This window comes from Cervus canadensis, chromosome 12 (assembly GCF_019320065.1).
Source record: "Cervus canadensis isolate Bull #8, Minnesota chromosome 12, ASM1932006v1, whole genome shotgun sequence".
NCBI lineage: Eukaryota > Metazoa > Chordata > Mammalia > Artiodactyla > Cervidae > Cervus > Cervus canadensis.
Genome location: NC_057397.1, coordinates 29,267,296 through 29,411,474, shown reverse-complemented (window position 1 = coordinate 29,411,474; position 144,179 = coordinate 29,267,296). Strand labels below are relative to the sequence as shown.

Here is a 144,179-nt window from a genome sequence, read left to right as displayed (position 1 = left end):
TAAGAGATGCAGGTTTGATCCCTGGGTCAGGAAGATCCCCTGGAGGAGGGCATGGCAACCCACTCCAGTATTCTTGCCTGGGAAATCTCATGGACAGAGGTGCCTGGTAGACTACTGTCCATAGTGTCACAAAGGGTCGGACACGCCTGAAGTCACTTAGCACATACACACACACAAAGTACTTTCTAAAGATTCTCTAATACCAGGTTCTCCATAGCATGAGTCAGGCGGCTTTTTTCTTTTTCTTTTTGACATCGGAGATTGAAAGAGTAGCTCCAGGATCTTGAACCTATGAGAACAATTGATCTAGGGTAGGAATGGTAACTTCAGTCTCCAAAACAGTCAGGCAGAAAATATGCATGAGCGAAGCCCACAGCTGCCAGACATTGTGACAAACTGCTTGAAGAGATCTTTGGGTTTCTGGCATCCCTGGTCCAGACATTTCAGATATATTCCTTAGTTACCACAGGTTAATCCAGGCCTAAAAGCAATTAACCAAGAAACCTGTTGAATTGGTTTGCACAATCTCCAGGAACTTGCATTTCCTCAAAAGGTACCTGGCTAATCCTTTCAAGTATCTGCTATGTTTGTTTCTGTGAGTAACCAATTACTTCGTAAGGACTTTTCGGGATTATAGTATATAGCCTATATTAGACTGTACTGTATAGTCTATATTAGACTATAGTATATAGTCATGTAATGTTCTTAAACTTCATCAGCAAGTGAAAAATAATAAAGGAAAAAATTGAGATTACAAAGAACTTAAAAACTATCATAGGAATACAGGGTTCTAAATGTTGACACCAGAGAATCAGATATGGCTGAGAAACAGCAGCGTCTGTCATGAAGGCTTCTGTCATGAAGCCTCATGCTTATTGGAACCAAAGTTGTTATAACTGGTAGCAAGAGAGACCCATCACAAAGGCCTAGGCTGAAGGTTGCTATGGAGATGATGCAGAAAATGATTCAGAATATTGCCCAGACATTTATTTGTTTGAGGATTGATAAATCCCATGCAACATGTGTTAGCCTATCATACCATGCATTGTATATCAGGGGTTCCTAGTGACTCTCGCTAGGCTGTGCCCATCATGTGCAACCCACTTATGAAAGTGGAAATTTCCAAATGACACTCCATGCCACAGAGTTGCACACACAGAGTGGGTGGTTTTCAGATTTGAGTATGCATGTGAATCATTAAGTGTGCTGATTACAAAAGTCAGTTTTATTTTGATTCAGGGGATATTGTTGTTGTTCAGTAGCTAAGTCATGTCCAACTCTTTGGGACCCAATGAACTGCAGCACGCCAGGCTTCCCTGTCCTTTACTGTCTGCAGACCACATTTTGAGATACAATGCTTTAAAATGAAGGAATGGAAAGAATTACAGAGGTTTTGACTTGTTTTCTTGATAAGTGGTCTTGTTCACACTCTTTGGAAGCCATTTCTGCAGTTACAAAATGTAAGAATTCCTTAAAGAAAGAAAAACATGTTTCATCATTGTCCAGAGCTCTTTTTTCGTATATTCATGATGACTCCGCAGCTTATACTCCCAACCCAGAACTTTTTCAAACTTCAGATGTATACACACAGCTGTCTGGCGGACACCTCCACTTGAATGTCTAGTGCTCATCTCATATAGCCCCTAAAATCTTCCTTCCCAGCCTGGTCCACACACCCCTTTCCATATTTCAGTTAATGGCAACACCATTCTTCCAGCCACCCAGACTAAAAACTTGGAGTCATCCCAGAAGTCATTTTCTGTTTTCCATATCCCATATCCAATTGGCTCACCCCTACCCCCCACCAAATGTATATAGAATCCAGTCATTTTCCCCATCCCTTACTATATCCTGGTCCATGGTTTTAACTATTTCTCCCTAATTACCGCAGTTCTCCTTTCTGGTCTCCGTGTTTTCATTCTTGGTCCCCTATAATCTGTTCTCAGCAGTCAGAGTGTTCTCCTGAAATAAAAACCATATCTTGTCCTTTTCCTGTCCTGCCCCATGTCACTCAAAATAGCAGCCAGAAGACTGAGATTGACCTGCAGGATTCGAGAACTCTCTGACTTCTTCTCACTCCCCTCTCCTACCTGCTCACACTCTTCTGGGCTCATTCGCCACACTCATGCTGTTTTTTGAAGCCACTTGACCTTCACACTAGTTGTTCCCTTATTGTACTAGTTGCCTGAACTGCTCTTCCCTGGTATATCTGAATGGCTTTCTTCCTCACCACCTTTAAGTCTTTGCTCAAATGGTACCTTCTCAAAGGGCCAACTCTTACCCTTTCTTTATATAAAACTTTTGCCCCATTTCCCTACAGCCAATCTTGTCACCATGGGACCCCAACCTCCTTTACTTTGCTCTGGTTTCCCACAGCACCTCTTCCCTAATAACATACTGGATTAATTTTCTTTTCTTTTCTTTTTTTAATGTTGGCTGTTTGAGTGACCTAATGTTAGTTGTTCACTTTTTTTTTCCTCCCACACTAGAATGTAAATGCCCTAGGGAAGTGATTTTTTTTTTTTTTTCCAGGGAAGTGATTTTTATCCGTTTTATTTACTGAGATGTCCTGGGTGCTTAGAAAGGTGCTTGGCACATACGAGGTGCTCAATATTTGCTGAGTGAACTCAGTGGAATAGTTATGGAGTAGTTACTAAAAGTCAAGCACTGTTCTAAGTTCTAGGAACATAGATGTGAATCGATAGGACAGCTCTGACCTCTTGGAGCTGACATTCTCAGAGGAAACCAGCTGTAAGATAGCAGAACATTTTGTGTGGAGGACAGCAGGAAGGGGCTGATAAAACAGCTACAGCAGTCAGAGGCAGAGGAGAACACTTAGTAGTGACTCTGAGCAACAGACTGAAGGGATCTGAAAGGTGTAGTGTGCAGGCCAGCTAAAGCTTCCAGAAAACAGCATGAAGAACGAATATGTAGGGGATGCGGAGAGGAATAGACAGAAAATGCTTATTTTAACAGCATGTAACAGAGTCTCCGGATAACCATGGCTGACCACACAGTGGTTTCTTCCACCACATAAAAGAGTAGGAGGGAGCCAGATTGTATGGGAGCTTCAGGATCCTGTCAATGACCCCACATCCTGTCTCCATCCTCAGCACATGCCTTCTATCCTCAAAGTCACTTCCAGGAAGGAGGCAAAGGGAAGGGCAAAAGTGTGTGTCTTCTGCCTGAGGAATCTTCTAGAGAATAACATAGTACTTCTCACGGGCTAGAATTTAGTTACCTGGCCATATCTAGCTGGCTATAAAGGAGTCTAAAGAAACTGATACTTGAACTTGGGGCATCACCATCACAAACAGGTATGCCATAGGAATGCATCGATAAAGTACAATTTATTAGAAAGGGATCCAAAATTAGAACATAAAAGAGCCGGACCAAGACCTTGACTTAATTGTGTCTGGAAGTTAAAGTGGTAGTTAAAGTTATACTATCTGCATAGTTTGATGTTATTAGTTATTTATATTTGTATGTTGAAGGGTGATTAGCAGGGAGGGAGGTTCCATATTAGAAATATTATGTTCTTATAAGAGAGAGTTAGAGTTTCATATTGGGAAGGTGCTTTGGTAGCTATTGAATGCTTTTGACTTGGAACATTGGCTATTTTAAAGTCAGTTGGTAAAGAATCCGCCTGCAATGCAGGAGACACCAGTTCGATTTCTGGATTGGGAAGATTGGCTGGAGAAGGGATAGGCCACCTACTCCAGTATTCTTGGGCTTCCCTTATGGCTCAGCTGGTAAAGAATCCACCCGCAATGCTAAGAACTGGGTTTGATCCCTGGGTTGGGAAGACCCCCTGGAGAAGGGAAAGGATACCCACTCCAGTATTCTGGCCTAGAGAATTCCATGAACTGGGGTCACAAACAGTCAGAGATGACTGAGCAACTTTCACTTTTACTTTGAATAAAAGGAGGATAAGAAATGGGTGTCTTTTTCAGACCACATTTAGGGAATCTTTGTAAAGATGATCAGAAGTCATTTGTTCTGAAATTTGTTTTGATATTAGCTATTTTTTTTAAAAGGAATAAATGTACATGATAAAAAAGGGAATAAATGTGTAGTGAAAAGTAAGTCATTTCCTACCCCAGGCCATTAGGTCCCTAATCCTTTGGACTTCCAACTCATCTCCCCGGGAACAGCTGCTCTCACCAGTTTTTTTTATATAAGAAGGAGTCACAGGAAAGTGGTGAACCATATGAAAACAAATGCTTCTTACTGTTATCAGTGAAAACTTTGATTTGTAGGCATTAAAAGGAAGAGTGAGTTCACATGATGCTCCTTCTAGGAACCCTCTTCTTAATTAAGCCAGGCAGATGCTGTCACTGCCTTCCAAACTCCTTTATGTCTTTTTATAACTATCACTATTTTTTTATTGTGGTGAAATGTAGTATTTGCCATTTTAAATAGTTTCAAGTGTATAGCTCAGTGGCATTAAGTACATTCACGTTGTATAATTACCATCACTATTGCCCACTTCCAGAACTTTCTCTTCATCCCCAACAGAAACTCTGTACCTCCATTCCTCCTCTCTCCAGTCCCTGGTAGCTATCACTCTACTTTCTGCCTCTATGAATTTGCCTATTCTAGGTGCCTCATGTCAGTGGAATCATACAATATATGTCCTTTTGTATCTTCACTGTAATAACTTCACTGTAATGTCTTCAAGGTTCATCCATACTGCATCATGTATCAGAATTAACTTCCTTATTAAGGCTGAATAATATTCCACTGTATGAATATACCACATTTTATTTATCCCATTCATCTGTTGATGAACATTTGGGTTGTTTCTGCCTTTCACCATTGTGAATGATGTTGCTGTGAACCTTGGTTTACAACTGTCTGTTTGAGTTCATGCTCTTACTTCTTTTGTGTCTTTCATGTTTGTTTTTTTTTCGTATAACATTCTGTGATTTATTGTAGTTGATGCATAGATGCAAAGATGCATGAAAGTCTACATTAGATTCTAATCCCTTGAGAGATGGACTTATGATTTTTTTTTTTCCCCTCACAAACTTCCTCTCTTTGTCATTCAACAATTACATATTGGACATCTGCTGAGTACTGGGCACTCTGCTAGACTTTGAGGACGCAGAGCACAATGGCATGAGCTCTATCCTCTGGCAGCATAGGTCTAGTGAGAGACATTTTTTTCTCTCATTGCATCTGGAACAATGCCTTGCGTGTTGTCAGTGTTCAGCAAATATTTGTTGACTTGGTTGACTTAGTGACTCTGTGTGTCTTTAGTGGTTCCTGAAAGTGTCCTGTAGGTGATTGGATGACAGTAAACATATTTGGAGCAAATGTAAGCTCTGTGAGATTAGGAACAAGCCTTTCTTGTTCACTATTATATTTTTAGCAAATGGTACGCAGTATGAACTTGATAGTTTCATGAATGCTGATGACATAATTTGTTGTCATGAACTCTGCCAATTTCTAATGAACTCTGCCCAACTAGGGGGCATGGAAAAACAGAGACATTTCAGAAAAGCCAGAAAAGTAATGACCAAGTCAGAAATAGAACCTGGGTCTCATGCATTATGCTCTCAATCACACTAGTTTTTAAAATTAGAACCAATGTCCCACCTTTCTGCGAAAGATGTGAACTTTAATTAAGTGTAATCACACACAATATGGAGAAGTTTTAAGGCCTTTAAATTTCCTAAAAATGATAATGAATCAGATTCTAAAATAAGCTTCTTAAATGCTATTCTTAAATAGAAAAGATAGTACCATAAGATGATGAATTGCTGTTTCTGCTGTGTGGGGTGAGGTGTTACCAGGCTGCCTGCTTGGGAAGGCCTCACCAAGCTATCTCTAACTTTGTATTATTTCTCCACTCATTCAGCTCAACCCCACTTGGGGTTTAGAAATGATGTCCAATTCTTGGCTGCCAATGAATTATTTAGGCCTTTGGGATCTTTTTGAGCAACCTGGTTTGAAAACATTTAATCCTATGTTATATGAGTTAAATTTCAAATCACTTTTTTCATTAGGAATTCTGGCTAAATTTTTCATGAAGGGGAAGGTTGAAGCCTTTAATTATTAAAAATCTTTTGGATTATTTGTGGATCTTAAAGCCAAGCTATTCTAAAAATGTTATATATTTCTGTTTCAAAAAGGTCTCTAATATTTAAATGTGTAAATTCATTTTAAAACCTAAGAAGAACATAGATTGGAAACCCAAGGAGAGCATAGATGATATTCACCTCCAGCTTCTGCTGATCACACCCTGAAACTATCACTGGCCCACTGATGGCACAGGAAGTAAGTAGATGGCCTTAAACCACAAGACCAACTATTGTGTGTGTAAATGTATAGAGGGTTTGACATTTTAAGAAGAGTGAATTGAACAGCTTGAAGAGAACAGAAGCTACATTGCTGGCCCCAAGTTAAGGATATGAGGGACTTTCCTGACAGTCCAGTGGTTAATACTTTACCTTTCAATGCAGGGGGTGTGGGTTTGATCCCTGGCCAGCGAAGGTAATGGCAACCCACTCCAGTATACTTGCCTGGAGAATCCCATGGACAGAGGAGCCTGGCAGGTTACAGTCTGTGGGGTTGCAGAGAGTCAGACATGACTGAGCACACACATGCACACAAGCATGCAGGGAGCTGAGAATCCCACATGCTTCAGGGCCAAAAAAACTAAAACATAAAACAGAAGCAATATTGTAACAAATTCAATAAAGCCTTTAAAAATGGTCCATAGGAAAAAGAATCTTAAAAAAAGGATGTGTATACAACCCCCTATGAAGTAGGCATTTTCCTTTATCTTTACAGATAAGAAAACCGAGATCCCCCAGAGAAAGTAACTTTTCTAAGATTATGCAGCAAGAAAGGGCAGAAACCAGAATTCAAACTGAGGTGTGGTCTGACTTTAAAACCACTCTGGCATTCTGCATCTCCAAAATGAGGTATACCCTTTCCCCAAGCCTGGACAGCTCTGTGAAAGTCCACATGTGGTCTGAAGACCAGATCTCTAGGATCAATTAACAGGCCAGCTGGAGCCCAAGCCACTCCTGTGCCTTCAAAGAAGTTGGGCAGAAATAATGACTAGGTATGGATCCTCATTATCTGAATTTCCTTCACATCACAGAAATTGCTCTAGAGAATATTTCGGCTCCCACTGTCCCACAAAAATCATGCCACTGTTAGAAGAGAGAAGTGTGTCAAACTTCTATTTTCTGGGCTCCACATAGTCTTATGCAGTTGTTATCAAGTTGTTACTTTAATACCACAGTCACTCATATACAATGTTACAGCAAAACACACGTGACATTTTCATTAAAACAAATACCACATTTGCATAATCACTGTCGATAGACAGATACACACATGGAACCAGGTGGAAAACTAATGAGGTTTGTTCAGGCAGCAGCCACGCTCCTCATGCACATATGGTCCAGGAACTTCCCCGGGACTCCCCAGCCTCCTCTTGCCTTCCTACTCTCTTGCCTTCCTACCCTCACTTCTTTTCAAAGAGACTAGACTAGCAACATTAACTGAAAATTATAGAGAAGGATAGAGGGTGCAATCTGATGAAAACTGAAGATGACAGTGGGAGAAAGTAACATTATGGGGAAAAAGGAGTATTTCAGAGGAGGGTGTTATATTATTGAGGACAAAGGAGGACCTTTGGGCAGGGTCACCCCCTGATATGATGACATGATGGTTTCATGTCTTTGAGGAAGGGGACCATCCACAGTGGACTAGGCTTGAAGGTCCAGGGCCTGCAATGTGACTGATGCTAGGTGATCTCCTTTGATCTGAGTTTACACAGTTTCACAAGGTGAAACTCCAGTTACTAAGTGACCTCCAGTTACTAAGGTCCATGTTGAGCCCTCCCTCCAAGCAAATACTTCCCCTCTTGGCTCCTCTATCACTACACTCTGGCTTCTCCTCAAATATGTTTCTCCTTTCCAGTCTCTTTCACAGCTCCTGCTTCTGCACTCTGAGGTTAAATTATTGGGTTTTCTGAGATCTTGGCTAGGCCTTCTTCTTTCCTAACTGTCCTTGCTCTGTACCATGGCTTCAATTGCTTTCTATATACCAGTGACTTTCAAATTTATATCTCCAGCTCAGATCCTTTCTCTAACCTCCAGACCTCGCTACTGTCTTGACATCCCCATTTGGATATTTTAAAACACCTCTAATTCGATTCATCCAAACTGAACTCATAAACATTGAACAGTTTCTCTTAGACTGGGGCTCTTCCAGTGTTTTCTATTCCAGCCCATGGCATCACCAACCACACAACCAGTTGGCTGCATGTTGATTTTGTTGATTCTACAGTATCAATTTCTAAAGAATCACTCTTTACAAGTGCTTCTCTCTACCCTCTATCACAAAATCCTGTTAATTTTGCCTCCTGAGTAGCTCTCAAATCCACCCCCTTACTTCCATCTTTATTGCCATCACTCTAGTCTGAACACTTATCTATCACCTAGGCTACTAGAGCTGTTTAATGCCTGGTTTCCATGCCTCTGCTCTTATCTCCAACCTAAATTCCATAGCACTCTTTCTGAAATATGTGTCAGATCACATTACCCCCTTGCTTAAATATTTTAATGAATTATATCCTCTACTGCTCTTAAAGTAAATATCAAAATCTTTGAGGAGACCTACAAGGCATGACCTGGCCATTGCCTACCTGACCAAACCTCAGCCTGCTTTATATGTTACTTCTCCTTCTGTGTTTCAGCTACACCGACTGAAGCCACATGCTCTCCTATGTAGTTCAATCCTCATACATACAGATGATGCAACAGACTAAGGGATATTAAATGGTTTGCTTGAGGTCAAAGCAGACTCTTGTCTTCTAGGTCAGTGCTCCTTCCACCATGCAGCCCGCCCTGCTTTAATTCATGAATGTCATCCTATTGTAATGTGACCAAGAGAGGCCAGCAGAGAAGGAAACAGTATGTGACTGCTTATTCAACTCAAGTGAAACCATTAATTTTACTTAATTAAGTTCTTTCAAAAAATCCAGAGTCTGGTAAAGCCAATAATAGTGTTTTTCTCTGGTTAAAAAGTCTTTAGAATATCTTCAGTCCATGAAACTGCATTTGAAAAATGCTCGTGTATTATCCTTGGCTAATGATAGGAAGATAATTTGGAATAAAGATGAGAGATCACTTGTCAAATGTGTCTATTAGCCAAAAAATCTTTCAGATACTGTTTCCTGAAACCTTTTGAGCCTCTACACGGTTGATGAACAAAGTGGGTGAGAGCCGTGAATCATCAGAGCCTCCTGTGTGACAGTATTTCCTTGCGTAGCAGCTTGGATATGTTCAAGTCCCGAGTTATCTGATGTTCCTTTGTTAAACTGCTTCCGAGTGTACTTTGTCACCCTATTATTGATGGAAGGCCAAAGTGACAGTGCTCAATTGTGAGCTTTGGGGACTATTAGGGAGAGTGCTTATTTCATGGATTAATTCCCTTCACTGCCACAGAGACCTGAGTTAATGCTTTCACTGAGTTGGGGAGATATGGGCAGTCTATAACAATGATCTTGAGGTGGGCAGTGATGGAGTAATCATTGTCAGAGATGTAATGGATGTCATAGTGTCAATAGCTGTGCTCCGTTCGGTGAATCCATGGCGAGGCATTGAAGAGAAAAGCATTTTCAGCCCCTTTATCCCCAAAGACTTTTGAAAGTTCTAGAATTTTAAAAACAAGCATTAGAAATGACCCCACCAAAGTACTTTTCAGGTTTACCAAAGATTACCATGGCAACTGAATTACTGCATGACTAAAGGAAGTGTGTCTAGTGACGTTTTTCAGCCTATGTATGAGTTCTCTGTTTACTAAAGAGGAAATGCCAGGGGTTGAGATGATCATGGTCTTTGTTAAGGAAGAGAATGAACATTTGGAGGAGGAGGTGTGTGCTCTTAGTGATATGAAGGGAGTGTGTCAAAAGCCTGCACATTCGTCTTCACATAAATGCCTGATGACTTTTAAAGGATGAAATTGTACAATGGGACACCATTGCTCCTTGCAGGAGAGTCAGAAAGGCAGAGTTTTAACTATAGGAATGACTTTGGGATGATCTGGTGGTAGCCTCTTTTCTGCCTGCATTTTTGTGTTCACCTATGTTCTATCCACTGAATTTCATACGCTCCTGAGTGATATTTTTTTTTTCCCCATGATCTGGAAGTACAAGCAGGAACCAAGGTCAAGCCTTATTACACATTTTCAGAGGATGCTATGCAATTGCCATTCTAGGATTTCACTTCAAGTTTTATAGACTAAGTTTTTTTTTTTTATCATTAATGAGTGTCTTCTTAGAAAACTCCTTGTTTCTTTGTAATGCACTACAAGCACTTATCACTAAAACACACTAACCTCTGGTGAAGAAAATAGCAACAAAACTTTTTGAAATGGAAGTTTTTGTTTTATTATTAAAGTTGTGTTTATTGCAAGTACAGTTGTGTATTATTTCAACCTGGATTCATTTATTTATATATCCAGTTGATTTTTCTTTCTTGTTTCTGGGCTTGAAATTACCACATTGTTTAGTGCTTGGAAGTATAGATTCTTCTGGTTTGAAGGTACTTTAAAAGTAATCTAATAGTAAAGGATAAATGTGGAAATAGTGGCTGACTTTATTTTTCTGGGCTCTAAAATCACTGCAGTTGGTGATTGCAGCCATGAAATTAAAAGACGCTTACTCCTTGGAAGGAAAGTTATGACCAACCTAGACAGCATATTAAAAAGCAGAGACATTACTTTGCCAACAAAGGTCCGTCTAGTCAAGGCTATGGTTTTTCCAGTGGTCATGTATGGATTTGAGAGTTGGACTTTAAAGAAAGCTGAGTGATGAAGAATTGATGCTTTTGAACTGTGGTGTTGGAGAAGACTCTTGAGAGTCCCTTGGACTGTAAGGAGATCCAACCAGTCCATCCTAAAGGTGATCAGTCCTGGGTGTTCATTGGAAGGACTGATGTTGAAGCTGAAACTCCAGTACTTTGGCAACCTGATGAGAAGAGCTGATTCATTTGAAAAGACCCTGATGCTGGGAAAGATTGAGGGCAGGAGGAGAAGGGGACTACAGAGGATGAGATGATTGGATGGCATCACCGGCTCAATGGACATGGGTTTGGGTGGACTCTGGGAGCTGGTGATGGACAGGGAGGCCTGGCGTGCTGCAGATCATGGGGTCGCAAAAAGTCGGACACGACTGAGCGACTGAACTGAACTGAACTGAAGTGTTTTTGAGACTCTCTTATTAATTTACTGCACCTTAAACATGACTCGGGGCTTCGCTGGTGGCTCAGTGGTGAAGAATCTGCCTGCAGTGCAGGAGATACAGGAGACGTGGGTTCGATCTCTGGATTGGGAAGATCCCCTTAGGAGGACATGACAATCTACTCCAGTATTCTTGCCTGGGAAATCTCATGGACAGAGGAGCCTGGCAGGCTATACAGTCCATGGGGTCCCAAAGAGTTGGGCACGACTGAGCGACAGCGTGCTCGCGCGTGCACACACACACACAACCAAACATGAATCAGGGCCCAGTGGACAATTCCATTATAGCATTTGGGAGGCCTTGTTGGTGTTCCACCTAGGAGGTTGTGATACTAGGAAAAGTTTCTGGGAACCTCTGGTTCTACTGTCCTTTTAGGTTTTGTTTCTAAATTGTCCCATTGACATTTTGCAAGAAAGAAGAGACAGGGAGCAAGAGAGAGAGAGATTCACTGTTCTTTCCTTTGTGGGCTAGCATTTCCCCCATAGAAAAGTTAAAAGTTACTAAAGTCTGGACACTGAGTGTGCAACCAACCACTTAGAGTTGATAGAAACCTTAAAATTGATCAGTGTGCCTACATGTAGTTCACACTTTAAGCAGGGAGTGGTGTAAGATGAACGGAAGGAGAGAAGCCTATGGGTTGGTGAATTGATTGCAGAATTAAACATAAGACATAGATATAATCAAAGTAGAAAAAACTGTATTCCAGGGCCTGATACTGATGTAGATATTAGTCACGACCTCAGTTTTTTCTCCTCCCAGAATTTGGGCCAAAGCATGTCATGGCAACCCACTCCAGTGTTCTTGCCTGGAGAATTCATGGGCAGAGGAGCCTGGTGGGCTACAGTCCATGGGGTTGCAGAGAGTCAGACACGACTAAGTGACTCAGCACAGCGCAGCACCTGGTATGGTATTGTTTATGCTGAGCAGTTCTAACACATGTTCGATATAAGCAGGGCAGAGGCAACCACTAAGATGAGGCTACAGAATGACTTGCAGGTTTCCTTCTGTCATTCTACCTGGGAAAACAGTAAAGCGTTAAGAGTAAGGGCTGTGGAGTCAGATTATTTGGCACAAGTGAGCTAGAATCTTTGGAGGGTGTGCCAGGGTAGTTAGAGAGATGGACCCTGTGGGCAGGAGAGGGAGGAAGGCAGGGGTGGAGGGAGTAGGAGAACTCACTGCAGGTCCAGCAAGGCCCTGTCCCACCCCATGGGGTGAGCTGGGTCCAACTACCCTCCACTCATACGACCTGCCTCAGCTGCCCCTCAGAGAGCCCCAAAGGTCAGACCTTTCTACCTCGGCAGTGACCAGCCACTGGGTTTGGGCTGCCCCGGGGAGTGTGCGCTCTTGGCAAGGTCCTCTGTCCAGCTGAGGGGTCTCTGAAGGAGCTAACAGCTGGAGGCTGTCACAGGCTGGAGGCTGGACAGCGCTCCCACAAGGTGAGACAAGTCCTTCCTTGAAGGTGGACCCGGGTGGCGCAGCTCTGTCTACCCCACCGGGCTCCCCTTGAGAAGCTCTGTAACCTTGGATGGGCTTCCCAGGTGGCGCTAGTGGTGAAAGAATCCACCTGCCAATGAAGGAGACACAGGAGATGCTGATTAGATCCCTGGGTCCGAAAGATCCCCGGAGGAAGAAATGGCAACCCACTCCAGTATTCTCGCCTGGAAAATCCCATGGACAGAGGAGCCTGGCGTGTTACAGTCCATAGGGTTGCAAAGAATTGGACATGACTGAAGCAACTTGGCACACACACTCAGGCACACCCTTGGACATGTTACTTAGCCTCAAGTGGGGACTCGGTGTCCTTATTGGTACATTGTGCATGCATGCTCAGCTGCTCCAGTCGTGTCCAACTCTTTGGGACCCCAAGTACTCTAGCCTACCAGGCTTCTCTGTCCATGGGATTCTCCAGGCAAGAAAACTAGACTGCTTTGCCATTCCCTCCTCCAGGGAATCTTCCCGACCCAGGGATTGAACCCACAACTCCTGTGTCTCCTGCAGTGGCAGGAGGATTCTTTACCACTGAGCCGCTGAGGAAGCCCCCCTTATTCGTAAACAGGGATAACAGTACCTACCTCATAACGTTTTTTTTGTGTGTGTGTATGTGTGTGTGTGTATGTGAGATTTACAACTGTGCCTGGCATGTAGAAAGCAGTAAGAAATGTCAACTAGTTTTCTCTTTAGGTAATCTGTCTTCCCCTCCCCCCATAGTAGCCCACTTCATGGAGGAAAGTTTAGCATTCTCAGACTTTGCCAGGTAGAGTTCACACTCTGGGGAGGTCATGACAGACCCCCCCGCCCTTTTTTAAAGGAAATCATAATTAGGGTACTTCGTGTTCTCCCCTTGTCACTTGCTACTATGTGATCTATACTGCTAGCAGAGTGTGCTAATGATCTCTGAGTAATGGAATATTAACAACTCCTAATAAGCTGAACATCATAGGCATAGAGCTATTTAGAAGTGATTTATAAGTTACAGTCTGTTCTTAATGCGTGCGCATTCCCATCATAAAATAATATTTTAAGGATCGATAATTAAGGAACTAGGTCTTTAACCCTCTAATGATTCATAAATGCTCATCTCTACTGTTTTGTAAGAGTTTCAATGGAAGTTTAAGCCCAGTTGGAGTTTTTCGGTTTCTATAGCTTTGAATTTTTAAAGTTTTCTTTGAAAACCATTGAATATATCAAATAAAGCCCTTTAAATCACATTCATGACTGGATTTGAAAGGGTTGTGCTCTCATCTGAGAAGAGGCAAATTACCAATGATGATGATGTTATTGAATCATCAGCTAAGGAGAACTATTGAAGAAAATGGCTGGGGGATGAGGAGCTGGGGAAAGGAGACTCTGCTAGAAATTACTTACTAAATCAGTTACTTCTTTCCATCTATTTGTTCACTGAAAAAATATTAATGTAGCACCCACTGGTCCCTAGGCAGGACACTCCATACTAGGATGAATAAAACATGAATCCTTCTTTTGAGGAGTTTATGGACTATCAGGGGTTGTGTTTGCAGTGGGGAGTGTGTTGGGGCAATATACACAACATTATAGCTGCTGTCCTGAAGATACAAGGTGACACTGAGGTGGAGCCTGCATTTAGGGACTGGCCTTGGGAATGGAAAAGAAGGAGGCAATGTCAGAGAGACCACAGATGAAGAACCATGAAGTACTTGCCCATCAGCCTGCTGAGGGAGTAAGACAGAGGGCACACCAACTAAAGTTAGGGTTTCAAGCCTGGGCAGTGGGGGAGAATGGGACTCTCCTTACGAAAAATAAGATATTTTGGGGAAGATGATACATTTATTTTCAGATGTTTGTTTTAAGTACACTGAAACACCCATGTGGAAGCACCTCTCAGGCCGTTATGCAGGCTTGTAAGGGAATTCATCAGTTAGAAAAGAAAATAGGGCTATGTGGTTGCATTGGTAAAGACAAAAACAAAGTGTATATTCATTCAAACAGTTTGAGATCAAATGTGCACTGTGTATCCCCAAGTAAAATTTTCATAACTGTATCATTTTTTACTTTGAATTTTGTTCAGTTGGGATGGCTAAAGTCAGCCACATAATTACATGCTTGAAGTTTCAGTTGCCAGTGCGTCTGTAACTGATTTGCTTAATTTCTCTCTATGAGTGGCTAAGCTCAAAAGTATGAGCTCTTTTAAAAATGATAAAATATCTCTTGCTTGTCAACAGTCAACTAATAGAGAAGCACATACAGTAAAGAGTGAATGACTGCTCCCACCAAGCCCCAGCCTGTCCAATTTCCTAGAGCAGATGACAGCTAGTGTTTAACGTAGATTGTTCAGATCTTTTAAATGCAAATATAAATATGTATCTGCATATTTCATATAAATGAATTCATATCAAATATACTGCCTTGCATCCTACTTCTGTGCAGAGAATAATATTCTGTGGACCTTTAACTTTGTTGAAACACTTTATCCTTGTTACTCACTGAATGATACATACCTTTGCATAGGTGAATTATAATTCACTTAACCATTCCTCTATGGATGCACACTTACTTCACCATTGTTCAAATTACTAAGTTTGCCTGCAAATATCCTTCAGTATATCTATGTGTGCATGAGTGCTAAGTCACTTCAGTCATGTCCAACTCTTTGAGACGCTATGGACTGTAGCCTGCCAGGCTCCTTTGTCCATGGGATTCTCCAGGCAAGAATACTTGAGTGGGTTGCCATGCCCTCCTTCAGGGCATCTTCCTGACCTAGTGATTGAGCCCGCGTCTCTTGTGTCTTCTGCACCGGCAGGCAGATTCTTCACCACTAGTGCCACCTGAGGAGCACCTCCTCTATACACTTGTTCTAATAAGTGTCCTAGAATTGGAATCACTAGGTCACAGGGAGCCTGCATTTGAAATTTTTAAACATTTGACAAATTGTATCCAAAGAGGCTGTACCAATTCATACTCCCTTAAAGACTTTCCCCCCAATAACTACAGCTGTCTTATAGAGTTCTTCCTGTGTGCAAAGAAATTTGTGTACATTATTTACTTTAATCCTTAAAAAAGTCCTTCAAGGCAGGTGCTATTCTGATCTTCATTTTGAGGGATAGGGAACTGAGACTCAGAGAGATTAAATACAATACTCAAAGTCACATAGGTAGTAAGCTATAGAGCCAGTATTTGAAACCAGTTTGATATTGGAACTCATACCCTTAAGTTCTGTCCACAAAAGACCACACAGTTGTGGACTGCAGGGGCCTTGAGTGTTGTGCTTGATCCTCAGATTTGGTTCTGAACTTGGATGCTTGAAAGCAAGAGAAATAGCCACATAGAACTACACTTAAAGGCTGCTGTTGAGTCAGACTGCCATCTCCCTGTGCCTGTAGCTCTCCAGTCATCTTGTCTCACATCCTGCCTCAGAGGAACCATGCCAAAACCACTTTATGGAAGCACATCCCTAAAAACCTAAGCTCTTGAGAGGCAGCTGCTCAGACTACATTGGCCACAGTGCCTTCAGCAGTTGTCTTCTGCATCTGCTGATGGTGGCACAGTTTGGGCTCATTATTCTGATGTGACAGGTCTGGGCAAGAGGGACAGAGGAGAGAAACGTGGCTGAGACCCTATGGCTCTCCTTGTACATATTTAAAAGCCATTTCAATAGATTTCTTTTTATCTCCTAATTTCCTATTGATGACAGCTCTGAAAGTACTTGTCTCATTTTTCAAATCAAAGCTTCCTAAAGCAAAATGGCCTAGAGACTGAACAGCTCTTGAAGTTCTATTAATCATAAGGGGAGGGTGGGGTGGGGAGGGGAGCCCAATAAATTGTTCAGGGAGTGGAAAAATACTTAAGACTCAAGTCCATCTCTCCTTTCAGACAACCTCTTCACACTGCTTCTTTTGAGGCTGGTTTCTTATGAAGAGTCTTTTTGTTTCTTTCTTCAGAAGTGATTTCATAAGTACTTTTCTTCAACACACACCTATTGCTTTCTCTCCAAGACCTTGCTGGTCAGGCACCTGGACCCTGGGCCATCTGATATGCCTGCCCTCAGAAGATGTGACTCTGAAAAGGCATCTTGAAGTCTGGAGCCATGGTCCACATTGGGGTCATCATCTCCCTTAGCTTTAGGAACTGGGGTGATGTGGGTTGGAATCCCGCCTCAGCTTTTGTTACCTGTATGATGTTGCTCATCTGTAAAGCTTCGGTGTCCCTGCTGGGATAATAATGCCTGTTTCCCAGGACTGTCTTCAGGATAAGTGATAGTTCTCTCTGTTTGTCATTGGCCAATCACTCAGCAACTCTGTCCTTCCTCTACTGCGGTGGCTGTGGAATTTCACGGAGCAGTGACTGGGGTGATCATATGGCTGTGTTGTATAGACTTGGTAGGAGCTGGGGCTCTGAGGCTGCTTTCCAGGGCTGTATACAGGAGACAGAGAAAATATAAGTTACTCATTCCAAAGCTGGGGGTGGGGTGCTGATAGAGATTAAATGGGTGGGTTCTCTATCCTCTTCGCAGCCTGCCTTGGTGCATCCATTGTTCATCTACTTAAGCTCCGTAAAACTTGGGCAAGATACTTAACCTCTCTCTCAAATTATTTTACTTGTAAATAGAAGGTAATAACAGCCTCTCCTGCATATATTTGCTGCAAGGATGATTGAGAACTTCATATCACCATTTTTCCATTTAGGTATCTTTCACAATCTCACTGACTTTAGCTTCCTTGTTTGGTCATAAGTGTTCTCAAGTGTTCGCCTTCTCCAGTCTAAGCTCCAGAAAGCCAGAGATTTTGTCTGTTTTGTCGCTGCTCTGTTGCTTAGCACATAGCAGATGTGAAGTATGTATTTTGTTGAGTGAGTGAAAATGGAATGCGTAGAACAGTGCCCACAATATAGAAAGTGCCCCATAAGCATGAGGCACTGACAAATTATTAGCTACTCCCTGTGAATTGAGGAAAATAAAACATCTACCTCATACAATAGGATAAAAGACCATGTGAAGGGTGTGCCTGGCATAGGACACGGTAGGCCCTCGATAAATGATGACTGGATTATGCATGAGTGACTGTCAGTCATTGTAGCGAAAGTATTTTGTGAAAAGAGCACTTATAATAGTTATGTTCACTCCAACTCTGAGTTTATCACTTTGTAAAAAAGTATTGTTTCATAATTTATCTCTAGGAGGCTAGATAAGAAATGGCTAACATTTGTTTCCTCTAGGGAGGGGAGCTGGGTATCTGGGGAACAGGGGTATAAGCTTTCACTATATACTGTCTGGACTTTTGAATTTTAAAATGTATTAATATAATACCTATTTTAAACAATAATAGTGGTTCAATGGTAAAGAATCCGCCTGCCAATGCAGGAGACACAGGAGACACGGGTTCAATCCCTGGGTCAGGAAGATCCCCTGGAGAAGGAAATGGCAACCCACTCTAATATTCTTGCCTGGGAAATCCCATGGATAGAGGAGCCTGGTGGGCTACAGTCCACGGGGTCACAGAGAGTTGGACATGATTGAATGACAGGACATACACACACACACACACACACACAATAAAAATTTAAAAACTATGTATAGTGACTTGAGAAATGGTGGTGGGCGCTTTGACTAGACTCTCAGTGTGTGTAGAGGAGCTTTCTCAGAGGAATGGTGGCTTCTGCAGGTGGGAGATGGTGGCTGGGACCTGAGCAGCTGACTTGGGGGGATGTATATGCTCTGAGTAGACAAGGACATGAGACCAGGTGAATAGACGGAGCAAATGCCTTGAGTAACACTATGATGTTGACTGTGCTAGTCTCCTCCTTCCCCCTGAAAAATTGCCCAGAACTTGGATATGTTTGTGAGCCCAAGATATTTATCTAAAAAGTTTATTCATTTATTCATTTTCTTTTTAAATACAAAGATAGCATAAGTTCACTGTAAAAAATTTATAAAATGCAGAAATGAAAAAAGTATTTGTAATCAAGTTAGAAAAATGTTCTTTTTTTTTTTTTTTTTTTTTAATGTTGCTGCTGAAAGATATGAAGATTAGGGTAAAGAATTGTGGTCATTGAACAGACTCATTCATTCATTTGTTCATCCATTCATTCACGCAGGTGTAATCTAGTGTTCCTCCATCCTAACTAGTTGGGGTCCATTGTTGGAGGTCTTATTTACTTAGGGCCATTGAGCCCCACCCCCCACCCCCAACACCTATATTGTCACCAGACTTTGTGATCCTGAGGCCCATTCAGATTGATTTCTTCTTTGTCCTGTATCTTCAATCATTTTCTCTCCACTGGATTATTTCCATCAGCATTCAAACATGTTCAAGCCTCTCTTATCTACTCATCACCCTTCTAAACCTGCTGTCCCAACATTTTTCACTTCCAACTAAATGGAAATGTAGTTGCTCATGTCAGAGAGCTAGAAGTCACTCTTACTTCCTCTTTCTGTCTCCTTCTACATTCAATACAGCAACAAGTCCCATGGACTTTATCTCCAAAACTTAGCCCTCGTAACAAAACACTATCATTATTTGCCCTAGGTATGGGAATAGCTTCTGAAATTGGTCTTCCTACAATCTATTCTCCACACAGCAGGCAGTGAGACCTCTGCCAAATCCAAATCCAGCATCTCTTTCCTTTGCATAAAGCCCAGTGTCTTCTTCACGTTTAGATTACTCCATTCCTTATCGTGACCCAAAAGACCTCTTATAGGCTAACCCTGTCCACATCCCTGACCTTGCCCCATCTATGTTCCCTCGTTAGCCACTCTGGCTCTTTCCTGCTCCCTGAACACTTGTATTTCTTTTGCTGCAAAGGAAGCTTCACCAGGGCAGCGACTATGACTATCTTCGTTATATTAACTCCTAAGTGTCCATTCCACCCCCATGAGCACAGCAGGAACTCCATACGTATTTTTGAACAAGTAGATGAATTTACAAACTAGTGAGGATGATGAAAGCAAGAGCAGCAACTTCTAAAAAGGTAAAGTCAAATGTGGTAAAGGTTTCATAAAAGAGACTTGAATTAAGTGGTCTGGAAGGTTGTACAGGGGTTACTTATTCTGATGGAGGCAAATGAGGACTTATGGATGAAGAAATATTTGAGCTGGACATCAAGGATACATAGACTCTTTGGGATAGGGAAAAGGTGTAGGGTCTGAAGAAGTTGAGAAGTAGTAACCCTGTTGAATCGGGACATAAGGTGTATGTAATGGACTTGTACAAGGTAGGGCTGGAAAGGTAATTCTGGTTGTGATCATGGGGGATCCATAGTGCCAGGTTAAAGTGTTTAGAGAGTTCATCTGACTAAGAAAATGTCCTCTTACCCTCTAGGGAGCAAAATGATCCTAGCCACAGGAAGATAAACTGTTCCATGGTCTTAGGTGGTCCACAGGGAGATAAACGAAAAAAGAAAGAACAGAGACTTCCCTGGCAGTCCAGTGGTTAAGACTTTTCCTTCCAATACAGAGGGTGCAGGTTCAATTTCTGGTTGGGGAGCTAGGATGCCACATGGCTTGTGGCCAAAGGACCAAAACATAAAACAGAAGCAATAACAAAATCAATAAAGACTTTTCTTTTTAAAGTAGAAATAGATGTCAGAACTATCCTAAAAAACTCATCAATAGGAATTGCTAACTGTCAGGAAGGAGCTGAGTATAAGAGGAAACAATGCAGATTTGAGCTTATATGACTCAGAGAATGGTGGTACCATTAATAGAAATAGAAAATCATGAAAAGGAGATGTTTTTTGAGGAAGAAGATGATGAATTTGGTTTGTAAACTGTTGAGTTTAAGGTACCAATCTAATATGCTTTGTGTTGGAATTTGGGGCTGGAGTCAGGATTTGAGATGTAGTTTTCATTCATTCATTAATTTGCCCCAGGAATATTTATTGAGCATCTAGTATGTGCTGGGTGCTGCATCAGTCACTGGGAATACAAAGATGAAAAGTATAAGCCCCGTTCCTGTGAGGGTCCTTTAGCTGTACCCAGATTTTGGACCCAGTAACAATAGGAAGACATTCCTCTCTTGATGCATAATTTTAAATGATCAGGATCAACAATGTAACTGTTATAATGTGCATGAATGTTTATATATTTTTAGCTCTGCTATGATTATAGGCTTGTATTAGAAGGAGTTTCATTACACAAACATAACTGCTTATAATTTATAACCCAAGGTTCAAGGAAATCTGCCGTGATTATCAGAAGAAACAATTTGAGGATCTGTATGTATGTTTGACTTTCACCCTTGATTAGCTCATTTCATCTACATATCTAATGCAGTGAAATGGCACTGAAAGAGGAGCCAAAAATACCAACTCCAATGTCCTGGAATTTGGAAGGCTTCTATTTCTCAGTGGGACTCATCAAAGGGTGTAAATTCTGTGGAGAGTCTTAATAAGGGTTTCAGTCTGGAGCCATCTTCAGAAGGGAAACAATTCCACCTACACTTAGGCCTGGAAGAAGCAGGGATGACTATTTTATCAGACTTGTATTATTTTTTCTGATGGGAGAGGATGGGGTTATGAAGGCAAGGTGAGGAAAAATGTGAAGAGAACTCATGAGGTAGAAATTCAGGGCAAATGGGGAGAAGAGTCTTGAGAAGAGGGGACATGAGTTTATCTGAAATCCTGAACTTTCATTTCTTCATTATCCTCTTTGTTTTGCACAATATCATGCAAGTTTGAATGATAGTTGTCTTTCCCACTTTAGAGAAGGGAAAAAAAAAACTCAGAAAAGTTAAATGATGTAAGTAACAGAACTAAAAGCTAGAAAAACTGGGGCATTCCCCATGGTTTTGTCTAGGAGTCTTTGCACTGTACTGAACTGTCCGGAGATGCTGTATGCTCTGATGCTCTGTCCTACCACTATGCCTTTGCTCAGGCTTGCAGCTGAGCTTAAATGTCCTTCCTTCTCTTTCCAAGGTTTAAACCCTACTTATTTTCACATGCTACCTTCTTTATGAAACTTTCTAAGATCCTCACAGTTAGTATTCAATAGCTTTTCCTTTACCTTTCTTATGATGGCTCTCTTTCTCTGAGGATTGCATCATACTGTCTCCTGGCATTATAATATTTATTTACGTGAATGTTTTATCTCTACTGGTAGACAGTAAACTCCTTCAGGATAAGCCCTGGATCTGAACCATTTTTATTTTCTTACAATACTTAGCACAATGCTTTGTAGGCATTTAATAAATATATACTTCATGAGTGAGTGAGTGATTTAGTGAGTCTTCAGGTCCCCTGATCCCTACCAGTTAGATAACCCCCTTGCTTCTTCAATTCAGGGCAGGACTGAAGGCACCTGAGTGTTGTGGAGGGGGATAACCAGATACAAAAAAAGAAGACAAAGTTTGCTTTACTTTTTGCAGATAAATGATAGGAAGATGTAGAAGTAGTGAATGGATAGGCTTAGAACTGAAATGCAATCTGTATGATTGTCTGAAGTTCTTAGGAAAAAACTTCCAATTGCTTAGCTCATGTGAATGGAAGTAATTAGTACTCTATGTATTTATGTTATTTGGCACAAAGAGAACAAGAATATATTGTCAAGTGTGTTACAGGGAGTTCAAGAAAGACCAAGAATAAACTGAGATTGTGGACTTTCTTAGACATTTTCACTTTGGACAGACACCACAATGGCCTAATGTCTGAATTATCTATTTTGGAGTCATATGATTCTGTCCACTGCTAGACTTCACAGTGGGCTTGGAACAACACCAGTTAATTCAGTGGCTCCATGACTCACTTCTCAAAAACTACATTGAAAAAGTTTGGCATAGCTGTGAGCAAGAACTGGAGATTAGGATGAGGAAGCAAGTGGAACTGTTGTCATATCCCTGGATGAAATCATCCCTGTGCCAAAGAGGTACTAATTACTCTCTCAGAGGGAGGAGACCAGGAAAGCAACTCCACCTTAATCTCTTCCTTGACTGCCTCAAAGAGGAATAAAAGACTATTCAACTAGTTTAAAGGATGAGAATTGTGGTGACCATGCTTTAAAGAATCCATATGTATGTTGAGCAATACTTATTCTGGCATTCTCTTTCACTGACAGTTTCCTAAACAACTAATAATTTCCTGAAGAGCTGGCTAGTTTCCTTCTTTCAATGAAAGCAAAAAGTAGAAATCAGGAAATTCAGATGAAAGTGCTTTGACACTGTTTTGGTTTGCGAACCAAGCAAAGAAAAACATCTACAGGGAGAAAATATCAGACTGACCTCAGACTTGTTCACAGCAATATTAAATGCCAGAGGAAAAGTACAGAGGTTTCTACAAAGAGTTCCAAGTTAAGAATTTTATACCCAGCCAAATTATTTTCCCAAATAAGAATAACAGAAAGATTTTTCCATTATGCACAGTCTCAGGGTATTAATGAGCTCTTCTTGGAAAAAAAAATTTGATGATGAAATATGGACAACTGGATGAAACATCACAGTTATAAAGAATTAGGAACAGGAAAGCCATGATATGTATTGACTAGTGGTGAGCATTTAATGTATTTAAATAACCTACTAAGGCTTTAAAAAATAGTCCTTTTGAAGTGAAATGAAAGTAGTAATTGTAATTTGACTTTCAGAAGGGAATTAGGTAGTGCTTATAACTATTTAATCAAGGCATAGATAAGATCAATCACTTAGTGAATTAAGACAGCCTGAGGGACTCAGTGTACCTGTATGATAACAGATTCATAGCAGTTGTTAAATACATGGATAAGTAAGAAAAGGATGGTCACATATTGCATCTTGTTGTTTCAATTACTGACTTCCTGTTAAAATAATCCTAGTTCTATTTTAACTTTTTGTACTAGACTGTGAGGAGCTCCAACCAGTCCATCCTAGGGGAGATCAGTCCTGGGTGTTCATTGGAAGGACTGATGCTGAAGCTGAAACTCCAATACTTCGGCCACCTCATGCGAAGAGTTGACTCATTGGAAAAGACCCTGATGCTGGGAGGGATTGGGGGCAGGAGGAGAAGGGGACGACAGAGGATGAGATGGTTGGATGGCATCACCAACTCAATGGACATGAGTTTGAGTAAACTCCGGGAGTTGGTGATGGACAGGGAGGCCTGGCGTGCTGTGATTCATGGGGTCACAAAGAGTCGGACATGACTGAGAGACTTAACTGAACTAGTTTTTTAAATTTTGAGTAGTTTGAAAGAAAAAATACTGAGAGCCAAAAGAATGAGAAACAGAGGGTAATAAAAGTTTCTACTTGGCCAAATTTCCTAGAATGATTTTGAACTTATCTTTAGGGTTGAGGCTGATTCTTAGAAGTTATCACTGTGACCAGGTATGTTTTCACACAGCTACTTTTCTCAATCCCTTTTTCCCCCCTGTTGTGACACATGCCCCAATGAGGTTTACATGCAGGGCACACACCCATGTGCATGTTGTCCAAGGTTATGTACAATTTCTAGCTGGGAGCTATAAATCTAGAGTTGTAACTCTTTCTCCACTTCTCAAAAGGCCTCTTGAAAAGAAGTGCATCAGGGTGCTTTCAGCTGCAAGTAACACTCAACATTGCTTGCATAATAGGGGGATTTATTCTTTCACAAAACTAAATCCAGAGTTAGAGTGGATCCAGAATTGATTAGTTCAACAAGTCAAAAACATCAAGACCAGGCTTCCCATCTTTCCACTTCACCATCTTCAGTGTGTTTACTTTCATTTTCAGGTTTATCTCCTCATGGCCACAAGATGACTGTAGCAGCTCCAAGCTCTATATTTCCACATAGCTATGCCTACAGCATAAGAAAAGACAGGGCATCCCTTTCTTGTGTCTCTTTTTGAGAGTGAAGGAGAATCTGCTGGAAACTTCCTGACAAGACTTATTCTTATGTCTCCTTGTCCTAAATTCTGTCATGGGTCAATTTCTAAACAAAATGTTTGTTGCAAGGGAAATGACAGAGAGGCTCTGAAGCTAGAGTCCTGTTAGCAGGCAGGAAGGGACAGGCAACCAACAATGTCTATTAGAGTAAAAGTGACATTATAGGAGTAATTTTCAATTAGCTATAACTTTTTTTTTTTTTTGCTGTAACATTTATATAAACACTTGAGAAAAGTGTTCTTTGCACCACAATAGTAGTTGTTACAGGCAAGATCCACTGATGAATGCTGAAATTAGTGGGTGAAACTTTAAGGAAAAACAGGGTATTTGCATAGCTTGCAAGTATTTTCCCAAAGATATTTAATTGCATGTATTAATTGCATTAATGTTTTTGACATATATTCACAAATTCTGCCAGGAGGTGGAGCTTAATTCTTCTCCTTCTGATTGTGAGTTTGATTTAGCACCTTGCTTTTAAGAAACAGGGTATAGAAAGGAAAAGCAGTGATGTTACAGTGAAGAAACCTGACATATACTACCTTTCCCAAATAGTCAGGCTTAGGCAAGATGGAATCTTGGACTGGATCTTGGAGGAAAAAAAACAGAGAACATTAGTGGAAAAATCCATGAAACCAAATACAGTCTATAGTTTAGTTAATAGAATCGTACCAATGTTAATTTCTTCATTTTGTAAATATAACTTGATTATGCAGGATATTAATATTAGGGGAAACTGAGTGAGTGAGGGTATGCAGGAACTCTATGTACTATCTTTGTAACTTTTCTATAAATCTAAAAGTATGTCAAGATAAAAAGTATTAAAACAATTTGGTTTTTAGAAGAAGTGAGTCACTCAGTCGTGTCTGACTCTCTGAGATCCCATGGACTAATACAGTCTCCGGGCCAGAATACTGGAGTGGGTAGTCTTTCCCTTCTCCAGGGGATCTTCCTAACCCAAGGATCAAAGCTAGGTCTCCTGCATTGCAGGCAGATTCTTTACCAGCTAAGCCACAAGGGAAGTCCAAGAATACTGGAGTGGGTAGCCTATCCCTTTTCCAGCAGATCTTCCCAACCCAGGAATCAAACCGGGGTCTCCTGCATTGCAGGTGGATTCTTTACCAGCTGAGCTATCAGGGAAGCTGCTATCAGAAGAAAGATTTCTTTATTATCAGGACTAATTGCTTTGGACATATCTTGTAATAAATGATGGCGCCCCAACATTTCATGATACTTCATTTGGTTAAGAGCAGCTGTTCCTTTCATTCATTCAACACATATATTAATAGGCACCTACTATGTGCTAGGCATGATGCCAAACAGGAGTACCAATGCTGAACTGAAAAGATACTGCCCTGTCCTCCTACAGTTCATATGCCTTTGACCCAAACTGGAAAGCAATGTTTTTTGTTTTGTTTTTTTAAATTTCCTCTCCAACAAAATAGAGATTTGCAGAAAATCTCCAACTTTTAGAAAGAGTTTTTTTTGAAGTATAGTTGATTTACAATATTATATTAGTTTGAAGTGTCCAACATAGTGATTCAAGATTTTTATAGATTATACTCCGTTTAAAGTTGTTATAAAATATTGGCTATATTCCCTGTGCTGTACAATATATCCTTGTAGCTCATTTATTTTATACACAATAGTTTGTATTTCTTAATCCCCAGCCCGATTTTGTCCCTCCCCCGACCAGTAACCGATAGTTTGTTTTTTATATCTGTTTTTTTTCTGTTTTGTTATATTCAGAGAATCTTTAACTTTGAGAATTTTTAATAAGTCATATTCTTTATGCAAACTTTTTCTGTTAAAAACTTGCCACTAGTTTTATGAAATGTGGGAAATGTATGTTATTCATTTTTTAAAATTAGTTTTGGCTGTGCTGGGTCTGCCTTGCTGTGCAGGCTTTTCTCTAGTCGCGGAGAGGAGGGGCTGCTCCCTGGTTACGGCGCAGGAGCTTCTTGTGGCGGCTTCTCTTGTGGCTTGCGGGCTCAGTAGCTGCAGCTCCTGGCTCTAGAGCACATGCTCAGCAGTTGTGGCGCACAGGTTTAGTAGCTCTGCAACATGTGGGATCTTCCTGGATCAGGGATCGAACCTGTGTCTCCTGCATTGGCAGGTGGATTCTTTACCACTGAGTCACCAGGAAGCCTTATGTTACTCATTTTTTAATACTAGTAAGTAAAAGAAGACCATTTTTTAAAAGGAGATATGGGATAGGAGTTTTTTGCATGCTGGAAAATAATGTTTTACTCCTTTGTCCAAGACTAAACATGAATCATTTCAGCTAAAATATTTGTTAGATTTACCAGTGACTGAACACAGGATTGGGAGAGATTTTGATGAAAAGCCTTATATTGTTTGTCTTAGTGCATTGGCAAATCTGAATGTAACATATGTGAGATGAGTTCTTGAAAGGTGAATGCAGGATTTAATAAAGAGGGAATAGAAAAAGACAAAATATCAGAATGCAAAAATAATTACAAAACAGGCCAATTTAAAAGGAACTGTGGAATTCAAAGCCTTACTATAGTACTTTGCCTAATGCTTGCTGAATTTTTCTTGCAATTACCTGAATAAAGGATGATCTTAAGATAAAACATAGAGGGCATTGTAGCTTTCTCAAGGCAATGTTGCAGTTATATCAGGATACTTGTAGGAGGTTTTAACAAGGCTGCCTGATGAATTTTAATTCAAAATTTATTTTAAAGTATTATGTTAATTCTTCATAAACAACAACCAGAATAACATAAAGCAATTTTCAGGTTTCATTTCTGGTTCTGGATATTTAAGAAAAATTTGAGTTACATGCACAAAAGAGAAAAATCACTGAAGACTTGTTTGTTTCCAAAAAAAGTTAATTGTGGTCAAGATTCATCTTATAGGCTTCAGAAAATGTTTTATGAAGCCAAATGAAATAGGAGAGTTTAATTTCTATTAATCTCCTAAGGAACATTGCTCTCATCAGTGAGATCTGTGATTTTTTTGTGTCTACTTTGATTCTTCTCATCATTGCACTCCCGGCACCCCCCCCCCCCCCCCCCCCCCCCCCCCCCCCCCCCCCGCAAGGTGAATGTTTACACCTTTTACTTGTTCATGTCTCTTCTTCCTTCTCTTGGTAATATCATTCCAATGTTTTTTATGGAGATGATTTCTGTTTTTTTTTTTTTTTTTACAGAAAGTGAAATGTACAGATCTTAAGTACATAATTCATTGTTTTGACAAATACTTATACTGTATAATTGTCATCTCAATCAGAATAAAAAATATTTCTGTCACCCCAGAAAGTTCCTTCATGCTCCCAGCACATCAGCTCTCAACCAACTAAGGGGTCTGGTTGCTTCCCTCACAGTGGAAAGATCAAATACTGAGGCAATAGCCTTCTGCAGGAAGAAAAGACTTTATTTCTGGGGGGCCAAGCAAAGAGACAGGAGGCAATGCTCAGATCTGTCTCCCTCATTGATTGGCTACCAAGCAGGGTATTAATCTTGGAAGAGGGAGCAAGGTGGGGAGGGGGATTTGAGAACAATTGGTGGAAAGTAAGCGTGAATTTCCATGTAAGTTTGAAAAGTGCTCTGCATAGGCAGACATGACTGCTCTTCATGCCTCTTCATAGGTCACATGTGCAAATTTGGGGTTGGGGGAAGGGATTCCTTCTGTAACACATGGTGGGTTTTCAGTTTATGAAGTCTCAAGTTCACTAGCAGACATCCTAGTCTCATTTGTGTTATGCTTAGTCAGGGTGCTGTTAGCAAGTTGCTTCTACAGCTGTGGGTTTCCCTGGTGTTCTGCAAAACAGGCCTGGTATTCTTGGTGTACCCTTTTCTTTCTACCTTATGGACCTTGTACAGTACAGGGTACAGTTTTACATGTACAGTGTTGTGTTTTCCATCACCATTGATTGCTTTGCCTGTGTTTGAACATCATACACATGGAATCATGCAGTACTTAGTTCACTGTATCCGGCTTCTTTTGTTCAACCTGTTTTTGGGACTCATTCAGTTGCTGTGTGTATCAGTTGTTTTATGCAACTAAACTAGAGTCTGTTCCCCGCCTTGCAGCAAAGCCAATCTGCTGACACCAGGTTGCAGTGATGGCTTTCAGGGAAGGGGTTTTAAAGGCAACATTTAAGGGGGAGGGCTGCAAGAGGTATGATTTTCTTCTGATTGGTTGGTGGAGAGGTAACAGGGTGATGTTTGGGAATCTTAATCGTCAACCTTCTGGTTCCAGCCAGTCTGGGGTCTGTGTGCTTGTGGTCAGCATGTGATCACCATCCTCTACCTGGGCAGGGGTCTTAGTTTCTGCATAAGACTCAAAAATGTGCATCAGAATGTCATGTATATTCCTTAAGGAGGAACTAGGATTCTCTCTTACGGCTGAACTATTGTTTCTTGACTGGTTTTCCTTTGCTTCTGCACTTCCTCACTTCCCTAATTAGTAACTGCTTGAGTCTGTTCTTTGGAACTCAGGGAAGGCCTGGGAGACCAAAGCCTTTTTCTACAAACAAGAAACAGGGGACACAGAGGGGCTTTTGTACCCAGGAGGTCCCTACAGTGTCCCTTAGTTTCAATCCCCTCTTTTCTCTGATACTTCTCAATCCTTAGGGAAATAGAGGAGGCACAAGTGTCTACTTTTCTGTTGATGGGCATTTGTATTGTTTTCAGTGTATTACCTGTTATGAATAACATTGCTGTAAACATTCTTGTACTAGTCTTTTTTGTAGATTTTTTGCATGAATACCTAGGAGTGAAATTACTAAGTTTACAACAGGTGTATGTTTAACTCTATAAGAAGCTGACAATTTTCTAAAATGTTTGTATCATTTTACAATTGTACAAGAAATATATGCTTTTCCAATGTTCACGTTCTTGTTAATATTTTCCATTGTCATTGAAATTTTAGCCATTCTAGTGGATATGAAATGGTAACCTATTTTGTTTTAATTTGTATTTCCCTAATAACTAAAGAGGTTGAGAATATTTTCATTGCTTATTGGCCATTTGTATATATTTCTTTGTGAAATGTTCATTTAAGTCCTTTCTTTTTTGTAACTGTTTTGTCATTAAAAGATTTTTAATATATTTATATATTAGTTCTTTGTTGGATAAATATATTTATATAATACTAATATTAATCAATATTGATATTAATATTTATTAATGTAAATATGTTTATGTATTTTGTATGAGGAGAAGGGGACAGCAGAGGATGAGGTGGTTGGATGACATCACCGATTCAACGGACATGAGTTTGCACAAACTCCAGGAGACAGTGAAGGACGGGGAAGCCTGGTGTGCTGCAGTCCATGGGGTCGCCAAAGAGTCGGACATGACTGAGCGAGTTGCTTAGTCATGTCTGACTCTTTGGCGACCCCATGGACTGTAAGCTACCAGACTCCTCTGTCCATGGCATTTCCCAGGCAAGAATACTGGAGTGGGTTGCCATTTCCTTCTCCATGGGATAGTCCTGATCCAGGGATTGAATCCGCGTCTCCTGCATGGCAGGTGGATTCTTTACCACTGAGTCACCAGGGAAGCCCTATATTTTATATATATAGTTAACTATTTCTCCCAGTATTTTTATTATTCTCTGAGAATTTCTGGATTCTAGGTATGTGTTTATTTTATTTGGCTAAGTGATTCCAGATTGCTCTCTAGAATAGCAATAGTCTGCACTCCTATTAGAAGTGCGTATTCCTACAAACAATTTGCATTATTCAGTTTTCGACTTGTTACCCTTGTTAATCTACAAGGGTAAGAATCCATTGTTGTATTTTTCATTTCTCTTATTTTCAGTGAATTGGAAATCTCTTCCATGCATGTTAGCCTTTTCAGTTTTTTTCTTTTATAAACTGCTTTTTCATATTTCTGGCCATTTGGCCTATTGAGCTGATTTCCTTTATCTTATTGATTTGCAGGAGTTATTATATATTCTGAATATTAAACCCTTGTCAGCTTAAGAAACTGAAAATATCTTATTTTTAATTTATCAACTTTATCCATGTTGTCCTCTGTTGAAAAATAATAATTAATTTTGAGGTAATAAAATATATCATTTATTTTGCTAGATCAGAAAGATATTTTCTTCTATTAACTTTATATTTTATCCTTCATATTTAGGTCTGTAATCCATCTGGAGTCTATCTTTGAATTAGGGCACTAGGTAGAAAATCTCCTAATTTCTCCACATAATCAGCTATTTTCTTAAATGAGGAACTAAGTAATATGTCCTTTCTCAATGATTTGTGATACTATTTTTATTGTATGTCAGATTCCTGACTCTGAGTTTCCTATTCCATTCCATTGATTTTATATGTTTTTCTTGTACCAGAACTAGCACATATTCATTACTGTCGCTTCGTAGTATGTCTTTCTGTTTGGTAACCTCCCCTATGTATCCCTCTGATTTTAGGCTGACTTAGCAATTTTGGACTTTTGAATATACATATAAACTTGGAATAAGTTTAAGTTCTTAAAAAAAATTCCAACTGGAATTTCCATTGAGATTTCATTGTTGCTGCTGCTGCTCAGTCACTAAGTCACGTCCAGCTCTCTGCGACCCCATGGACTACAGCACACCAGGCTTCCTTGTCCTACACTATCTCTCAGAGATTGCTCAGACTCAAATCCATTGAGTCAGTGATGCCATCCAGCCATCTCGTCCTCTGTTGCCCCCTTCTCCTCCTGCCTTCAGTCTTTCCTAGCATTAGGGTCTTTTCCAATGAGTTGGCTCTTCACATCAGGTGGCCAAAGTATTGGAGCTTCAGCATCAGTATCAGTCCTGTTTGTATATTCACTTTGCTATTAATGATATCTTTATAATATTAAGTTGTCATTTTCAAGTGTAGTGAAGTGACTTTCCATTTATGTGGTGAATCTTCTATTTTCTTTATTGGAGTTTTAAGGTATTCTCCACAGTGTTTTTTAATATCCCTATTAAATGAAATGCCAGATATTTTATAATTTTGTTGCTCTGCTTATTTTTTTAATTACATTTTCTACTTAACAATTGCTGGTGTGAGAAATACTGCTGATTTTTGTTGATAAGTTTGTATTTGTTAACTTTGCTCTATTCTCCAGTTCTCAAATACCCACTCTCTGTTTTTAAAATACTTGTATTTTCTAGTTTGATGATCATATCATCTGTAAATAATACTTTTATTTCTTCTCAGCCTATCCTTACACCTGCTATTTCTTTTTCTTTAGTTTTAGAGTTAACTATAACCTCTAAAACTATGCTAAACCATATTGGAACTCTGCTTTTATTCCTTACCTAAAGAGGAATATGCGTACTTTTGTCTCATTAAGTATATACTTGCCCTAGAGTTTTGGTATAACCTCTACCAAGTTAAGAAAACTCTATTTGATTTCTTAGTGTTACTAAGAATTTAAAATAATCAAAAGTGATAAACTTTTTCATCTTAGCTTTTAAAAAAATTGTGATAAAATACACATAATGTAAAATTTTGACCCTCCCAACAGAACTGGCCTCCCAAAGATGTGTCACTTTGGCATATGGATTATTTTGAACTAAAGGCAATGGAGATCCTGAGGGCTTGAGAAAAATTACTCCTTTAATATAATTAGCACAGAGTAAGAAAATGTGAAATTATCTTTTAGAGGTAGATACCCATGGATTTGGGGCTTCCTAGGAGAGGGCAATGGCACCCCACTCCAGTACTCTTGCTTGGAAAATCCCATGGACAGAGGAGCCTGGTAGGCTGCAGTCCATGAGGTCGTGAAGAGTCGGACACGACTGAGCAACTTCACTTTCACTTTTCACTTTCATGCACTGGAGAGGGAAATGGCAACCCACTCCAGTGTTCTTGCCTGGAGAATCCCAGGGACAGGGGAGCCTGGTGGGCTGACGTCTGTGGGGTCGCACAGAGTCAGACACGACTGAAGCGACTTAGCAGCAGCAGCAGCAGCAGGTGGCACTAGTGGTAAAGAACCTGCCTGCCAATGCAGGAGACATAAGAGACTCCAGTTCAAAATAGAACTGCCATATGACCCAGCAATCCCACTTCTGGGCATACACACTGAGGAAACCAGATCTGAAAGAGACACGTGCACCCCAATGTTCATTGCAGCACTGTTTATAATAGCCAGGACATAGAAGCAACCTAGATGCCCATCAGCAGATGAATGGATAAGGAAGCTGTGGTACATATACACCATGGAATATTACTCAGCCGTTAAAAAGAATTCATTTGAACCAGTTCTAATGAGATGGATGAAACTGGAGCCCATTATACAGAGTGAAGTAAGCCAGAAAGATAAAGAACATTACAGCATACTAACACATATATATGGAACTTAGAAAGATGGTAACGACAACCCTATATGCAAAACAGAAAAAGAGACACAGAAGTACAGAACAGACTTTTGGACTCTGTGGGAGAAGGTGAGGGTGGGATGTTGTGAAAGAACAGCATGTATATTATCTATGGTGAAACAGGTCACCAGCCCAGGTGGGATGCATGAGACAAGTGCTCGAGCCTGGTGCACTGGGAAGACCCAGAGGAATCGGGTGGAGAGGGAGGTGCGAGGGGGGATCGGGATGGGGAATACGTGTAAATCTATGGCTGATTCATATCAATGTATGACAAAACCCACTGAAAAAATAAATAAATTAAAAAAAAAAAAAAAGAGACTCCAGTTCAATCCCTGGGTCAGGAAGATCCCCTGGAGGAGGGCATGGCAACCTACTCAAGTATTCTTGCCTGGAGAATCCCATGGACAGAGGAGCCTGGCGGGCTACAGACCATGGCATTACAAAGAGTTGGACATGACTAAGCAACTTTAGTTGCTTAACTTTATGCATGCATAGCTTTACTGGTAAGATGATCTTGTGTAAAATGAAACTCTGTACACGGAATGAAATAAACAGAAGGATGAGTTTATTGCAAGATTTTTGACCTGAAAGCCAGGCAACTAAAGGCTGTGAGAGCAATGAGGTCTTGGCTGCTCATAGGCTGAGGGGTTTTTGTGTGAATAAATATGAAAGTTGGTGGACCCTTTCCACTGATTGGTTGCCTAGTGGTCTTTTTTTTCTTATTTGCTCAGGGTAGGTGAGTCAGGGGACAAGGAAGTCCAGAGACAGCATGAACAGAATTGGCATTTGGGGACTGGCTGACGTTCTCTGCTGTTTTCTGAGAAGAGATGTAAATTCCTGTAAGTTTTCTGAAAAGAGTTGTAAGTTCCTGTAAGATTAAGTTTTCTGCATTGATCATCTCCATTTTGCTCCTGGCATAAGTGACTTCATTTTAGTTTGGAAATTCAGTATGATATTTACGGTGGTTTAGTTGCTAAGTCATGTCCGACTCCTGAGACCCAGTGGACTGTAGTATGCAAACTCCTATGTCCATGGGATTTTTCAGGCAAGAATACTGAAATGGGTTACCATTTCCTTCTCCAATAGTGATACCTATAATTTATGTTTAATAATTCTGGTTAATTAGTAATTGTCATCCCTGCTAGATTATAAGCTTCACAAAGGAGGAGAATGTCTGTTTTATTTTCTACTGTATCCCTGACCCATAATAGATGCTCAGTAAATATTTTTTGACTGATTGAGTGAGTAAATGAATATGTAGGAATCACACAGAGAAAAGAGCAGCTAGAAGAGCAGTCAAATCACTCAGGGACAATAACCAGCAGTCCCCTACATGAGTGCTGGTGGGGGTAAAGGGTTGTAGATGCTGAAACAAACCCTGCCCATTTCAGAACTTTTGAATAGAACGAATCCCATGAAATGCTTAGAATTTCAATAGATATTTTAATGCATGTACAAAACTAATTCTGTAAAACATATTCCTGATTTTCTATGGATTTCAGTAAAGAAGTTCTAGTATAGATGTTTTAACAAAAGGTGATTAGATCTTTTCTCTTCTTCTTCATTAGAAGTGCAGATACATTTTCCAATTCATTTTTGCTGCAACTTTCTGAAAGAGACTCCAGGCTTGCCAAACTCAAATATTGTTAGAGCTCGGACAATTCCAAAATTCAAAGAAAGGCAAGTTTTTAATCACCTCTGGGATGTTCACCTTCAATAAAGATTTTCAAGGCTAAGAAAGAAGCAGCCCAAATATAGCTCTAAGATGTTGAGCTTTCTGCTTTTATAACTCCACTGGTTATAAAATTGTTGCTGCTTTTGTCAAGCCCTGCTGCAATTTGACCCTTCTCAGTGGGAACTTGGTGATTAATAATACCCTTAATTGCTTTTCCTCCTGACCTCACAGCTGGTAGGAGAAGTGATGGATATCACAAAGAAACGGTGAACCCAGTTTAAGAACAGAAAGGAAGCGGGGGATATAATATTTTGGGGCTATGCTTCCTTCCTGCACCCTGGGAGGTCTGGGAGCCTCCACCTTGTTAAGGACAGCGACTATGCCCAGGCGCACTGAGCCATTTCCGGTAACTCTGTGATTGCTGTTCTAGCTCAAGAAGGACAGGGAAGCTTCCTAGGGCTCCAGGCTTTGGTCTCACTCCACCACATGGGTCTGTGGGTGTGCTCAGTTGCTCAGTTGTGTCTGACTCTTTGGGACCCCACAAGGGTCTAGGGTGTCAAATTAATGAGCCAAGGAACAGGGTTTCCTTCCTCATATTCTTTGCTGCTAATTAGTTGATGCAAAAGCTCAGGGACTCAAAATGCCTCCTTTAAATCACAGAGAACCATGGCTTTTCTTGAGCAGTGAATCATTGGCAAGTGTTCAATGGGAGCTAGATGGTAACGATGGTGTCCTGACTCATCCCGTGATGAATCTAATCAAATGAGGAAGTCCCAGGAGGGAGAGGTGATAATAGGTGGTGGGTATGACTCTGATTTACAAACTGATTTGTATATCATTTGAGATAATTCAGTAACTTTCCAAAGGGACCCATAGTCTTCCTCATCTGGGTAGAAGCTTTAGCAGCAAGTTTCGCCATGTGACATTTTAAATTAAGGTCTTTTTAGTTTGTGTAGGGGAATTGCTTTGGCTGGGATGGTGGAATGGGGAGTGGAGAAGAAGGGAGACAACTTGGCATGAAGAACTTAATTTTATAGCCTCAACCTAAACACCCTAAAAGCAGATGAGCAGGAGGAAATACCAGGACAAGAAGGGAAACCTAAGCAGGACCAAACAAAACATTCACTGGAGCAGCAAGGACAGCTTCAGGCAGGGAAGAGAAGGCTCAGGTTTCCACATTCCCTTGATAATTTCTTTCATTTACACCCAAAATGACTCTTCTCTGGTCTCAGAGGGGGCCTTCTTCAGAGGAGAAGAAATTAGTGTTTAAATAGCCTCCTGAGAGGTACCTAGTGAAAGTGCACAAGTAGAATGTAACGGTTCAGAGGTGAGTGTGTGTGTGCTCATCTGACTCTTTGGGACTGCATGGACTGTAGTCCTCCAGGCTCCTCCGTCCATGGGATTCTCCAGGCAAGAATACTGGAGTGGGTTGCCACGCACTCCTCTAGGGGATCTTCCTGACCCAGGAATCGAACCCATATCTCCTGCAAGTCTCCTGCACTGCAGGTGAATTCTTTACCACTGAACCACCTGCGCAGCCCCTCAGAGGTGAGGTCAGTCAGCAACTTAACTGGGGTCACTGGGCAGCCATTGAAAAGCAGAATAACCCAGCAAGGAGAAGTGCTAGAGAAAACTTGAGGGGCAGAAGGATATATGGATGTTATCAGTCTTAGGTCTATGCCTGGATTAACATCTTTTCATGGTGTACCAGACTACTTCCTTCTTCGCACAATGCCCTGATTGTATAGGGCCAGGCAGAATAACTATTCTGAAAAGTACTTCTCATGTTCCTCCTAAAATAGTATTAAAAGCTATATTCAGTTTAGTTCAGTCGCTCAAGTCGTGTCCGACTCTTTGCGACCCTGTGGACTGCAGCACACCAGGCTTCCCTGTCTATCACCAACTCCCAGAGCCTACTTAAACTCATGTCATCCAACCAATTTCCAAAAAGGTGTTTTGAAAAATTTCAAAAACACCTCACAACACCCAACTGAAGTGTTTAAGTAAGATCAGTTAAGCCTGTTCCATATTGTGCTATGAAAAATTTACCAAGAAACCTTTGACCCTTTAAGAAGATTGGCTCCTTTAAATCATTAACAGCCAGTCAATACTTGCCTTTTTTTTGGCAAGGAAACCAGTACTTAACATGTGGGATTTATTATGGCTTCTGTTTCATATAGTGGCTTAATTTAAAGACAGTATGTTTTAGTGATGAAGAGCATGGACCTCAGAGAAGACTGGATGTAAATTCTGGCTCCACTATTTCCCAGCTGTGTGATCCTGGGAAAATTAGTTAACCTCTCTGTTCCTTGCTTTACTCATCTGTAAGATGGAGGTAGTTATAGTACTGTGGTACAAGAGATCAAACAAAGATTAGGTGGGGATTACGACAGTACCCAGCACATGGCTAGTCCCTAGTAAGGGTTAAATACTATTACTTGAGTTGTTTAGAATAATTTTACTGCTCTTGGGAACAGACATGATCCAACTTGAATTTGGCTGAACTTGGATTATTAAAAATTGTTGTCTCCCAGCTTGGTTGACATGGGTTGTATCTATTTTCCATATTAGAAGTTACAATAATTATACACTGTTGTGTTGTTCAGTCACTAAGTTTCGTCTGACTCTTTGCGACCCCATAGACTGCAGCATGCCAGGCTCCTCTGTCCTCCGCAATCTCCCAGAGTTTGCCCAAATTCAAATTCGTGTCCTTTGAGTCAGTGATACTATCTAACCATCTCATCCTCTGCCGTCTACTTCTCCTTTTGCCTTCACTGTCTCCTAGCATCAGGGACTTTTCCAGTGAGTCTGCTCTTTGCGTCAGGTTGCCAAAATACTGGAGCATCAGCTTCAGCATCAGTCCTGCCAGTGAATATTCAAAGTTGATTTCCTTTAGGATTGACTAGTTTGATCTCCTTGCAGTCCAAGGGACTCTCAATTATACATTAATTCATTGAAAAAAAAAAACTGTTACATTTTAATATAATTAGCAATTTTTTAATGACTATAGTTTACAAATCAACTATAGTTTACAAGTCAAAAATTATTTGTGAGAAGGTTGTCTTGTTTTACACTTTTGCTGATTGCTTTTATGTTTGGCTTAATAGAAGACAGCTGAATTTTTCATATCTGCTTCTGCCTTCAATCTGTTGTAATATCACACTTTGGAATGGCTGCCCTGGGGTAATTTCAAATCATGTATGCAAAAATGGTTTAGAAATGGTAAAGCACCATAAAAATGCTAGGTGTTTGCTCTCCCTGTCTATACAGAAATGCTAAAACAGGAAGTAACAGGAAATTCCTCCTTTGAGGCTCATCACACCTCTTTGACTTAAACATCCCAGAGCTCAGCCTGCCCAGAAATGAGGTACTTTGTTACAGAGTTTCAGAGAGAGCATTCTCACAGAAACTTACATGAAACGGTTCATTTTTTACCACATACCAAAGAAATCTCACTCTATGCAAGCCAAGCTATGGTTTTGAGATTTCTGTAAGATACAGTTTTGAAAACTGCATATGACTCTGTCACGCTTAGTCACTCAGTTGTGTCCTACTCTTTGTGACCCCATGGACTGTAGCCTGCCCAGCTCCTCTGTCCATGGGATTCTCCAGGCAAGAATACAGGACTGGGTTTCGATTTCCTTCTCCAGGGAATCTTCCCGACCCAGGGATCAAACCTGGGTCTCCTACACTGCAAGCAGGTTCTTTACCATCTGAGCCACCAAGGAAGTTCGCATATGACTCTATACTACATTTAAAAAGTTTTAACCTACATTTATTTAAATTTAATCTGTGTGCTTTTTAGGAATTCTGAGGCTCAGCAAAGATGAATGAAAAAAGTTGCTTGCCAAATATCACACAGTTCTGACAAGACTGGTAATCTAGACCAGGTTTTCTGATTCTAAATTCAATAGGTTTTTTCCTTACATTACAGTGTTTCTGGATGGTTTATCTCATGCCCATGGGGCTCTAAAGAAGAGGGAAGTAGGAAAGGTGTGTCTGATTTGGGAGTGGACATGTCTTTCCTACTTCCCTCTGTCTGCTTAAAAAAAATGCATAATGTGAGAGTTTCCAGTTAAGTTTTATTTGGGTCAAAATGAGGACTACAGCCCAGGAGACAGCACCTCAGAAAGCTCTGAGGAACTGCTCCAAAGAGGTAGGGGAGAAGGACATTATATATGTGATTTTGGTGAGGAGAGAGTACATGTAATCAAGCATATATTTTTTCAGAAGGTTTCTGCTGGTCTCTTGAAGCTTTCTGCTGGTCACAAAAAACAGTTGTCGCCATGAAGGATTTTAATGCTTCTCTAGATTTGAGGAGATAAAGGAGTTGGGCTCATAAAATTGGCTCCCGAAAGTATCTAACTATCTGAAGACTTGTCCTGCCAGTTTTTCCCTGAGCACAGAGTGCCTGTTTTCTGCTCCCCACCTTGAACTCCCTTCAGAGGTTGTTGAAAGTCAGCAGCTACAGCAGCACACAGTCTGATCCTCTTAGAGATAGATGGCAAGTGCCCATGACGAGTGCCAATTTGTAGTTGATACCTCTTAATATAGTATGGAGTCATATGCAGTTTTCCCACCTGAATCCTATAGTAACCCCTAAAGGAGTAAAGACATTATAAATATTTTCAAATAAAATAAAAAATATGGAGAGGAGTGAAAGCATGAAGACATCCAAAGCCATGTGATCATCAGTGACAGTTGATATGGAATGACATCTCCCCCAATTATGACTTGCAATCATACTCCAAAGCAAACCAACTCCAGCAGTTCATTCACTGATTGGCAATCCACACTAGCCACTGCCTAGTTTCCAAGGGACCCAGACTTCCTAGTGGAAAGCAGCTTGTGTTCTAAGGGAGGACGATGTCTGGGAAGAGGTGCATGAGCACTGATGACTCAGGGTCCAAAAAGCTGCATTGCTGCGATTTGCAATGCCATTTGACGTGAATAGGTGGCAGCAGATGCAGAGAACAGGATAGGTTTGAAGGGGCTGCCATGGGGCGGCCCTCTGCAGATGCGAGCTTTGTGTCTGACAGACTTTGGGATTGCTTCTGACAGTGAGAGGAAAAACTGCCCTTTGCCTAAACTCATGTCACGCTAAGTCTGAAAGCAAATGGTGACACATTTGTGATAGCTCAGTTCATTTACCTTGGAAAACACAAATGTCCATAATTAGCTCTAATTACTCAACATGTGGCTTCTCTTCTGTCCTCCTTCCTGCTGTGACTTTTGACAGCTTCTGTATCAAGTAGTTCCTGTATAAAGTGTGAACTATATCCATCTTGTGTGTGTGGGTGTGTATGCTAAATTGTTTCAGTTGTATCCAACTCTGTGCAACCCTATTTCCATCTTACTACTCACTAATAGCCCTGGAGAAAGGTTTGTAGGCCAGAGAACTACAACCATTGGCCTGAACAAAGGGATTGGACTAGCCTTGTGCTATTGGACTCCAAAAGACATTTTGGAGTCCTAACCCTCAGCACTTCAGAATGTGATCCTATGTGGAAATAGGATCTTTATAGAGGTAATCAAATTACATTGAGGTTATTAGTGTGGGCTATTATTCAATATGACTTGGTCCTTTAAAAAAGGGCACAGAAATAGACATACATAGAGGGAATACCGTGCAAGGATACCATATATAAGTCAGGTAGAAAGGCCTGGAACAGTTCCTTCCTCAGAGTCCTCAAAAGGAACCAAGCCTGCCAAAGCCTTGATCTTGAACCTTTAGCTTCCAGAACTTAGACAATGCATTTCTGTTGTGCCAGTTACTTGGTTTGTGGTACTTTATTATGACTGCCCTAGGAAACTAATAAGGCTTACGTGTTGGCTTAGCGGTAAAGAATCCATCTGCCAATGCAGGAGATGCAGGTTCAACCTCTGGGTCGGGAAGATCCCTTGCAGAAGGAAATGGCAACCCACTCTGGTATTCTTGCCTAGAAAATCCCATGGACAAGGGATCTGGGGGGCTACAGTTCATGGGGTCACAAAAGATTCAGACATGACTTAGCAACTGAACAACCAGAAACTCTTATTTCATATTGATCTATTTAGATGAATCCAAATCTGAGGAAATGGAACAGACTGCCCTGGGTCAGGTAATCTTTTCAGTGTTTCGTATAGCAACCCTTTGGCCTTTGCCAGTGTTGGATAATATACAAGAATACACAGATTGACGGGCTTCCCTGGTGGCTCAGCAGTAAAGAATTTGCCTGCCATGCAGGAGACAGTGCAAGAGATGAAGGTTCCATCCCTGGTCAGGAAGATGCCCTGGAGGAGAGTATGGCTACCCACTCCAGTGTTCTTACCTGGAGAATCCCATGGACAGAGGAGCCTGGAGGGCTACAGTCAATAGGGTCGCAAAGAGTCAGACATGACTGAAGCAACTTAGCACACACACATGCACACAGATCGACAGTTCTGTCTCCTCAACTAGACCACACCCCTCAGGGACAAAAGCTGTATTTTACTCACTTCGAATTCACAGACCATAAGAGTGTCTGGCTCAGGAGATGCAATAAAGACATAGGAAATAAAATAGTTAAATAAATCTTAGCCCTACTGCCTAAATAGACAACATATTTTAAGAATTCAGTCTGCTTTCATCTCTTCCTGGTAGCTGTCCCCATCTTTTCTATCCCTTGGGATTTCTTCTTTCCTTCAACAAATATTTATTAAGAACCTACTTTGCCTATGTCCCATAGTAAATACAGTAGTAAATTTTAAAATGTAAACAAAGCCCCCAACAATCTCTGCCTTCACAGTTATATTCTAGTGTGAGAGGTAATGAAAGAGCACGATAAGTAAATATAATTCCAGACAACAAGTGCTATGAAGGAAATAAGGTGTTGGGTTATCAAATAGGAGTTTCTAGTTCTTTCCAAATTTAAACAAGGATTCCTCTTATATGACTACTCTGAAAAGGGGTTCTAAAGACCTTAAGGCTCTTGAGTGAAAGAAATGATGACCAGTACATCCAGTGTTCATTAGAAGAAGGTGGGTAAATTTCTTCCTCCCTGTGGTATTTTCACAGATACTTTTGAGTAGCAATCATGTGGAGAAGGCAATGGCACCCCACTCCAGTACTCTTGCCTGGAAAATCCCATGGACGGAGGAGCCTGGTAGGCTGCAGTCCATGGGATCATGAAGAGTTGGACACGACTGAGCAACTTCACTTTCACTTTTCACTTTTATGTATTGGAGAACGAAATGGCAACCCACTCCAGTGTTCTTGCCTGGAGAATCTCAGGGATGGGGGAGCCTGGTGGGCTGCCGTCTATGGGGTCGCACAGAGTCAGACACGACTGAAGTGACTTAGCAGCAGCAGCAGCAATCATGTGTCCTAGGCTGAGATATGAAAAATAAGACAAGACAAGGTCCTTGCTCAGAGTATAGTGTGGAAGGAGATATGAAAATAGATATAAAATAGATAAAGAATGACACTTTTTCAGATGTCCAGCCTGGGGGAAAGTAATCCTATGTTGGGTCTGCTGTGTAGGCAAGGTGTTTGCCTGCTATGACATAGAGTGCTGATTTTCTAGTTACAATTAAAATCACCTGGGGCAACTTTTATATAAGGCCAATGCCCGGTCTCAGTCCCAAATATTCTGATTCTGTATGGGTGGGAAGAGGGCTGAACACCAATATTGTTTTCAAACTTTTTACTGGAATTAACATTTACCTGCATGTTCAACCTCTATTTTGGTCATATTTGGTTCCTGTCATTTTTCTGTTGTTGTGTTTTTGTTTATTTGCTATGTCTTTTTTTTTTTGCAAATTAATGCTCTGAGAGCATCTTTATTTTTTACCCTGTTTGTCTAACTTTTAATCGGCTATCATGACTCAAAGCTACCATCATTTTCTTCAAGAAGTTTTCCGTGTTCTTTCCTGGCAGAATTGTGAATCCTTCCCTGTATTTCCATAGCACCTTTTATAATTCTCAGTAATTAGTGTCCAGCTGACTTAGTTTGGGTCTTGGGAAGAATACCAAGACTGAGCTATTCCACCCAGACTGAATCCGATGAGGGAGGAGAAATTGGGTGCTGATATCAGAGGGGGACGGGACACTGAGCTTCAAAACAGCAAATATTCTTGTCAGTATCGTACAAATGTTATTGTTCCTGAAAGCGTTTAAAGTGGCTGTCTTTCTATTATACCTGAGTTCCTTAAGAGCAAATACTACCTGATATTAATCTTTTAATACTTAGCTCCAAGTTAAATTCCTGTCTCAGTGTTTAAGAGAACGGTTCCTCAGTTTTACAGATATGGACTTATTCTAAAGTCTGTTCTGAATGCATTTGTCCTTTCCTTTTTGGGGGGGAGGGGAAACAATCAGAGAACATTTATTACACTGAAGGGTGTACATCTACTATTGCATTCGGCCTTTCTAAAGTGCCTTTACTTTATTTTCTCAGCCCCTCCCCCCTCAAGCTTTTGCACAGTGGCTTTCCAAGCTATCATCCTCCAGAAAATATCTTTGAGAATCTCTGAATTAGCTGCTTTCCATTTGGCCTCCTGAGAAAGGGATGCTGGAATGTAAGGGTCAATGAGGGAGGGAGACAAGCCATGTGGCTGGGATCCAAACCCACCAGCCCCAATGGATGGGTGCCCTCTATCCCTGCCAGAATGCAGATGGGTAACAAGAAGGAAAGTAGAAACTCCCAGACCTCAGGTGAGAGGAGCCCAACTCTCATTTGAATTGATTGGGTTGACAGACTCCCATGCAGATAGAAACTGCTGCTTTACTTCTGACCTATCTGCTGAACTTTCTCTCAGGATCTCTTTTATCTTATATTTAAAAATTGAAGGGAGAAAAAGAGCTGACAGTCAAGTAAGTTTACATTTAAGTGCTAGTTTATAAGCAGTTTCCCTGAGTCTTAGGTCACTTCAAAGTTGCTATTTAATGGGTCTTACAGTGACTCCCCAGAGACAGGAAGCATTCCATCAGGCTCACGCCTCCTTTAGGGCCATACCTGGGTTTGGTTTTGTGAACAGTAATGATTTTTTCATAAGGTGCACTTTGCTTCCACACAGGATGGTATGATTCATAAAATAAAGTGCTTATGCCTTAATTCTTTCCAGGAATAAACCCTATTTCCTGCAACTATGAGTCCTACCAGAAACAAGCTGGTCCTCCTACAATTGGTTGTGATCTTGTGTAGCCACATTACGTGCCACAGAATGCTTTAGAATGGGAGAATAAAGAAAAGAAGGAGAAGGAGAGCAGAGATGGCAGGGTAGCGCCTGTTGGGGTTTTCCAAAGAGAATGTCTCCAGCACCCAGATATCCACTAGGGCTCTGGGGAGGCAGACAGAGCTGCTAGCCAAACGTTTTATTGGATTATTCATCCCTATAGCAGTTTGCTCTGAGTGATCAAATCCTTCTTCTCAGCACTGAAGGATGAAGGGCCTACCTCAGAGCAACTCTTTTGTCCCCCACCCACCTCCCTCATCAGTTGTAATTTATTTGGATAACTGGACAACTTAATTAACTCACTAGAAATAATGCTTCCCTGATGGTTCAGATGGTAAAGAATCTGCCTATAATGCGGGAGACCTGGGTTCGATCCCTGGGTTGGGAAAATCCCCTGGAGGAGGGCATGGCTATCCCCAAGGACAGAGAAGCCTGGCAGGCTACTGTCCATGGGGTTGCAAAGAGTTGGACACAACTGAGCAACTAAGCACATGGTAGAAATAATGAGCGCTGCGGTGGCCTTCCTGACACCCAGCCTTTCCCTTCTCTCTTCTGTAGTAGCAGCATCTTTATTTCCTTTGGAGTAAGGGGTACCGGCAACAAGAACCTGCTTATCTACACCTCTCCCATCTGAAACCTCACAGCTGGCTTACAGGAAAGAGTCCAAACTCTTTGGCATGGGATACATCTAGGCAGTATAATCAGAGTGATATTTTGGGACTAATAATTTGGCAGCAGAAAGTAAAGGCAAGGAGTAAATTAGTTGCCAATTAGAACAGTTTGGCAGGATATGGGCCACACCCAGGAAGACATTGTGCCAGAACTATTATTTAGAGAGAATTTGGCCAAAGAATATAGTACACCGAGAGCCTTTTAGGAGCCAAGCCTTGTGCTAAGTGCTTTACATATGTTATCTCATTTGTGACAAAAGTAATTCCCGAAGAGCACCCATGCTTTTCTGCTGTGGCACTTTTCACAGCCAGTAACTATATAGTTGGGGTTCTGTGGCAGCTCAGACAATAAAGAATCTGCCTGCAATAGTTAGTTGTTTTGACATTTGAATCCACTCTCTAAGTTTCCAACCATGTGCCTGGCAGGTAGTAGATGCTTGAAAAGTTTGTTGAATGAACACATGACTGTGTCTTAGTTACAACTTGTGGAATGAATGTAGATTCGTGAGAAGAAACCTCACGGAAATTGTAGGAAACCCTGAATAACTAGTGTTCAGGAAGGGGCTATCCAGGGCAGTTCTGGGGTCAGCTCATCCTTCCCTTGAGAACTGGCTATTAATATTACAGCTGCTAATGCTTCTGCAGTATGGGTCTCAGTTTAAATTCTTGAGGGATAGATTCTGATTAGCCCAGTTTGGGTCAGGTGTCCATCAATGACCCAATCAGCTATGACCAAAAGGGCAGAGTTACATATGGGAACTGTCTTCAGGGTGTGCCTTACAGAGATTTATGTTGGATGTGTCCTTTAGGCTTGAGTTATAGTACTGTTGGCTATGAGTTCAATATCAATGAGTCAAAGTCTATATTAAATAAGGTGTCTTTGAACAGAAATACACATAAAATGAGGTTATGCACTGACTGATTGACAAAAACGCTGTGACTAGAGACTAGCAGGGAACAGTTATGTCCTCTAGGAACAATGGTTCAATATTTGCTAACTCAATGTTTGTGGCAAGTGTATAGAATATAACTACTGCAATAAATGAGAGTCAACTGTAGTTGGAAATGTATATTTCTACCAGCAATGTGTAAGAGTTTCCAATGAGCCACATTCTTGAAAATATTTATTAAATTTTAAATATTTTTTAAACAGATGAAAAAATTTTGCCCATCTGGTCGTGTGTAGTAATATATATTTGGTGATAATATTTTCCAGTCCATGATTTGCCTCTTCATTTAAAAAAAAAATTAAAGTATAGTTGATATACAATATTGTGTTAGTTTTAGGTATATGGCAAAATGACTCAGTTTTACTTAGTTTTATTCAGTTTTATATATATATATATATATTCTTTTTTGGATTCTTTTCCCTCATAAGCTATTACAAAATATTGAATATAGTTTCCTGTGCTATGCAGTAGTGGATACATTAATCCTCAATTCCCAATACCTGTTCATTTTTATCACCTACGCATGTGGTTTTCTTTCTCCTCCTCCCCTCCCCCTCCTTCTTCTTTTTCAAGAAGGTCTTGGTTCTCCTACATCCTTTGCGTTTTCATATATGTTTTAGAACACATTTGTCAATTTCCACTAAAAATTCTTATGGAATCATAATTGCCATTGTGTTGAATCTATAGTTCAATTTGGAGAAAATTGTCATCTTAACAATTTTGATACCTCATTTTTAAACAACAAAAGAACCCTGTGGAGTTTGGTGTGAGTGACAACAATAAAAAATAAACATTTCAGTCACCGTGATGTTTTTCCACTGAAAACTAACTCACATCTATTCTCTTCCTCAGGTAGGAAATGTTCCCATGGTAAATGTCCAAACAATATAGAGCCTCTCTTTACCCTCCTATTTGTTCAGAAAAGAACTTCCTTTTTCTTCACTGAGTACATTGTTTACCCAATCAGAAAAACAAAAGAGAAAAGACAAACAGGAAAATAATTAAAAGAACAATTACTGCATGTTTTAGTATGAATATTATGGGTTAAGATTGAGAAAGTAATTTTTCTCATATATAGGTATTTTAGATTTGTCTTACTCATTTAGTAATATCAATTTCCTGTAATATTCCCTGGCATTCTGAAGGAATTTTAAAATAAACATTATTCTCTTTCATAAACAAATGTCTTCTCTTATGGGGCTGCTGTAAAACAGAATATGGAGGGTATAACAGTTAGAGGCTATGCATGAATCACTTTCCATAGGTTTCTATACTTCAAAATAAAGATGCTTATAAGTCACAAGTTCATTTTAAAGATAGTAAGTTCAAAAATAAAAATAAAGATAGTAGTTCAGATTAGCTGTTAGAATTATGCTGATCTATGGTCTTAGAAGTTTTTTGCTTTGTTTTGTTTTAAATCTGAACTGGCTAGGAGCCAGTCACAGATCTCTGTTAAGTTGCTAATGAGCATCTTCCATTTTGAGGTTCATCTCTCTCCATGTGTTTGAACATTTTATAAAGAGATGATGCTTTGGACTCATTAGTGACACTTGTGCTTTAAGTTGTTTTTATAACTAATTAACCAGGGAGTAATGAAATCCTGCTATGCCAGGTGACATGGGGCAGGAAAAGGATGTACAGGATATGGTTTCTGCTGTTATAATCCTACAGCATACTTGGGCAGACAGAACCCAGATGCCCATAACATTCCATGGAGTATCACAGTGCATATGTATTACAGACCCTTAGGGGAGAATTTGCATTTTAAAGCATGACAATCTCAATACATTCCCACTAAGAGCACAATACACTAGAAAAGGGAGTCTCTCACTCTTTCTTTGGAGATTGCATTAGCCATTTTATTTTCAGCTCTTATCTGAAAGTATGTGTTTATATATTTATTTGTTCTCTTACTTACATTTTTGTCTGTCTACTCTCATGTAAGTTTCATGAGGAGCTCAGGTTCAATATCAGGAGAAAAGCTTGTAAATGATAGTTACAAATTATGGGATGCATGATTTATAAAAGGGATGTTCTCTGTGTTACTGGAGTCAGAGGGATCTTCCCAGAAGAGGTGACATTCACCCTGTGTGAGAATTCCCAAGAGTGCACTTGCAAAAGCGGGTTGATGCGTCAAAAGGAGTGCATATTTAGCATTTTGTTAGATATAGCTAAATTGCCACCTTTAGTTTTGATGAGTGAGCAGGCGTTTATCTGGCATATAAAGGTGTAACAAAGGGGTGATATTCCCGGCACAGGGAGCAGCGGGAACAAAGATACAGCATGTGCAAGTGATCATGCAGTTGGGTGGGGTATGTGGTAGGGAGTGGGCAGACTGTAAAGTAATTTAAGGCCAGGTTAAGAATTGGGAGAGCTGAGGCATCAGGGTAAATCTCTCAGAAGTAATCTGAGAGAAGTAATAGGATAAAATAGGACAAATCGCTCAGAAGTAATAGGATAGAAGGCAAAGATGAGTAGGGGCATGAATCTGTTTCTGTGGATGGTATCTTGCCTCCTGCCTCCCTCTCTGCCTCCCTGCTTTCTTGGTTCCCCCGAGTGCCTGCCTTGCCCTCTTGCCTTCACACATTTATTGAACACCAGTTGCATGCCAGGCACTGCTCCAGGCACTGAAGAGAACAAGACACAGTCCTGCTCTCATGGTACCTGCCTTCTAGTGGGGGAGACATACAATCAACAAGAGAATGAAGGAAGGAAGGGAGGGAGGGAGGAGGAGAGGAAGGAAGGGAGGGAGGAAGGAAGGGAGGAAGAAAGGAAGGGAGGGAGGAAGGAAGGGAGGGAGGAAGGAAGGGAGGGAGGAAGGAGGAGAGGAAGGGAGGGAGGAAGGAAGGGAGGGAGGAAGGAAGGAAAGGAATCTGGGAGGCATGAGTGCTGTGAGGGAAATCATGAAGAGAAGGATAGTGTGGGGTGACAAAGAGGTGGCCATGACGACCTGGAAGGTGGATGCTGCTCACTCACTTCCTGTCCAAGTCCCATCCCCACCCTGTCTGTCGCAGATGTCACTGCTCACCCAGGGCACTGGGATTTCCCTCCTCTCTCTGAACTTGACTTCTGATTTCATGGCATCTATTTCTTGTGCTTCTTGTTTTCATTTCCCATCTCCCCTCTTTGACTGTAAGCTCCTTGAGGGCAGTGCTGAGTTTTTTTTTTGTTTTTTTTTTTTACATGTTTGGATCCTATACTAGAGCCCAGTGCCTTAAAGCACAGAAACCTGATTTAAAAAACAAAAACCCAAAATCTCCATTGTTGAAAAACTTAGCAAGTTTACATTTTCTGTTTTTTTCTTTTTCTCTTGTTTCTTAGGTTGTTTGCATGATACATGGTCACCACTCCTGAAGAATACTTTCGCTCCTGCTGAGTCGTCCCGCGTGCGCCTTCCATCCTAGCGGTAACAGCCACGTTGTCCGGCTCGCGATAAATGAAGGGCCTCTCTGGTTGGGCTCCTTAGCTCATAATGAGGATTCCCAGCAGGCCTGGATGGATCCGAAGTAATGTGAGCCTGCTGTCCCACAGATGTCTTTAATAATACATGACAAAGAAGGCAGAGGGTGTGACATATTCATTTCTTTATTATGAAATTTCCCTGTAAATTTTCAGTGCCCACATTTAAAGTGAAAAAGAAAGCAAGTTAAGCTTTGGGGCCTCTGGTTGCATATCACGAAACAGTTTCCACTTGGAGGGAGAAAATGACTTTTGGGGGTCAGAAGTTTTTCTAGAGATTATGGAGGCACCTCATTTGGGGGTTTAATTGCAGACTTTCAATAAGGGTGATGTTAGATTATTCATGAACAGTTGATTTAAATGGGAATGGATTATGATGAGAAATATGAGTTATAACCCCCCTGAAGACCTTTGGCTTAAAACTCAACATTCAGAAAACTAAGATCATGGCATCTGGTACCATCACTTCATGGCAAATAGATGGGGAAACAGTGGAAACAGTGACAGACTTTATCTTTTTGGGCTCCAAAATCACTGCAGATGGTGATTGCAGCCATGAAATTAAAAGACGCTTGCTCCTTCGAAGAAAAGTTATAACCAACCTAGACAGCATATTAAGAAGCAGAGGCATTACTTTGCCAACAAAGGTCTGACTAGTCAAAGCTATGGTTTTTCCAGTAGTCATGTATGGATGGAGAGTTGGACTATAAAGAAAGCTGAGCACTGGAAGAATTGATGCTTTTGAACTGTGGTGTTGGAGAAGACTCTTGAGAGTCCCTTGGACTGCAAGGCGATCCAACCAGTCCATCCTAAAGGAAATCAGTCCTGAATATTCATTGGAAGGGCTGATGCTGAAGCTGAAACTCCAATACTTTGGCCACCTGGTGTGAAGAACTGACTCATTAGAACAGACCCTGATGCTGGAAAAGATTGAAAGAAGGAGGAAAAGGAGATGACAGAGGATGAGATGGTTGGATGGCATCACCGACTCAATGGACATGAGTTTGAGTAAGCTCTGGGAGTTGGTGATGGACAGGGAAGCCTGGTGTGCTGCAGTCAATGGGGTCTCAAAGAGTCGGATATGACTGAGCGAACTGAACTGAACTGAACTGACTGAAGACCTTCAGAAAATTGTGACTCTCCATCTTCGTAGGAGAAGTTAGCTTTTTTCAGCTTGTCAGTACAGGCTTTGTGGTAACGGATTCTAGAAACGTGGTGTCAGAACTGGAAAGAGCACCAGTGATCCAGCCTCTTCCTCTTGTAGATGTGAAAGTGAGATCAGAGCCATAAAAGGACTTACTGAAGATCCCTTGGCCAGGCCGTGGTTAATGCTTATGGATTAGGTCTTTTGACTTGTTCTCATTTTCCTCTGTTATGGAGATGTGATGACAAAGAGCTTGGTGGACTGTCAAGTCTTATGTGAACTACTAGCTCCCTATCACCTCCACATGCTGTCTCTAATCTTAACTTGACCTCCCTAGGCCTTAGCTTACTCAGTGGCATTAGTTGATGTCCAGCTTCTCTTCTGTTTCTAAAATTTCATTCCTTCATGGCTCTGTGCTGTGCTAATCACTCAGTCGGGTCCGACTCTGCGACCCCATGGACTGTAGCCCATCAGGTTCCTCTGTCCATGGGATTCTCCAGGCAAGAATACTGGAATGGGTAGCCATTCCCTCCTCCAGGGGATTGTCCCAACCCAGGGAGAGATAGAGGTTGAAAGAACCTTGCAATTCATCAAGAACCTCTTAAGTTTTGCCTCCACTGACTCCTCCTTCAGTTTCATCTCTCACCACCTTGTGCCCATCCCATTCCCTGACCTCCCAGTGCAGCTCCCCAAGTGCCCAGCATCCCACCTCTCAGAGCATCTGTGCGATATGCCCTTGGCTATCCTCGCGCTGTTAGATCCTACTTCTTTAAGGCTCTGTTTGAGCATTACCTTCTCAGGAAGACTTTCTTCTTCTTCTTTTTTTCCCAATAATTTTATTTATTTGTTTATTGGCTGTACTGGTCATTTATTGCTGTGTGGGCTTTTCTCCAGTTGTGGTGAGCGGGGGCTGCTTTCTACTTGTGGTGCCAGGCTTCTCTTTGAGGTGGCCTCTTCTGTTGCTGAGCGCTCTAGGGCAAGCTGGCTTCAGTAGTTGTGGTGCAAGGACTCAGTAGTTGTGGTTCCTGAGTTCTGGAGCCTGAGCTCAGTAGTTGTGGTACACAGGCTTAGTTGCTCTATGCCATGTGGGATCAAACCCTTGTCTCCTGCACTGGCAGGTGGATTCTTTACCCCTGAGCCCCCGGGAAGCCCCAGGAAGGCTTTCCTGATGTCCTCTTCTAGGCTTCCCCAGCACCCAGTGCCTCTTGTTGTCACAGTGCTTATCACAACACTGTATGGAAACGGTCTACTTAGATTTCTCTCTCTTTATACACTGTGAACTCCTCAGCTCTCAATACCAGTACCTGCACTGTGTCTGGAAATGTAGGAGAGGCTCAGTAACTGTTTGTTTAATAATATGTATCGATAGATTGCTGATGGGCTTTCTCTAAAATAACAACAGTTCCACACTTATGTCCACGCCTTGTCTTTGAAGACTTTGACTTCTGGGCATTGGCTGGTGGGGGTAGCCAATTGGTGGCTTGGGTGGAATGATGAGGGTGTTAAGATTCATCCCTTGGTGCCACTTTGCTGATGGAAGGAGCTCAAGGCGAATGACTTCTGAGCCTTCATCACAGGACAGTATGGAGCTTAGTCACTTAGCATCTGGCCAAACCGTGTTTCAAGGAGGGCGCTCCAGAAAGATACGTTGCAGATCCAGTGGAAAGCATAGCTTCTCCCGGGTTTACAAGGTCTAGTGTACACTGGCAGCCTCTTTAGAGTTCTGGGGAGATGGGTGTGAGGCTTCTCGCTGCAGCTGGAGGATGGAAAGAGGTCAGCCATTCTTTGAAATTCTCAGAAGTTTTTCTTTCTGAGTTTGCTGAGTGGTTTCTAATGTGTGTGAACGCAGGCTGTTGCTAATTGCTGCTGATTGCTGGGAAACTGCTGGCAATAGCAAATGACTGTCCTGGCAGCAGCCAAGGCCTATCCCAAGATAGCTGGTGTGGGGATAGAATTGTGTAGGCGGCGCTGGGGTGCCTGCACCCAGGAGCCCAGGACACCCAGGCAGCCCAACAATCCACTGAGCAAAGGGGAGCCAGAGGGAAAAGCTCTTTGGGAGCCCACGGCCACAAAAATGTGGGAACAGGGGGCATGATTCCAGCAGGAATTGGAACTCTGCTGTGTTAAATTTTACATTAAATGATGAGTGGAAGTTGGTCACTAAGCTTGAGGAAACTTGCTTCTCAATACCTCAGCATGTCAGGATTCTCAAAGGAGTCCAGGATAAAATAAGAGAAGTAATGCCAAAAGGAAACATGGAAATTTAAGATTTTGCTAGCATAATCAAGATTAATGGAGAGTGTGCCCATGACATGGAACAGAAAGGTAGTCCAGACTATTGAGATGGTCTAATCACTGATGGCCCTCTCCCCTCTCTCCAGCACAGTTATGAGGGGGCTTTTCCCGGTCACTCACTTTCCCTTCTCCTCCAGGGCTGGGGTGGGGATGGGGAGAGAGGCACATTCATTTCTGGAGCTCACCAAATGCGTTGTAGGAGGCTTTAGGGACATAACATGAAACTAGATGGAGTTTAAAGTATTTTAAACTTTAAATCCTAAACTTTAGTCCTTCCTGCTTTTTCTTTATTCCTCTGAAAATTTAATCTAGCTAGTGATCCTGCCTAGTTTGAGCAAACTCTGGGAGACAGCAAAGGATAGGGAAGCCTGGTATACTGCAGTGCATGGTGTTGCAAAGAGTTGTTCATGACTGAGAGACTGAACAACAAAAGTGACCCTGCCTGGATGCCATTTCCTTCTCTTTGGTTGGGATGGGATGTGTGTGTGTGTGTATTCCTGAGGCAGGTGCATGATGTTCCACTTGGAAGGTCAGGGTCCTTTCTGGGTAATTGACATGAAGGGACAGAAGGCTTGGCTCGGGGGGCCTTTAGATCAAGAGGGCCTGTGGGGCCTGGTTGAGCTGGTTACTCTTTGCTGGAGTGAAGTCCCACCCAAGACAAGCATACTTGATCAGTGATTGCATCAGTTGGGATTGTAGTAGGAAATAGGTGAAATGGTCAGTTGGAGAGTGTTTAATGAGTGGATTTTTTCCAGAGACATGGACAGGCCCAAGGAAATCAGTGAAGGATGAAGCACCAGAGAACAGCAACTGTGGAGAGTGCCTTCTGATGAAAATTGGCAATCGCACAGAGCTGCCACTTGAGGACAATGTACCAGCTGAAGACTGAACATCCGACCACCGTGGTACATCCGTCTCTTCTCACTGGAACATCTACAGGAATTATTAAACCCATTTTACAGATGAGTCATGTTAAGGCCGTTACCCATACCACACCTCCAGTAAGTGGGGAGACAGACTTGAATGCAGATCTGTCTGAATCTAAATGTCATGTCCTTACAACCATTATCTCTCTCATTCAAGGCTGGAGGAGGTGAAGGCAGGGGTGGCATCATCCTTACCTATCTCTTTTATGATGAAAGCAAAACCTACTCTGTCACCCCCAGCAGACTTCTGCTTGTCTCTCACCGGCCAGAACTGTGTTTCATGATCCACTGCACGGCCCCTGTACGGGCCTGCCACCCACCCCTCCAGCTGCAAAGCAGCTTCTGGCTTTTCCATCCTGTGTACTGGGAAGTGAAAAGGGAGTAGGAGTGAGAATGGTTCTTAGATCCACCAACGAGTCACTGAGTTCTTTTTCCACAAGTGTTTTTTTTTGTGACACAGTCTTTCTTTAGATAATCTGACACATTCCACCTGGTTTGGGTCCATCATTGCAAGACTCTTCACTTTCTGGGCATGTAAGGAGACGGCATCTTTCTGATCTATCGTGTATTGCTTTGTCCTCTCTCTGCAGAACTCTGTGAGGCAGGGTGGGGAAGAATGAGAACTAGAGCGCAGCCGCAGGAGTTGTGTGTGCCAGGAGGGAGGTGAGAAAGCTGGTCCTGGGTGATGAGTGCCACAGAGCAGGAGGTGAACAAAACCCAGATGTCCCAGAGTGGGCCACTGGTTTCCCTGGGGAATGTGAAGGGAGCTGCTAATAACCCCCAGCATCCCAGGAGCCAAGTCTCCCTAGTATCCACGGTTCCTCCCAGCTTGCATCTGCCCACGAGGATCTCATGTACCACTGTCAGGGATCTGGCTGAGGTCTCAACAGCCTATGTTTACCACTGTCCTGTGGGGAACAGGGTACTGTTCCTAATCAGTCCCTGTCTTGCTTCTTTCAAACTCAGAATCACTGTGACATGAGCCTTTGGGTGGGGACTTTGAAATCTCGTTTTCTTTAAAGAAGTAGTTTTCAAAAAAATTTGGCCTTGATCCACAGTAAGAAATACATTTCACATTAAAATGCAGTATATATGTGTTAATATGCACACATATATGGAACTGAGATAGGTTTCCATGAAATTTACCCTTACCACATTTGATGAGCTCTAGTGTGGTCCATTCCATTCCACTTAAAATATGTTAATCACAACACAGTAAACTGTTGTATATCCCGTTAATGGGTCCTTGCCCCATAGTAGGAAAAAGCAGTCTTGAGGGATTCAGGCTAGAGTTTTGTTCTTTTGCTGTCAGGGCCTTGTGCCACCTTGGGAGCAAACCTGCCCTACCTGAGCCGATGAAACCCATTTCCTGACAACAACTGAATGCTTTAATTTCCTCCTCACAGATGGACCAGAAATGAACTGGCATTTACTGGGGAATCCAGAGACTTATGACATAAATAACTTGCATGCATTTCTTCATGTAATTCTCATCCTATCCATTTGATATCTGAATTCTCCTTTCACAGATGAAATTAAATAAATTGAGTGATTCATCAGTGGTCACGAAGGTAATAACTGGGAAAACTGGCACTTGAACCTGAGACTGTTTGCAGCCTCAAGACCAAGTACCTTTCTTCTGTATCAATCAGATTCCTATCCCCAAGGCTCTCCTATATAGCAACTCTGGAGCTCGAATACCTTTTGCATTTTCCCTCCTGAATCCCAAACCCTCTCTTTGCTATATATATATATCACTGGAATAACTTGAAAGTAAAGATTTTATGTAGCAAACAATGTCCTCTGTGTGTGTGTTTGGCAATCATCCTTAGCCTCATGAGTATATATAACCTTGTCCTATCCTCATGAGTATTTCTCAGTAACATTTTGATGGATGCAAGAGCTGACATGGCAGAAGCAGTTGTCTGTTATGTTGTCTCCAATGACACATGACAGTCTTCCTTCTTAATTAGGAACAGGATATATGCATGATTTGTATCTGCAAGCTATGCCTCTCCAACAGGTGAAGTCTCAGTTGTTAGTATTTGAAATATCCTCTATAAAGCCTAAACTTAGTACAACAGAATGTGAATGGCATAATGGCAGCTTGCAATCATTTTGCTTATGAAGGCTCATTTTTTTTTAATACCCAGAGTTAACTGTTAAAATTTTAGATATATTTCATTTTAGTCTTTTTAATACCTCTCAAATAAACACAGGGGTTCATATGCTTATACAATTAGGATCAAGTTCATCATACTGAAATATAGTTCCATATCTCTGCTTTTCTTTAAAAAAAAGTATATTAATGAAGAACTTTCCCCAGTGCTGCGATATATTCTCTGGAAATATATATTTTAAAATCTATGTCCTTTCTTGGACATTCTGGGGTTTTTTAGGATATTAAAACTATATAGTCAAATATTGCTTTGTTTTTACCTGCAAAATTGTGAAATTTCTACATATAGGAAAAGCAGTGCAAGAAGTTGGAAAACATTGAGAATATAAACAGTTCTTATAAAAACAGTGTTAACATTACCATTGCCTGCTTGCAATCATTTGCTTATGAAGGCTCATTTTTTTTTTTTTTTTTTGTTTCTTGAGAGCACAGGTATTTGTTTATTCTGCATATATTTGGCTTTATACCACACGTTTCTTCCAAACTGCTCCTTTCTGTCCCTGATTGCAGTGCTACCCATGTCCCTTTGATGATTGATGTTAGCTTTTGGTGCTGATCAATTAAATAACTAGTGTCAACTTCAGAAAGAACGCCTTTTATTAATGACATTCTTTGACTAATAGATTTTTCTTTAAATGTCATGTTTCCATGTTAAGACATTTCATTAAGACCTAAAGTGTTTCGGTAAGTTACAATTGAAAAAAAAAAAGTTTATTTCAAAAAGAAAGGAATTTGAAAGGAAAAAGCCCCAAGTTTTTTCCTATATGGCCATTCGCCTTATGGCTCAACAAAGCAAACGTGACCAGAAGTTGGCCTGAGTTTGGTGTTGGGTGGGCAGTGATACACCTGGTCTGAACTCTAGGACTGCCTGTGGTGGCTGCCCTTTAATTGTTCACCATGACTGGAGCTTTTTTGATCATTCTGTTTATACTCAATATTCCCCAGAGAGCTCTAATTTCCTCTCTGTGTTATGTTGCTACTAAACTAATTGTTAAAGTGATTTTCCACAAGGCACAAAAGCAGATATCTCCCAAGTTACCTGGGAGGTTGTTACAAATGCTGGTTATGGGCCTTAATTCTGGAGATTCTGACTCAGCAAGTCTGGGATGGGGTCCACAACTGGAGAACCACCCTCCTGGGAGTGGGCTGGGGAGATTTATCAACTCTTCCCTCTATTCTACTAGAATAGAAGTTAAAACAACAAGAGTCTGAAAACAGCTTTTCAAAAAAAATGCTGTGCTTATTCCATGCTAATATAAGCTCCAGAAAAGCAATGACTTTCAGAAGCTTACAAGAGGTGACTGTGTAACACCCGGGTAGTTAACAGCTGCTTCACTTCTGGAAAAACTGTGAGATGTATTGTCCACTATTTCTCCCTTCCTTCTGTCCTTACTTTGTCTGCAATGTTTCAGCAATTGAATCAGCATTCTCTTATGATGGGCTGGGTGATGCCAGTGGATGTTTTCATGAAAAATGAGAAAGGGGGCATAAATACTTACTTAGTTTTTACAAGAGCATAAAAATAGTAATGTGCTTCACAATTTTTGGTGTGGAGAGATCATCCTACACTGACATATAAATATGCTATTCCTTCTAAGTGGGTTGTTAGGAATAAGGAGGGTAAGTTATTTAAAACAATGTGTGCATTATGTTTTTATGTTTCAGATAATTCAGTCTAGACATATAAGTGTATGTGTATGAGTTGTTTGGAATTCATTCCAATTTGGGCAGTTAACCTAGGCTGCATGCTTGTTTCTAGAATGGTTTGTTGATATTTAATGAAACAACACATTTTACAAACAGCCCCTCAACCCTTCCAGCCGTCTTGGATCAAAATGGGACTAGACATTTTGTTAATGTTACAAATGAGTTCTCCTTGGTGAAATTAACAGTTTGCTATTTTGTACAATGGTTTTAGAATTTTTTTGCAAAAATTTCTGGTCTTTAAGATACATGGATTGATCAAAATATTTTAGAGAAACTCTCCAATTCTGCATGAAAGGGTACAAGAAACTAGAAAGCCTACCTTCCTCACATGTGGAGTTGGTGCCTGAGACTTGAATACAATATGTTCTTGTGTTCCCACAGTTTAGAAAATTCTGGTCATTTGAGGTTGAATGAGAGAGGTTAACTGAATTTTGCCTCTAGTTTTTTTTTTTTTTGGTTTGGTTTAGTGTTAGTTGCTCAGTCATGTCTAAACCTTTGCGACCCCAGGGACTGTAGCTGACCAGGCTCCTCTGCCAATGGAATTCTCTAGGCAATAATACCAGACTGGGTTGCCATTGCCTTCTCCAGGGTATCTTCCCAACACAGGGATCAAACCTGGGTCTCCCCCACTGCAGACAGATTTATGTTTTTTTTGAAATTTTTTTTAATGCAAGGTGTGGTCAGAGCATTTAAGACAGAGTCTGGACTTCATCTAGCTAAGACAACAGATTGCTTTTGTGCCAACTGCCAATAAATGCCTGTATTACTTGTAAAATTCAATCTGGGAACTGCTTTATCTATAAGCTGACACAAAATTCAAGCATTTATTACTCAGTTCAGTTCAGTTCAGTAGCTCAGTCGTGTCCGACTCTTTGTGACCCCATGAATCACAGCACGCCAGGCCTCCCTGTCTATCACCAACTCCTGGAGTTTACTCAAACTTATGCCCATTGAGTCGGTGATGACATCCAGCCATCTCATCCTCTGTTGTCCCCTTCTCCTCCTGCCCCCAATCCCTCCCAGCATCAGATCTTTTCCAATGAGTCAACTCTTCGCATGAGGTGGCAAAAGTATTGGAGTTTCAGCTTCAGCATCAGTCCTTCCAATGAACACCCAGACCCGGGACTGATCTCCTTTAGGATGAACTGGTTGGATCTCCTTGCAATCCAAGTGACTCTCAAGAGTCTTCTCCAACACCATAGTTCAAAAGCATCAATTTATCGGTCCTCAGCTTTCCTCACAGTCCAACTCTCACATCCATACGTGACCACTGGAAAAACCATAGCCTTGACTAGACGGACCTTTGTTGGCAAAGTAATGTCTCTACTTTTTAATATGCTATCTAGGTTGGTCATAACTTTCCTTCCAAGGAGTAAGCGTCTTCTAATTTCATGGCTGCAATCACCATCTGCAGTGATTTTGGAGCCCCCAGAAATAAAGTCTGACACTGTTTCCACTGTCTCCCCATCTATTTGCCATGAAGTGATGGGACCAGATGCCATGATCTTAGTTTTCTGAATGTTGAGCTTTAAGCCAACTTTTCCACTCTCCTCTTTCACTTTCATCAAGAGGCTTTTTAGTTCCTCTTCACTCTCTGCCATAAGGGTGGTGTCATCTGCATATCTGAGGTTATTGATATTTCTCCCAGCAATCTTGATTCCAGCTTGTGCTTCATCCAGCCCAGTGTTTCTCATGATATACTCTGCATGTAAGTTAAACAAGCAGGGTGACAATATACAGCCTTGATGTACTCCTTTTCCTATTTGGAACCAGTCTGTTGTTCCATGCCCAGTTCTAACTGTTGCTTCCTGACCTGCATATAGGTTTCTCAAGAGGCAGGTCAGGTGGTCTGGTATTCCCAACTCTTTCAGAATTTTCCACAGTTTATTGTGATCCACACAGTTGAAGGCTTTGGCATAGTCAATAAAGCAGAAATAGAAATTTATTACTAATCTGATACAAATATACTTTCACATAACACTTATAATATCAAGATTGCAATGGAAAATCTTTTGAATTGTTAAAAGAACCATTTCACATTACAAAAAATTTTTTTTCTTTGCCTTAAATTGAAGCTCAATTTTCTGATGAGAGGACTTAGAATAAATACATGTTCAACTTAAATTTTATGATAGCTATTATATATTAAGAGAATTCCAAAAAGATGTCTACTTCTGCTTCATTGACTATGCTAAAGCCTTTGACTGTGTGGATCAAAACAAACTGGAAAATTCTTCAAGTGATGGGAATACCAGACCACCTTACCTGCCTCCTGAAAAATCTGTATGCAGGTCAAGAAGCAACAGTTAGAACCGGATATGGAACAACGGAGTAGATCTAAATTGGGAAAGGAGTACTGTCACCCTGCTTATTAACTTGTATGCAGAGTACATCATGTGAAATGCTGGGCTGGATGAAGCACAAGCTGAAATTAAGATTGCAGGGAGAAATATCAATAACCTCAGATATGCAGATGACACCACCCTTATGGCAGAAAGTGAAGAGGAACTAAAAAGCCTCTTGATGAAAGTGAAAGAGGAGAGTGAAGAAGCTGGCTTAAAACTCAACATTCAAAAAGCTAAGATCATGGCATCTGGTCCCTTCATTTCACGGCAAATAGATGGGGAACCAATGGAAACAGTGACAGATTTTATTTTCTTGGGCTCCAAAATCACTGCAGATGGTGACTGCAGACATGAAATTAAAAGATATTTGTTCCTTGGAAGAAAAGCTATGACCAACCTGTACAGCATATTGAAAAGCAGAGACATTACTTTGCCAACAAAGGTCAATCTAGTCAAAGCTCTGGTTTTTCTAGTAGTCATGTATGGATGTGAGAGTTGGACCATAAGGACAGCTGAGCACCAAAGAATTGATGCTTGTGAACTGTGGTGTTGGAGAAGACTCTTGAGAGTTGTTTGGACTGCAAGGAGAGCCAACCAGTCCATCCTAAAGGAAGTCAGTCCTGAATATTCATTGGAAGGACCGATGGTGAAGCTGAAACTCCAATACTTTGGCTACCTGATGCGAAGAACTGACTCATTAGAACAGACCCTGATGCTGGGAAAGATTGAAGGCAGAAGGAGAAGGGAACGACAGAGGATGAGATGGTTGGATAGCATCACTGACTCAATGGATATGAGTTTGAGCAAGCTCCGGGAGTTGGTATGGACAAAGAAGCCTAGGGTCATGGGGTCCATGGGGTCCATGGGGTCACAAAGAGTCGGACACAACTGAGCAACTGAACTGAAATGACTGATTATATATTTATCTGATAATAAATATATTCATCTGAGAATATAATGGCTAGCTGATGCTTTGTCTTCTCAAAATGCTTGTGCTGATAGTTCTCCTATTATTTTAAATTCTTCACTAAATAGCTAAGGAAAAAACACTTTCACTTCTGAGAAGAAAGAGTAAACATACTTTCCCCATTTCATCTGCTTAGTACAATCCCACATCCTGGACAACATATATAAAGCAAACACAAGGTTTTGAAAGATGAAAAAAAGAAGGCAGACCAGCTAGGAACCTCAGAGCCCAGTGAGCAACATAATGGTCCATTTTCTGGGTTTTCTTTTTGTCTCATAAATCCCAGACTTGGAGCTTAATGAACTGGTAACCCAGAACCACCACCAAGTTCAGACAAAAAAAAAGCCACAGGATAAGTCTGCTCTCTCTAGCCAAATGATCAGGAAAGGAGAAACTTAGGAAGACAGAAAACATGTAGACAATAACCGCTTCACCCCAGCTAAACACTGCAGAAAACCCACGAGTCACCTTCACCTACCCTAGAAAAAATTCCTACCCGCTCCTCACTACAACAAGGAAGTCCCTTGACCGGAGTGGGTCGGAGGCAACAGAGTGGAGAGTTAGGACTTCAGTCACTGCCCAGTGGTTATGAGACCACCTCCCTGCCCCTCCATAGTGTCAGTAGAAATACAGGTTTTCTATATATAATACGATACCCAGAGACGTCACCAAAAAAGCTGTACATAGAGCTACATTCAAAAATAACATAGATTTATTATAACCCATAGGAAGATAGGGAAAAGAAAACAGAAATGAAAAACTGAGAGAACAATCAGAAAACAAAATATAAAATGGCAGGCTTAAGTCATAACATTAATAATTATATTAAATGTAAAGGGTTTAAAAATATCAGTTATCAGATTGACATTGGCAGAGTTCATTTAGAAAAAACATGACTCAACCATATGCTATCTATAAGAAACTCACTTCAAATATAACACTACAGAAAGGTTGAAAGTAAAAAGATATATTATGTAAACATTACTCAAAATAAGTTAGGAGTGGCTATATTAATATCATATAAAGTAGGCTTTAGAGCAAATAAAATGTCATAAAAGGATATTATATAATGATGAGAGGTCAGTACACCAAGAAGAGATAGTAATCCTAAAGATGCATGCATCAAACGATAGAGCTGCAAAATATATGAAGCAAAAACTGATAGAACTAAAAGGAGAAATGGACAAGTCCACCATGATGGTTGGAAAGCTTCAATATTCCTCTATTAACACTGATAGAACAACTAAACAGAAAATTAACAAGGATATGGAAGAACTCAACAACACTATCAGCCAACAAAATTTAATTGACATTTATAGAAAGCTTCACCCAACCACATCAGTGTATATAGTCTTTTCAAGTGTTCATGGAACCTATACCAAAATAAAACACATCTTAGGCCATAAAACTTTAAGAGAATAGATGTCATATAGTATGTACTTTCTGGACACAGTGGAATTAATCTAGAAATCACTAACAGAGGATCACAGCAAAATCTCCATGTACCTGGAAACTAGACAATACATTTCTAGGTAATCCATGGGTATTGATTGTATGGAAGTAAAAAGAAACTGAACTGAATGAAAATGAATGTTCACTATATCAAAATTTGTGGGACTCAGCTAAAGCACTACTGAAAAAATTTATAGCATTAAAATGCTTTCATTAGAAAAGAGGAAAAGTCTCAAATCAATAATCTAAGTTCTTACTTTAAGAACCTAGAAAAAGAACAAAATAAGTGGGAAACAAGCATAAGGGAGGAAATAAAGACCAGATATCAATGAAATTAAAAAAAAAGTAGAGAAAATCAGTGGAACAAAAATTGGTTCTTTTTTTAAATTAAAAATAATTTATTTTATATTGGATTATCATTGATTAATAATATTCTGTTAGTTTCAGGTTATAGCAGAGTGATTCAGTTACACATATACAAGTATCTATTCTTTTTCAAATTCCCACAACCTAAATATTCCCGTTTAGGTTATTACAGAATATCAGTTCTTTCAAAAGACCAATAAAATTGACAAATATCCAGCAAGATAAACAAGAAAAAAAAGAAACAGAGAAGATGCAAAATAGCAGGAATGAAACGGGGAATATCACTAAGCACCTTGTGGCTATCAATAAGGGAACATCATGACATAGATATGACAATTTAAATGAAATGGACCAATTCCTTGAAAAACACAAGCTACCACAACTTGCCCAATATGAAATAGACAACTTGAATGTTCTTATAACTATTAAGGAATTTAAATTCGTAATTCAAACCCTCCCAAAATTAATCTCCAAGCCCAGAAGTTTTCACTGGAGAATACTAAAAAATGTTTAAAGAAGAACTAACACCAATCCTATACAATCTCTTCAAAACAGAAAAAAGGAAGCATTTCCAGTCCATTTTATGAAGCCAATATTATCTCAATTCTAAAAACCAGATAAAGACAGTACAAAAAAGAAAAAGAAAGTTGTAGACCAATATCCACAAAAATAGAGACACAAAAGTTTTTGCAAAATATTGGCAAATAGAATTTGACGTTCTCAGTGGTAAAGAATCTGTCTGTCAATGAAGGAGAGATGGGTTCAATTCCTAGGTCAGTAAGATCCCTTGGAGAAGGAAATGGCAACCCACTCCTGTATTCTTGCCTGGGAAATCCCATGGACAGAGGAACCTGGCAGACTACAGTCCATGGGGTTGCAAAGAGTCGACATGATTAGTGACTAAACAACAACAACAAAAATCATGTTCATGGTTTGGAAGACTGAGCATAGTGAAGATGTCAGTTCTCTCTGAATGAAATGTTTAATGCCATTCTTATTAAAATACTAGCAAAAATTTTATGGATAACAAAGATTACCCTAAAATTTGTAAGGAAAAGCAAGATGAACATCATTATAATTTTGAAATTTTGACAATTTAAAAAATTGCTGTTCAGTTCAGTCGCTCAGTTGTGTCCGACTTTTTGCAACCCCACGGACTGGAGCACACCAGGCTTCCCTGTCCATCACCAACTCCTGGAGCTTGCTCAAGCGCATGTCCATTGAGTTGATGATGCCATCCAACCATCTCATCCTCTGTCATCCCCTTCTCCTGCCTTCAATCTTTCCTAGCATCAATTGTTACTATTTTTTTTTTCCAGGACATTGATTCTGAACCCATTTGGGACCCCTACTGAAGTTTCCCATGGCTTTCCCTGAGTAATGTGGGAAAAAGGCAAAGTTGATTCTTACTTTCCCATCTGGGCATCCTGTGCTCTGGCTACGAAACCAGAGGGAGTGAACTGTCGAACACGAAAGCACCTGTAATGTGAAGTATTTCTGGAAACTCCATTGAGTTCTCAGCCCCAGATCCAGTGAAGAGAACTGGAGTGAACCTCATTGCTCCATGTGATTTAGACAAGTGGAGTGTGGTCCAAAGAGAACTACTGTTCCTTTGGGGTGTGTTAGAGAGTTTGGGACCAGAAGGTCTGTTAGGTTCTGCCTGGTTGCCTGACCTTCAAATCCAACAGTGATTCCAGGGCTTTCTTTGTCTATTGTAGTGACTACGGAGTGATTTCTCCTTCATGGAACCCACAGTGTCACCTTCATGGGGCAAATGTCCTTGGGATTTAACCAGATGTTGGTCCAAACCAAGCCCATAGCATCCAAAGTTCGACATGACACTGTCCTGCCCACTAACGGTACATTTCTAGCAGGAGTAGGGTAGTGACTTTGAGGCAAGGGAAAGTATTTAGTGTGTGCTTTCCACGTGATTGCTTTCCAACCCTGGGGGTTTGGGCTCTTGCTAATTTGTCTGAATGTCCTCGCATCTTAAGCTACAGGAGTAAGAAGTACTATGTGCTGGGCTGGAAAGGTCAGCCTTGCCAGAAAGAGATTCTATCCTTGTTAACATCTTGGTTTCATTAATCTCTGCTGTTTCTTTTTTTTTTCTGCAGTTTTTGTTCACTGGGTCTTTGGTTTAGTAATTCTTTTATTTACTGGCATTTGGGAGGTAGAGACAAAAGAGGAAAAGATTTTAAACTTTGAATTCCCACTGTTTTGAGGTCCATCACATGATTTCCCCCCTCCTTGGGTTGGAACTATTTGGATAAGACTAAATTTTAACTTTTTATTTGTAGATGATCCTTGATATTTTGTTTTATCATTATTCAAATCCACTGTAAGTTTGTATGTATCAGATTGTTTTGTATTACAGGATTCTTCAGGCACAAGTGGAGCTTATACAGCCAATTGTATTCAGTGTTCACAATGTACACATAGATAGTCTGTCATTTTTGATGATTAAACTCCTTAGGATATGGGGTGGCATAGCTGTTCAGAACAAAAAGTTCTAGTTAGTGGAAAATTAAACTTCATTTTTGAGGCAATAAAACATCAATGAGAAAAACCACTAGCAACAATTATTTATAAACTACAGTCCCTTGTAGGATTTCATACTTAAACAACAGTGAAAAGAAAAACAGAAATGAGAACCTGCCCCTCCTGAGAATTTACTTTTTTCTCTCTACATTCCCTGGCCGGAAGCCTCAATTTTTCAATCGTAAGTTTTCAGAAGAGCATCGTTTTGCATTTCCTGGACCATCTATCACACAGTGACTCACAGAGCTGGGGTGTGCGGGGCAGGCACATCAGCCTGCTCTAACTGAGAACAGGATGACATGGTGTCATAGAGTCAGCTCCATGGAATGCGTCATCCACACAGTATCACCAGGAAGCTCTTGCCTTGATTCTGAATTTCAGAAGATGCTGCAAAACGCTGGAGGGAAAAATCTGTCTTATTGTCTACCGCAGGCATAAAATAAAAATCAATTTGATCCTTTGGAGCTACCTCTACTCCCAAAGGATCCCAATGTTCTCAGCTCCTGCCCCTGGAGTATTAGTCACACGTCTCTGAAACATCGTCTCCTCTGTACTAGAAAAGGCAGGCCCCTTAGAGGCAGCCCTCTCTATAACACGTTTTATTTTGATTGGGATATTACATAGTGCTTCTAATTAAAATGACAGGGAAAATTGGGGAGAGGGAAAATGTAATTTCCCACATTGGAATTTAAAAATTTTTTATTTATTTTTGGCTGCACTGGGTCTTCGTTGCTGCTCAAAGGCTTTCTCTAGTTGTACAAGCAGGGGCTATTCTTTGTTGCAGCATGCAGGCTTCTCATTGTGGTGGCGTCCCTTGTTGTAGAGCACTGGCTCTAGAAGCACCGGCTCAGTAGTTGTGGTGCATGGGCTTAGTTACCCTGTAGCATGTGGGATCTTCCCTGACCAGGGATCAAACCTGTGTCCCCTGCATTGGCAGAATTCTTAAGCAGTGGACCACCAAGGAAGTCCTCATGTTGAATTTGACCAAGATATAGTGGTTAATAATCCTCCTTTTTTAAAGGACTATATGATCTAAGGGGAAGAGAACCCTCTTCATTGCATAAGACACAGTGTGCGTTCACAGGGACTTGGATTGAATGAAAGGATTCAAGGAAACAAAACAGTTGGAGGAAGGGTGGAAGGTACTTAATAACTAGAAGATAAAAATCAACCAGTATGTTTACATGGATGAGAAAGCTATCAGGTCATCATCTGTATGAAAATATGTGTCTGATGTTTTAGAAATGTTTGTTAGAATTGAATTGGCCATCAAATGATAAGGTACAATTTCCTCCTGAAACTCATGAGTTTCATGAGTGGCCAACCTCTTGAAGATGGAGAATGCTTAAAAGACTATCCACTCTGTCTTCTGCATTCAGGTTGAATTGTTTTAAAGCATCTTAAAAAGAGAAAGAAAGAAAGAGGAGAAAGAAAAAGAAAGAAAGAAAGAGGAGAAGCTACCCTACTGTATGGCTAAACTCAAGAATCCTATTTCCGTAAAGGTTTTTTTCTGTCTCCCCCACCCCCACCCCCCAATTCTGATTCTCTGACAGTTAGAGGGTCTGATACTAAATGAGAGAGCATGCGAAACCTGCCAGAACTTCACCTATTTAAAGCATTTGTAGTATCTTTATTTCATATTCATTCTGCAGAATCAACAGAGCCCTTCTTTGAGGAGATGGCAGAAAGCTGAAGAGCTGACAGCATAGAAAACGGTCACTTAAATCTTTGAGCTGTGTAGCCCGCAAACTATTGCTAGAAACCAATGATGTTGTAAACCAACTTTGAATTGGGCTTCCAGGTGGCACCTGTTAGAAGGGCCTAAGAGCAAGGCATCATGGGAGACTGGGCGCCATGATGGTCTCGCTGTCGGCTGGGAGGTTGCAAAGCGGCTGCCGCTGTTTTCCTTCCAGTCCCGGAACCAGATGTCTGGCCCACAGGTAGGCTTCTTGGGAGTGGTTAGGGTCTGTTGTCATCATTCCATTTTGGGTTTACAGGGGTGGTGTTCCACAGGTTGTTGCTTCCTTTGCAGTCTGTCTGTCGTCCACGGAAGTTGCCCTAGTTGGATGGTGGTGTCAGCTTCATTCTCTTTTGTGTGCAAACCATTGTGTTAAAGATGACAGAACACGTTAATTTGACCAATTCTTAAATAATTCAAATAGTGAATTGTTTTGTCTAAATAACTTATAGTCATAGAAAGTTAAAAACCAAATACCACAATATAATTAATTTTTGGTAACCTTGAACTGACTTCAATTTCTGCCTAGGCTAACCCCGTTTCTAAGAAAAGATAGTATTTTAAAAGCATTCTTTGAACAAATATGTTTCCTACCCTTTGGTAGGAAGTCCTGTGCTAGGCATTGAATTTGCAATAATAAATAAAATTAAGTTGCTTCCTTGCCACAGAGGTGGTAGTGTGCAGGAATGCAGTCTTCTAATGGATTAAACACCTCTCCTGGAATTGTAGTTCTTTTAGGATATTAAAGGTTCCCAAGGTCTGACTCTTAAGTTCCTGAGAGTTTCAAATCTGGAAATATCAAAGTAAAAAATGCACCGAGCGAAGGCAGCCTTTCAGTGTACAGCTTCTAGTTCTCAGTAGACAAGTGCTATTTGACCCTTTGTTTCCCTGTGGTAAAGCAGAAGGGAGAAAGGAGAAAGGCAGCCTAATTCCCATGGTGGTGTTTTTTTTTTTTTTCCCCCCAGAGGGCTTCCAGGAACGTATAAGTCACTGCAGGTTTTCTTCATCTTCCATCAGATGAACAGCTTCCAACTCACTTCAGCCTTCCCTCACCTTCCCTTAGATGCACAGGTTGGTTTCATATAGTAATTCTCTTAAATGCGTCTTTTGATTCCCTGGGATCTTTATAGTGTGGCGTTTGAGATGGTTTACTTATATCTTCAAACACATATTTATAACAAAATAAGGTCATTAAAAGTTGTAATGTTCATTAAATTTGGAAAACAGAGGTATGTAGAAAGAAAAAGAAACTGTAATCCGATCACCTAAATGTATCCACCGTTTACATTTTGATGATCTCCCAGCCTCTATTTTTCTTTGCATTAAGAGTTATTTTAAAATGTGAAATCATGACATATATTATGCACACCTTTATTCCCTTTGCCTTTTGATTTAGCATTGTATTCTAAGCATTTTCCTTAATATAACATTCCTTCAAGGATTCCTTCAGAATCCTTGTTTAATTATGTCCTAATAGTCCATTGAGTGGAGTTGTTTTATTTGCTATGTTGTCTCCTGCATAGACTTCTAGCTTTTCATGTTTATAAACAATGCTACTAATAAAATGAATATTACTATGTAGATTATTTTAATCTAAAACTGGGAGGATATTAGTTTAAATCAAAATTAACTCGTCAAAAGCTCTTGAATAGGACATAAAACCGAGCTTTCCAAGCACCCACTGTGAGGCCCTGTCTAGTCCCCCCACTCTCCTGTTTGAGGAGGGGAGTCTTGCTGCTCCTGTTGGTTTCCCCTTTCTCCCATCAACAGTGGCATTTTCCCTATCCAGCCTCGCCTGAATGGCCCCTCATCTGTCAGGTTTATGAATAACTAGAGCGTCTTGCTGGAAATGGTTCAGTCAGGCCACGTGTTGCTGCTTCTGAGCAAAGCACAGACTTTGGCAACCGTCTGATAAATCTGCCTCGAGCTTTCTAGAAACAGTTTAGGCCAGAAAGATGTCATTTGGTTGGAGTCAGACATGTTATATTTGCTGACAAGTTTGTATGTTTTTCGGGAAAAGGGACCAGGCCCTCTCCTTAGCAGACATGTTGAGGAGTGGAGTGGGAGAGTGGGCGTGGAATTTCCAAGAGATGTGGCTTGGAAGTGAGGGCACAGAGTCTGGGAGAAGATCAGTGAGGGCAGGCCTAGTAATGGCTCATCTGAAGTCAGCTTGCAATGTGGCCACCAGCATAGGTTTAGACACACTCATGTGCTTGGTCAGATGTCTGGGTGAGGATGCAAATTGAAAAGGGAAGTTCATGCAGAGTATTGTTTCTACTTTGGTTGGTATTTCCTAAGATGGACAGCTGGAACATAAATGATTTTATGGGTCAGTTACCTGCTTTTGAGCTATACAGCGGCACATAATTCATATGATATAATGACATGGAAAGTAAGATGTACACGATTTAGAGAATTTTGCCATTTGATTTTGATATGTAAGTTTTGAGCTGGAGAGTTTAGCAACTACCAAGACCAATGAGCAAGAGGAAACATCACTGCCATTCCATCCTCCTGTGAGCATCCAAGGCTTCTTTGTACCACAGGCTGGAGCTGCTCCAGGTGGGGAGGGCGGGGCAAGAACAGTGTGTGCGTGTGTGTATGTGGGTGTGACTCTGCAGACCTGTGTTCACCTGTCACTGGAGCTGCCCTGGAGGTACCCGAATTTGGTCAAGGGTGAGGGCATATTGCTTGGCCCTGTGTAAACTGTAATATTATCAGTCAGGGCCACCTGGGAGAAATGTCTTCTCTGAACCACCTGCGTGATTCCTCTCACCCAAGAAGCAGTGGGCAGCAACTGGGGACCAGAGTGGCTGATTCTCAAATGCCAACCCATTCCAACACACCACTTTTTCAGGAATGGTGCTAAGGCCCTGGGAAAGCACGTGCAATTACACCCTGCCTGCTAAGATGGGTGGGTGCCCCGCCCACCTCCGCTGACTCCCCGCCCCAACCTCCCTCCCTCCACCCCTGCCTGAACCTCTGCTGTAGGCAGGGGATCCATTCCCTGCTGACCTGCTTTCTGGTTCTGGAGGAAGAAGCTCTTCCTTTCCAAATCATTTTCCGCATGCACAACTGTCATGTTACATAGGGATCAAGAAATAAAAGGGGTTTGAAGAGAGGTGCAGGCAGCTACATGTGTGTATAATTGCAACTTTCTTTGCAGTACATCTCCCCAGAAGGGTTTACTTGTTTAAACTACACAGAGGTCATGAGAGCCTTACAGGAGGAGACTAGATCACTCCCACCAGCACCCCTGTCATCATTCCTGAGGCATCTTCTTATCCTGGCTCTGTAGCATGGGATAGATGGATGATCTTGTTCTGTCTTACCGCTGATCGAATAGAAAGTACTTGGGGTGTTATTCACAGTGCAAAGTAAGTTCTTGTTTAGGTACCAAAAGCTATAATGTCCACTCAATTCAATTTTAGTGGGGAACTGAGGCACTCCTCCTCTCAAAGCTGACTCTTCTATTTTAGCTGCTTACATGAGTCAAACTCAGCAGGGTTGACTCAAGTCCCCTCTTTGTTTAGCACGTCTAGTCTCAATCATACAGTTACCCTCAACTTGACAGTTTAGTTTTCACCAGGCCATGCCTGAATTTACCCTGAAATGCTTCCATGAAACCCTGAAATTATTGCTGGATGGAATCAGACCATGGGCTGAAGAGGGCCCATGTTAGGAGGGGGAAAAATTGATTTGAAGAAAGAGATTGAGATGGGTGGATGACTGTGATGTCAAAGAGGAGTTGTTGGTTTTTTGTTTGTGCTTTTTGGGTTTACAAGGGAGGAGGAGTGGTGTCCAAGAAGCAGCAGTAGGGAATACTCATGAAGAATGCCCATGGTGTGTGGGAAGCCAGTGAATGAACAGTCTCCCTGAGATGCCTTCAGAGAAGGTGACATCTGTTCACTCAGTGCATATGTGTTGCTTATGTCTAGTTGCTGGGAACACAAGGTAGAACGTGCCTCATGACCAAGGGCGAGAAGAGTGAAGCTGTGCTGAGATCAGCGCCGCTGAGATCAGCGCCGTCCCAGCCAGCATTCAGCCAAGTCCAGGAGGGCCGGTCAGGTGGAGGAGAGCTCCGTGCGGTCTGAGAGTGTCCAGTCATCCATTTCCAGTGGACAGGGGTCCAGGGCCGGAGGGGAGAGCATTGGAGAGAGGGAGCAGAGAGGGTCAGGTGAGGGGACCCAGGAAGCCCCTCTCTTGTCTCTATTTTCTCTTGTCTACAGACACTTCCTGCTCCCTTTCTCTGCACTGGCTTTCTGTACTTCTCAGGCCACTTAGCGGAAAATGACTGTATTCACAGCCCTTGGGTCTTTGTATCTCCTCTGTTCCAGGGGACAGCCCAGACTGAAACTGGACACACTTAGCCCTGACTCCAAATTTCCAGCTCTGGCCCAGACTAGGCCACCATAGACAGGAGGATGGGCCACAGATTACAAGTATGCCTGGTATGCCTAGTCTGGCAAGGGGACCTGCTGAGAATTAGGTAAACAGCCTGCCAGATGTCTTCCCCAGGCCACTTCCCAGGGGCCTAAGGGTTGGGGAGGATGTTGGGTGTGAGTCTTCCTGTCTGGTGTTTGTGTGGGAGCAAAAGCTGCCGTTAGGCTCCCTGGCACATCACTGCTACTGCCTGAAGCCTCCTTCAGGTGACTCTAGAGGCAGAAAAGCGCCAAAATATCCTCAGCCTGATCAGATTAACCTTAACAGTAAAGAGACAGGTTTACACCCCTGCTCTAGTACTGAAAGGAGTCTGTTGATTTTACTTCCCTGAGCAGCTCAGCATTAATTGGCAACATGTTTTTATGCATTAAGAATATGGAGTACATCTTTGATCCAGATGACAAATTTATATCTGAAATGATAAAGTAACACTACTGATCTGATCTCCCCCCTTCACCGCCCCCCACAGCAGCTAAGCCTTATAGCTGCAGAGTTCTCTTCTTGCAACATAGGAGTCCCCTTTGTTTTTAGACATGCTCTTTGGTCCTCCAGAGGCAATCCGTCAGAGCTGGTGCAGCTGCTGGTGCCCCTGTATTGCTAGGCCTGCATCACTCTCCTCATTCCCTGGTGTTGACAGCAAGACCAGCCCTGTTACTGATGATGGCAGCTGTGGCCTTTGATGTCTGATGAATGGAGCTTGGGCCCAGGTTTATGGATTATATTGTTAATGGGGTACAGTCAAAACTCAAAGAACCCTTGGGTCCTTGGCTTGACACATCCTGCTTGGACAGACCTTGTCAACAAGAGAAGAGGAATCTATTTTTAGAGAAGATGGAAGAGGAAATAAATCAAGCTTAATACCTTGTAGTCATTTACTCCATTCATTTGTAAGTTCAGGTTTTCAACATGATACCATCGACTTAATGCAAAGTAGTCATCCATCGAACCCCACCCTCAGGGAGCTTTCCATCTACTAGTGAGCCATTTTCATTGGCACGAGTGCTTCAGTGGGGAGTAGAGGCATTAAGAAAGAACTTAGCAAATGTACTGACTTGCACCTCTGAGGAGATGAGATATCTCCCGGAGGGGGTGGTGAGTAAGCAGAAATGCAAAGATGATCAGGAGACAGGAGAGCAAGGTGTCTGAGAGGCTCGCTGGAAGCACAGGAGTGAGGGTGGCCTGGGACTGGAACAGGATCCATGCTGTACCAAGCACGATGCCCAGACTTCCTCCCAAGGGGAATGGGAGCCGAGGGAACACTCTAAACAGTGGAGAGGGCTGAAGGCTCTTCTCCTCCCCACTGAGTACTTCCAGTTCCTCCTGCAGGGTCAACATTAAATAGCACAAGTCAAAAAAAAAAAAAAAAATAGCACAAGTCCACCTTTGTAAATGTTCCCAGAACAGTCTCATTTTATCCATGTGAAGGATTTAGAAGTGAATTAAAATGAAGAAAATACACGTGTTTGGTCTTGTCTCCAGGCACAGCCAAGGTTCTTTCTTAGCTTCCTCTCTTTATTTACTCAGTTCCTGCCAACCCCTGGGACTCAAGCCCTGGACTCCAGTCTAGCAGGGCCTCTGGCCTTGGCACAGGGAATGACTTCCGAAAGAAGTCTCTGCTCAGCTGGTGGAAGCTGGGTTCCTTGCCTGGGAGGCATGCAGGAACCTGTGTCATTCCTGCACAGTCTGTAGAAAGTGTGGGGACGGGAACCCAAGGCACATCTGTCACGGTGAGGCTGTACGCAGAGCCCCACGGGGCCCAATCTGCTGGAGGTTTACTGGGGTACAGAGAGGTTATTTTCATCTCTCTGGAGGTGCTTCATTCTGTGCTTCCAGTCAGGTGGCCTCCTTGCCTCATCCCACTGTTTGCATCAGCAGGGAGGCAGCAGGGGGTGGGGGGAATGATTGAGGAAGATTCCAGTTATGTCAGGAAGATAAGTGTATGTGCTGTATGCTAGAAGTGAAAGAGTACAAAGTTAAGGTTCGTTCAGTTCAAAGTTTTATTTCTAACTTTGATTATCTGAAGACTGGAGGATATTGAAGGTGATTGAGTCAAGAATATGGATGCCGGAAGTGAGATGAGCCAACCTGGGCTGGAATGCTGGATCTGCCATCATTCGAGCATTTGGCAGATAAAGCCTCAGTTTCTTCTCCAATAATGTGAACAAGGTGCCTATTCAGAAGATTGCTGTGAAAGCTTTGCTTTTCCAGCTTTATTGAGGTGTAATTGACATATCACACTGTGTAAGTTTAAGATGTACAATGTGATGATTTATACAGTTATATACTGTAAAATGATTACCACAATGAGACTGATTAACATATCCATCACCTCACATAGTTACAATATATTTGTGTGAGGTGAGAACACTTAAGATTTTCTCTTAGCAGCTTTCAAGTAGATAATACAGTATTATTAACTATAGTCACCATAGAGCTTATTCATCTTATAACAGGAAGTTTATATCCTTGGACTACCATATCCTCAATTCCCCCAACCACCAGCACCTGGCAATGACCATTCTAATCTCTGTTTCTGTGAGTTTGGCTTTTCTTTTTAAAAAAGATCCCACATATTAGTGATACTGTTTGGTATTTATCTTTCTCTGTTTGACTCATTTCACTTAACATAATGCCCTCAAAGTCCGTTCATGTTGTTACAAATGGCAGGATTTCCTTCTTTTTATGGCTGAGTAATATTCCATTGTATACTTGTGTGTGTGCAGAGATGTGTGTATGTGTGGGTGTATCTTTATCCATTCATCTGTTGATGGACACCTAGGTTATTTCCGTATCTTACCATTTTGAATAATGCTGCAATGAATATGGTGAGGGAGCAAATATCCCTTCAAGTTTGTGATTTTATTTCCTTATGGTCTACACCCAGAAATAGGATTGCTAGATAACATGATAGGTCTATTTTTAATTTTTTGAGGAAACTCCATACTGCTTTCCAAAGCGGCTGCACCAATTTATGTTCCCACTGACAGTGCACAAGGGTTTCCTTTCTTCCATATCCTTTTCACACTTGTTATCTCTTGTCATTTTGATAATAGCCATTTTAATACATGTGAGTTGGTATCTCACTGTGATTTTGACTTGTATTTCCCTGATGATTCATGATGTTAAACATCTTTTCATGTACTTGTTAGCCATTTGTATGTCATCTTTTGGAAAAATGGCTATTCAAGTCCATTGGTTGTTTCTTAATTTTTTATTTTTTTTTGCTATTGGGTTGTATTAGTTCCTTATATATTTTGAATATTGACTCCTATGTGATATATGATTTTCTCCCATTTTGTATGTTGTGTCTTCATTCTGTCAATTATTTCTTTTACTGTGCAGAAGCATTTTAGTTTGATCTAGTCTCATTTGTTTATTTTTGTGTTTGTTGCTTATGTTTTTGGTATCACATCCACAAAATTGTTGGCCACAACAGATGTCAAGGAACTTTTCCCATATATTTTCTTCTAGGAGTTTTATAATTTCAGACATTTAAGTCTTTAATTCATTTCAAGTGAATTTTTGAGAGTGGTGTAAAATAGGGGTCTAGTTTCATTCTTTTACATGTGACTGTACAATTTTCACAACACCATTTATTGAAAAGACTGTCCTTTCCCTATTGAGTGTTGTTGGTTCCCTTGTCAAACATTAGTTGATAGTATATGTGTGGGCTTATTTCTGGGCTCTTAATTCTGTTCCATTGGTCTATATATCTGCTTTTATGACAGTAATATGCTATTTTGATATCGTAGCTTTGTAATATAGTTTGCAATCAGGAAGTGAAATGCCTCAGCTTTGTTAGTCTTTCTCAAGATTGCTTTGGCTATTCTGGGTGTTTTGTGTTTCCATATGAATTTTAGGGTTATTTTTTCTATTCCTGTAAATAATGCCATTGGAATTTTCATAGGGATTGCATTGTATCTCTAGATGACTTTGGGTAGTATGGACATTTTAACAGTATTCTTGCGATCCACCAACATGGGATATTTTTCTGTTTGTTGTGTCTTCAGTTTCTTTCATCAATCTCATAGTCTTCAGTGCATACATATTTAATTTTCCAGGTTACATTTATTCCCAAGCATTTTATTGTTTTTGATGCTATTGTAAATGGAATTGTTTGTTTTTTATTCAGGTATTTAGTGTTAATATATAGAAATGCAACTAATTTTCATGTGTTAATTTTGTATCCTGGAGTGTTACTGAATTTGTTTATTAGTTTTAACAGTTTTTTTGTAGAGTCTTTGGGTTTTCTATATATACAATTATGTCATCTGAAGAGATAATTTTAGTTCTTTTCCCATGTGCATGCCTTTTCTTTTTCTTGCCTAAGTGCTCCAGCTAAGACTACTCTGAAGGCTTCATGGTACTTAGCAGGTGCTCAATAAATGACCACAATTATTATTAATAAAATGATACATAATGAAAAGCTGGCCTTTATTACCAAAATGACCAGTGGAAGAAAGCAAAGTCCATAAGGATGGAGAAGTTATGCCCTCATGAACATTAAAGAATCTGCAGAATGGGAGAAGGGGAGATTCTTCCTCAATGGGCACCTTTTCACCTGTGCTGCATTGTTCCTCTCAACCTGACTGTGCACTTTGCTTTCACCATGAAGGATCTGAGCACATCAGAAGGAAGTGTATGAAACAAATTGGCATAATGCTGCCCGAGCCCACCAGAGCACTTCAGGAACAAAAGAGTGAATCCACCACAGCATTCACTGACTGGGCTCCCTTGGGTGAGCAGCCCCATGGAGACGACAGTCCTGTTTCACAGTTCTTTCAGTTGGGGATAAAAGGTCAATACAGGAGTGCCAGCTACTGAAGGACGGTTGCGGCTTACTTCCAATGGAACCTACAGCATTATTATCATAGCTCAGGTGGAAGGTTGAAGTGAACTGTGAGTCACTCAGTCATGTCCGACTCTTTGCAACTCTGAAGCCCACCAGGTTCCTCTATCCATGGAATTCTTCAGGCAAGAATACTAGAATGGGTTACCGTTCCCTTCTCCAGGGGATCTTCCTGACCCAGAGATCAACCCCCGGTCTCCTGCATTGCAGGCAGATTAGTTAGTGGTCTTCTTTTAAAACTTGCTTTGAGAAGGCTAGTTGCTACAGACAGAAGCAAAGGGCCTGCCACCAAGCAATGCTCCTGACTGCTCCAGCCATGACAGGAGCGTTGGGTGGCAGCTCCAAGTGGCCTTTGACATGCAGGAAGTGTGGACGTGGAGAAGCAGTGACAGCGACAGCCTTGCGACTTCCCTTGCGACTGGAGAAGTGAGGCTGCTCTCCACCTCAGGGATCTTTGTCTACAAGAAGAGGTTTACAGGGCTCAGAGGAAGGTCAGTGAGGAAAACAACCAGAAAAAAATCTTCCTTCATTTTGGCAACTGTTCGTGCACTTAGCTTGAAAGATGACATTCAGGGCAAAGGTTTGGAGCCCTGAAGTTTCACCCTGTGGGTCTCTGTCTTTGCTGAAGTTTCCAGCTGTCGGGATCAGGCTGGTACGAGAGACAAATGGACTAAGTCTGCCAGCTCACTTAGTTGTCCTTGAGGCTAGAGTCTGGACAGAGGTCACTCAAGCCTGCTGACCGTGTGTTCCCTTGTAATCCTGTGGCGAAGGCAGGCAATGGGGCCAGCGGCACAGCTGGCAGAATCCATCACCATCTGCCTTCATTCATCAACAAACGTCTGATGCCTACGATGTGCCCAGCACTGGGCTGAGTAGGATCTGGAGCTCTGGAGATGAAAGTACTGATTCCCTGATCCACATGGACAAGTGGACTTGATGATACAGTGTGACGAGGACTCGACAGTACACCAGAGAAACAGAGGGGAAAGGGCACCCAGCCCAGCTGAACCAGGAGGTGGCAATAAATTTGACCCAAAGGATACACTGGAGTCCTAACCTCAGAATGTGGTCTTATTTGGACTAGAGTCTTTAAGGAGATAATCAGGTTAAAATGAGGTCATTAGGGTGAGGTGGGCCCTAACCCAATATGTGTCCTTATTAAAAGGGGAAGATTTAGACACAAAGGCACACACCCATACAAGGATAACACCATGAGAAGACTGGAATTGCATTGCCATGAGCTACATAAACCTGGAAAGAGTCCTGGAAGGGGTCTTCCTGTCTCACCTCCAGAGGGGACATGGCCCTGCAGACCCCTTACTTCAGACTTCCAGCCTCCACGATGTGAGACAGTAAATTCCCATTCTCAGCCAATCAGCTTGTAGCATGTTGTTGGGGCAGGAACTAGGAAACTAATACAAGGACTGAGGGGTTATACAGGTGGAGAAGAAGGGAAGGGAGCCCCCAGCCCAGGAGAGGAGGTAGGGACATGGGGCGATGTTTGTTGCTACAGTAGGAGGCGCACAAGAACAGGCAGGGTGGGGCTGTGGGGGCAGGACCGCCCTGACCAAGATGTATCTCAGTTTCAGTCCCACTGTTCTGCTGGCTAATGCTGTGTGATGTCAAGGAAGTCTCTTCACCTTTCTGAGCCTCCTTTCTGATCCTCAGTTTCTGCATCATAAAATGGGGCTAATAATACTTTCCTTATGAGGACTGAACGATCTATGGAAACTCATAGAATATACTCCATGAGTAAAGCTGTTAACATTACCACTGCCAAGTTGAACATGTTGATTGACAGTAGGCAAATGTTTACGGAAAGTACCCTATGTGAATATCTATGCTGCCTTACTTATCCCTACCACAGCCCTGGAAGGAAAGCATTATTACTCTTGTTTTAAGGTAAGGAACTATAGACTTAGAGAATTTAAGGAATTTGCCTAGGATACCCAGCCCCCATCTAGTTGCCTTTAAGAGTTATTTATTTATTTATTTTTAAAGTGTTTTAAGGAGAATAATAGTAATAGTATAGTAATAGTAATTGTAAAAGTAATAGATACCGTGTACTGGACAGCTTTTTGTGTTATGCATTGGCCCACTCTAGTATTCCTGCCTGGAAAATTCCATAGACAGATGAGCCTAGTGGGCTGCAGTCCATGGAGTTGCAAAGAGCTGGACATGACTGAGCATTTTATGTGAATGATCTGACATTCTTTAAAACAGTCAACAGGAGAGGTATTCTAATTATGTTTATTCTGTCAGTGAGAATGCTAAAGCTTAGAGAGTTCCTTTAGCAAGGTGAGAATCCAGAATTCCCCAGACAAGGACAGGAAACTGTTCAGTTGTTTGATGTACAAGTGGGCATCGAATGGCTGCCATCTCCTAGCGCCGTGTGAGGCCCCGAGAATTCCATGATGTACAGACAGGGTCGCTGCCCTCCTGAGCCCAGGAATCTTGCAGGAGAGGCAGTCACACATGGCAGGACACGACTTGGATCTTGGTTTCTTGTCTCTAACTTGGATTCTTTCTCCTACATGAGACTGAGGGGGAGCTACAGGTTACCTCCCATCCTGCTAGGCCAGTCTTAGGCCGTTCTTATTTTTGTAAAAGCCAGATGGAACTTCATCAGAGCAATGGCCTCGTTTTCTGGACTGGAGTTGTTTATTTTTGTTTTAGCTATAGAACTCTGTCTTGAAACAGAATCTTCCGTAGGAGCCCAACTTTGAAACAGAGCAAAGCTGGCACTTTCTGGTTGAAGGTGGGGGGTGGGTATTCCCTCTCATCTCTGATGCTGCTGGGGGGCACCTGTCCAGACTGAGGGGAGCCTGCTTTGAAGGTGCTACTGAAGGTCATACCTGAGGCTTAGGAGTGGAGAACAGGCATTCAGGCATTTTCATTCAAGGAAGTGATTCAATTTGGGGAAAATTTTGTTCTTTTGATTGATTCTCTCTCTCCCCTGGGTTTCACCATCTTTTACATTATTAATGAGGGAGTCTTTGGGCCTAGAAAAAGAAAACAACAGTCTCAAAGGCCCTTGCTGAATCACCTAACTTTGGAGAAAACAGAACAGAACTTTAGGTCCCGCCCTGATGCTCCAGGCCAGTTGTAACTATCTGGGACTTAACCACCGGCTGCCCAGAAGACTTATCACCCCCTGCCCAACTACAAATGCCATCACAACCAGAGAATTCCCAAAACATCCCGCCTGATTAATGTTTCTCTTATCGCTTCCACAAACCTCCCTATAAATATGGAGCCTCCCTGATCCCTCTCAGCCTGGTTGTTAGGTCGACTGTTGCCCCTCCTTGCCTGAATAAAGGTAACCTACTTCCGTTGAGGTCGTCTCTCCTTTTCTGCCTCGGCCGAACTATACGTTACAATTATTGCTTACTAGCATCTTTACATGAAGGTTGACAGGGAAGGTCAATGTTGTTAGTTAACAGCTGAAAAAAGGGCTTATTTGGGAGGAGGCTGGAAATAGGAATAAGACATAGGGATTTTCCACTGACTGGGTTTATCTGAACTCTACCAATGCATTGACCACAGAGAACCTGGGACTGTTGCAGAGTTGAGGGCATTTTTTCCCCATTCAGTCATTTGCTGTTGTTGTTTTATTTTTCCCTGTGTTTTTAGTTTAAAATCCCCTCACCCTAAGATGTGGGGCTTCCCAGGTGGCTCAGCAGTGAAGAATCCACCTGCCAATGCAGGAGATGTGGGTTTGATCCCTGGGTCGAGAAGATCCCCTGAGAAGATCCCCTGGAGAAGGAAATGGCAGCCCACTCCAATATTCTTGCCTGGGAAATCCCTTGGACACAGGAGCTGGCAAGCTGTAGCCCACTGAGTCGCAAAGAGTCGGACACGACTTAGTGACTAAACAACAACACCCTGAGGTGCCGCCACCTGAAAATCACAAAGGTCGTGGGAGAAAGAATCTATTCTTTCCCTTGCTCTGTAGACATGAGCAGTTGTCCATGTGGTTATGTGTATATAGGCACATAAGTATAGATACACACAAATACAGGCCTGTGTATGTGCATGCATAGGAGATAAAATACTTTTCCCTCTATGCTCTTAGGTTCAGTGTTTGGAGGCCTGTGAATTAAACTGACAAAAGATGAATTAGCAAGAGAAAAGACAGCTTTTTATTCATGTGAGTATATAGGTAGGAGTACACAGAAAATTTTGACTCAAGGGGCTAGTTAGAATTTGGGGCTTTATTTATCATCTTAATTAAGTAAGGTAAGAGGGAGAAGGGCACTTACAGAAACATAAATGACTTCTTAATAGGGAAGGGCAGGGAGCAGAGGGCATTTAAAAAAAAAATGTTTTAGGAAAGATAAATGGACCCTTAGGAGGATAGGAGATATGAGAGGGTTGTTCTGGTTTTTTTATTTTTTTATTTTTTTTATTTTTATTTTTTCCAGTGGGTTTTGTCATACATTGATATGAATCAGCCATGGATTTACATGTATTCCCAATCCCGATCCCCCCTCCCACCTCCCTCTCCACCCGATTCCTCTGGGTCTTCCCAGTGCACCAGGCCCGAGCACTTGTCTCATGCATCCCACCTGGGCTGGTGATCTGTTTCACCGTAGATAGTATACATGCTGTTCTTTTGAAACATCCCACCCTCACCTTCTCCCACAGAGTTCAAAAGTCTGTTCTGTATTTCTGTGTCTCTTTTTCTGTTTTGCATATAGGGTTATCGTTACCATCTTTCTAAATTCCATATATATGTGTTAGTATGCTGTAATGTTCTTTATCTTTCTGGCTTACTTCACTCTGTATAATGGGCTCCAGTTTCATCCATCTCATTAGGACTGATTCAAATGAATTCTTTTTAATGGCTGAGTAATATTCCATGGTGTATATGTACCACAGCTTCCTTATCCATTCATCTGCTGATGGGCATCTAGGTTGCTTCCATGTCCTGGCTATTATAAACAGTGCTGCGATGAACATTGGGGTGCACGTGTCTCTTTCAGATCTGGTTTCCTCAGTGTGTATGCCCAGAAGTGGGATTGCTGGGTCATATGGCAGTTCTATTTCCAGTTTTTTAAGAAATCTCCACACTGTTTCCATAGTGGCTGTACTAGTTTGCATTCCCACCAACAGTGTAAGAGGGTTCCCTTTTCTCCACACCCTCTCCAGCATTTATTGCTTGTAGACTTTTGGATAGCAGCCATCCTGACTGGCGTGTAATGGTACCTCATTGTGGTTTTGATTTGCATTTCTCTGATAATGAGTGATGTTGAGCATCTTTTCATGTGTTTGTTAGCCATCTGTATGTCTTCTTTGGAGAAATGTCTGTTTAGTTCTTTGGCCCATTTTTTGATTGGGTCATTTATTTTTCTGGAATTGAGCTGCAGGAGTTGCTTGTATATTTTTGAGATTAATCCTTTGTCTGTTGCTTCATTTGCTATTATTTTCTCCCAATCTGAGGGCTGTCTTTTCACCTTGCTTATAGTTTCCTTTGTTGTGCAAAAGCTTTTAAGTTTCATTAGGTCCCATTTGTTTATTTTTGCTTTTATTTCCAATATTCTGGGAGGTGGGTCATAGAGGATCTTGCTGTGATTTATGTCGGAGAGTGTTTTGCCTATGTTCTCCTCTAGGAGTTTTATAGTTTCTGGTCTTACATTTAGATCTTTAATCCATTTTGAGTTTATTTTTGTGTATGGTGTTAGAAAGTGTTCTAGTTTCATTCTTTTACAAGTGGTTGACCAGTTTTCCCAGCACCACTTGTTAAAGAGGTTGTCTTTTTTCCATTGTATATCCTTGCCTCCTTTGTCAAAGATAAGGTGTCCATAGGTTCGTGGATTTATCTCTGGGCTTTCTATTCTGTTCCATTGATCTATATTTCTGTCTTTGTGCCAGTACCATACTGTCTTGATGACTGTGGCTTTGTAGTAGAGTCTGAAGTCAGGCAGGTTGATTCCTCCCGTTCCATTCTTCTTTCTCAAGATTACTTTGGCTATTCGAGGTTTTTTGTATTTCCATACAAATTGTGAAATTCTTTGGTCTAGTTCTGTGAAAAATACCGTTGGTAGCTTGATAGGGATTGCATTGAATCTATAGACTGCTTTGGGTAGAATAGCCATTTTGACAATATTGATTCTTCCAATCCATGAACACGGTATGTTTCTCCATCTGTTTGTGTCCTCTTTGATTTCTTTCATCAGTGTTTTATAGTTTTCTATGTATAGGTCTTTTGTTTCTTTAGGTAGATATACTCCTAAGTATTTTATTCTTTTTGTTGCAATGGTGAATGGTATTGTTTCCTTAATTTCTCTTTCTGTTTTTCATTGTTAGTATATAGGAATGCAAGGGATTTCTGTGTGTTAATTTTATATCCTGCAACTTTACTATATTCATTGATTAGCTCTAGTAATTTTCTGGTAGAGTCTTTAGGGTTTTCTATGTAGAGGATCATGTCATCTGCAAACAGTGAGAGTTTCACTTCTTCTTTTCCTATCTGGATTCCTTTTACTTCTTTTTCTGCTCTGATTGCTGTGGCCAGAACTTCCAACACTATGTTGAATAGTAGTGGTGAGAGTGGGCACCCTTGTCTTGTTCCTGATTTCAGGGGAAATGCCTTCAATTTTTCACCATTGAGGGTGATGCTTGCTGTGGGTTTGTCATATATAGCTTTTATTATGTTGAGGTATGTTCCTTCTATTCCTGCTTTTTGGAGAGTTTTAATCATAAATGAGTGTTGAATTTTGTCAAAGGCTTTCTCTGCATCTATTGAGATAATCATATGGTTTTTATCTTTCAATTTGTTAATGTGGTGTATTACATTGATTGATTTGTGGATATTAAAGAATCCTTGCATTCCTGGGATAAAGCCCACTTGGTCGTGGTGTATGATTTTTTTAATATGTTGTTGGATTCTGTTTGCTAGAATTTTGTTAAGGATTTTTGCATCTATGTTCATCAGTGATATTGGCCTGTAGTTTTCTTTTTTTGTGGCATCTTTGTCTGGTTTTGGAATTAGGGTGATGGTGGCCTCATAGAATGAGTTTGGAAGCTTACCTTCATCTGCAATTTTCTGGAAGAGTTTGAGTAAGATAGGTGTTAGCTCCTCTCTAAATTTTTGGTAGAATTCAGCTGTGAAGCCATCTGGTCCTGGGCTTTTGTTTGCTGGAAGATTTTTGATTACAGTTTCGATTTCCTTGCTTGTGATGGGTCTGTTAAGATCTTCTATTTCTTCCTGGTTCAGTTTTGGAAAGTTATACTTTTCTAAGAATTTGTCCATTTCATCCAAGTTGTCCATTTTATTGGCATAGAGCTGCTGTAGTAGTCTCTTATGATCCTTTGTATTTCAGTGTTGTCTGTTGTGATCTCTCCATTTTCATTTCTAATTTTGTTAATTTGGTTTTTCTCTCTTTGTTTCTTAATGAGTCTTGCTAATGGTTTGTCAATTTTGTTTATTTTTTTCAAAAAACCAGCTTTTAGCTTTGTTGATTTTTGCTATGGTCTCTTTAGTTTCTTTTGCATTTATTTCTGCCCTGATTTTTAAGATTTCTTTCCTTCTGCTAACTCTGGGGTTCTTCATTTCTTCCTTCTCTAATTGCTTTAGGTGTAGAGTTAGGTTATTTATTTGGTTTTTTTCTTGTTTCTTGATGTAAGCCTGTAATGCTATGAACCTTCCCCTTAGCACTGCTTTTACAGTGTCCCATAGGTTTTGGGTTGTTGTGTTTTCATTTTCATTCATGTTCTGTTTTTGATGATGAATGTATTTGGTTGTGGTGGTAAGAGTCAGTCTTCCTTGGTTACCTCTGGAGAGAGTATTTATACATTCTTTTGCGTTCTTTCAGGAAGCTCTGCTTTTAGGCAGATTAAAGGGGTTCAGGAATTCAAGTGCCTTCAGATAAAAGTGATTTTTACGCCACAGTGGCCTGTTCTGGGCCCTTTTGTGGACTGTTTGCCCCCATGCTTCATGCTTATGTGCTGTTAGGCGTAGAGATGACTGAGGAGAGGGCAGCTGTGAACAACGGTGTCATTTCTAGGTTTCTTTTCTTGGCTGGGGATTTAGGCCCCCTCTGAGCAGTGGTCATCCATTTCTGCAGTGTGGGATTCACGGGCTTCCAGGGGGCTGGGAGAGCTGGAAAGTCCACACTTCTCACATTTGTGTGTATCACCTTCTGTTCATCCCATGAAGACTTTTTCATTACTTGCCAGATGTCAGGTTCTAGCAGCTGGGAATATAAGGATGAAAAAAAATCTTCGCTCTTAAGGAGCTCATAGCCTACTGGGGAGATAGTTATGAAGCTCATAATTAAATACTGTGGATAAATACTAGGATAAAGAAGGACCCGCGATGCTTTTAGGAGTAAGGGAGGGAAGTCTCAGCCCAGCCCAGGATGGGGAGGGCAGTAAGAGGTGGCTTCACAGGGGAGATAGCTTCTCAACAGAGTTTGGAAGGCTGGGAGGGCAATCCCCAGAGCTCCAGGGATACTGCAGGCAGAGGGAATGTGTTCACTGGCATAGGGGGCACACAGCCCCGTGGTGTGTTTGGGATTGTTGGTGATGCCATGATTGGAGCATAGACTGGGTACCGGGGTGGGATGTTAAGGGGAATGCAGATGATGAACCTGGAAGGCTGTCTAGGGCAGGCTAGGAAGGGCCCCGGAGCACCTAATGAGACAGTGGAGAGTAGGTGGGAGGCAGGGGTACTGTGGACAGGGAGCCCAGCAGCAGAAGTGGAATTAGAGTCAGGAGAACAGATTAAGGTGAATCCTGTGAACAGGCGTACCTCAGAGGCACTGTCACTATCCACCTGACTGGGCCAAGGGGAGGCTGAAAGCTCAAGGGCCAGCAATGGCAGGTTGGAGGAAGCTGATGTGCCCTGGAGTATCTTCTTCGATAATTGTGACAGTTCATGTGTAGCCAGGAAGGAATTATACATGCGTATTTCCCAATGGCTACTGCTAAGCCAAAGGGAAAAGGACATTTGCATTTTTTAAAGAATTGATTGAGATTCTAAAGCTACCCTGGAAGGTTAAGAGTAAAAATGCACAGCTTGAAAGACTTGGCTTTTTGGCATGAAGAGTGCCGACCAGATTGACTCTAACTGAGACACAGTTTTTAATGAAGTGTTTTTAATGAGACATTTATAGCCACTCAAGAGGCCGTTTTAGTCCTTTGGGGAGAAGAGTTGATGGAGGAGACGTCTGTGATTCTAGTAGAAATTAATATATAAACAGACCTCAATGTGCGTTTGGAAAGAAGCAAATAGGAGGGAAGCACTTTGTGAGGTGAAACTCGTCACACAAATTAAAACTGAATACAGTGGGGGAAACTTAGGAAAATGCATAGATGAGTGTTTTTCACTCCAAAGCATTTGCTACTGGAAAACCAGCATTAATACCAATGAGGAAATTAGACAACACTCTCAAGTTAATTAATTTATATCGATTTTGATTTAACAGGCATCATGTTAAGTCAATACCAGATGTTTCCTTAAAGCAATACAACTGGATGTGAACTGCACTGAAATAGATGAATTCCTATTTCATACGGAATCATTAACCTCAATCAGTGGCTTGATACTGAGTCCACATGATAGACCAGGCCAGCGAGACAGGGATTTGGCTAAAACTAGACTCGGTGATGGACTTCCCTGGTCGCTCAGCTGGTAAAGAATCTGCCTGCAATGCAGGAGACCCTGGTACTATTCCTGGGTCAGAAAGATCCCCTGGAGAAGGGACAGGCTACCCACTCCAGTATTCTTGCCTGGAGAATTCCATGGATAGAGGAGCCTGGCAGGCTATAGTCCATGGAGTCACAAAGAGTTGGACATGACTGAGTAGCTCAGCACAGCACAGACTCAATGGTTTTTTTAATAGCAGGGATGAACTAGTATATGGTAGCTGAATTTCTTCTTCCTTGCTCCCTGTCTCTATGAACACTGCATGACTATTGGGACTTTTAGTTGTGTCTCTCTGAGAGGAGGACGTGGTGTCTAATACTTGTGCCTTCTTTTGTATTGGGCATTTATATCTAACTGTTTAGGCATCCATGGAGTGATTTAGTGTTGATTCCATTCTTTCCAACTAAAGTTTGGGTGTCTTTATGGAGACTGGACTAGCATTCCTACAATAGGAATTCTACTTCATAATTTTAGAATTTCTACTAACACTATAAAACTGAACTCACATGTTTATGTTGCCCTCCATGATTTCCCTGGGCTTCCCTGGTGGCTAAGATGGTAAAGAATCTGCCTGCAATGCAAGAGACCTGGGTTCAATCCCTAGGTCAGGAAGATCCTCTGGAGAAGGGAGAGGCTAACCACTCCAGTATGCTTGCCTGGAGAATCCCATGGACAGAGGAGCCTGGTGGTCTACAATCCATGGGTTTGCAAAGAGTCACACATAAACACACACACACACATGCACGCAACATAACACATGCACGTAGAGTCTCCCTTTCTCTAAGTCCCCTCATAGTTCTTCACATATCCCTGATATACACCAGTAATTGTGTTGCCTTGTAATTATTTATCTGTCTCTCTCATTAGCCTGCGTTCTTGAGGGACTGTGCCTTCCTCATTTTTGCATTCCCAGAACTGTACTTAGTATCCCCATATGCCCTTTGATGAATATATGAAGAAATGAAAGTCAAAGTTTAACAGGCAAAAATATTTCCACCTTTCCATTTGTGTTGTTAAGTATGTTCCTTCGCTTTCTGATGATTCCTGTGTGAGTGTGTGCATGCCCACCTCTACCCTTGGAGTTATTTCCTGAATTTCTTGGAAGAAAGGGATCTCTGTAGAAAAGACTGGGGACAAGGAAATAGGCCCAAATTTGCTATCTCACTGAAATAGAAGAAGAGATATTTATTCAAAATTTAGTTTGCTTCTTTTTTCATTGTTATGGAGTGTCATGTGATATTTATGTTTACTTTAAAATGAACTGCACTGAAGAATATCCTTTAGAGTTAGGACACACATTGCATTTGGAGTCCAAGTGACCACATAGCTTATAAAGGTAGAACTCTCTTCCCTGATGAACCTATGTCTTCTTTTTTACTTGTGTTCACCTCCAAGATAGTAATGATCTGAGGAAGGTGCTGGGTGAATTATTCAGGCAGTTTCACATGAGAATACTTTTCCTGCTCAAATGGTGCCTTTTTACTTTCATCTCTATACCTTGAAGAATTGAGAATGTTATTTTCTTAAAGATTTCAGATGCAAAGACTTTGTTTTCTAGCTTAAACTCTCTCTACTTCCTCTGAAGGAGAGCTTGGTCTTTCCTTATGGAAATTTTATATTAAGTCGTTTCTTTTTGCAGATTTAAAGAACAGATGAGAGAAAGAGCTTAGGAAAGTCAAATTAGCCATATTTTTTCCCAGCTAGAACAATTGTGTAATTTGCATCCTGTGTTTCCTTATAGCATTCATTGACTATGTAGCAGTACTGGTAAGATAAAGAACTAAACTCTACATTATTTGAAATATCAAAGGAAGTAACCACACTCATGGCAGACAGATTTAGTTACTTATGCAAACTGTAATTATTTATTACATTGGTAGCATGCCTGTAAGATTGTTAAATGCACATTAAAAATAAAACACAAAAATAAAACAGATATAAATAGATCACAATAGTGTCATATTGTTTAATAACCCTGTATCTTGCCATTCCACCTTCTCATTATAATTTGTGATTTTTGTCTTTTCACCTCTACCTAGATGGCATATTCTTTGAGAGAGCAACTTACTTTTCTAATTGGAGGATAATTGCTTTACAGTGTTATCTTGATTTCTGCCATACCTCAACATGAATCAGCCATAGGTATACGTATGTCCCCTCTCTTGAACCTCCCTCCCATCCCCTATACCATCCCACCCTTGTAGATTGTGACAGAGTACCAGGTTGAGCTCCCTGTGTCATACAGAAAATTCCCACTGGCTGTTTACTTTCCATGTGGTAATGTATGTGTTTCAACGCTGTTCTCTCCACTCATGCCACCCTATCCTTCCCCTGTTGTGTCCGCAAGTCTTTTCTCTGTGTCTGCGTCTCTATTGCTGCCCTGCAAGTAGGGTCATTAGTACTATTTTTCTAGTTTCTATAAATGCATTAATAGATGATATTTTTTTATTTTTGACTTCACTGTGTATAACAGGCTCTAGGTTCATCCACCTCACTAGAATTGACTCAGGTTTATTCCTTTTGATGGTTGAGTGATATTTCATTGTACATATGTACCATAACTTCTTTATCTGTTCATCTGTTGATGGATATCTAGGTTGCTTCCATGTCCTAGCTGTTGTAAATAGTGCTGCAATGAACATTGGGGTACCTGTGTCTTTTAGAATTGTGGTTTTCTCAGGGTGTATGCCCAGTAGTAAGATTGCTGGGTCATATGGTAGTTTTATCTTTTTTTTTCCTCTTTAAAGAAATCTCCATACTGTTCTCTGCAGTGGCTGTGTCAATCTGCATTCCCACCAACAGTGCAACATGGTTCCCTTTCTCCACATCCTCTCCAGCATTTATTATTTGTGTATTTATTGATGATGACCATTCTGACCAGTGTGATGTGACACCTCATTGTAGGTTTGATTTGCATATCTCTAATAATAAGTGATGTTGAGCATTTTTTCATGTGTTTATTAGCCATCTGTATGTCGTCTTTGGAGAAATGTCTGTTTAGGTCTTTTGCCCATTTTTTTAATTGAGTTGTTTTTCTTATATTGAGCTGCATGATCTGCTTGTATACTTGGAGATTAATCCTTAGTCAATTGCTTCATTTGCAAATATCTTCTCCCATTCTGAGGATTGTCTTTTCATCTTGTTTATGGTTTCTTTGCTCTGCAAAACCTTATAAGTTTAACTAGGTTCCATTTGTTTACTTTTGTTTTTATCCATCACTCTAGGAGGCAGGTCATAGGGGATCTTGCTGTGATGTATGTCAAAGTGTTCTGCCCATGTTTTCCTCTAAGAGTTTTATAGTTTCTGGTCTTACATTTAGGTCTTTGACTCATTTTGAGTTTATTTTCATGTATGGTGTTAGGAAGTGTTCTAATTTCATTCTTTTACATGTAGCTGTCTAGTTTTCCCAGTACCACTTATTGAAGAGACTCTCTTTTCTCCATTGTATATTCTTGCCTCCTTTGTCAAAGATAAGGAGTCCATAGTTGTGTGAATTTATCTCTGGTCCTTCTGTCTTGTGCCACTGGTCTATATTTCTGTCTTTGTAACATACAGCCTTGGTGTCTGAAGTCAGGAAGGTTGATTCCTCCAGGTCCATTTTTCTTCCTCAAGATTGCTTTTGCTATTTGGGGTTTTGTGTGTTTCCATACAAATTATGAAATTTTTTTTCTAGTTCTGTGAAAAATGTCATTGGTAACTTAATAGTGATTGCATTGAATATTGCTTTGGATAGTATAGTCATTTTCATAATATTGATTCTTCCAATCCAAGAACATAGTATTTCCAACCCAAGAACCATCTGTTTATCTCATCTTTGTTTTCTTTCATCAGTGTCTTATAGTTTTCTGTATACAGGTCTTTTGTCTCCTTAGGTAGTTTTCATTTTGCTAATTTTTGTATTTTGTCTTTCTCTTAATTCATAATGCAATCATATTAGCTCAAATAAATATATGTTCTTTATTATTTATTAAAAATGAGAAGCTAGAATGTGGCATAGCATTTATTATAAAGTGAAAGTGTTTGTTGCTCAGTGGTGTCAGATTTTATGCGACCCCTTGAACTGTAGCCCGACAGGCTCCCCTGTCCATGGCATTGTCCAGGCAAGAATACTGGAGTGGGTTGCAGTTTCCTTCTCCAGGGAATCTTCGTGACTCGGGGATCAAACCTGGGTCTCCTGCATTGCAGACAGATTCTTTACCATCTGAACCACCAGGGGTTGCTTTTTTTTTTTTACTATAAGCTTTTCTCCAATTAATATTTAGTGACTTTTATTGAACTTATTGTTCAGTGACTGTCATGTCCAACTCTGAAGCCCCATGGAGCGTAGCACAACAGGCTCCTCTGTCCTCTGCTATCTCCCGGAGTTTGTTCAAATTTATATCTATTGAGTCAGTGATGCTATCTAACCATCTCATCCTCTGCAGCCCCTTTCTCCTCTTGCTTTTAATTTTTCTCAGCATCAGGGTCTTTTCCAGTGAGTTGGCTCTTCATATCAGGTGGCCAGGTGGCTTCAGCAGCAGTCCTGCCAATGAATATTCAGGGTTGATTTCCTTTAGGGTTGATCTCCTTGCAGTCCACAGGACTCTTGAGAGTCTTCTCCAGCACCACAATTCGAAAGCATCAGTTCTTCAGCACTCAGGCTTCTTTATAGTCCAACTTTAACATCTGTACACGGCTACTGGAAAAACAATAGCTTTGATTACACGGACGTTTGTTGGCAAAGTGATATCCCTGCTTTTTAATATGCCGTATAGATTTGTCATAGCTCTCCTTCCAAGGAGCAAGCATCTTTTAATTCCATGACTGCAGTCACTGTCTATAGTGATTTTGGACCTAACGAAACTAAAATCTGTCACTGCTTCTTTTTCCTCTTCTATTTGCCTTGAAGTGATGGGACCAGATGCCATGATCTTAGTTTTCGAATGTTGAATTTCAAGCCAACTTTTTCACTCTCCTCTTCTTTCACCTTCATCAAGAGACTCTAGTTCCTCTTCACTTTCTGCCATTAGAGTGGTATCATCTGCATTTCTGAGGTTGTTGATATTTCTCCCAGCAATTTTAATTCCAGCTTGAGATTCATCCAGCCTGGCATTTCACGTGATATACTCTGCATATAAGTTAAATAAGTAGGATGACAGTATACAGCCTTTACATACTCCTTTCCCAATTTGGAACCAGTTGTTGTTCCATGTCTGGTTCTAACTCTTGCTTCCTGCCCTGCATACAGGTTTCTTAGGAGATAGGTAAGGTGGTCTGGTATTCCCATCTTTTTAAGAATTCTGCACAGTTTGTTGTAATCCTCGCAGTCAAAGGCTTTAGCATAGTCAATGAAGCAGAAGTAGATATTTTTCTGGAGTTCCCTTGTTTTTTCTATGATCCAGCGAATGTCGGCAGTTTGATCTCTGTTTCCTCTGCCTCTTCTAAGTCTAGCTAGAACATCTGGAAGTTCTCAGTTCATGTACCGTTGAAGCTTATCTTGAAGGATTTTGAGCATTACCTTCCTAGCATGTGAAATGAGTGCAGTCGTGTGGTAGTTTGAACATTCTTTGGTATTGCCCTTCTTTGGGATTGGAATGAAAACTGACCTTTTCCAGTCCTGTGGCCACTGCTGAGTTTTCCAATTTGCTGGCATATTGAGTGCAGCACTTTCACAGCATCATCTTTTAGGGTTTGAAATAGTTCAACTGGAATTCCATCACCTCCACTAGTTTTGTTTGTAGTGATGCGGATTCCTAAGGCCCACCTGACTTCACACTCAAGGATGTCTGGCTCTAGATGGGTGACCACACCATCGTGGTTATCTGGGTCATTAAGACCTTTCTTGTATAGTTCTACTGTGTATTCTTGCCACCTCTTCTTAATCTCTTCACTTCTATTAGGTCCTTACTGTTTCTGTCCTTTATTGTTCCCATCCTTGCATAAAATATTACCTTGATATCTCCACTTTTCTTGAAGGGATGTCTGGTCTTATTCTATTGTTCTCCTCTGTTTCTTTGCATTGTTCATTTAAGAAGGCCTTCTTTTTTTTTTTTCATTTATTTTTATTAGTTGGAGGCTAATTACTTCACAACATTGCAGTGGGTTTTGTCATACATTGACATGAATCAGCCATGGAGTTACATGTATTCCCAATCCCGATTCCCCCTCCCACCTCCCTCTCCACCCGATTCCTCTGGGACTTCCCAGTGCACCAGGCCCGAGCACTTGTCTCATGCATCCCACCTGGGCTGGTGATCTGTTTCACCATAGATAGTATACATGCTGTTCTTTTGAAACATCCCACCCTCACCTTCTCCCACAGAGTCCAAAAGTCTGTTCTGTACATCTGTGTCTCTTTTTCTGTCTTGCATATAGGGTTATCGTTACCATCTTTCTATATTCCATATATATGTGTTAGTATGCTGTAATGATCTTTATCTTTCTGGCTTACTTCACTGTGTATAATGGGCTCCAGCTTCATCCATCTCATTAGAACTGATTCAAATGGATTCTTTTTAATGGCTGAGTAATATTCCATGGTGTATATGTACCACAGCTTCCTTATCCATTCGTCTGCTGATGGGCATCTAGGTTGCTTCCATGTCCTGGCTATTATAAACAGTGCTGCGATGAACATTGGGGTGCACGTGTCTCTTTCAGATCTGGTTTCCTCAGTGTGTATGCCAAGAAGTGGGATTGCTGGGTCATATGGCAGTTCTATTTCCAGTTTTTTAAGAAATCTCCACACTGTTTTCCATAGCGGCTGTACTAGTTTGCATTCCCACCAACAGTGTAAGAGGGTTCCCTTTTCTCCACACCCTCTCCAGCATTTATTGCTTGTAGACTTTTGGATAGCAGCCATCCTGACTGGCGTGTAATGGTACCTCATTGTGGTTTTGATTTGCATTTCTCTGATAATGAGTGATGTTGAGCATCTTTTCATGTGTTTGTTAGCCATCTGTATGTCTTAAGAAGGCCTTCTTATCTCTCCTTGCTAGTCTCTGGAACTCTGAATTCAGTTGGGAATATCTTTTCCTTTCTCCCTTGCCTTTCACTTCTCTCTTTTTCTCAGCTATTTGTAAAGCCTCCTCAGACAAACCTTTTGCCTTCTTGCATTTCTTTTTTTTGGTTATTGCCTCCAGTGTATGGTTTTGGTCACTGCCTCCATACAATGTTATGAACCTCCATATTGTGTGACACAAATACCCTTTTAAGACAGTTCTTGTATAAAGATTACTTTGTATGTCTCAAATTAAGGTAATTAATATAAAAGTAATTACTGTGAAATCAAAACTTGGATAGGATTTAAACATTAATTCCTTGTTTGCCCTCATAAATCACTACTTTCATCACATTCTTTCTGACTTGAGAATTTACAGTCAGGGTAAAACTCAGTTTTGAAGGGTGTAAAGTTACATAATTTTGATATTTCTCATTAAGGAAAAGAATACAAAATTAAAAAACACAAAATTAGGTACAGAATTAGTTATACCAAGAGATCACAGCAAAGTACAGATTTTATAAGAGCTGTTGAGAACAAATACCACAAAATCAAGTGCCTGACACATTGATATAGAAATTTCCCCCTTCATTCTTGGCTGTAAATTCTTCACCATCTCTTCTATGATTACAGTTTTGCAGTATCTTCTATAGGGAGAATTGAAAGACAATTAACTCTTCTCTTTATAGTGGTTGGTTATAACATGTCATTATTACTGATAATTTAGAAAAGTTTTTTAAGCTTCACAGTTGAGTGTCATATCATGTAGATTTTAAGAACTGTTGACAAACATGGGGAGCCTTTATCAATTTTCTTTCTGTGAGCTGTCAGATGTGCTTGCTCTTTGTAGTACATCTTTCTGCTCTGCACCATAAATGTAGGGGTTTCACATCCTGTTTTAAGGAAGCTGGACATGAGTGAGATAGGGGAACTATTTAGACCATGGACGTGGTATTGATGATTGTGAATATAGCACTACCATTTACTGGGTATTCTCAACTTTTGGTCATTAAACTGTTCAGGTTACTCAAGTGCTCCCAAGTCAGGTTTTAAAATTTTAAATAAAAATTTAATCTTAGACTAGCTTTATTTAGAGTTTCAAGCCCCTTTCCACTTGTGTTATCTCATTTAGTTCTCTTAATTTTGTGGGATGGGCATTTTGAGATTTAAAGGGATATGAGGATCTTACCTAAAGTGACAGAACACGACTGTTATGGGCTCCACATCTGTGCAGACAGCTTTTTTACATTACTAGGGGGCAGTAGCAATAGTTATAAGATCATTATATAATTATCTTTTTTTTTTAATTTTTTTTCTTTTTTTTATTAGTTGGAGGCTAATTACTTCACAACATTTCAGTGGGTTTTGTCATACATTGATATGAATCAGCCATAGAGTTACACGTATTCCCCATCCTGATCCCCCCTCCCACCTCCCTCTCCACCCGATTCCTCTGGGTCTTCCCAGTGCACCAGGCCCGAGCACTTGTCTCATGCATCCCACCTGGGCTGGTGAAGATCATTATATAATTACCTTAAAATCCCTTTTCTTTTTATCAGTCCGTTATATTTGGGTCAAATTCTCTTTATGAGTTGAGCGAGTTTTCTTGGTGATTCATTTCTCTATCAGGACTTTAAAATATTTACTAAAGTCATCGCAGGACAATTAACCCCAGTTTTCCTAGAAAGACTGTCTTTGGACACAGCATGGCACTGAGGGGCTATGTTGACCTCTTGAAGGCTGGTTCCAGTAAGTGACCTCTAAGGATAAGAAGGTACCTTTGCAACTGATCGTAAATTTGATCATCTATAACTTTCTCTTGATAGATCTATCATAACTAGTTGGTGAAGGCAAATCAGTTCAAAAAGAGGGAACTAGATTATTAGAGTGAATCATCACATATAGAGAATGGCAAATGTCTGTTCTGTTACCTAAACTGATGTTAAATGCCGATGTAATAAACAGTGAAAGTGAAGAAAAGTTAGCAGAACTATTTGTTCCAGCTTAAAAAAAAGTCATAAAAAAAATCACTGTATTAAGATATCTTTGCCATCAGCAATACAACATATTGGAATGAGCAAAGGCTTTGGATTAACACAGAACTTGATTCAGATGCTCACTTATTGCAGCTCACCATTGCAACTCAGTGCAGTCATTGCAACAGTGCAGGAGTGACAGATTTTATTTTCTTGGGCTCCAAAATCACTGCAGATGGTGACTGAAGCCATGAAATTAAAAGATCCTTGTTCCTTGGAAGAAAAGCTATGACCAACCTAGACAGATTAAAAAGCAGAGACATTACTTTGCTGACAAAGGTTTGTCTAGTCATAGCTATGGTTTTTCCAGTAGTCATGTATGGATGTGAGAGTTGGACCATAAAGAAAGCTGAGCACCAAAGAATTGATGCTTTTGAACTGTGGTGCTGGAGAAGACTCTTGAGAGTCCCTTGGACTGCAGGGAGATTCAGCCAGTCCATCCTAAAGGAAATCAGTCCTGAATATTCATTGGAAGGACTGACGCTGAAGCCCCAATAGTTGTGGCCACCTGATGTGAAGAACTGACTCACTGGAAAAAACCCAGATGCTGGGAAAGATTGAAGGCAGGAGCAGAAGGGAATGACAGAGGATGAGATGGCTGGATGACATCACTGACTCAATGGACATGAGTTTGAGCAAGTTCCGGGAGTTGGTGATGGACAGGGAAGCATGGCGTGCGTCCGTGGGGTCACAAAGAGTTGGACACGACTGAGCAACTGAACTGACCTGATTGCAGCTCACTTATGATATTGGGTGAAGTAGTACAGCTGTTAGAAACCTTTGTGTCTCATCAGTGAAGTAGCCAATAGTTGCAAATGTTCAGAATTGTGGGTTGTTATTGTGGAGAATGTGTGCAAATTGCCTGGTACATCACATTCATGTGACAGAATTTGCTGTTGTAATTCACATAAAGTTGGAAGTCTTCTTTCTTGTAGAAAATAAATAAAAAGAACCTATCAGTGCCTCGATGTAGTTTCAGTTGACAGGCAGAATAAAGCAATCTGTTGCTTTTTCTGATAAAATAAGAGGTCTATTGAGCAAGAAGGCAAGGATATAATAAAAGCTGTGTTGAGCAGGTGTTTGCCTAAAACATAGTGTGATGGTTAATTTCATGTATCAACTTGGCTAGACCACAGTACCTGGATACTTTGTCAAATACCAGTCAGGCTGTTGCTTTGACAGTATTTGTTTTAGATGAGCTTTTCATTCAGATCACATGGACCACATCCTTGTCTAACTCAATGAAACTATGAGCCACGCCATGTAGGGCCACTCAAGATGGACGGGTCATGGTGGAGAGTTCTGACAAAATGTGGTACACTGGAGAAGAGAATGGCAAACCACTTCCATATTCTTGCCTTGAGAATCCCATGAACAGTGTAAAAAAGGCAAAAAGATAGGACACTGAAAGAACTCCCCAGGTCGGTAGGTGTCCAATATGCTACTGGAGAACAGTGGCGAAATAACTCCAGAAAGAATGAAGAGATAGAACCAAAGCAAAAACAACACCCAGTTGTGGATGTGATTGGTGATGGAAGTAAATTCCGATGCTGCAAAGAACAATGTTGCATAGACCTGGAATGTTAGGTCCAAGAATCAAGGCAAATTGAAAGTGGTCAAATAGGAGATGGCAAGATTGAACATTGATGTTTTAGGAATCAATGAACTAAAATGGACTGGAATGGGTGAATTTAACTCAGATGACCATTATATCCAGTACTATGGGCAAGAATCACTTAGAAGAAATGAAGTAGCCCTCATAGTCAGCAAAACAGTCCAAGATTCCGTACTTGGATGCAGTCTCAAAAACGACAGGATGATCTCTGTTCATTTCCAAGGGAAACCATTCAATATCACAGTAATCCAAGTCTATGCCCCGACCAGTAATGCTGAAGAAGCTAAAGTTGAATGGTTCTATGAAGACCTACAAGACCTTCTAGAACTAACACCCAGAAAAGATGCCCTTCTCATCATAGGGGACTGGAGTGCAAAAGTGGGAAGTCAAGAGATAATGAGTAACAGGCAAATCTGGCCTTGGAGCACGGAATGAAGCAGGGCAAAGGCTGACAGAGCTTTGTCAAGAGAACACTCTGGTCATAGCAAATACCCTCTTTCAGCAACATAAGAGAAGACTCTACACATGGACATAACCAGATGGTCAATACCAAAATCAGATTGATTACATTCTTTGTAGCCAAAGATGGAGAAGCTCTATACAACAGCAAAAACAAGACTGGGAGCTGACTGTGGCTCAGATCATGAACTCTTATTGCCAAATTCAGACTTAAATTGAAGAAAGTAGGGAGAACCACTAGATCATTCAGGTATGACCTAAGTCAAATCCCTTGCGATTATAGAGTAGGAGTGACAAATAGATTCAAGGGATTAGATCTGATAGAGTGCCTGAAGAACTATGGACAGAGGTTTGTGACATTGTACAGGAGGCAGTAATCAAGACCATCCCCAAGAAAAAAAAATGCGAAAAGGCAAAATGGTTGTCTGAGGCGGCCTTACAAATACCTAAGAAAAGAGGAGAAGCAAATGGCAAAGGAGGAAAGGAAAGATCTACTTATTTGAATGCAGAGTTCCAAAGAATAGCTAGAAGAGATAGAAAGCCTTCCTCAGTGATCAATGCAAAGAAATAGAGGAAAACAATAGGATGGGAAAGACTAGAGATCTCTTCAAGAAAATTAGAGTTACCAAGGGAACATTTCATGCAAAGATAGGCACAATAAAGGACAGAAATGGTATAGACCTAACAGAAGCAGAAGATATTAAGAAGAGGTGGCAAGAATACACAGAAGGACTATACAAAAAAGGTCATCATGACCCAGATAATCATGATGATGTGATCACTCACCTAGAGCCAGACATCCTGGAATGTGAAGTCAAGTGGGCCTTAGAAAGCATCACTACGAACAAAGCTAGTGGAGGTGATGGAATTCCAGTTGAGCTATTTCAAATCCTAAAAGATGATGCTGTTAAAGTGGGGCACTCAATATGCCAGCAAATTTGGAAAACTCAACAGTGGCCACAGGACTGGAAAAGGTCAGTTTTCATTCCAATCCCAAAGAAAGACAATGCCAAAGAATGCTCAAACTACCATACAATTGCACTCATCTCACACACTAGCAAAGTAATGCTCAAAATTCTCCAAGTCAGGCTTCAACAGTACATGAACCGTGAACTTCATATGTTCAAGCTGATTTTAGAAAAGGCAGAGGAACCAGAGATCAAATTGCCAACATCCGTTGGATCCGAAAAAGCAAGAGAGTTCCAGAAAAACATCTACTTCTGTTTTTTTGACTATGCCAAAACCTTTGACTATATGGATCACAACAAACTGTGGAAAAGTCTTCAAGGAGATGGGAATGCCGACCACCTGATCTGCCTCCTGAGAAACTTGTATGCGGGTATAGAAGCAACAGTTAGAACTGTATATGAAACAACAGACTGGTTCCAAATCAGGAAAGGAGTATGTCAAGGCTGTATATTGTCACCCTGCTTATTTACTTATATGCAGAGTACATCATGTGAAATGCCAGGCTAGATGAACACAAGCTGGAATCAAGATTGCCAGGAATAATATCAATAACCTCAGATATGCAGATGATACCACCCTTATGGCAGAAAGCAAAGAACTATAGAGCCTCCTGATGAAAGTGAAAGAGGAGAGTGAAAAAGTTGACTTAAAACTCAACATTCAGAAAACTCAGATCATGGCATCTGGTCCTACCACTTCATGGCAAATAGATGGGGAAACAATGGAAACAATGAGAGACTTTATTTTTTTGGGCTCCAAAATCACTGCAGATGGTGACTGCAGCCATGAAATTAAAAGACGCCTGCTCCTTGGAGAAAATCTATGACCTACCTAGACAGCATATTAAAAATCAGAGACATTACTTTGCCAACAAAGGTAACATCGAGTCAAGGCTATGGTTTTTCCAGTGGTCATGTATGATTTGAGAGTTGGACTATAAAGAAAGCTGAGTGCTGAAGAATTGATGCTTTTGAACTGTGGTATTGGAGAAGACTCTTGAGAGTCCCTTGGACTGCAAGGAGACCCAACCAGTCCATCGTAAAGGAGATCAGTCCTGGGTGTTCATTGGAAGGACTGACGCTGAAGCTCCTGTACTTGTGTCTAGTACTTGATGAGAAGAACTGACTCATTGGAAAAGACCCTGATGCTGGGAAAGATTGAGGGCAGGAGGAGAAGGGGACGGCAGAGGATGAGATGGTTGGATGGCATCACCGACTCGATGGACATGAGTTTGAGCAAGTTACCTGAGTTGCTGATGGACAGGGAAACCAGGCATGCTGCAGACCATGGGGTCTCAAAGAGTCAGACACAACTGAGCAGCTGAACTGACTGACTTTCATTTGGATTGGTAGACTTTGAGTAAAGCAGATTACCCTATAATGTGGGTGAGCCTCATCAACTCAGTTGAAAGCCTTCAGAGAAAAGGACTGAGGTCCCCAGAGGATACAGAAATTCTGTGTTCAGAGTGAGACTGGATCAAGCTGCAATGTCAGCTCTTCCCTGGGTCTACAGTCCACCAACCTCCACTGTAGATTTGGGACTTAACTGGCTTCCAAAATTGCATTAAGCAATTCCTTAAAATAAATCTTTATTTCTCTCATTCTTTTTCATTTATTGTCTCCACCCCTACCCCTGGTCTGTCTCTCTTTATCTTTTATTGGTTCTGTTTGTCTCTAGAATCCTAACTAATCTGCTCAGATGAAATATTGATTTGATGTGTAGTAACGTTATGGGTGACAAGTTCACTTGGAGCCCTGCCTCTCTCTGACTTATTTCTCTTCTCCTTTTAGCTTCCTTTTGATTTTCAGGTGATAGATACCTATACAGCTTTGCTCAGTAATTGTTCTCAGTAATTGTTCATCTATGTTATAGATGATCAAAAAAGTCAGCAAATAACAAGTGTTGGGTAATTTATAACCATTTACAGTGTATGTTTGTACACATCATTTAGTACATACACCAACCCCATGGAATAATTAAAAGCATCCCTGTCTTAGAGATAAAAGAATAACAGTTAATACTGAGTGTTTATCAAGTTCTTCTGGGCTAAGCATGTCACAGAAATAATCTCATGTACACCTCACAGCAAGAAAAAACTACCCCTAATTTACAGATGAGTACCCTGGCTAGAACTTGAACTCTCATCAACTGATTCAGAAGGAGCCTTTTTACTCCATGGAAAGATGCGAGCATTCCTTATCCCCAGACAGATAAGACACCCTCAGAGCCCTTTTGTGGCATAGGTCTCTGTGCTACTGCCATATTTCTGGAACTTAGTTAAGTCTGGTATTCAATTAGGACAGAGATCAAATGACTCAAGGCAGCGGAACCAGCCCCTTGCTTCTCTAGAGCTAAAGATTCTCATTTACAGCTATTAATATTGAAAGGGATGAGACATATCTTTATATCAGTCATCAATTTTCCCTTGTCTTAATGGTGCAACGTCAGGATGATTCTGGGAACAAATTCATGGCACCTTAGGAAGTAAGAGGAAGCAGAGGATTACAGGACTTAGGTGCTATTGGGGTGCTTCGCTTCTTACCCTTCTCCCTCTTTTGATAGATGAGGAAGCTGAGTGAAGTCACTTGCTCAGGGTGCAAGTGAGCAGCTACAATTTGACGTGCATGCAAAATCACTTGGAATCTTGTTAAAGTGTAGGTTCTGATTCTGTTAGACTGGGATGGGTCTGATGCTTCTGATCCAGGGACTGTGCCATGAGTCAGAAAGGAGAGGGAAGCATTATGACAAAGAGGAGAAGTGGAAGGAGGGAACAGGGTCTTACCAGGTCCCATAAATAGATGGTGGTGAGACAGGCTGGTCTCTACAGAGTTCATTATTACTCAGATGCTCTTTCACAGCCACTGCTTTGTAGACGACATGATTTCACATGGTACCATAGGGGTTAAGAATTTTAACAGGCTAGAACAGTGGACTAGTTCTTAATATGCTTAAAGTTAAGGAGAATAAATACAATCCAAAAAACACATGCCAATACAGGATGGGAGAGATACAATTTAATAGCTACCTGTGTGGAAAAAACCTAGAGGCTTTAGTTGCTTATAAGTCTGTTGACTCAATAATGTGGTATGTGCTTCCATAAACAGAAGTATAGTCTGTTGAGAAAGGGAGGTGATGGTTCCTGCCACATTGCACACATGGTAACATGTCTAGAGGATTGCTCAGTTTAGTGGACATCACATCGAGAGGGGTATGAGAATCCTGAGTGCATCTGAGTGAGCATGTCTGGTGAAGCATCTGTGGACGATGCAGTTGAGGAATAATTGAAGAATCAGGGTTTGTAACCTGGATATTAAAATAATGTAAGGCCTGACTCAAGTAATATTTCAGTGGGCATCATGTGTGTGATAATATCTGGCTTGTTCTGTGTGAACCACAATCAGTAAAAGTTGAAACTAGAGACAGAGTCTTCATATTCTAAGGCACCTGTGGCTGAGTAAGGGAATCTGGCTTGAAGTTGAATTCCAAGTAAATCACTTACCACTCTGTCTCAGGCTCCCTAGAAATATGGAAACAAAAACTTCCTCCCTGATCACAATCAATCAGTGATAATGACTCATTGTAAGATAATGACATAATGAGATAATACGTGAAAAACCATGGCCACGTATGGCAAAGAGTGCTGACTCAGTCACTTTTTAAAAATGAACTACCTCAGGAAGTAGTGAGTTCTCTGTTGCTGGAGGTATGCAAACCAAGGGCAATGAGCCTCTTGGGAATTTGGGATGAGAACATTGCACAGAGGTTTGCTGCAGACAGGAGACTGATGTACAATGAACATGATTTATAGGACCCTTCCAATTTTAAAAGTCCATGCAGGTTGGCATCACTACTCTTTTCCTGGTTATTAAAAATGCAGGTGGAAAAATTGCTTTATTCAGTTGTAATATTGATATTAAATACTATTCACCTCTCATCCCAAGATAGGGAGGCAGAAATGGACTTTATTTTGAGCATTTCATTTCCTACTCCCAAACTGAATCATTTTCTTTTGAGTTCTAAAATGGTATATTTCATTTTATGAGGCTATCAAGGGCATACATACCATACAGAAGAGCTTCCTATGTAGTATGATTTGAGGAGAGCAAAAGGAGATTCAATTACATCAAATTATTTTTCCATTGGTCCTGCTATTATGCTGTGTGTTGTATATAGTAGCTAAGTTGTGTCTGACTCTCTGCAGCCCCATAGACTATAGCCCAGCAGTATCCTCTGTCCAAGGGATTTCCCAGGCAAGAATACTGGAGTGGGTTGCCATTTCCTTCTCCAGGGAATCTTCCCCACTGAGGGATCAATCCTGCATTGCAAGTGGATTCTTTACCACTGAGCCACCAGGGAAGCCCATGTTGGTCCTGCTGCGTATCTTAAAATTACTCTGTTATTGTCATTCATTTGTGCAGAGCTATCAAAAGGTGAATGTTATTTAAGGGTGACTGATGCCTTAAGCCATTATCAGTCATTAACACCTTGGTCAGACACAGTTTGTTCCGTAGTGTGTTACAGTGCACGTGTGAAAGTGCTCTGTTCAGTCGAGCTGGAGGGAGCCGTGTCGCCTGGCAGCCCCAGCTGCTTGCTCGCTCGAACCCCCACCATGTTCGCACCAGGCCAAGAAGCGTGGGCCACTCCCAGCCGCTGGCCGAAAACAGTGAGGGTAGTGATGCAGGTCTGTCGTTGAGAGATGGCAGGTCCTCTCCAACCAGGAATCCCCAGTCAGCCCAGCTGACCGTACCCAGTCCCAGGTTTTACCTGCCCAGTCCTGTCCCTTCCCCTCTCGTTCTCAAGTACAGACCTGCTCTGTGGTCTAAGGCCCTTCCTGCCTTCTGCTTCTCCCGTCTACCTTCACAGGCCTTTCCCTCTACAGATCTCCTGCATATCCATCCTTAGAGGACCCAAACTAGCGCAGGTGATAAACCAGAGCAGTCTGAGAAAATGGGGTGTCAGATGCGGTTGTGAAATAGGCTTATTCACAGCCTGGAAGTCAGAGGTCTGAGAAACATCCTGAAACTCACAAACATTCTGAGCGATGTTTAGGGCATGGGTGATCCTTGGCACAGGGTGGGCCCCAAGTGCTAGCCTTCAGCAGTTTAGGTGACTTGGGAAAACCCCCAGTGAGGGAAACCCCCTTGTGGGAGCAATTATTCAGCATTTGAAAATTAGGGGATGAAACGGAGTTGTCTGTAGAGGCAGTGGAGTCAACTGGCTACTATTTAGTTGTTCCAGTGCCCTGCTGAGAAGGCAGTGGGAATCCTTCTGTGAGAAACCAGGGCCTTTGACAAGCAGTTAAAGGCTAACCTGAGAGCCAGAGGCTGTCTTTGAAAGCTTACAAAGAGACCTGGCTGAGCAGCATCTTTAGAGAGAATTGCAGAGTTCAGAGATTTCAAATGCTCTGCTGAGCCAGGTCTGTTAGACCAAGGTCAGGGCCGTGGTTGAGAAAACCTGGACCCAGAAACATGGCAGGAAGATGTCTGGGTGGCTGTCTCTGAAGAGTTCCCTGAATCCACCAAGTCTCCCTAGTACAAGCCAGCACTTGCCCAGTGATGGGAGATGCCGTGGGTCTCATTTCTACAAAAAACAGAAGCTGTCCCTCTAACCCCCAGTTGCTGCCAGGTGTAATGTGCTGTCTTCTTCTCCCCACCTCGCTTCTTGCTTGAAGTCTTCCTGACTTGGTCCGGGTCACACTAACATGGTCTTTTGCTTCAATGCCGTTAGAACTTGCATGTCTACTCTCACTGGGCTCTGACATTTTGCCTTGTGTTCTGCTCTGGGCGCATAACTTACCTCACGATGAGAAATGTAAGGCAGTGGAGGTGGTGGATAGAGCATGAGATGGACCAGGATGACTGGGGTCCATTATTCACTAGCTATGTGAGCAAATGACTTCGTTATTCTAAGCCCTGTTTCCCTTATCTGTAAAATGGAAATCTACAGTTTACCTCATATATTATGAATATTTAGAGGTGAATATGAAAAGCACCTGATACATAGGAAAAAATATTTTGTCATGTATTATCTTTTTTTCTCTTTGTGTCTGTCAGAGAATCTAGCAGGAAGGACACAATATTTTCTTCATAAATATTTGACATAAAATTGAACTATGTTTTTGTGATCATCTTTTAGGATAAAGACTGTGGTGAAACTGGTGCTTCTTGTACTTTCCTGGGTATGCGCATCCCTTGGAAAATCTGATTTGATGGATCTAAAGAGCAAATTTTAACATGTCCTCAGGGCATACTGATATTCACACCACTTGGGAAAATTGCTGTAATCTCAGAGGATGCTTAAACCCTCAACTATTATGTCAGGGTATCTGTTTCATAAAAAGAAAGGACTTATTACACTCTCCTCTTAATAATTGATTCATATTGCTGCTCAACTGATTTGGGCCAAGTACCAGCATTAACGGGTATATGTGGAGAAGTAACACTGCCATTTAGCTACCATTGGGTCAGAGCCATTAGCTGCGTGAGTGGGTGCTTGGTTTCCAAGTGGGCTCCAGACATATTTTCTTAATTGAATGAAATCCAAGATTTCAATTCATTTCAAAGATGCATAATGTGGTAATTAGAAGCCTCGTTACTTCAGTGCCCTGAAGAGAGACTCAGGATTGTCTCAGAAGTCCTGGGGCCTGAGCAGATAATTATAAGCACTTCATGGTGATAATTGCGAACCCGAGAGCTCCACGGAGAGAATGCCCGTGAAACCTAGGGCTTCGAAAAGCTAGAGCCCTGCTCCAACTCAGGCATTGTTATCAATAAAGAGAGTTTTGCCTTTTATGAAGCTGAAATTGTCAGAAAAGAGGTTCTTTCACATGTCATTTGTTTCATTCATCAGTCCACAATGAAATGGTTTTAATGAGGCATGGACTGGGCTGAGACAGATGAAAATAGAGCAAAGGCCAACGGGGAAGAGAAAAGAACATTCTTCCATTGTGGAAGGAGAGTCTTGAAGGAGATTTCCTAATGGGAGGATTTGTAGTTTTAATAGCACACTTGAAATTTAAACTCAATCTATTTCCAGGCAGCAAAGAAGTATCTTTAGAGATAATCACTATATCTTTTTTAAAAAATTAATTTATTTATTTTAATTGAAGGCTAATTACTTTACAATATTGTAGTGGTTTTTGCCATACATTGACATGAATCAGCCATGGGTGTACATGTGCTCCCCATCCTGAACCCCCCTCCCACCTCAGGGTCATCCAAGTGCACTGGCCCTGAGCACCTAGTCTCATGGATCGAACCTGGACTGATGATCTATTTCACATGTGGTAATATACATGTTTCAATGCTATTCTCCCAAATCATCCCTCCCCCACCTTCTCCCACAGAGTCCAGAAGTCTCTTCTTTACATCTGTGTCTCTTTTGCTGTCTCGCATATAGGGTTATCATTACCATGTTTCTAAATTCCATATATATGCGTTAATATACTGTATCGGTGTTTTTCTTTCTGACTTCACTCTGTATAACAGGCTCCAGTTTCATCCACCCCATTAGAACTGATTCAAATGCATTCTTTTTAATAGCTGAATAATATTCCATTGTGTATATGTACCACAGCTTTCTTATCCATTCTTCTGCCGATAGACATCTAGGCTGCTTCCATGTTCTAGCTATTGTAAACGGTATTTGGATAGATTCAAAACTACTTGATGGTAACACCTAGAATATTTCCCAGGGTGTAACCCAAGCAAAGGAAGTCCAGAAAAGTAAGTAGTGCTCTATCTGCTCACATCTCAAAATCAAGTCCAGAAATCCAAGAGATTGGTTTTTGAACCTTCTTGGAATAAGAGCTGAAAGATAAGCCCACAGAAAAGGGATGTACATGTGTGAGCTGCACACACTACGTCATAGCAGACACTATTTGACATCACTCTTTACCAAAAATCTGCCTTCATTTCACAGTCTTAAAGTAAGTGATATTGTCTCCAATCGATATTATATTATACTACCTGAAGAAACATAGGGTCTCTCACAACCACTGAATAAATGTTGGAGTACAAAAACCCCTGAACTGCTTACTGTCTTTATAGGAAGTGCTTTGAAATATTGATGATATTGATGTCACACTCTTCAGATGCTTGAACGTGTGAGATTTGTTATTAATGTGGTGTCTTGTTTATGGTGAGAAAAATCACAGAAGTGTGAGTGGAGGTGGTCTGCAAGTTGAGCTATTACATCATGGAGCCTGAAGTTGGGAGCAAGTTCTATGATGTGTCACATTTCCAGAGTGGTATGTGTGGTTAAGACCCTCAGGTGCTGAGATCACGTAACCACCTACCCAGGCTGCCATATATCATGGTGTGTTCATGATATAAAATAATTAGATTTTTCTGTGTGTTTTTTTTTTTTTTAAAGATTTTAAAATAAGAGTAACCTAGTGTTGCTGATAGAAGGAAAGAGAAAGTTGAGGTTGAAGACAGTTCTAGTTCTTAACTAGAAAACAGAAGTTTGGGGTAAATCAAGCAGTGAAATGTGAAATTCAGCAGTGACCCGGTTCTATGAATATAAGCAATTCACCATATATTTTCCACAAAAAGAAGAAAAAAGTACTTTGTGAAACAGTTTCAGCTGGTGTCTCAGCTAGTACAAAAATTGCTCATCAAGTGAGAGATAAAATTTTAGTGGAAATTGAAAAGACAATTTGTGGTATAATGATATGCACAAGAAGTCTATGTCTGTAGAGAAAAGTGATTTGGGTGAAATCTAGAAGTTTCCATAATTAAGATCTTGGGGACTTGAGAAAAACTAAATAGTTATTTTTCAAATGGATTAGGTATCTGAAGAAATTTGACATCCTTCTATCTAGTATATCATGCATGTATCCATCCAGTCATTCTTTTCTAAGGAAAAAAAAAAGTGCTGTGTGTCAGGCATTGTGCTAGGAGGAGGGTTATAGATTTTAAGGGATGCATAATCCTAAAGGCAGAGGTCTAAGACATCACCATGGAAGAACACTTACTGTTGATTAAGGACCCATCTGCTACAGGATTAGAGAGCCATAACCCTTATGGTTCACCTCTTCTTACTCATTTTACACTCACCCTACTTTTCTACATCAAGCAGTTTGACAGGGGGGCAAATCCATTCAATCTTAGCCAGTCCCTTGACTTTTTTTTTATTCCCAAGTGGTTTTGAAATAATCCTTGATTAATTGGCCCTACAAAGTATACCTCATAGAGAGTCTTGCCAACACAATATACAATACCTATACAGGAATGAAAGCAGTTCTCCCCTTGGTTTTCTATGGCTTCCCATGGTTTATGGTGACTTGAGAACAAGTATTAAGAGCACTTCCTTGTTGCTGAGTGTGCTTCCACCTGGAGAGAACCACCCCAGGTGCTGATGGCCAAGGTGATTTCTGGAGGAGGACCCAGGAGCTGGCTCTGGCTTTCTGTCGTTCAGGGTTTCAGTGGTTTTACATTATCCTGCTCTTCTGTTTCCTTTTCTGCAGGAACACAATAATAGCAAACCCATTATGGCTTCGTTATTAAAGGGCCTTTCCTGTATTAACCCATTTTTTGGTAACAACTCCCCTAGGAGGAAGATGCTATTATTATCTCCATTTTACAAATGAGGAAAATGCGTCCAGGGAGATTGAGTAATTGTTCTAAATTGCCTGGATCGCAGATTCAAACCCACAAGGTCTGACTCTGAAGTCACTGACCACCCTACCTCTGACACCACATCCCTCATCTGTCATATTCTTGCTTGCTGTTGTCTGTGATAGGAGACTCAGGTCTTCCTCCTAGTGGACTTCTATTGACTGTCCTTCTCCATTTCGTTCAATTAACTCATACACAGAAAAGGCAAAAATCAGTAAGCACTTTAGAGAACATCTAGTGGGAACTGGGAAAATTCTAAAGCCATTTCCAAGTGTGATCCAGTTGTGGTACTGGATTTATGTTGGTTGGTCACAATAAAAGTAATTGAGGTAATAAAAGGTCCTCAAAAGCAGACACTAAGTGTTCTTCCAGAAATATGACTCCATCACTCTGCAGCCTGTAGGGAATGAGTTGAACTGCATCTCGTGAGCAGAAGCAAAGAATGCTTTGACTTTTAGGGGCTCCAGTCTCCCCATTCCTCACAGATAGCTAGTGGGAGGATGTGATGGAGGGTCTGTGGAAATCCTGGACTGGTGCCAGGCCCCTTCTCCCCTGACCAAATGTCCCCAAATGCCTTTCACTCTGTCCCTTTAAAACAGTAATAAAATATATCAGAAATAAAAATCAAAGTTCTCATCTTAGTTCACAAAATGGTTGAGCCAACACTGTGTAACCTTGGCCTTTTCTTTTCTCTGTGAAACATTTTTTAAAACTATTTTAAGTTGCTGAAGGAACATTCCACTCGACGGAAAGATTAAAACAGTCGTGACTGGACTGAGGGGACAAAATCCAGTGAATTGAGCTCAGGTTCCAGGGGCTTCGTTGTACTTGTTTCTGCCAGGTTCCTGAACCAGGGCAGCATCCTCACTCTTCGAGTGGCTGGATGACAGTCAGGGCCACCCATGACGGGCATCCTCCTGGGTCTGGACATTGTCTATCTGCCCATCTACCCAGGTGACCACTGTGAGGGAGTGTGGGGGCCAGACTGCCCTGAGCATTGGGAGAGTACATTCCCCTCTGAATGTATTATTTCTGTCTATCCCTCCTTTCCCCTTTCCTCTGGAACCTCAAAGGGCTCATTTGTTTGTGGGAGTTAGGAGGGAATGCAGTCCCAAAGGAGACTCATTTGGATGGGCTTGCAAGCGTTTCTGTTCCAGCTGCACTGGGTCTGATCTAATCACATGCCCTGGGCCACTGAGAGTATATGATGCACAGCTCAGATCTGTAGAACCAGGTCACAGCTGAATCTCACATTCCCAAGCTGGCTCTCCCCCAGACTTCTGTCTTCTAGTGAAGAACTTTAACTTCCTTTGACCTCAGGGTTCTTTCTATCAGCCAGGAAAATCCAGTTTCCCTTTTCTTATTTGCTTTCTTTTCTCTTATTTTCCTAATTACAACAATTTCTTTTGAAGTAATTCAACTTTGGGCTGATCTAAAAACAAAAAAAAAATCTATTTGCATGTCTGTATCTTCCATTAGACTGAGCTTTCCCTAACTAACATAGCGACACATTGCAGAACCCAAGAAATATCCATTAAGTAAGCAAATAAACATTGATGTCACTGTGCCCTGGAAGCCAGCTAGGTCACGCCCATTTCTCCAATGACTGTAGTAACCTGGATTCTAGGTGCTATCTCCCTAAGTGTCCATACTATCTACAGTATGGACTTAGGGCAGGTTGCCGGTGCCCTCAGTTGTTAAAATGGCTCTAATGACAGGACTACTTCGCTGGACTGTTGGAGGATTAAATGAGATAATCTGTGGAATTTTACAGCATTGCCCAGCTCACAGTACCTGTTGTTTCTGACAGGGGAAGAAAGGGACGGGCACTCTGATGCTCAGCACACTTGCAGAGCAGAAATGATTGGTCTGTCCTTTGTGCAGAGTATGCTGAGGCCTCGGGCTGCCATCTCTGAAACCCTAATGGCCCCTGCTCCACTGACTATTAGCATGTGACAAAATACTCCAAACTTCAAAGCATAAAATAACAACCACTTAATTATGGCTGCATTTTCTATGGGGTAGGAATTCAGAGTGCAGTGGGATGGCTTGTCTGTTCTACAAGCCTGGGGCCCCAGCCGAAGACTTGATCGGCTGGTGGACGGCATCACCAAAGGCTTTGTCACTCACATGTTTGGTACCCAAGCTGTGTGTGTTTGTTTCTGAGGGCTGCTATAACAAGGTACTACAAATGGGATGGCTCAAAACAACAGAAATGTAATCTCTCGCAGCTCTGGAGTCTAGAAATCTGAAGTCAAGGTGTTGACAGGGCCATGTTCCCTCCAAAGCCTCCAGGGGTGGAGCCTTCTTTGTGTTTTCCAGCCTCCGGAAGCTGCTAGGCGTTCGCTGGCCTGTGGCAGCATAAGATCAGTCTCAGCCTCTGTCCTCATATGACCATCTTCCTTGTGTGTTTGTCTTCGCATGGTGTTCTCATCTCTGTGGTGTTCTCATCTCTGATGAGGACATGCTAAGGGCTCTCCTACTCTGATACGAAAGTGAGTCACTCAGTCATGTCCAACTCTTTGCAACCCCTGTAGCCCACCAGGCTCCTCTGTCCATGGGATTTCTCAGGCAAGAATACTGCAGTGGGTTGCCATTCTCTTCTCCAGGGGATCTTCCTGACCCAGGGATTAAACCTGGGTCTCCTGCATCACAGGCAGATTCTTTACTGTCTGAACCACTCTAATATGACCTCATCCTAACTCATTACATCTGCAATGACTTTTTTTTTTTTTTTCTAAATAAGGTCACATTCTGAGGTGTATTTGAGGTTAGATTTCAACATATCTTTTGGGGAGATGTAATTGAACCCCAGAGCAACTGGGATGACTCAAAGCCTGGGCTCACTGGCATTGTTGACTAAAGCACCTACTACGTGGCCTCTCCACTTGGCTCAGGCATCTCATGGCATGGTGGCTGGATTCTGAAAGTGGACATTCCAAGAGAACCAGGTGGGGACCACATGGCCACTTATGACCCAGCCCTGAGGTCACATAGCATCACTTCTATTGTGCTCAATTGTCAAACCAGTCACAATCCACCCAAATTCTACCTCTTGATGTTAAGTGTTAGTCGCTCAGTCGTGCCTGACTCTTTGTGACCCCATGAACTGCAGCTCACTAAGCTCCTGTATCCATGAGATTTTCGAGGCAAGGATACTGGAGTGGGTAGCCATTTCCTTCTCCAAAGAATTTGGGGGTGGGGGGCTGGGGGGGGGGTGTTTTGCCCCACCCCCTCCACCACTCACGTAGCCTGGGAGTAGTTTTTCTGAATTTGCTTATTTTGATTTCCATTTTAAAATACAGAGCGCAGGGTCTCCTTTGAGGAGAAAGAAACACTATTCTCCCCTACATCCGCATAAAACATTGTCACTGTTGTTTTGAAGATTGGCCATTAGGCTGAACTAGTGGATCTATATATGTATTAATTTAAAAATCACTGAAGAATTTTAAAGAAGAAAAAAACCAGACTGGGAAAAAGGATCTTTGAAAGAAATTTTTTTATATGAGCTGAAAATAGATGACATGACTGAGGTGATTACAAGCTGTTGTCAAGAGGAGGAAGAGGCTGTCAGGGGAGAATGCCAGGATCCCACAGAAAGCAAGACCGTGGCGTAAGTTGAGTTGTTGCTGCTTGATTTTTGAGAACAAACTGCCAAAATATTATGGAGAGATGATGTGAATGTCAAACCATCCTATTTTTTCCCCTAATGGATTCCTAAATACACACAGCAAATACTTTCTTACTGAGATTTCTAGAATGGAACCTGGAAAAATGTATAAATACATGACCACCTACTGTGCTGCCAGGCATTACTAAAAAATATGACTTGCTATGTATCATAAAAAAGGAACAAGATGTTTAGAGAAGTACTATTTGAAATAGCCTCCAACTTGTTGTTCACTGTTGAGTTACTCGGTCATGTCCAATTCTTTGCGACCCCATGGACTGCAACATACTAACCTTTCCTGTCCTTCACCATCTTCCCGAGTTGGTTCAAACTCATGTGCATTGAGTCAGTGATGCTATCCAACCATCATTTCCTCTGTCACCCCCTTCTCCTCCAACTGAAAACCACCAAAACGCCCAGCAGCAGCAGAATGGATCCAGGGTGGTATTTTCACAGTGGGTGCTCTATGGTACAGTGATGAGAATAGCTCCTGCTCTGCCCAGCAGTGTAGATGCAGCTCCCAAACAGAGGTGAGGGAACTGACACAGATATAAAAAAAGAACATACGGTGTGATTTCAGTTGTATAAAGTACACACCCAGCAAAACTAACCTATGCCAGGAATTTAAAGGAAGGATGAGGGGGAGAGCTTCTGGTGATGATTTTTATTTCTTGATCTGGGGGCTGGTTGCATGGTGGTTCAGTTATGAGGTTCTGTGCTTCTCTTATGTGCACTTTTCTGGATGTATTTTTTCCTGAAGTAAAAAAAAAAAATGAAGTACTTAACACAAATAATTACCAGGCTATGACAGAAGAATATTATTTTTTTAATTTAAAATTTATATTTTATTGTGAGAAGACATATAAGATCTACCCTTGATAAAATTTTAAGTATACAATACAGTATTTTTCATTGAGGTATAGTTGATTACAGTATTTTAGTTTCAGGAGTACATCGTAGTGGTTCAGTATTTTTACTGAATGTAATTCAGCAATATAATTTTTCAGATTATATTCCATTAAAAGTTATTACAAGATAATGGCTGTATTTCCCTGTGCTGTATAATATATCTTACTACTTATCTATTTTATGCATAGTAGTTTGTATCTCCCAGTCCCATAGCTCTGTCTTGTCCCTCCCCTCATCTCTCTCCCCACTGGTAACCACTAGTTTGTTTTCTGTATCCATCAGTCTGTTTCTCTTTTTTTGCTATATGCATTCATTTGTTTTGTTTTTTAGATCTGCATGTAAGTGATGTCATATAGTGTTTGTCTTTCTGTGTCTGACTGACTTCACTCAGCATAGTGTTTTGTAGGCCCACCCACATTGCTGCAAATGGCAATATTTTATTCTTTTTATGGCTGAGTAATATTCCATTTGTGTGTGTGTATTTGTATATATACCACATCTTCTTTATCTATTTGTCTGTTGATGGACACTTGGATTGCTTCCATACCTTGGCTATGGTAAATACTGCTGCTATGAGCATTGGGATTGGATGTATCTTTTAAAATTAGTCTTTTTGTTTTTTCTGGGTATATACCGAGGAGGGGAATTGCTAGATCATATGGTAGTAATAGTACTAGTTTTTTAAGGCTCCTCTCCTACTGTTTTCCGTAGTGGGAGCACCAATTTACATTCCCATCAATAGTGTACAAGTATTCCCTTTTCTCCACATCCCCATGAATATTTGTTATTTGTAGATTTTTTTTTTTGATGATGGCTCTTCTGACAGGTGTAAGGTAATACCTCACTGTTTTGTTTTACATTTTTCTAATAATTAGTGATGTTGAGCATCTTTTCATGTGCCAGTTAGCTGTATATATGTCTTCTTTGAGAAAATGTCTGTTCAGGTCTTCTGCCCATTTTTTGATAAGATTGTTTTTTTGATTTTGAATTGTATGAGCTGTTTAAGTATTTTAGATATTAAGCCCTCATTAGTTGCATCATTTTCAGACATTTTCTCCCATTCCATAGGTTGCCTTTTCATTTTTGATATGGTTTCCTTTTTCTACCCTCTGTCTTCTCCTGCTGTCCATACGTCTGTGCCTCTATTCCTGCCCTGCAAATAGGTTCATTTTTCTAGATTCCATATATATGCGATAATATATGACACTTGTTTTGCTCTTTCTGACTTACTTCAGTCTGTAAAACAGGCTCTAGGTTCATCTACCTCAGTTCAACTGACTCAAATGCATTCCTTTTTATGGCTGACTAGTATTTCATTGTATATATGTACCACAACTTCCTTATCCATTTGTTTGTTGATGGACATCTAGGTTGCTTCTGTGTCCTGGCTATTGTAAATAGCACTGCAGTGAATATTGGGGTACATAAGTCTGGTGACATATTTTAACTCATCAGTATATTTTTATTAACAGTAAAACAGGTATTGTCACTTAAATATCCAAAAATGTTGTTTGACTATGGTTCTCATGTAAAGGGACAGTCAAGGAATATAGGGTCCTTTGGTGGCAGAAAATCACTTACTTGGCCCTTTGAAGAGACCCAAGCCTGCAGAACCAGGGACCCATTGCTGGGGAGGAGAGGGAGTTAAGGGGGGTGACAAAAACGCCCAGATGAAATACAGGCTTTGCTGGAGGCCCCATCCCTTCCCTGCCCTTCAGATCCAGGCGCTCTCTGACCATGATCCCAGGTTTCATTCCCCCTTCTTTACTTCACTTCCGTTACCACGTCCTGTGTCTCCAGGACGTTCACATGGAATTCTGTGACGACTCTCTTTTGGGTGTCCTTCTTACTTTTCATCCTCTACAGGACTGACGGCCACCTGTCCAGGGTTCTTGGTCTTCTCATGACAAATGACCCTCAGCAGGTTTCTCTGAGGCCTGTTTACTTACAGGCTTCTGAGTCTTTGGGGGATGCAGACCAGACTCTCTCGCTCTGCAACACACCAGTCGTATTGATACACTGGAATGCTCTTGGTACCTGGTGTGTTTCCCATGTAGTGGCAGGGAAGAACAGGGTTCTTTGGTTATGTTGTGAAACTAGAGGCAGCGCCCTTAGAGAAGATTCTGTCACTTGCACTGATTCAAAAACAGAGTTGCCTAACGAAGGGGGAAAACAGTTATGGACCAAGGTTTGAGCTGGGCAGTTCCAAGACGCAGCCTTAGAAAATGTCCCCCAAAGGCACCGTGTGTACATCACCAGTCAGGAAAGCTTCCTCTTCCCCTGTCTTGGTGAGGTGAGCAGCACTTTTGATCTCAGCTGCTGGGGCCTCTGCTCTACTCCATTCCTCAGCTGTGTTTGCTCCTCTGCTCTCAGAGAGAGCGTTTTCACTTGGTATAAACTGTGAGGCACGGTCTGAGCAGACATACTGGTTACTAATAAGGAAACTGGCACTGACAGCTATTTAGTCTCTGATGAGAGAAAAGAGATGTCTTCACATCACAACAGTTTAACTCTCAGTGTAGCATATCCATTGGTTGAAATTTAAAGAGAAAGAGAGAAATTTAATTGTCAGGCTGCGGTACATAGTGTCAGAGTTACTTAGAGGATGAGAAATAGGTCTTTTCAACAGCTTAAAGGCCACAGCTCTCATCTTTCTTTTTTTTTATGGGAAGCCGAGATAGAATTCAGAAACCCCAGCCTATAACTCATAGTTCCATCAAACACTCAGCAGAGAAACAAGAAGTATTTGACTGTAATATTAGCATGGACTGTTCCCTACAAGTCATATGATTCTGTTAGCTCAGCTTATTCCTGTCAGGATAATAGATAATATCAGATACATTTAGAATTAGAAGGATCCAGAGAGAAAACCCAGGCCTATGTTCTCATTTAAAAAAAAATTAAAACAAAAAATTTTTAATTAAAAACAAGCCAACATAGGCCCAAAGAAATTAAGCAGCTTGTCTGAAGCATTCCATCAGTGACAGAGCTGAGACTGCAGTTCAGTCCTTCAGCCCTCAGCTTACAAGGACCCTGTTCACTGAACCATTCTGCAGCCCCACTTGCTATAGAAACCTTTCAAAGTCTGAATGGCTTCTTGCCAGAGAGGTATCTCTAGGATAAGCTCCATCTGGGAAACAATCAGGAAAGCAATGAATCAAATCCCTTTTGCCCCAGGCCTTCCTTTCTTCACAAACGTGTGACTGTGAAGTTATTTTCAGCCTCCACTGTGGGACTGAGATCAAATACCAAGGACCTCTAAGGAGTCTGCTCCAGTCTCTGAGACTCGTGTGGTGCGCTGAGCCTTTCCTGGTTTAAGGGCCCCTAGTATTAGGGCTTCCCTGGTAGCTCAGACGGTAAAGCATCTGCCTACAATGCAGACCTGGGTTCGATCCCTGGGTCAGGAAGATCCCCTGGAGAAGGAAATGGCAACCCACTACAGTATCTTTGCCTGGAAAATCCCATGGACTGAGGAGCCTGGTAGGTTACAGTCCATGGGGTCGCGACTGAGCGACTTCACTTCAGTGGGGTATTAGCGAGATCTGTTGATGGGAGCTGTTGTGATTTGAACCCAGGCATTCAGTTTCTTGTGGGACTCCCAATGCCATCCCAAATCTGGATCATGGTTCCCAAATACCCAGACAAGTAAAAATGTCTCCCTTAAGTCCTTCTGATGTTGGAAGATCTTGTATAGAGGCAGAGCTTCCCGAGGCTTTCTCCTAGGGTTTAAATGTCTAGCACACTTTGGGTGTCAGGAGACTGTAGTGTTCACGTAGATAAATTGCCTTCCCCATGGCAGGATTTATTCTCAGAACACATTCATAGTAAGTCCCAGAGAAAATTCTGCTATCTTATATTCTTGTCAGGCAAGGTTTGCAGCAATAGTGGTGGAGATGAAGGAAGTCACGGGCAACACTGTGCCACACTCAGCATTGCAGATCACAGCACAATTAAATGAACTGACAGTTCCGAGTTTCTGAGCCTGTCTCCTTGACTAGTGCAACTGTCAGAACTAGTGGGGCCATCCCCAGGCATCCTAGGGATGCTTTAGAAAGATGTGAGTTTTCAGACATTGGGCTCTTCCCTTTGCTTAGACATATTCCCATTGTCTGCCTCCTGTTGATATTCAACAAGTATTTCTTACAGACTTGTTGGAAACTCTTCAAACAGTCTGATGAGTAAGCGTTTATTAAAATAGAAACAGTGAGAGACTTTGTTTTCTTGGGCTCCAAAAATCACTGCAGATGGTGATTGCAGCCATGAAATTAAAAGACACTTGCTCCTTGGAAGAAAAGTTATGACCAACCTCGACAGCATATTAAAAGCAGAGACATTACTTTGCCAACAAAGGTCCGTCCAGTCAAAGCTATGGTTTTTCCAGTATTCATGTATGGATGTGAGAGTTGGACCATAAAGAAAGCTGAGTGCCGAAGAATTGATGCATTTAAACTGTGGTGCTGTAGAAAACTCTTGAGAGTCCATTGGACTGCAAGAAGATTCAGCCGGTCCATCCTAAAGGAAATCAGTGCTGAATATTCTTTGGAAGGACTGATGCTGAAGCTGAAGCTCCAGTACTTGTGGCCACCTGATGCGAAGAACTGACTCATTTGAAAAGACCCAGATGCTGGGAAGGATTGAAGGCAGGAGGAAAAGGGGATGACAGAGGATGAGATGGTTGGATGGCATCACCAACTCAATGGACATGAGTTTGAATGAGTTCCGAGAGTTGGTGATGGACAGGGAAACCTGGCTTGCTGTAGTCCATGGGATCGTAAAGAGTCAGACATGACTGAGCAACTGAACTGAACTGAAACCCCTCCTCTGTGTCAAGCACTTGTGCGTATAGTCTCAGCTGCACTCAAAATACTGTTTTGTGTTAGGTTCTCTTATAGATCCTGAAATTGTAGTCCAGAGAACTTAGGTGAAATAGAGATACATACTCTGGAGTTGGAATGATAGAGCTCAATTCCTGACTCTCCTGTTCAATACCTGCCTGATTCACCAAGATTATTAACATTCCAGGGCTTCAGTTTTCTCATCAGAATAGTGGTAATTATAAGACTCATCTAAAGCTTTCTACAAAAACAAAATTGGTATTTATATAAAGTGCTTAATATAGTTAATAATAATAGACACAGAGCTGCATTTCAGCTCTTGGGCTTCTGATTTGGGTTCTGGGTAGTTTCTACTATATCTACCCATTCCAGTAATGTGCCCTCAGCCACTGAAATTATTGACAGGAAAAATGTGTGGTTATTTTCCCCAAAAGAACTCATCCAAGTCAAAATCTTTGGTTCAGTCAGGATTCTAATTTAACCGTACTGAGCATATAAATGATAGTGACTTGATATAATGGGTGATTAGTGCCATGGATAGTTTACCTAGAAGTGTATCTATCACACTTCTTTTTAATAACAGATTTACTTTCATTGTTTGGTCCAAGTTGATTTTGAAATTACCTTTTTGTTTCCTGGGCTCATTTCAATTTAAAGGAAGTCATCTATATAGATCAGAGTCAGCCTGGGACCAATGAAGGTCATAACCCTAAGGACCCAAATGCAGGCAACAGTAAGCAAGGACAATGACATCAGTGACAGAAACTGCCAGTGGAAAAAAGTAGAAAGCGCACACCAGTCACCCTGCAGAAACAGTTAAGTTCCTTAAGGGTTATACAGTCCTAAGTCTGGGAACCGTCACAGCTGAGAGGGTAAGCTTTGGAATCTGAGAAAGCTGGTTCAGAACTAGGCTCTGCCTGTCATGTGCAAGCTACAAGCTCTTGGAAAATGAGTGGAACCTGAGCTACATCTCAGTTTCCTTCTCTGAAAAGTGGTGTGTGTGTGGTGGTGGGGGGATACAATGGAGTGTAATACCTCCCTCATAGGATCATTGGGAGGCATAAATGCACAAAGTGGGGCATGTGGAAAGTGTACCGTGAGTGCCAGCTATTGTTACTAAATATGGTGCATGATGATAAGCAAATAACTTAGCTTTATGCTGTTTCACTCAGTAAATTAAACTTTTATCAGGCAGTGAAGGACTTCCCTGGATTAAATATCTGACAAGAGCTTAGATAGGTTGACCTTTATAATAGTTCATTCCATGCCTGAGGGTCTCGATTTTATAAGTCCTTTTTGGGGAGTTGAGTGGAGTACTAATTCTAAGCAAGATGCAAGATCGTATTATTTTCAATTAGGTGGAATATTAATGAATAGATAAATAAAGTATAACCGAGAAAGAAACCCATAGATTGAACACTTGCACTCATCTTCGCTCCTGTGCAAATCCTCATAGCAAAGCCTTTAAAATGCATGAACCTATATATAAGAACAAGAGAAAGGGAAAGGTGATGAAAGAGGGAGAAAAAAAGGCAATTGAAAAGCAAATAGAAGGGCAGTAACATGCTTAGTGGATTAGGGACAGTTGAAAACCTCATGTCTACGGAGGGGAGAAGCCAACAAGAAGGAAGAGAAAAAGAAGCCAATTTTGAAATGGAACTTTGGGAAGGCTTAGAACAGGAAACTCCTGGAACCACTGAAAGCAGGGACATTGAACAGGGCTGAAAGCAGCAGGCTTGCTTGAGATTTTTCAAAAGGAAAACTGGGACCTCAGGTCTCCCCCTTGCCACTTGACCAGGCAGCTGCCAGAGTTCCACCTCTCTCCCAGCTTCTCCATGATCACATCTGGCCATCTGCTAAAAATTTTTTTGATCTTGCTACAGCCTTAAGTTCACTTTACCCCAGAGAATGGATATAGAACCTTCTCTTCACTCTCCAGTGCTTATTAACACAAAACGAGGTAATGGTGTTCAACAAATGTTCCTACAAAGAAAGAAAAATCTAAAACAAGATAGTATCAGTCTTACTAGATTCCATTGTCATGTCCCTGTGAACACGGAAGACAGTCCCTGCTGTTTCTCCAGCTCCTCTGGCCCTAGCCTCCTGCCACGGGGACAAGACCTGTTCTTCCCCATGCTTGGATCTCCTTTATATCTTGTCTTCCTGTAGTCAAAGTAAGGGAAGACCTGTTGACAACGGAATAGATGCTGTCATAGTCAACAACATCATTGATGCATCCCTGCCTAATCTGAAGATAGCTTTTGTCATTTTTAGAATAATAAACATCCTCCACATGAAGTATCTGCTATTGAAATGCTCCTGCTGTTCAGGGCTTCTGCAAGACCAATGAGTAGATGCTTCTCTCTAAGCATGACTAAAGACTCACCAAAAATGAACCAAGAACAAATGGAAGAGGATCTACCTCCAAGAATATATTCTAAATTCTACCCCAAAAGCAGGTGGGGCTAATAACTCTTAAGAGACGATGTTTTTCCAGCTCCAGATATATCAAGATTGAGACACATTTCCAAGCACCAAGAGACTGCTGGGATCTCTCTGTGAAATATCCTTTGGTTTTGCATTACATTTCCTTTCTGATTTCCCTCAGTACTATTTACTGCTCCCTTACAGGTGTTCTCATATGTTTATACAGACAGCAGTGTGATTTATTGCCCTGTCACAGCTTGTTGTTACTTGTTACTGGGATTGTCTATCCTGGTAAGCTGTGAGCTACTTGAGGGCAAAGAGTATTTTATTCATCTTTACATTCTTGGTGCATAGTAGGCGCTTGATAAATGCTGCTGCTGAATTGAATTGGCTGCAGTGAAAAAACAAGTTCCCTCCTCCTCAGTCAGCATTTGTTTTCCAGGATCCTTTGCAATACACTTCCAACTCAAACACATGATTTAAGAGATAGGCAGAAAGCAAACTGAACTGACTGTTTTGCAGAAACACCTTGTCTTTAATGGTGGGGGGCAGGGGGTGGAAATCAGCCACCTTCCCAAGATAGCTATTCTGTCCCACATCTTGAAGCAGTGAAATGACGAGTGCTGTGATCAGAGAGGGCTCTCAGAAAATACATAAAAACCCAATGCTAGTAATGAAGGCACAAGCTAGGATGGAACTGACGAAGGATATCATTATCATCCTGATATTTTTAGAAGTTCTCTGGTGACAGGTCAGATTTGTGAGATTCAGAAAATGGTAAAAATAATCTTGTTATTCCACAAAGGAGGCTCTATATATATCAGGCTGGTTTTTGAACACTGTTGGACAATGCTGAGAAAATATTTTCAAATGTTAGTGAAATGATAGTCTTAGGGTTCTTTATAAAAGATTTATCTTGGAGGGGGAGGTTGAGAGATTTTAATGATGTGATGTTGGCATAATTAAAAAGACAATTGGATAAAGGTTTTTATTTTCAAAATTTTAAAGAGAAAGGTTCACATGGTAGAATTTCATGAGATACACATAAAACTGTGAAAGTTGCTTTTTTTTTTTTTTTGAAAGTTGCTTTTGAAGTTATTAAGTGGAGAGTCCTCCTGGCCCCTGCCCCAAGATGACCATACAACCCACATTTTAAGGCACCTCCTTTTCCCCTTACATTGAGACTGCAGCATTCTGGAGATTCCTTTTGCAGTTTCCATTTGCAGCTCTTCCTGAGTTGTCCCATATCCATATACCTACAGGGGCTCAGGTCTCCAGCTTTCAGTAGAAATGACCCTTTGTTTGGAATGTTTGCTGCTTTAAATATTCTGCCATCTGACTCTCTAATTATTTAGGATTAGTCATAACTTAAGTAGGACAGAGAAAATGTTATAAATAGATTTATTGCATATCCATTCAAGAAATTTAGGCTAAGTTTACATATCCCAGCCACTGAAAAACAGAGCCTATGTGTTTATTTAAAACGTGTTGTTATCATTTGGAGTATATGAGTCTAATGTGACCATTCTTTAAGACTTATAATGTAAGTGGTTCTTTTCCTCAAACTTATCTCCCTGCCTCCTTGTTTCTTGTTTTAAATCTTGAATTTGAGCCTTTGAATGTATTCCCTTTATGAATTTTTTAAATGTTTCTAAAAATTAAAAATGTAAGTCCACATGTCAAAGTAACTTTGTACACTTGTTTCTTTGGACTGAAGAGGTGATCACTATCAACACTAAGTTTGTTTTGCTAAATAATGTAATTTTGGTAAATTTTTGGTAAATCAGGTCTCACTATAGCCCAAGAAAACCTGAGTACAAAACTGAAATAATATTAAAATACAGTATTAAGAAATATGTAGAGGCCAAAAGAAAAATACTCTAATATTACTGCAGTAAGCACAGTTGACAGTTGGACTTTTAAGGGGCTGATGTCTTTCCTAGTGAGCCCCAGGACAGCTCTGGCACCGTGCGAGGACAGCCATCAGGTGTTGCTGCTTTGGGGGGATTTGAGGAGTTCTGAGTTACTTGCTTCAAAGTGACATCAGTATACCTGCCATGGAGCCCACATGTTCTCCATCTGTCAAGCACTTAGACAGGCACTGATGGCCTCCTGGAGAATGCAGACATGCTATTGGGAGGCAAAGTACAGGAATACATAGCATCTGGTATTATATAGGTCACTGGCCCATCTCCTAAGTGAAGCTCAGAGACAAAGGGGAAGGGAAGGGGCAACGTGTTTTGGCCCAAGGGGTGGACCCTGTGAAGCCCATCTCTGGGAAGCCAGGATTGGGAGAGGAGAAAGGAGCAAAGGGAAGAGGAGGGGTCAGAGGGATCATAATGAGTTTACAAAGTTGCTGTGAGGTTGCAGTTTTCAATTTGGCAGAGCCACTTAGATTGTCAAATTCTCAGTGGAAATTTACACCAGCTCTCTCCAGTTTCCCCTGGTGTTTCTGTAGGTCAAGGACTCTGTCGCTATATTAACATGAAATGTACCCTCTTTAGAAGTTCGGCCGCCTTGTGGCACTGAGCAGGAGTCAGAGGCAGGTAACGTGAGTGGCCCAGCACTCCCTGGGAAGACAGCTACTGGGAAGTTCTCTCTGGCAAGCATGAGAAGCATCCCAGGCAGCATCTTCCTGGAGTCCTCCCCTCCCGACAGCCACTTGTCCTGGAAGTAGTCTCCTCACTGCAACATCAGAAGGAAGTGCAGGAGTACCTCACCATGACTGGGACTTGCAAAAGATGTCAGGAAAGAGCTTGGTCCAAAGAGCAGGGAAAATGCTGCAGTTGGGGGTCCAAAGGATCATAGCCTGTGCCCTGTGAATGCAGTATACTATGTTGGTGCCAGTCACTCAAGAAAGTGTTAGTCGCTCAGTTGTCCAACTGTTTGTGACCCCATAGACTGTAGGCCTTTAGGCTCCTCTGTCTGGGGAATTCTCCAGGCAAGAATACTGGTGTGGGTTGCCATTCCCTTCTCCAGGGGATGTTCTCGACCCAGGGATTGAACCCACGTCTCCTGCATTGCGGTAAGATTCTTTACTCTCTGAGCCAGTCACTTAGGATGGATGTTTCCAGGTCCTTTAATGAGCCCTTGAAACCTTAGTGAAGTGTGCTCATGGATCTCCTATGTTCATGAGCCCAAATAGAGAAGGAGCTTCCTCCATCAGATTCCCGAAGGACATAACCTATATTCACAGGGCAGTGCATTTATATAAACATCTCACTGGGGGATTGACTCTTGGACAGAGAATTTTTCTTAGTCTTCTCTTTCTGCACAAGAAGTTTAATACAGTGGGAAAGACAAGAATTTGGAGTAACGAGGCCATGCATTCAGTAGCAGTCTACCAATTTAAAGCTCATGTCATTCAGGACAATTAATTTTGTCTCATTGCATCTCATTTCTAAAATGCAGATGGTTTTAATAATTGCTTTCTAGAGCTGTTGAGAAGATAAAGTCAGGAGTAGAAAATTTGACCTTTATCAAAACAGCATTTATGAGATTCCTAGTGGCGTGGACTGGCTCCTGATCAGATAGTCAGCCTTTCTGAAGGGAAAAATCCCAGGGTTCTTCCTGAGTGGACTAAGATTTGAGAGCTTGTTCCCTTGAATTTTAGATATGAAAAGAACGTTAGAAATCATCTTGTTCAGTCATCAAAACATTTAAAATTTACTTTTTATCAATGAAATGCCTGCCTGTAGTTTTAAAATAAAATATTTATAATGAAAAACAAATTTCCTATTCCTACAGCACCTCTGATCCATTCTCTAAAAAGTATTATCTTGATGAATTCAATTCTAGACATTATCTTGCATCCGCTGCTCTGATACATGAGTATTTAGTTCATTACACCTACCTTGTCCTTCTCCATCCTCCCAGTATAGTCTTATTACTTCTTTGTTTTAGTTTCTTCATGAGATAACTTTGTAGCTTCAAAAATATACTCCTTTATTTCCACATTTACCATAAGGCCATAATCCTTGACGTCACACTTGGAAAGATGAGGCCACTGGCACCCGCCCCTCCCCCTTCACTGCTTTGAGCTTCCCAGTTTCTATCATTTGAATTTTTATGTTTGTGTTACTAAAGTCGATGACATTTCCATTCTGTTTTATGATCATAATTGTCTCATGCCTTACTTATAGGTTGTTTATAAAAGCTTAAAATCAATCAACCCTTCACGTAAGTGTGGTTAAGTAACAGTGATTGACTATAGAGCCAGGAGGAAAACTGTGATCATGTCACCTCTCTTATATGGCATTTTGTTTTTCCAGGAGTTTCTCCCTTTTCTCCAGGAACCCTCTATTCTCTCCTGAGCTACACTGGTTGATTTCTAGATTTGTGCTCACGTTTGTTATTCTGAGACTTGTGTTTACTTTTCTGGATTAAATCTCCTGTTTCCTGGATCCCAGGACTTCTGTTTTTGTTTGTTTTAATTTACTTAATAGGCTAAAATCAACCCTCAAATAATTTCCTCAAAACTGCTCCTAGATATGGGAGGTCTCAGACAAATCATTTTGGTGGGACCTCTTTCTACATAAATAATCAGATTTTTAAAGCATTACAAAGACCATGTGGAGTACAGTGTTTTGTTGGATGTAATTTAGAATGTTAGATAGAGGTGAGATATTTACATATTTAATGTTCAGTCAGTGTATGCTAAGGTTCTTCTTTGTCTCTGTATTCTTTATTGCCAAATGCACTATTCCTAGCTATCTTCCACTTTAAGAAAAAACTAGCAAGACTTTTTATTCACAGTGCCAAGCTCTTGAGAACCTATTTGCATTGAAACAATATAGATCTGTATTTGTGCATTAATGTAACACCATTTGTTGAATGCTGGTTATATCATTACTTATAATGCTGTAATCATTACTTGTGAGTGGCATCCATCATGCCACTCATGAATATTGCTGTATTTTATTGATGACCACAAGTTTCAAGTCTTATCCAGAGTATGCAGGAAAATGTGAATAATAATTTGTTTCCTAGTTATGCTGAATTTACCACTTGGAATTTTATAACATAAATATAGAATAATATGTCTTCCAACTCTTCTCTTGAATTCCTTCTGCAATAATCACTGCATTCCTAGAAAGTGATTATTTTAATGTTAACTGCACCCTGCCTTCTATTCTCTGCCATCAAAGGACAGGACTGTAGGAGAAATGAGAAGAGTGGCCTCACTGGGTGCAGGAATGTTTGTCCCTCATCAGGAAGGCTTCAGCTGACTGGAAAAACATGACATCCTCACATCAGTAGAGGCAGGAGAGAACATCATTGGGGTCACAGAGAATAAAGAATGCCTGTTGTCACCCTTGGTTGCCTTTGGGTGCTAAATTCAGAGGCAGAACCACAAAACAAAGCCAGGCAAGCATGGAGACATGGGACCCCCCCATGCAGCTCAGGCCGAAGGTCCTTGGTACTGACCCTCTAGCTTGTCCCGTGTTTTATGTTGGAGAGTCACTTAAAACCATCGTCAGTGCCATTGCCACATGGCCCAATCTCATATGGTTCTGTGAAAGAAACAGAACATTGGGTAGCAGGCTCAATCCACTTGCCAGGATGCCCGCCTGGAACCAAGGTCCGCCCAGAGCCTCAAGAAACCCCACGGCGTGAGTCGTAAGGGCATCCTGGTGAACTTATGTGCAGGGTAGATGGTCGGAGAGCACAGAGGATGGGGATCAAAAGGAACTGGGGCCCACGTGGACCCTGGTCTAAGCTAGGATGCCCCAGCAAGGGGTTCTGCTGGCTCTTGGTGACCCCAGGCTCTAGAGGAGGCCATAGGAAATTTCAGAGAAGATACCCTGGAGGCCAGAACCCATGCAGAACCAGGTCTGAACTTGGTTTGTCCTGTCCAGCACTGTTACATCCCAGACCCTGGAGGGGACTTAGAGCTTCACAGAGGGCACTCTGAAGGACCAGGGCTCTCCAGGCAGTACTGCTTACAGCTGTGAAATGTAGTGTTTTCAGTTTTTGCATTTCTAGAAATGGCTTTTTGCTCCCTCATCCTTATTTGTTGGATTGACTATGACATTCAAGGTTGACATCCATTTCCACACAGAAATCTGAAGGCCTTTGCTCTACTGTCTTCAGATCCATTGTAGCCAACAATGAGAGGTCTCCTGCTGGTCAGACCTCTTGTCTTTTAGAGGTACCTTTAAAATTTCTCTTAAAATTTCTTTAAAATTTCTCTTTCCTTCTGAATCATATTATTATCTTCTCTTTATTACTGATGTCCCAGGCTTTTGTAACACTGAGTCTAGAGGCATATGTGTGTGCATGTACATGACTTAGGTACCTCCTTGCCTCGGGTTCTTGATTGGCATCTTAATTTGTATACTGATGTCCTTTGACTCTTGGAAAATCCTGTTTGATATTTCTTTGATTTCTTCCTCTTGATTTTCTCTTTGTGTCAGTCTATAGATTAGATGTGAGGCCTCTTGGATTCATCCTCTATATATCTTTCCTTTTCTCATTTTTTTTTTTTTACATCTCTTTGTTCTGCTATCTGGCCATTTATTAGACTTCATAATCTATTTGAATTTCAGAGTCATATTTTTATTTTTATAATAGTTCATCTTTGATAGCTATTTGTATTTTGTTGACACAATGACATTTTTACTCTTTCTAGTAATATTAATTAAGAGAATTTTTAGAAGTTAAATTGTGTTTCCAAACCCTGTTCCTTTCAGAGTTATGTGTTCTGCTTGTTTATCTTGGTCTCTCTCTCGTGTTGTAGAGTTTCCTCAAAAGCTCAGCGCTCTTTGGCGGCTCTGTCATGTATAAGAACCATCGATAAGCTGATCCTGAGCTGTGTATGGGGCAGGGAGGAGCAGGTGAACGGGAAGGAGGCAGTGCTTGCAGGCTGGCAGTTCCTTTTCATGTCATCTGAGGAAGTAGGCAGTAATCCTAGGGACCCAGAGTTGGCAGAGTGAAGGTCTGTTCCCTATGGGCATTCCATTTCTTTGGAAAAGAATCTTCTCATTATTGTATATTGGGTATATTAGTTTATTAGGGCTGCCATAACAAAATACCACAAACCGTGAGGTTTAAACAACAGAAATCTATTTTCTTACAGTTTAGGAGGCTAGAAATCCCAGATCAAAGTGTGGGCAGGTTTGGTTTCTCCCAGTTCTCTCTCCTTGGCTAGCACATGACCATCTTCTCCCAGTATCCTCTCATGGTTTTTCCTCTATGCGTGTGTATCCCTGGTGTTCCTTGTTCTTCTTAAAAGGGCAACAGTCCTATTGGATTAGGGCCCACCCTAATAGTCTCACCTTAAGTTAATTGCCTCTTTTAGGGTCCTATCTCCAAATACAGTCACATGCTAAGGTACTGGGGATTAGGACTTCAGCACATGAACTTCCGGAGGACACAGTGCAGTCTGCCAGTAAGGAGGGCATTTGGAAGTGTGACGTTAACTCTTGAGTCTAGAGTGGAGTCTCTTAACTTTGGCAGTTTTGACACTGGGGCTTCACCATTTTTTGTGTGATACCCGTACTGGACATCAAAGGGTGTTCATCATCATCTACCCACTAGATGCCAGTCATGACAATCAAAAATGTCTTTAACATTGACAAATGTCCCCTGAGTGTAAAGCAAGAGTCCCCCCATAGTTGAGAATCAGTCTGTGGATTTCTCCAACCCTTTATTAACAACTGATGTTCCAGAATCCCAGGTTTAACAGACAGATGACTGTATGCTTTTCTTTCTTTGCTCTTGTCTGTGGCTTCCTCTACTTGTTTGATTAGTCACCACTCCAACCTCTTTTCTCCATCTCCTGGAAGTTTGTTGATGTCCTGTCTCCACAGTGGGTTTTTATGCTTAAAGTGTCTAGCCTTTTTCCTTCTTTAATATTTTAGGAAGTGTTAGGACAGAATGTAGATGCACATGGAGGGTCAGTGTATTATATTTAAGTAAAGACTCCACCACACCTCCCGGATTATAAATGAGAAAATCAAGACTCTGAGGGAAGAGGTAGTTTGCCGACAGCTGTATCTAATAATAGTAAAAAGACAGGATTGGAATCCTGTTCACTCCCAGTCCAGTGTAATTTCCATTAACTCAACTCTGTTGTTTCAGCATACCTTATTAGTAAACACACTACCATTCTTCTCAGAGAGCTCTAGTAAGTCCTCAACAAATTGTTGGATTTTTAAAAGAAATAATAAATGGTAGTAACAGCAAAAGTGTTTGGGAGGAACCCTTTACTCTCCAGACTTTTGAATTTCTCTTAAAAGAAATTAAACTCCAGTATCAGTAAATAAGTGTTTAAAACTGGAAGGGTTGATAGTAGGTGGCTACTGTGCTCCATCCTGTTAAATGATTACAGATAAAACATTAGTGTCATTCATTCATTCATTCATCCTGTTAATTATTTCCCAAAACTCTCTGGCTGAGAATAAGCCTTGCAATTGTGTGTGTGTGATTCAAGTGCCTTGCTTGTGTCTGTGGGTTGTGAGGGTGTGTGATGTCTATGCATTTCTGTGTGGTGCATGTATGTATGCATTTGCATTGGGCACACTAAATTTGGGTTTGTTCAGAAAGGAAGCAGCAGAATTGTATGGGACTAGTCTAGGGAGAGCACACGCTCATTCAGTGATGTGGGTTTTCATCCCCTGCATCCATAAAACTGTCTGAGGTCTCTTCTAACACCTTGACAGGTGGTGATTTGACCCCCGTCCCCCATCACCCCAGTAGGGCTGACAGTCCTGGCAGCCTGCTGCCTGCAGGGCTTCTGCTGCCCATCAAAGTCAGCTCTGATGAGGCTTTCAAAACACGCACGGGCGTCAGGTGTGTGAGAGCTGCATGGCTGGGCCCAGACCCTCTAATCCTGCTCCCAGGAGGGGCTGAGAACTCAGCCCTGTGGAACCATGACCTTGATCAGCTAAAGGCAGTGAACCCTGGACTGCGGAGCAGAAAGACTGCTGAGGACTGTGAGTCTCCAGGGGTCCAAGAAAGAGACAGATGACTGGAGACTAGCCTGCAGGGGAGAGTGCAGCCTGGGAGGACGGCGGCCAGAGTTCAGTCATTCTTCTGTCACCATGTGGGCTAAGTTGCTTCATTTTTTCAAACATTATAACTTCTGTGATAGAAGGGACTCCTCCATATCCTTTCTCAGTATCCCCACTAGGGCCCAACAGATAGTGGCTGAACCCTGGTTGATTGATTGGAGCAATCTATTTTGTTTCAGTAGTGCTTGCATGGGGATTTCATCCATTCATGTATTCAACACATATTTATCAAGTGGCTATTTTGTGTCAAGCGTTGTTTTCGCTTTAGGTTATTATGACAGTGAACAAAACTGTGTTTGCCACAGTGTCTCTTGTGAAGAGACAACAATAAACCCAATAATTAAGGTAGATGGAATATGAGTGCTCAGGAGGACAGGCAGAAAGGGGATTTCAAGTGTGTGAGGAGAGCAGGTGAAGAGTTTAGACAGATAGGGTGGTTAGAGAAGGCCTGCGTGAGGATCCATGCAGAGACCAGAAAGATTCTGTGCACCAGGAGATGAGGGCACCTTCTGTTGGGATCACTTAGTAGTAGACCCAGCACATCACTTACAAAGGGGGTGTTTTGGTTTGTCTGGTTTTGGCACAGTATCTTTCTTCACCTCTCAGAGAAGTTCATGTTCTTTGGCTTCTCTCTCGGCCAGTCCCCTCACTCCCCCTTTCCACCCCACTCCAGTTCTATGCCGAGATCCACCTCTTGTCTCCTCAGATGCTTTGAGTCACCAGCATGGGCTCTCACCTTTCTGCAAGCCTGCTCTAGGGTTCAAGTCCTTCTTAACAAATAGTTAAACAGCCATCCTGAACATTGCATCTACTTCTCCCTACCACTTTATTCTCTTTTCCCTTTTACCGCAAAATGTTTTGGAAAAATGGTCCTGATTTACTGTCTTGATTTCTGCTTCTCAACTCATTGCTAGATGGCTTTCCTGTAAACACTAGCTTACCCTTGGGAGGATTTCTGTGCAAATAATAACTCTGGTTGCTTTGCCTCAAACCACCTTTGTAGATGCTGCTTTGGGAACCTGGGGCCAGGAGTCGGCCAATTCTTTCTTCTCTGTATTCTGGGTCCTGGTGAGGGGGAGTACTAGAGGGAGACCAGCAGATAGGGTCACAGGAAGGGTGTGCTCTTTCCTGTTTGCTTGCTGTTTGGGTTAGCACCTCCACAGCAGCAGCCCTACATGCCAGATGCGGCAGTGGGGTCCAGGGTCCTGCTTCTACCAGCACCCCAGAGCCCCGTCTTGACTTCGTCCTCAGAGGTCCCAGCTCCTGCCCTTCTGGGTCCACCCTCCAGGTTCTAAGGCATCAGCCAAGTGGGACCCTTCCCTGAGTCCAGCTCCCTGAGATCCCTCTGAGCTGCAGAGGGGGCAGCACCCAGCTCTGGAGGGGCCTCTTCTCCAAGGCTCTGGATCCCAGTGACTCCCATCTCTGCCCTTGGTTCCCTAGTGCTCAGGGAGGTCATTGCTTCTGTAGTTAAAAGTCTCTGTGTTTTCTCCATGTTCCCTTTCGCCTTTTTAGCTCTCTCTAACTCCTGTTAACCCAATTCATTATATTAAATTTTCTCTGTTGAAATAACTAGTGTGGTTTCTCTTCTGCTAACTAAACCCTGACTGATACAGCCACCAAAAGGCTGTCAAACTGATTGGATTTCTCTCAGTCCTTACATTGTGGCACTTCTGTGCAGCATTTTGCTTTTCTAGCTTCCTCTGTTCAAGAGTTCAGTTCCACCCCTTGCCTGGCCTCACGGTACCATTTTTTGCTGGGTGCTCCTTCTTGCTCTTGAACTAGCCCTTGTCAGTCTCCCCCATGATCTCCAGCTGCCCCTTATCCTGGTCTTCTCGGGTCCCTTGTCTCGTCCTACTCCCCCTGGGCCATTCCAAGCCACAGTTTCTACATCTTACTGAGGATTCCAGCTCTCCAGCCTTGCCCATTCTCCCCTGCAGGCTCATATCCCACGTGCATATTCCTACCTGAACATCCCCTGGCTCTTCAGTATCAATATTTCCCAAGTTAATCTTGCCATCCTCTCATCCCAGACTATCCTGCTGTGTTTACCATCTGCCTCATCGCCCAGGACAAAATGATGAGATTCATTTGGACTTCCCCCTCTGTCCCACACCCCGCCTTTTCTCACATTTAATGTCTCTCCAGGCCATGGCTTCCACCTCGAGCCCCGGTCGTAGTTGAGACAGTGAGAACAAATCCTATGCACTTCCTGTTTCAGAGCCATGCTGAGGACTTTGCATACAACTCAAATAATCCTCACAGTATAACTCTGTGAGGTGAGTTCTACTAGTAGCCCCATTTCACAGATGAAGAAACTGAGGCATGAAAGGTTACATGACCTACCCAGTGACACAACTAGGAAGTTATAGGGCTGGGATTTGCATTGGAGAAGACTCTCTGACAGGCTGTCTGACAGCTTCTGAGGCACTGTGGACAGATCCAAGCTTGCCTGCATTGATGGTAGGGTTTCTCACTGGTGTCTTCTCCAGTGCTGGGCCCAGCACACAGCAGGCACCCTAAGCATTCACTATCATAATCATTTTACATGATATCCATCAGGTCCAGGTAGCCTGAGTATATTCTCTGAAGTACACATCTTTCCTTGTCATCTGCCTGTTAAAGTCTCACTGACTCTCCATTAGCCCAGGGTCACATGTCCGGTTCAGAGTCTTTTGGAGCTCACCCTTATCGACTGACCTCTCTCATGGTGCCTTGGGACTCTTTCCTCTCTGCACTCACCGTTCATGTCACTGTTGCTAACATGTCTTCCTTGGTGGGCAGTGAATATGTCAAGGGCAGCAGGGGTTTTCGTTGTTCATTTTTATCTCTGGCACCAACCACAGGGGTGGGACATAGTAGATGCTCAGGAGATACTCTCAGGACTAGTGAGAACTGTTCTCAGTCCTCTCTGGCCAGTTGAGTTCAGTGGTTAGAAACCTGAATGGGGGCCTCACTTGGAGCACATGTGTATCAGCTGCAGGACACAACCCAGGGTAGTCACAGAGTAAGAAGTCTGCGTTAGGCTGAAGTTGGCAGGGTGGTCTTGACTGCCCAGCAGGCCCCAGGATAATATCAGAAAACTCTGACCAAGCAGTGTGACCTGCTCTTGGCTCTGAGAATCCTACCAAATGGTGGGGAAAGAAGAAGCAAGACTTGCAGCAAAGGCAGCGTGCTAATCAGCTACCGTGTCTTGTCTCATGTTGTGAGAAAAAAGAATCATGCAAATGTTGTATAATTGTTTGTCTTCATTATGGGAGCTTGTTCCTTACTTCATTATGCACAGAATTTGCAAGTTGCTTTCTGCCTTCCTCCCACTTCAAAACACTGATTTGAAATTTCAGTAAAGGTACCTATCAATTAGCAGGATGATATAGCAAATATTAATTTAGAAATTGATGTGAAGCATAAACATCAACCTCTAACTTCCACTATAGAATGAGAAACTACACAAACGTTTTCAAGGCCCAGAGATATGGAGAGGTTGGGACCTATCTTGAGGACCCGGGTAAGCACATTTTTTAGTGTGTGCATGGGTGCTCAGTCATATCCGACTCTTTTTAACCCCATGGACTGTAGCCTTCCAGGCTTCTGTATCCCTGGTATTTCCCAGGCGAGAATACCGGAGTGGGTTGCCATTTAGTAGTAGATTGTCTGAATTGCTCTGGGGATGACAGCAAAGGATGGACAGAATGGACTATTTGGCATAGTTTATAAAGAAGAGGTGTGAGGATTAAAATTAAGGAGGAAAAACCAAAAGCAAACAGCAGAATGCCTGTGTGTAATGCCTGGGTAAGTTTCTAAGACTGTTCGCGCTGAGCTTAGGCATTTTGGGTCGTGTTCTTGTTTGTGTGATGTGTGCCTTAACAGTGTGATATTCCTCAGTCACACCTGGCACCTAGTGCGGAGGAAGGAGACAGCTAAGGAACAGGGCATAAATGTGGTGCTGGTACCTTCAGAAGCATGTGTCGACACCCCACTCCTTCCCAGAGCTCCTGGGTGTCCTGAGCAAGAGGAATGGGGTAGAGAGGAGGAGCTCTTGGGGATCCCAGGATCCCTCCACGTACCAGCTGGAGGACATCAGCCAAGTTACCTGCCCGTTCTGAGCTTCCACTTCTGCATCTATGGAATGTGGTAATAACATCTGCTTCCCTGTAGGGTTCCAGTGAGGATTAGAGATGAAGAGGGCAATGCTTCTAGAAGTGTAAACAAGAGAAACCATGATTAGAGATGGAGGTCCCTGTGGCACTGTGCTGTCTGGTCAGGAGCCACCCCCTGGGATTAGACAGGGAAGTGGGACAGAAGGGAAACAGCAACCCTAGAGAGAAACCCAGACGACCCAGCTTCAGGGGTTTGCTGAAGAGCCTCCTCATTCCTTGTCTCCACAGAAAAAGCCCTATGAGAAGTTCAAGTGCCCAGGGAGATGGCTTTTAAGAAAGCACTGAAAGATCTAAATAGATTTGTGCATTTTCTAAATTTAGACCAGTGGAGAGACATACTGTTTGTGCTTGAAAGGTGTAAACATTAAGAAAAGGTAAAAGGAAATTGAAAGGCTTCTCGAGTATCTGGTGGAACAGGCTGGTCTGAAGCTGGCCATGCCTGTGCTGGTGCTACCCCCACCCACCCTCTCTCCCGTCTGGGAAAAGGGGGAATCCTCCAGGGCTTGATCAGGGAGGGAGGTAAGATGAATAAAAGAGATTTTTAAATGTATTATGAGTGATTATTTGCTATTGCCTGATCTTAGAGCAGAGACTACAAATGAAATGATAGTAAGGTTCCCCAGAAGCAATTAGGGTGTAAAGAGAAAAAAAAATGAATCCTCCGTCATTTTGCCTTGTTATCCAGGTCTCATCTGGAGATCCTGACAGGTCCATAGCCACTTGTGGGGCTAATGGAGACTCCCACCAGGAAGAGAGGGACTTACTGATCTTGGAATGGAAAAGAGAAGTATATACCCTTGTATTTTTATATTAATTATCAATGTTAATGGTTGTTTTTAACCCCTCTTTAAGATGCAGAGTCCCCCTGTGAGTGCACCTACTTTCAGTTAAATCAGTAAATGATTAGGTTAAGAATAGTAGTTTCAACACGGAAATAATCCTTAAGCCAGCAGACATTTATTTATTAAGTAGAGAGTCCTCAGCCAAGGAATATTGCTATTCCTAAATAAAAAATGTACCTTTGTTTGAAAGTCTGAGAGGAACCTGAAATGCATATTGCAAAGTGAAAGAAGCCAGTTTGAAAAGGGTACATGTTGTATGATTCCAGCCTTATGTCATTCTGGAATAGGCAAAACTATAGGCACAGGGAATTTTTAGGACAGTGAAATGATTCTGTGTGATGTAGTCACCATGGATATGTGCCATTGTGCATTGGTCAAAACTCACAGAATGTACAATACAAAGTGAACCCAAATTAGACTGTAGACTTCAGTTAAAAATAGTGTATCAGTATTGGTTCATCAGTTGTAACAAATGTTCCACATCAGTACAAGATGTTAATAATAGGACTTGTGGACACAGAGGAGGAGGAGAGGGTGGGAGAATTGAGAAAGTAGCATTGACATGTATAGACTACTGCATGTAAAATAGCTGGTGGGGAACCCCTGCATAGCATAGGGGGCTCAACTCAGTGCTCTGGATGACCTAGAGGGGTGGGATGGGTGAGTGGAGACTCAAGAGGGAGGGAATATATGTATACTTAGAGCTGAGTCATGTTGTTGTACAGCAGAAACTAACAAAACATTGTAAAGCAATTAAACTACAATTAAAAATAAAAATATATATTAAATAATAGAATCTAACAGGAGGAGATTAATTTTCCACAATAAACTGTGGAAAATTCTGAAAGAGATGGGAATACCAGACCACCTGACCTGCCTCTTGAGAAATCTGTATGCAGGTCAGGAAGCAATAGTTAGAACTGGACATGAAACAACAGACTGTTTCCACATAGGGAAAGGAGTACGTCAAGGCTCTATGTTGTCACTCTGCTTACTTAACTTATGTGCAGAGTACATCATGAGAAACACTGGGCTGGATGAAGCACAAGCTGGAATCAAGATTGCCAGGAGAAATATTAATAACCTCAGATATGCAGATGACACCACCCTTACGGCAGAAAGCGAAGAAGAACTAAAGAGCCTCTTGATGAAAGTGAAAGAGGAGAGTGAAAAACTTGGGTTAAAACTCAACATTCATAAAACTAAGATCATGGCATCTGGTCCCATCACTTCATGGCAAATAGATGGGGGAATAGTGGAAACAGTGTCAGACTTTATTTTTTTGGGCTCCAAAATCACTGCAGATGGTGATTGCAGCCATGAAATTAAAAGATGCTTACTCCTTGGAAGAAAAGTTATGACCAATCCAGACAGCATATTAAAAAGCAGAGACATTACTTTGCCAACAAAGGTCCGTCTAGTCAAAGCTATGGTTTTTCCAGTAGTCGTGTATGGATGTGAGAGTTGGACTATGAAGAAAGCTGAGCACCGAAGAGTTGATGCTTTTGAACTGTGGTGTTGGAGAAGACTCTTGAGAGTCCCTCAGACTGCAAGGAGATCCAACCAGTCCATCCTAAAGGAGATCAATCCTGAGTGTTCATTGGAAGAACTGATGCTGAAGCTTCAGCTTCAGGCCAGCCACCCCTCTGGCCACCTGATGCAAAGAACTGACTCATTTGAAAAGACCCTGATGCTGGGAAAGATTGAAGGCAGGAGGAGAAGGGGACGACAGGGGATGAAATGGTTGGATGGCATCACTGACTCAATAGACATGTGTTTGGGTAAACTCCAGGAGTTGGTGATGGACAGGGAGGCCTGGTGTGCTGCAGTCCATGGGGTCACAAAGAGTTGTACATGACTGAGCAACTGAACTGAACAGGAGGAGGGTTGAGGGGAGTGTATGGGAATTCCTTGTATGTTCTGCTCAATTTTTTCTATAAACCTGAAACTGCTCTTAGGAGATGAAGTCTATTAATTAAAAAAAATTTTTTTATATCAGCTGAATAGCAAAAATCCTCCAGTATTGTCTATTAATTAAAAAAAATTTTTTTAGATCACCTGGATATCAAAAAATCTCCAGTATTAGAAGAAGAAATTAGTGATTATACTTATTTTGTTAATAGACCTGTATCAAACCTAATAAATATTGGACATAGTTCTAGGCTCTGAGGAGCTGAGACTGGATGGAAACACTGTCTTCAACTGAAATAGCAGCCAGGTCATTAGGCTAGCAACAAACGCGCAGTGTTCATTGAATGCTTCTTATATTCTGTCTCAGTTCACTCCACAACCCTAAAAGGAGAAAATAGAGAAACTGGCATTTTAGAATGATTTGACAAATAAGTTTGGAAGTTTTAAATAAAGGTCCAAGATCACCCAGCTTAGAAGTAATAGAGTAAAAACTGTATTGAGGTAATGTGACAGCTACCATGCTCAGAAATCTAGTGTATTTCCTTAGGAAGGGAGAGTCAGGTAAATGCTTTATTCTTTTTGCAAGGCTTATTTCTTAGTGAAATCTTCATATAAAGATACTCAAATGAATAACTTTATAAAAAGGAATCAGATATGGTATTATGCCTCAAAAGTCTGCATAACTCTTTTTATAAAAGAAATCTATCAGATTATATAATTTTACTTCTCTTTGAAAATTAAAAAAAAAAATTCCTTCGTTGCAATTATTGTTGTTGCAGGGAAGATAAAAGTACATTAGCACAAGGCAGAACTTCACAGCTATTAAGAATTAAAGTACAAAGAAAACAAGTTGGAAAATGAAATGGAGCTCAAATATGTATCTATATTTAACTTTATATGAATAGGAACATTAAACTTCACTGCAGCTTGAGGCTGTTAACTCTTTTCCATTATCCTGAGAATGCTGTTGTTCAGATCATTTCCACATTTTATGCAAAAGAGAACAGTGAGCATAGCAAATCAGACAGATCCTTTCTTTCCCACACATAGGTTTCATACAACCCTCCTTTCAAGGGCTTGTTGACTTAGAGTTATGAGACCACCTTGAACTGAGGTAGCCTTTCTCTCTTTTTTAAAATGTTTATTTTAAACATTGTGACAGGTCTGTGATGGGTCTCAGTTGTAGCACGTGGGATTTTCATTGCAGCATTTGGGGTCTTAAGTTGCAGTGTTTGGGATCTAGTTCCCTGATCAGGGTTTGAACCCAGGCCCCCTGCATTGGGATCGTGGAGTCTTAGCCACTGGACCACCAGGAAAGTCTCAGCCTTTCTCTTAGGTGGGATATACATAGTCAGTCTCTGAGAACCAACACACACCCTGTGTAAGCAGTGTACTAGAAGTTACAAAGAAGTGGAAAGTGAGCTCACAACAAACTGCAAGACAGATTAACAAGCACACACATGAAAAATTAACTGTAGATTTCATATTGGAAGCTAACATCACGTTTTCCACAGATGGTTGACAGAAGCCTTGGGAGATGAATAGAGCCTGTAGCAAGGTTCACAAAAGGTCTGAAACCAGAGCCAGTAACATCTTTGATATCCACAGCTCCTGAATACTAGCTGCCTGTCTCTGTCTACCCCTGCAGCTCTTGTTGCCTACTGCCTCTTGAGTAATCAGATTTCCTTTTGGAAAAAACTTGAAATCACCAACTGCAATTTGTCTAGGAAACTTCTGTCTTTTCACACCCGAAAAAGGTCCTCCTTTGCAAGGTGGGCTCACAGATTTCCCTGGGATAAATTACTGCAGAGACCAACTCCTTCCCCTGACCAGCAAGTGTGCAACAGTTTGTTGCATGAGTAGCAAGGGAGGGCTCAGCAACTCCTTTCTGTAAAGTGACCCCTCCTCTGGCAGGTGATCCTTAGAAATACTGGAAATAGACTTGTGTCCATACCCTGAAATGCTCTCTTCAAGGGTGAAATGTGTCATTTGAAATTATCCCCCTAGAAGTACAATATTAGCAGCTTTAATCATGGACTTAAATATGGATGGTAAAGAAAGAAAGTGTAGCTGAACTCATAAAATGTCTTCATTTATTGCATCTCCCAACTTGTCTCACAATGAATGAACATGCTCTGTGGTCAAATACACCTGGCAGAGGCTGAAGACTTGGGGATTTACACTTCAGAATAAAATTTTTTAAATACTAGAAAATTTTGCAGTAAAAAATGTGTTTAACTTGCCTGTAAATCGGGACTTCCTGGTGGTCCAATGGCTAAAGACTCCAAACTCCCAATGCAGGGGGCCCGGGTTCCATCCCTGGTCAGTTCCCACATGACAGAACTAAGATTTCACATGCCACAGCTAAAAATCCCAGGTCAAACAAAGACTGGGCACAGCCAAATAAATGAAAACAACTGTTAAAAAACAAACAAACAAAACTTTAAACATCCCCTCATTTTTCTCCCATTGTAACACTGTTAACATTCCTAGGAGGGATCTTTGGCAAAAATTTCCTTAGAGTCAAGAAATGTTCATGAATATAAATACCTAATTAGGATGCTGAGTTGATGGATTTCTTTCTTATGACCAACTATTGTAAGATGATTAGTTCCTGCAAATTGCCCTTCATGACAGAAAGTTCACACACATCCTCTCACTGCCCTCCATCCATTATCTGGAGCCTAAAACAGAGAATCTGATGTATTACGATGTAAATAGAAAGGTCAGTCATGTCTATCAAGACAAGGGCTTGTTAGAGAAGCAGAAACCTGTCCCCTTTCCAGTGCTCTGAGTCATCTACCCAACTTCTGGAAAAATAAAGGGTCAGGTAACAAACATTGGGAATGGTAACATTCCATTTTCTGAGGGAAGGAGGTAAGGCACCCAGTGACGGTTTCTGGCTGCTTAGAGATCTGTTGACTGCTGGGGAAATGAAAGGCAGCCTTAGCTTCACCAGCCTTGGGACAGGAGCGTGGTTGCCCACAGTTAGTGCCCTGGGCTCCTGGAAGGACCCATAGGAGGCCCTGCCAGTGTCTCGTACAGCTCCCGCCACACTGGCGTGTGATGCTCATTCTGTAGGGGCCCAGCAGTAATGACCCAAAGACCACAACTCATTTGCCCACTTCCTTGCCCCTCCAATATACTCTCCACACTGCATTTCGAGAGGTCTTCCCAAATGCATTCATATTTACCAACACACACCCCCAGACACCACCCTGAGACTTCATTTAGATGGTAGCATAAACCCCAAATGAAGAGAACAGGGTAAAGACCGTAAGCAGGTGGGAGGGATTAATAATCCTCTGAAATGAGGAGAGCAGGAAAGATGAAGTGGTGTCTGAAGAAGCATGGGAGAGGAAGTGGCTGTAAAGGGTTTGCAAAAGGTGGGCTGAGGAAGGGGAGCCGAGGACAGGGAGTGCTTACTGAGGAAACTGGCCAGTTAACTTTTAAGTTTCTAAGAGGAGGAGGAGGAATTGTTGTTGTTGTTAGGCAGAAATTTACAATTAGGAACACAGTTTTAACCCAATTACATAAAATGTATGCGCTCAGAGAAAAGTCTCAAAGGAAACAACAAAATGTAAATGGAGACTATATATTCTGGAATGTGAGGGATTTGTATTCTACGTTATACTTTTCCAATTTTTCTAAGTCTTCTGTAAGGAGGATGAATGGCTTTGATAATCAGAAGAGATTAATAAAAGTTACAGTTACTGGTGAAGCATTTAGATACTTGTGCTGTTTGAGGTCCTTTCCCTAGTGCTACCTATGGAAGTTACAATTTACCAAACTACGTATCCACCCTTGGCACTTTTAAAGGCTGTCATTGGAGATGGTAGATTCATTCCAGCAAATGTTTCAGTTAACAAATCTGGAGATTGTCTTCATTTGCTATGAACTTTGCTAACAGAAGCATGTGTTGGGATCTCCTCAATGTCAGGGAGATGCAGATGGCAGAAGTATGCTCAGCAGGTATCCATTATTCCTAATATTTCATTACGCATTGAACTGTGTGCCATGCCTTTTAAAATTTAACTATACCCTATATAATATGTTCTTATTGAAAAATATGGTTGGAAGCATGAAGTAATCCCTATTTTGTGCCCATGTTTCTTGGCTTGTTTTTAGGCTCTGAAAGCATTTAAATTGGTTCTCCAGTGACTCCTTTGAAGAATTTATTCCTACATGTAACATTGAATCTGTCAGTGGTAATTTTTACAGACTTGGCTATTTAGTTTTCTGTATATGTAAGGCCTCTTGCAGTATGTTATTTCTGCAACCACACATTTGTGTCATTATTTTGAGAACCACGTAAGCTCTATACTTTATCAAAAGACCTCTTTTTCCCAAGGTAAACTAAGGTGGAAAAATCAAATTAATGCATCTTAAGTTGGCAGTGCATTTGAAGACCTCATGTTACAGTGATGAGATTCAGCTGAACGGTACACTGCAGTGCGTGCACAGAGGTTGGGGCCTGGGCCTCAACACGCTCAGGGCATCTTTGTGCTCTCTTGCCTTAGGTGATTTATTAATATACGGAAAGTCTGAGAAAAGGTAACTCAGGATTAGTGTGTGAACAAGTTGCTTCACTTAGATTCATCTTCTCTTCTTAATTTATTCTTGTGTCTCTACTGGAAAAGGAAGTTCAAAATGTATTGTGATATTATGGAGATAATACAGGCAGGGAGTCAAGGGAACGGGGTTCTAATTCTGACTTTTATCACAAGCTGAGTGACTTCACATAAGTCACTTAACCTTTCTGGCTCTCATTAAAACCAAATGCTTTCTTCCAGTCATTTCTGATGTGAATGCTCAGTGATTTGGTGAGATCTAACTTTTGGTTAAATTGTGGTGAGTAGGGATTACTCTGCACAACTCCTGCACTGAGATCTAGGCCTTTTATTCCTCACCCCTAGTGAAAGCCACTGTTCCCAACCAACTATCTGCTCAGGGAAAATCTCACAGCAAGGATTCAACAGTTTTGAGGGAGCTATACTAAAACAGCATCCTCCATATGGCCAAAGAGGAGAGAGATCTCAAAATGTTTGGGGCCAGTCAAAGCCTGGAATAAGCTGAGTCTTCTATGGGGCTTCCCTGGTGCCTCTGATGGTAAGAATCCATCTGCAATGCAGGAGACATGGGTTCAATCCCTGGGTTGGGAAGATCCCCTGGAGAAGGAAATGGCATGGAAAGATCCCCTGGAGAAGGAAATAGTAATCTACTCCAGTATTCTTACCTGGGAAATCCCCTGGCGGGCTTCAGTCCATGGAGCCACAAAGAATCAAACATGACTGAGCAGCCAACACTTTCACTCTCTCTGGAGGAACCTCCCAGGTCTTCCCAACTAAACCTGTGGCCTTTCCCTTTCCTAGTTCTACTTCTGTATTCGTTTACCTCAACTTCCCCTTCCAAACATATTTTCACCTCCAGATTGATACCCAAGCTGATATATGTCAGTGGGGACAGAGAAAGATTATTTTCTTACCAACGTAAAACACAGGTTTCTTCTAGGAGCTCAACTAGTTTTTATAATTATGATCTTTTGTAACAACTCACATCTTCCCCAGAAGACATATTTCTTTCTCTGTTCTCTTATGTCAAAAGTGCATTGCATAGTGCAGTGATCCAACTATGCACTGACTTCTCTGGAAACAGCCAGAATTTGTCCTTTTACCTTCCTTTTGTTTCTTGGAGCAATTGTGAATTAGTATAGACTCAAAAATGGGAGTTGAAATATGCATTGTATCATTTGTCAGGTTAGCTACAAAGGAATAAGCAGAGGGAACCAGAAATGAGGAACAGGAAATTTCTGATAAGCAACTTTGATGGTTATCTAGAAGCTGAACTGAATCATAGACACTAGAGTTTGGAATTGCATTTTGAATTGCAGAATATATTGGGCTTCCCAGGTGGTTCAGTGGTAAAGAACCTGCCTGCCAATGCAAGAGACATAAGGGATGCAGGTTCAATCCCTGGGTTGGGACGATCGCCTGGAGAAGGAAATGGCAACCCCCTCCAGTATTCTTACCTGGAAAATCACATGGACAGAGGAGCCTGGCAGGCTACAGTCTACAAGGTTACCAAAGAGTCGGACACAACTTAGCAACTAAACAACAAACAAAAAATTGCAGAATTAGAGGTTAACGACCTCCCACCTATATGATATCAGTTTATTTTGAAATATTAGTGTGGTTTTATAGGCATTCAATTCTGTGGTAGTGCCAGAGAGCATTTATGTATTTATCAAGTTCCCATGCAGCACATTTGAATTTAGAAAAAGAAAAGAATTAAAACAACAACAACCTGGGTACAGTATGAGCACTGTCATGGATGTTAATAGTATTTGGAAGTAAAATGAATGAGGTTATCATTTTTACAGTCTCAGCATTCATCAGTGAAAACATGTAACTGATCAATTCAGCCCTATAATCAAGCAGTTTAAGTCTTTCCCAATATAGAATGGCAAGTTAGAATGGATGCTTCTGTCATTGGTCTTGCATTAAGGAGACTAGATAAAGATTGTTTAACTCAGTTACCTCTTACTGGCCCTTTCTCTAATTTAGGGACAGAAAAGTCCACAGTTAATTTCAGATTCTGAGAGAAGAAACCAAGGAGGAACAGTGAGATTCTGGGAAACCTTAAAATCTTTGCTGCACTCCTCGCTGATTCTGCTTTGTGCCTCTTCATCGTGGGAGTAGCTCTTGCATCATTTAAAAAACTTGAGCAGTGTTTCAAGAGATTTCTTGGTCTTACCTCTGCAGACTCATAATTTCTTTATCTGTTCTTGGGAGGATAAAGCATCTAGAGCTTTAAAAGCTGGATGGCCCTGCAATCCCATCTCCTTGTTCTTCATTTTTTTCAGGCAGAAAAGTAATGGGACATTTTGTCTCTAGCAGAGGGATATTTTCAGATGCTGAGGTATTGCCCGACACAGCAGGTCAGAGGAGTTAGGTGGGAGAAAGGAGGGGAATGTCCAGAGTTACCCCCTATCACAGGACTGTGTGTTGATAGACTTCTCTTCCCCTCCTCTCCCCTCCCATTCACTCTCTTTTCTGACCTTCCATTTGGCCTTTCCTAGTAAGAAGAGGCCAGTATGTTTTCACACTTGGGAAATCTCATTCAAGAATTTTTGTCAATGGACAAGTCATAAGAAGCCCTTCCATTTTAGGGCTCGTTGACGTCATCAAGGAGGCGATAAATATCTGTTGATATAATTGGATGTGAGATTCAGTGTTGAGATAGCAAAAATTCTGCCCCTATTTCCCGGGCAGGGCCCTATGATTTATGCAGGAGCAGAGGCAGCGCGCAATCCAGCTGTCAAGAGAGCGTCAGCTTATTAGGCAAATGCTGCGTGGTTTCTGAAGAGGGTCGACACTATAAAATCCCCTTCCAGGCTCTGGTGTGGAGAAACTCAGAGCCCACGTCTGTGGAGAGACAGAAGAGAAAGAGAAGAGGAAAAGAACAGAGTGGGAAGAGAAAGGAGAAGGGAAGAGAACCCCTGAAAAAAAGCCCCAGAGACTTTCTCTGCAAAGAAGCGCTGCACCCCGCTCACCTGCAGAAGCACCTCGGAAGGTAGGGAGCGCCTAGACGGAACTGCGCCTCTAACTTTGCACTGCCTGAGCTGCCAGGTTGTGCGCCTCGCTGCCGGCGGTTCCAAGGCGTGTGTGTGTGTGTGTGTGTGTGTGTGTGTGTGTGTGTGTGTGTGTGTGTGTGTGTGTGTGTGTGTGTGTGTGTGTGTGGGCGTGTGTGTGTGTGTGTGTAGGCGTGTGTGTGTGTGTGTGTGTGCCTTTTTGCGCGCCCGTGCCACAAGTTTCCGATAGGTAGTAGCTGAGATGCTGCTAAAAGCAAACTTAGACGGCTGCTCAGCGTTACCTGAACTGGCAGTTATTCCTCGCCGTCTGTGTAAACGAGCCCCCATCCATCCCGACCACCGAGAGACCGAAGGCAGGGATGGGAAGAGAGGGAAAGGCGGCAGTTCTCAGTTTGGAGAAAAATGCTGAAACATCCGGAAAGGGTGGTGGTGGGGTCGCGGGGAGGAGAGAATGTTTAGAGTCCTTGAGACCACGAATTTGCAGGTCTTCTTTAGATCCCGGGAAATTGGTCTGGGGGAATCGTTAGACAGGAGACTCGGGGACCCTCCCTAAGTGAGTCTCGTAAGGAGAGTCGCTCCAGCCTGGCGCGGGACTGAGCCTTGGTGCCGCACCCTGCCCTTCCAAGCTGCTCCCCTTCTCGGTCTCACTCTAGCTCTGGAAGTCCTAATTCGGGTGCTTCAGCACCACGGACAGCGCCCCAGCCGCGCCCGGAGCTGAGTCTGTGGGTGTCGTCCTGCGGGAAGACTCCCAGTGGAGCTCAACTCTGATCAACTCTCTCTTTTTTTCTCTCTCATTCTGCCCTCTGCCCACCTCTGTACCGCAATTAGCGCCCCCTAACATGCGACTGCCGCTGCTCGTGTCCGTGGGTGTCCTGCTGGTGGCTCTGCTGCCCTCCCCGCCATGCAGGGCCCTCCTCAGCCGGGGGCCCATCCCGGGTGCCCGGCAGGCATCGCAGCACCCCCAGCCCCTGAGTTTCTTCCAGCCGCCGCCGCAGCCCCAGGAACCCCAGGCTCTGCCCACCCTACTGCGCGTTGGGGAGGAATACTTCCTCCGCCTGGGTAACCTCGATGAGACCCGGGCTGCTCCGCTCTCTCCTGCCGCCTCTCCTCTCGCCAGCAGAAGCAACAGTCGCCTTTCTCCGGACAAGGTGGCCGCCAACTTTTTCAGAGCGCTGCTGCAGCCCCGGCGCCCGCTCGACAGCCCGGCGGGTCCCGCCGAACGCGGCACGGAGAACGCCCTCGGCAGCCGCCAGGAGGCGCCGGCTGCCAGGAAGAGGCGATCCCAGGAACCTCCCATCTCCCTGGATCTCACCTTCCACCTCCTCCGAGAAGTCTTGGAAATGACCAAGGCTGATCAGTTAGCGCAGCAAGCTCATAGCAACAGGAAACTGTTGGACATTGCTGGGAAATGAAACGGTGCGTTTGGCTAAAAAGATTCTGTATTTAGCACAAAAGTGAATTTAAAAATCTAAAAATTAAAAAATAAAAATACAGTATTCTATACCATAGCATTGCTCTGATACCATCTGTTTATTTTTATATAGATTGAGATGTAGAGGATGTACAGCAAGAGCGCCCAGACTCCTTAATTAGCATGCACACAGTGTATTTATATGCAGTAACAACGACAATATGTAATTTGTGTCCTGTACTTCTAGTTTCTACTTCCAGGTGTCTTTAATAGTGTTTTATAGAGAGTATAGACCCA

The 144,179-nt window shown here is 41.6% G+C and overlaps 1 protein-coding gene across 3 annotated transcripts; it reads left to right on the top strand.

Annotated features, from left to right (window-relative positions):
- The first annotated feature begins 66,605 nt into the window (after nucleotides 1-66,605).
- Nucleotides 66,606-143,976, top strand: CRH (corticotropin releasing hormone). Of its 3 annotated transcripts, XM_043483648.1 has the most exons (4): nucleotides 66,624-66,695; nucleotides 67,459-67,564; nucleotides 142,274-142,452; nucleotides 143,300-143,976. In XM_043483648.1, the coding sequence occupies exon 4, from the start codon at nucleotides 143,311-143,313 to the stop codon at nucleotides 143,881-143,883; it is 573 nt and encodes a 190-aa protein (XP_043339583.1). In that variant the 5' UTR covers nucleotides 66,624-66,695; nucleotides 67,459-67,564; nucleotides 142,274-142,452; nucleotides 143,300-143,310; the 3' UTR covers nucleotides 143,884-143,976. The 3 variants fall into 3 exon arrangements, with proteins under 3 accessions (XP_043339585.1, XP_043339583.1, XP_043339584.1); XM_043483650.1 differs by lacking the exon at nucleotides 67,459-67,564 and having other exon boundaries at nucleotides 66,606-66,695; XM_043483649.1 differs by lacking the exons at nucleotides 66,624-66,695; nucleotides 67,459-67,564 and having other exon boundaries at nucleotides 141,774-142,452.
- Nucleotides 143,977-144,179: the final 203 nt, after the last annotated feature.

Bases quoted from the DNA above. Each gene is read 5' to 3' on its own strand.
- CRH (XM_043483650.1), top strand. From the start codon at position 143,311: ATGCGACTGCCGCTGCTCGTGTCCGTGGGTGTCCTGCTGGTGGCTCTG.